General features: G+C 32.6%; 6 protein-coding genes, 2 long non-coding RNA genes and 1 pseudogene across 14 annotated transcripts; 2 read left to right on the top strand and 7 right to left on the bottom strand.

The window, feature by feature from the left end:
- Positions 1–267: 267 nt before the first annotated feature.
- On the bottom strand, positions 268–44,688 carry LOC139528534 (uncharacterized). 2 transcript variants are annotated; one of them, XM_071324565.1, is made up of 2 exons: positions 44,531–44,688; positions 268–1,640 (listed from the first exon to the last, which is right to left on the bottom strand). In XM_071324565.1, the coding sequence occupies exons 1-2, from the start codon at positions 44,547–44,549 to the stop codon at positions 340–342; spliced, it is 1,320 nt and encodes a 439-aa protein (XP_071180666.1). In that variant the 5' UTR covers positions 44,550–44,688; the 3' UTR covers positions 268–339. The 2 variants fall into 2 exon arrangements, with proteins under 2 accessions (XP_071180666.1, XP_071180668.1); XM_071324567.1 differs by lacking the exon at positions 44,531–44,688 and adding an exon at positions 3,664–3,748.
- Positions 8,729–16,784, bottom strand: LOC139528532 (uncharacterized). Of its 2 annotated transcripts, XR_011665615.1 has the most exons (3): positions 16,591–16,784; positions 9,394–16,012; positions 8,729–8,815 (listed from the first exon to the last, which is right to left on the bottom strand). XR_011665615.1 is itself a non-coding variant. In XM_071324559.1 (2 exons), the coding sequence occupies exon 2, from the start codon at positions 15,894–15,896 to the stop codon at positions 9,804–9,806; it is 6,093 nt and encodes a 2,030-aa protein (XP_071180660.1). In that variant the 5' UTR covers positions 15,897–16,012; positions 16,591–16,784; the 3' UTR covers positions 8,955–9,803. The 2 variants fall into 2 exon arrangements, 1 of the variants encoding a protein (XP_071180660.1); XM_071324559.1 differs by lacking the exon at positions 8,729–8,815 and having other exon boundaries at positions 8,955–16,012.
- On the top strand, positions 16,881–20,840 carry LOC139528536 (uncharacterized). The gene is made up of 3 exons (XR_011665620.1): positions 16,881–16,982; positions 18,293–18,405; positions 20,135–20,840. It is a non-coding gene; the product is annotated as an uncharacterized lncRNA (long non-coding RNA).
- Positions 26,276–36,345, bottom strand: LOC139528535 (uncharacterized). Of its 4 annotated transcripts, none has more exons than XR_011665618.1 (5): positions 36,238–36,345; positions 32,861–33,025; positions 31,960–32,060; positions 29,367–29,479; positions 26,276–26,748 (listed from the first exon to the last, which is right to left on the bottom strand). It is a non-coding gene; the product is annotated as an uncharacterized lncRNA (long non-coding RNA). The 4 variants fall into 4 exon arrangements; XR_011665617.1 differs by having other exon boundaries at positions 32,861–34,078; positions 36,238–36,321; XR_011665619.1 differs by lacking the exon at positions 36,238–36,345 and adding an exon at positions 33,949–36,218.
- A 3,256-nt stretch (positions 44,689–47,944) lies between the features above and the next one.
- LOC139528539 (integrase/recombinase xerD homolog) lies at positions 47,945–49,539 on the bottom strand. The gene has a single exon (XM_071324568.1). The coding sequence runs from the start codon at positions 49,537–49,539 to the stop codon at positions 48,682–48,684; it is 858 nt and encodes a 285-aa protein (XP_071180669.1). The 3' UTR covers positions 47,945–48,681.
- Positions 49,540–50,283: 744 nt separating this feature from the next.
- Positions 50,284–52,594, bottom strand: LOC139528538 (uncharacterized; annotated as a pseudogene).
- A 2,348-nt stretch (positions 52,595–54,942) lies between these two features.
- On the top strand, positions 54,943–69,777 carry LOC139528540 (uncharacterized). 2 transcript variants are annotated; one of them, XM_071324569.1, is made up of 3 exons: positions 54,943–55,075; positions 66,454–67,636; positions 68,911–69,777. In XM_071324569.1, the coding sequence occupies exons 2-3, from the start codon at positions 66,461–66,463 to the stop codon at positions 69,664–69,666; spliced, it is 1,932 nt and encodes a 643-aa protein (XP_071180670.1). In that variant the 5' UTR covers positions 54,943–55,075; positions 66,454–66,460; the 3' UTR covers positions 69,667–69,777. The 2 variants fall into 2 exon arrangements, with proteins under 2 accessions (XP_071180670.1, XP_071180671.1); XM_071324570.1 differs by having other exon boundaries at positions 54,943–55,056.
- A 740-nt stretch (positions 69,778–70,517) lies between these two features.
- Positions 70,518–82,816, bottom strand: LOC139526651 (uncharacterized protein PF3D7_1120000-like). The gene is made up of 8 exons (XM_071321812.1): positions 82,802–82,816; positions 82,252–82,385; positions 81,149–81,624; positions 80,791–80,873; positions 78,005–78,319; positions 77,576–77,872; positions 73,264–73,426; positions 70,518–71,823 (listed from the first exon to the last, which is right to left on the bottom strand). The coding sequence occupies exons 1-8, from the start codon at positions 82,814–82,816 to the stop codon at positions 71,735–71,737; spliced, it is 1,572 nt and encodes a 523-aa protein (XP_071177913.1). The 3' UTR covers positions 70,518–71,734.
- Positions 82,817–95,975: 13,159 nt separating this feature from the next.
- LOC139528542 (putative leucine-rich repeat-containing protein DDB_G0290503) lies at positions 95,976–116,287 on the bottom strand. The gene is made up of 13 exons (XM_071324571.1): positions 116,183–116,287; positions 114,554–114,675; positions 114,223–114,346; positions 111,356–111,501; positions 109,328–109,395; positions 108,106–108,392; positions 106,646–106,776; positions 105,346–106,163; positions 104,114–104,190; positions 101,371–101,685; positions 99,928–100,227; positions 99,403–99,559; positions 95,976–97,418 (listed from the first exon to the last, which is right to left on the bottom strand). Exons 1-13 carry the CDS (start codon positions 116,234–116,236, stop codon positions 97,330–97,332), a joined length of 2,688 nt encoding a protein of 895 aa, XP_071180672.1. The 5' UTR covers positions 116,237–116,287; the 3' UTR covers positions 95,976–97,329.
- Positions 116,288–144,179: the final 27,892 nt, after the last annotated feature.

Consider the following 144,179-nt stretch of genomic DNA (forward strand, 5'->3'; position numbering starts at 1 on the left):
TTAACCCATTCACGACCGTTCGGTAACATAGTTGCAGTGCTTAAATCATCGTCAGGGACTTGGTGCTTAGGTCTCATTGGCAATCACAGTGGCGGATCCAGAACTTTTCATAAAGGGGAGGGGGTTGGCGCTCCAGTCATACTTCAGTTATTCCCTACATTATCAACCAAATGTTTAACACAATAGTAAATTCACATGCACATGTCTTAACGCATCAAAAAACATACCTTGTCATTTCAAAATGGAATGGTTATAACAAACAATAACTTGAATTCTAAATATTTATTTGATCAGCTAGTGAGTGACACTACTACTTTGACTGCTCATGCTAAAAATCTTTCAGCCCCACATCATGAGTTGAAAATTCTTTTTTTGGACAAATGTTACTTTCCTAGAGTGGTAATGGAAATAAGCATGCTTTCCATTTCTTACAACACACGTAAAGGAGGCACCTTTTCTATCCAAGGCGTTCCAAATTTCTTTTGCAGTTCTATACACAGTTTGGTATAATCCCCACCAATTTTTAGCACGTTTTGTCTCGGCTACTTTTTTCAAAGTCTGCTCAGCTCTTGCTAAGTCCAATACTGCATGGCTCTTGTCCACACTAGCCACAACTATATTTCTTCCATTTTTCCCAAATTTGATGTGTCCTCCACCAACCCCTATCCAATGATTTTCATCGCCAGATATGGGGTCATAGGCGAGAACAACCCAGTCCCTCCAGTAGTATTTCCCGCTAAGGAGATTAAATAGTCCAGTGGCAAATTCGTTATTGGTCTGATCACTGTTTGTAAGAGCGTATGCGTCTATTTCCTTTCCGGATTGGGGTCGATAATTGACATTTGCGCACTGATAGTCAATTTGTTCAAACTTCGCCGTCACTTCTTGTATTCTCTTTTCCCAATCAGACTTCATAAAATTGGCATTGCTGGTAAATTGATTAACTAAAAGATAGCCCAATTGATTAACTAAAAGATAGCCCAATTCAATTTTTACAGCTTGCAAGAGAATTTTCATTACACCAAGTAGAAAAACCTGTGTCTTCTTGCGGTCATTTTCAGTAAAACGCAAAACGGAAGTACCAAGATCTTCTTGAAATTTACCATGCTTTTTGATGATGGCGTCATACAATTTTGAGCCACTATTCTGGTAATCACCATCATAATTCGAAATAAAAAGTACCTTCCTATTTTCCACAGCATCCTGCGGAACAAGATAAATAAATTGAAACTCTCGCGACACCGCATTGATCCTTTGTTCTAGTTGCCCGAAATTGATTGCAACAGTATTCCACTGAATTAATCGTTCGATGTCGTTAAATCGAGTGTCCATTATATCCAAACGATTGTCGATATTTTTCATCATATTTTTCATGAAAGCCAATTCGTCAGACTCTGATGGAATGAACGCCAAGACGACCCCTATAAATGGACCTAATACACCAAGGTAGGGACCAATACCTTTTGCGATCTTTGTTAAAGATTTTCTAAATTCCTCCTTTTCAAGCACTTCCGCTATCCCTTTTGCAAGTTCAAGGCCAGCAGTAACTTGGTCTTTTTGATCCGGAGAAATGCTGTGGATAGGCCGCGAGAAAAATATCATCAATAGAATTACCAACAAGGACCATTTAGAGGCGAAATCTGAAAATAAATGACAAAAGAAAAATAACAATTTAATTAAATAGATATATACATATTACGTATAGATATATACATATTACGTATAGATATATACATATTACGTATAGTTATCAAAAGTACCAGGATTATAATTTTATACGCCAGACGCGCGTTTCGTCTACATAAGACTCATCAGTGACGCTCAGATCAAAATAGTTAAAAAGCCAAATAATTAAAAAGCCAAATAATAATATTCAATAAATAAATGATTTAGGAAACTAAATTTTTGAGTTTTATCCTACAATCAGCACACTATTGCACAAATAACAGTTAGACACATACATGGTTGCATGCTTCTAAATTGATAAAATGGTAATGTGAATATTTCTTTTTGTGCGACAATTCATTTTGGTTCCTATTCGTAGTCCGCATTTAGACTGTTAATGATAAGCAATACAACATTAAAGTGTCGGGTGAAAACTGCAGGTGAAATTGCAGGATAAAAAAATCTTTGATCTATAGTTGTTGCAAACTCATATAGCATGTGGTATCTGGTACAGCGTTGACTCAACAGTTTTTAAGATTTTAGGCGAAACTCCAAAACAAAATATGATTGAATGCATAATTAAAGGGCAACAACTCTAATAATGCGTAGATTGACGATTTCCGTTATTTGAAGATCTCTTCTTGATTATCAACTTTGCCATCGAAAGTTTCTATCTTTTATATTTTAAAGATAAAAAAACTGAAAAAAAGTAGAATTCATTATTTAAGGAAAATAACTCCTACAATAAATTGTCCGACAGTTTTGACGTGTTACAAACAGATAATAGTTATAGCGCTACCCAGATAGCAAACATGTGTTGGGCCCACGTTGGCATTCTGTTGGCAACATTGTTGGGCCAACGTTGGAAAACTATGTTGGGCCACCGTCATTTTGCTCATCGGCCCAACATGTTGGGTATTTGTTGGGCCAACATCAGTATGCCAACAAAGTTAACTATTTGCCAACAATCTGCCAACAATGTTAACTGTTTGCCAACAGTCTACCAACGTAGTCTAGTTTTGAAATCATGTTGGGCCATTGTTGGTCGTACTACAGTTTGCCAAAGTCATTAACGATTTGTTATGCTTTCCATATTATTTTTCCAGTAATCAGTATATTATGGTCTATACTGTATTGTATATAGATAATATACAGTCAATTGTCATTTGGAGAGTGAGATAATCCACTCGTGTCAAATGATCAGAAGAAATTAATCATTACATTTCAAATGAAACTATATTCGAATTTATTTATTTTTTTGGACTGGTTTTAAATACTGTTTGTTTGCGCAAAAAAATATTCAAACATTAAGATAAATACATTTAGATGACTACACAGATTTGAAAATATTAGATAAAAAGAATGAAGAGCACATCTTTTTGTTTGCACTTTGGAATAATATTTAAAAAAAAAAAATCTGTGGTATAAAATGGGGAGATAAGTACTTTAAAATACGTTGGCATGTTGTTGGCACAATGTTGGCTTATATTTCAATATTGTCATGAAAATGAGCATTCAAATAAAGTTTGTTTAAAATTGGTTATCTGGGTACATTCTGACTGTGACATTAATGCCACTGTCCGATTCTCTTTATAGCGTTTTTCAAATAAGACAAAACAACATTTTACTCCGCCCAAATGATGATTGTGCACGTGGCCACGTTTGGTAAAATTTGACTCAGTAGTTTCATAAATGGTCTTTAAATTTGTATTAAAAAAAATGGACAGATGACGGACCTCAAGTGATGAGAAAAGCTCTCACGGTCCTTTGGCCAGGTGAGCTAAAAAGAGAAAAACTCAACGAGACTTGCTTTCGGTCCATGCTACACTCATTAATTCAAAAAAGCTTTCAAATTTAATATTTTAGGAATGTTGATGCAAGTTTGAAAATATCAAAATGCCATTTAAAAAAAAAAAAATTGAAATTTTGAAATTGACCACATAATTAAGAAATAATTCATGCCCCCATGAATTATTTCGATTCTGATAGGACACATACGGCAATTCTTTTGGATCGAAGCGCTCTAGGTGTAGGCAAATATTTGCCGTTCCCATAAATAAACGCATTAATAAACTAGCGTAAAAGAACGGAGCAAACTGCATTAGTGACATGCTTAAACTATTTAAAATAATGTATTTAGACAGTTTTGGATGAATTTGAATGATAATTTATTTATATGTCTTATATGATGTACAATAAAGGGCTTTTGCCACATTTTAGCATCATTTGTGTATGTTTCCTTGTGATGATTTTCGGATTCACAAGCGTGTATTTTCCCGTAAAATGCTTACATTCTAACGTCATTGTTCTATGACGTCTGGTATCTCATTCATAAAAAAGCATATGACGTGGGAGTACAATCGGAACAGCACTGGCAATATATTCATATTTTACCTATCATTAGTACCTAGAGTTTACAAAAGCTTTGACGTAGGGAATTTGCTTTATGAAATAAAGAAGGGAGGTGGTACTAGGGTCACCCTACCCCAACTTTTGACCTCAATTAAAAATGTTCCATATCATTTCCCAGCTGGGCATTGGGGTCCAGGCAACCTTAGATATTGCCTATCATTTGTACCTAGTGTAGACAAAAGCTTTGCCGTAGGATTTTTTTTTTAAATTAAAGAAAGGAGGTGGTAGGGTCACCCTATCGCAACATTTGGTCTCAATTAAAAAAATACATAATTTAACTTTACCCACCTGCGTCTCTTGGTTCATGCAACCTCACGACCGACACTCGGCTAACCGAGAGTTTGGTCGGTTAAACTATATTGAGTATACGGCTATATCGGCGGTTGGTCTGTTAATCGGGTTGGCTAAAGTCTGTTAATCAGGTGTTATCGAGAAAATCTTTGAAAGTTCAGCATGTTTCATTGTATAACTTTTTAAATATATTTTTATCATAAAACATATTCATGTCTAACAAAACAATTCGATGTACTGAATCCAGTGGTGTAATTATTATTTTTCTAGCTTCAATGTACGATCTATAAAATGAAAAGGCGGGTTACTCATCAATAAATTTATACACATCTTACACACACAAACTGTACTCAAAATGACACGTTGGTTGAATTTACGTGCATGCAATATTTTGAACATCGAAAAAAGACAGGCATTATGTTTGTTAACCAAACTGAAATCATTGTGTGAAAAATCTTCACGAAAATCTGTATTTTGGTGACATAAATCAATCTTTATTTAAAACCTGGTCTGTTAATGAGTCGGATGTATAAAACCCGGTCTGTTAATTGGTCTGTTAAGAGTAATGAATGGCAATAAAAGTATAATTTTATTGCTATATGGGGTGTTATCGGATCAAATGGGTAGGCTCAAGACGAGCGGCTAAAATATACGGTAACAACGTATGAGCAATGAAACATAAAATATAAGGAAACAACACATGAACAATGAACAATTTAAACAATGGAAATTGAAAATTGATAAAAACGGTTTCAAAAAGTGTAATATTAAAGTAATGTTAATTTCATCCAAGAATGGTCGCATATGTCATGTGGAATCTGTTTAATTGTCATGAATGACACCAATTTGTCATCTACATTGGTAACCTGTGATATCAATCAGAGATAAACGTCGTAATGTAACTAAACATCAGTAAGTAAAATATATTGGGGTGCTAAAATATAAAGAATAGAGAAAGAATAATGAGTAAGATAAATAAAAGGTAAAAGGAAAAAAAGTCGCGGAAGAAACGTGACATAACAATTTAAAGAATACAGAAATAAACAACACCCCCAATCCGTACCCTCATGGTATATACGATAATCTGGATGGGGTAGCAGAATATAGAATAATAGATAAGGACAGTAGAGAGTGATGCATTGCTAAAAAAGAGAGAAAAAATAATAACCCCTGGGTGTTGAAACAGTAACAGATTGCGATGTACTCATATTGGTGACAAATGCTAGAAGTTTCCATGTGGACAACTGCCGTTCTCCTCTACACTTATGAAGAAAGGAACTAAACGGAATAAAATGTATTAAAACTTAAGATGACCAAATGTAGCTGCATTTGCTCCTTTCCATTTACTTCTTGAGAATGATTTGTAAACAACATATGATTAAGTAATAGAAATAAAGAACCAATTGGATGATGCTTACGAATTAGGGTTTAACGTCCAGTGACAAATATCATGTGCATATGAGAATGACAACACGTTATATGTACCCTGTATTGTATTTGAAAGACACTTTCTGTAGGATTTGAGAACTAGCTACCTTGAACAGACACAAAAATTGAGGCTGATTGAAAACGTTAATAATAAATGCATGCATATTCCAGCGGCCAATCCATATCACGCTATATTGAAGTGACACACCTTTCAATAAAATGCAAAAGAAAGTCAAGATAAAAATGCTCTTACTAGTAAATCACAACCGAAATGAATGACAGACGGACATTTTTTACAAAACTTAATGAACAATTGAAATCAAGATATGAGGTTTACATTATTTCGCAAAGGTTTGCGTTACAACGCAAAGGTCTGCGTTTTATCGCAAAGGTTTGCGTTATAACGCAAATATAGGAAGAAAAATTAAAAAAAATATGGGTGGCGCTAATTCGCTTCTGTAGGATACTGTTGCACCGTATTCTCATTTTTTTTAACTCAGGAACATCTCATTCTTAACTTTTTCTATGGGAAAACATAAAGGTAGCAAAAATAACTGCGGCTAAATAACTCTTAACTGACACAATTTCAATTGTCCAACCCATTAACAGACTTTATTCCTATAATTTTCACTAAAACGTGGTAATACGTATATACCAATGTAAATTTATTTTTTAGAACCAAAGTACTATTTTGTGTCCTTTAAATGATATCTATAATTGTTTGTCTCGACTTTTATTAAAAAAAATTGCAATGCGTATAACCATAAATACTACATACTTGCGAGACGCCTTTTAATTTTACTGAAAACTACGTAGACTATGAAATGTTTTTACAAGTGGAAAATGTTCTATGATAGATATCATTTTGTCAGACACTTTTCTTTTTTTGATTTGGTTTTTATAATATGCCAAAAATCCACCCGATGCAACTGAGGTTATCCTATTAAATAGATCTTATGTTCGTGGGGTTACGTTGTTCAATAGAGGGTATGGTATACCATGTTAACACATGTTAGGGGGTTATTCTATTGAAATAGAGAAACACAGTATTATAGCCATGCTAGTATATGGTATGGGGTTATCTTATTCAAGTAAAATAACACAGCAATGATACAAATTTTGCATATGGTATGGAGTTATACTGTTCTAATAGGGTTAAACGGTACAACGATGTTGAAGCCAATAATATTTTTTTTATCCTACATCCGGAAATTAAAACTGCGGCCTAAAAACCATATACCATGAGACTAACACGTTATTTGATTTATTATTGTTGATCTTATGATTATAGGGTAATTGCATGAATATTGGGGAATATTGTCCCGAGTAGAGTATGGATTATAAAGATGGTACGTTTGATGGAACTTCCAAATATACAGCCGAGACCGCATTCGATCAAAAATCGTAGTTGAAAAGCATTAGAAAATATCGAAAATGATTATTTTTTATATAGATACGCATCCCTCTGAAATCACCTACTTATGGAAAATGTGTGATAATATTACTTAGATAAGTTCACAATAATTTATTCAAAGGTAAAAAGATAACCACTGTTCCCTAATATAATATGCCGGATACAATAGTAATACTAATGGCCATCATATACTATATGTATAAATGCTTTATTAATAACAAATATAAGAGAGAAGATGTGGTATCGATTGCCAGTGAGACAACTCTCCACAAGAGACCTAAATGACCTAAAAGTTAACAACTATAGGTCACAGTACGGCCTTCAACAATGAGCAAAGCCCATACCGCATAGTCAGCTATAAAAGGCCCCGAAATGCATTGTAAAACAATTCAAATGAGAAAACTAACAGCCTTCAAATGATTTATATATAAAAAAAAAATGAACGAAAATAAATATGTAACACATAAACAAACGACAACCACTAAATTACAGGCTCCTGGCTTGGGACAGACACATACAAATAAAATTGAGAATGGAAATGGGGAATGTGTCAAAGAGACAACAACCCGACCATAGAGCAGACAACAGCAGAAGGTCACCAACAGGTCTTCAATGTTTATTTTCCAATAAAAATTCAAGGTGGCTATAGTGACAAATCTAAATCGGTGACCCCCAATTTTTTTCCATCATATATTGTTCCTCAAATCATTAAATACCTTCACACAAATATTTTAGAGGGAAATCACTGGTAGAACTGAATAAGTTGTTAAAGGCTTTTTCAAAGTTTAGGACTACTTTATCTTAGGAAAGGATTTATGTGGGTGAAATGACCTTGAAAAATAGTTTTATTCCCAGCATTTTCATCAAATGAGCATTTAGTGTTTCAACCTAAATAATAATCTCAAGCTGATCTATTAAAAGATGACGCGGCGACAGCTTTCTGTATGGAAATGTTCGTCAGAAAAGCAGAACGCTAATTTTATATCATTTTATGTCAGTAATGACAGTATATCGGAGGTTTCTCTCTAAGCAAGTACAAAATTTCAGAGACAAGTTGTTGTCTCCATGGTTACTTGCAAACAGTCAAGTTTTTGAATGATATACTTATGTCGACCCCCGCAACACACCGTGTTTTGTTTTTTTGGTATTTATTTTTTTGCTTTTTGCTTATTATCTGAAACTGAGACTATTATAACACATAACCTCAGTCTTAAAAGGCGAGATCATCGGACTCACCGTTGCACACACTTTCACAAAGAAGATCATCAAGTTGAACTATATGTAAAAGACAAAGAAATAGCTCGTAGAACATTTTAAGAGAGGGCACAACCAATATATAAACTCAATGATAATGACACTCTCAAACATACTAATACAAATTTAACAATTACTAATCTAGTATAACTGATCTTTAACCCCCCCCCCCCCCCTTTATAGTCAGATGATCCATATTTTCATATGTAGAACAGGTGCTCTCTTTATATATAGTACTGCTTCTCCTTCTACCATTGGGCATCTGTAAAGTCTTCAAACTACGTTAGTTTCAAATTCTTTATTAATATGCTTCATCGTTGCAGATAAACTCATAATACATATAGTAAAAAGCTACAAATAGAAAAAATAAAATCATAAACTCAAATGCCGTAATTTACCAAAAAATTACAAGAAAATAAACACTTGTCAAAATGACACTCATTGACCTCCATACATTTATTTTTTAAGTATAAAAAATCCTTTAAATAATTATAAGCTCAAAACATAAACAAACATGAACTATGTAGCGAAATTAACGTAAAACAACTTTGGCATTAATTGCATTCCATAAAGTGAAAAATTATAAAAATAGAAATACAGGTGTAAATATGGCACGAATGGCGTTCCATAGATTTTTTACCCGATAGCAACTCTGTACTACTAAAAGTTAATTAGCTTAAATTAAATAAGAAAAATACAATTGCAAGAATAATATTATATCTTTAACGTTAAAATAATTAATTATTCTAAAATAAACGGTGTACATAGTGCAAAACATACAAAATACTGATGTAAACAAACATGACCTGTGTGCACGTTAATCGGCAGTTCAAACAAAGAAAACGTAGATAATTAATTGCTTAAACTTATTAAAAATATGAAATATTTACTTAAAGTTATAAAATAAAATAATATAAAAATTAACTTACACTGTAGTTTACCAAAGATTGCACGAAAATCGAAAATATCGAAAGCGAAACACAATCTTTCTTCACAATGCCATGTGGGAATCTCAATGAAACTGATAAGAAATAACACGTGTTTTACACAGTAAAAGCACGTGCAAAAATGCGGGAAATTTGAATTATCAAAAATAAGTATATTAATAAAATGTTCTGGTAACATGACACTCCCCGTCTGATATAACAATATCACCCTAGGTTTTAACAAAAATACTTAAGACTTCAAGTCTTAGCTAAATAACTTCGTTAACAAAAATCTCAAAAAGAAAATTTACTAAACTACTTAAATCTAAGGTACATTACTGTAACTACTATCTAAAATGTTTAACTAATAAAGTCAATGTACATATCAACAGTTCAAATATTGTTCAATATTATCACTCAGACAAAAGTTTCACAATCTCTGTTATCGGACGGACATAGATAACTGGTTTTCCTTGTTTAATAACTCTCACTTCTATTTTCCTTATAAGATTGTCATTCTCGCTGGCGAATGTTCTTAATATTGTTCCAATTGGCCATTCGGACCTAACCATGTCTTTTTCTCGCATAAGAATAATGTCTCCTTGTTTCAAATTTGTCACTTCCTTTTTCCACTTTTGTCTCTTTTGTAGTGTTTGCAGATATTCCCTACTCCAACGTTTCCAAAATATCTCAGCTAATGTCTGAACATATTTCCATTGTGATTGGTACATACATGCAGTTGATGTAATATTTTCAAAGCTATCTTCCTGATCAGATGTTTTCTGAGTTAATAAAAGAGAAGGTGTCAGAATTGTAGGATTGTCAGAATCAGTGGAGACTGGTACAATCGGTCGGGCGTTCATAATGGCTGTTACCTCTGCCATAAATGTTGTTAAAACTTCATGAGTCAAATTCTTGTATCTCACGTCAAAAAGCATGTTATTTAGAATTTTACGAGCTATCCCAATCATTCGCTCCCATGAACCACCCATGTGAGAAGAGTGAGGTGTATTAAACCTCCATATTGTTCTATTCTTGTTGAGAAGTGTTCTTACTTCGCCATCTTCAACGTTTAAAGCATCGATTTGCAGGGCGTCGGTACATCCAACGAAGTTTGAACCTCTATCGGAACGGAACTCTTGCACTTTGCCTCGAAGTGCATAGAATCTGCGTAGAGCGTTGATGAAAGAAGAGGAGCTCATTTCTTCTATCACCTCTATATGGACAGCTCTAGATGCCAAGCATGTAAATAGCACTGCCCATCTTTTGGAATTTGCTGCGCCTCCTCTAGTGCGTCTTGTTACTATGTTCCATGGTCCAAATACATCTACACCAACAAAACTGAACGGTGCGCATGGCGATAATCTTACGTCTGGTAAATCGGCCATTTTCTGTTCACTCAACGAACCTCGAAGTCGTCGACATTTTACGCATTTAAAAATTATAGATGAGACCAGTCGTTTGCAGCCTGTAATCCACCACCCAGCAGATCGAATAGTACCTTCAGTAAGATGTCTCCCTTGATGTTGTACATCGTTATGGTAGTGACGGACAAGCAAAGTAGCAATATGATGTTTTCCAGAAATAAGGATCGGTGTTTTTTCTTTTGATGTGATTTTAGCATTACGAAGTCTTCCACCTACTCTCAAAATTCCATTTTCGTCCAAGACGGGACTCAAAGATAAAACGGAACTGTTATTAGGCAGAGGTCTTTTATTTCTGAGACACTCGATTTCTCTACCAAAGTCCTCCTTTTGAACTTCTTTGATGATAAAAATTTCAGCTTTTCGATGAGCTTCAAGCTCGTTTGACTCCAAATTGTCCTTTAATTTGTTGTGTGAGTAACTACTAGCAAGTCGCTGTAAGCGTGAAATGGTACGAACTAATTTCCACCAATTGGAGAATCGGTTGAATCTTTGTGACCCAAGGTTGTCACATTTTAAGACAGATTTGATGACTTGTATTTCTGTTTTCAATTCTTTGTCAGTGTTAGGATTTATGAGAGGAAAAGAAGTAGCTATTCTTTGACTAAGCGTGTCAGATTCCTGTAAAAATTCGGGTCCTGTTAGCCAAGAACTAGTTTGTAGCTGATCCGCGAATATAAGTCTTGTTCCAATATCGGCCGGATTATGATCAGTATTCACATATGTCCATTGTTCCGGTTTTGAAGCTTTCCTAATTTTACCAACTCGGTTTGCAACATAGACTTGAAAACGTCTAACCTGGTTGTTAATGTAACCTAACACTACCTTACTATCTGTATAGTACTTTATCTCAGCCGAGTTCATATCTAGATGTTCACAGATTATTTCTCCTATTTCAACAGCCATAACTGCGGCACATAGTTCTAATCGTGGTATTGTATGGCCATGTTTGGGCGCCACTTTGCATTTCCCAAATACGAAACCGGTGTTGATAGAAAACTCTGCGTCAGATGTTCTCAAAAAAGCTACACTTGCTATTGCCTGTTCTGAGGCGTCCGAGAAAATATGTAACTGTTTGTCCAAGCTTGAACAGAATGACGATTCTACAAATGTTCTTCGTATCGAAAATTGTTCTATTGGCCTTAAAGAGTCTCTCCATTCGATCCATTTTTGCTGAATATCATTAGATAGTGGTAAGTCCCAGTCAGTTGTTTCGGCAATGATGTCTCTCATAAGAATTCTACCTTGTAGAATGACAGGGGAGATAAACCCTAATGGGTCGAACAAGCTATTTATTGATGATAACACACCTCTACGTGTTATAGGTTTCTCTTCATTTGATAATTTGTAAGTAAACGAGTCCTGTTGCAAGTCCCAACTCATTCCAAGACTGTGTTGAATAGGTAGCTCATCTTTGTTTAGATCTAAGGTTTTCAGCTCTTTAGCCAACTCATCTGGACTGAAGGCGTTCATTACTTTTTCACTGTTCGATGCAATTTTATGAAGTTTCAATTTTCCGTTTTCAAGTAGAGATTGTTGAGTCCTCTTAAGGACACTGACAGCTTCTTCCTCATTCGTGAAATTAACGAGTCCGTCATCCACATAAAAGTTCCTATTTACGTATTCTTTGACATCGTTCTCTGTTGGTTCTTTTTCAACACACTTCCGTAGACCGTAGGTGGCAATTGCTGGAGACGGTGTGTTTCCAAAGACGTGAACACACATTCTGTATTCGATAAGTTGCTCTCCAGGAATGTTGTTCTTGTACCAAAAGAATCGTAAATAGTTACGGTGTGAACTGTTTACCTTAAAACAGTAAAACATTTGCTCTATGTCGGCCATTACAGCGATTCTCTCTTTTCTGAATCTGAGCAATACTCCAACCAAACTATTTGTAAAATCCGGTCCAGAGAGTAGAACATTATTTAAGGATATGCCATCCTGTTTAGCCGAAGAATCGAAAACAACTCTTATCTTATCTTTTTTCTTAGGGTGGTACACTCCAAATAAAGGCAGATACCAACATTCCTCGTTTTGTTCTAAGGTTGGAGCTTCTTCGGCATGACCATTACGAAACATGTTGCCCATGAATTCTACGAAATGCTGACGCTTACTCGTACTTTTCTGAAGAGATTGATCGAGCATTCTAGCCCTTCTTAATGCTTGAGATCTGTTGTCAGGTAATCGAGGTCTATTCTTCCGGAACGGTAGAGGAGCACTCCAATTGCCTGTTTCACTTTTGACAAATTCTTTGTCCATGATGTCTATAAATATATGGTCTTCTACGGACATGCCAATCTTATTATCGTCCTTTGTTCTGTGGAAAATCTGATCTTCCACGGTATCTTGGTGATTGCGTGTGTTGACAGTTTCTTTAATGTTAAAGACGTTTTTACATACTTCAAAGGATGTCGGCCTCCCATTGTTTAGAATGTTTGTTTTACACACGTTTACTTTCGAATTAGGTTTGTGCGTTTGGCCTAAGCATACTTCACCGATAATGACCCATCCCAAACTGAGTCGTTGTGCAAATGGCGTGTTTTGAGCTCCTGTTTTTTGCTCATAGACGTGGTGTGCATCGGCCAAGTCTCTGCCGATCAATAAGAGAATATGTGCCTCAGGATCTATAGGCGGTAATGTAATACGCTTCAAGTGTTCGTAATATTTTGTGATTTCTGGCACTGGAATTTCTTCTCTTGTTTCTGGAATGTCGTTGCATTCAATTACAGTAGGTAAATCCATTCTTACTCGCCCGTCTATAGGTTCTACTACTAACCCGCTAGCAAGACGGCCTTGTTTCTGGACACTTCCTGCACAGGACGATAAAGTGTAAGGTTGAACAGCTGAGTCTATATTCAGTGCATCGAATAGCTCTGTACGGCCTAGCGTACGATTACTTTGATCGTCCATCAAAGCATAAAGATTTATGTATTTCTCAGGTTCGTCTTTCTTATAAACTTTGACAAGTACCACCTTTGAGCATGATTTTCCAGAAAATCCTTCTCCGCAAATTGCCGTACACTTCGTTTCTACTGTTTGAATCAATGGTTCCTCCCCGCCATGAGAGGACACGGGTTCTATTTCTCTTGTTGTTTTATCATATCTATCTATATGCATAGCTGAAGAATGACGGTTACTTCCGCAATCTTTGCATGTGACGGACTCCTTGCAATCTCGAGATATGTGCGTTGCTGACTCGCAACATTTATAACAGATGCTATTTTCACGGAGAATTTTCTTTCGGTCATTCATACTTTTTTGTCTGAATCCTCTACAGTTGTTCAAAGAGTGTTTTGAATGGTGAATAGGACATTCTGTAAGTTTATCAGTCGCACCAGTAGTTTTAAATGTTTTTTCTTGTGATACATCTGTCTTTCTAGCTGTGACTTTGTTGTTATATCTATTGTTGTTAGGATACGATTTTGTTTGTTGAGGTTTTGTGTCTTCTTTAAAGGCAAAGCCTGGGTCATTGAATTGTTTGCACATTTCTCTGATGAAACTGACGAAAAATGGAAATGGCGGATACAGTACGTTATGGTTTTGTTTATATCGCATGGCTCTATCGATCCATTTGTTCTGAATCCCATACGGTAATTTAGTTATCACGGTGTTAACGCCTAACGAAGTATCAAAGTAAGACAATAACTGTGCGTATCTTTCGTCCTCCTTCAGGGATTCAATTTCTGTTAAAATGTCGCTAAGTTCATATAACTTCTTGTGATCTTTGTTGGTAATTATTGGAAATTTGTTCAATTTTGATTTTACATTCGTTTCAACCATTTCTGGTCCGCCATATCTCTCTTCAAGTCTCTCCCATACTCGCTTTAGACATTTTACTGGGTCTTTTGCATTGGCTATCCTCAGACTTTCTGCATGTTTTGAGGATTCTGGCCCAAGCCATTTCATCAATAAATCAAGTTCTTCTCGCGCGTTGACGCTAAGTTCTTCAGTTATATTGGAAAACGAAGCTTTCCAAACGTGATAAGACTCTGCTTGGTCGTTAAATTTCATAAAACGAGACATTAACAAATCCTTCTTTAATAAGAACTTTGAGAGTTCGTTTGCCACGGAAACGTTGTTAATTTCATAATTTGTTTGTCTAATATCTTCGGTCTTTGGTTCAAAAGGTGTGGCGTGAATGTTGAGCTCTGGAGGGTGCATTTGTTGAGTGTTTGTATATCCGGATTTCATTAGTTCCCTTTGTTCCTGAAGATATCTCTCGACGTGCTGACGAGGATCGACAACTGATGCCATAGATCTTCCACTAGAACGTGATCCCTCCATCTCCATCTCTTCACGGACGGCATTAAACTCAGCTTCAGCAATTGCAACTTCTTTTTCTGATTTTAAAATATTCATTTTCAACTTTGCTTCGACTTTTTTCTTTAATAGTTCTGCTTTTGTTTTAAGTTCTTCCTCTTCAAGCTCGAATTGTAATCTTTCAAGTTCTGCCTCTTGACTAACAAAGCGTAGATTTGTCTTAGCGGCATCCATTTTTGCTCTTTGTTTAATTAGTATTGAACTTGCGGAGGAGGATCTAGAGGATTTAGATTGTCTACCAGTAGCGATAGATTTGACGGATTGTGACTGCTTCAATTTAATTTCGATCTCATTTAACATGGTTTTAGCCTTTGACATGATACTTTTATAGATTAGTTTTTGTGTTGCCTCTTCCCGGGCGCTCTCTTCAGTTCTGTATCTGTTCAGAAAGCCGATGAATTTTTCTGAAATTTGTTGATATTTTGACAGTTCCGATCTAATTCTGTCTGGCAATAGTTTAACATCGGATATTTCTAGTTCTCCTGAGTAGTAACTTTTGTTTAAAATATCTAAGTTCTTTCTATAGTGGATTAGCTCCGCAGTGTATTTTCCTACGTCTTTTTCGTACAGTTCCTGTCCACCAGACGTTAACTTTCTCACCCGTTTTGGCCTTACGTCCTCTGGTGATTGTGTTGTAACTGAATCATCAATAATAAATGGTAGGTTGCCTTGACCGTCAGCGTTTATTACATCTTCTCCAGTTTCGATAAAAGGTTTGCCTTGAACCTTTTCCATTTTACGTATTACTGTTTCTGTGCTCATCCTGTGGTAAAGGATGCAGTCTTTTTACTGTAAAGTCTTCAAACTACGTTAGTTTCAAATTCTTTATTAATATGCTTCATCGTTGCAGATAAACTCATAATACATATAGTAAAAAGCTACAAATAGAAAAAATAAAATCATAAACTCAAATGCCGTAATTTACCAAAAAATTACAAGAAAATAAACACTTGTCAAAATGACACTCATTGACCTCCATACATTTATTTTTTAAGTATAAAAAATCCTTTAAATAATTATAAGCTCAAAACATAAACAAACATGAACTATGTAGCGAAATTAACGTAAAACAACTTTGGCATTAATTGCATTCCATAAAGTGAAAAATTATAAAAATAGAAATACAGGTGTAAATATGGCACGAATGGCGTTCCATAGATTTTTTACCCGATAGCAACTCTGTACTACTAAAAGTTAATTAGCTTAAATTAAATAAGAAAAATACAATTGCAAGAATAATATTATATCTTTAACGTTAAAATAATTAATTATTCTAAAATAAACGGTGTACATAGTGCAAAACATACAAAATACTGATGTAAACAAACATGACCTGTGTGCACGTTAATCGGCAGTTCAAACAAAGAAAACGTAGATAATTAATTGCTTAAACTTATTAAAAATATGAAATATTTACTTAAAGTTATAAAATAAAATAATATAAAAATTAACTTACACTGTAGTTTACCAAAGATTGCACGAAAATCGAAAATATCGAAAGCGAAACACAATCTTTCTTCACAATGCCATGTGGGAATCTCAATGAAACTGATAAGAAATAACACGTGTTTTACACAGTAAAAGCACGTGCAAAAATGCGGGAAATTTGAATTATCAAAAATAAGTATATTAATAAAATGTTCTGGTAACATGACAGCATCTAACCATAGTTACATGCTCAGCTCTGCCTCAAGTGCTCTCTATTTTACTATCCACACCGATATGTGTCCACACTTGTAATTTTTTTTTCTTTTCGGAAAATACTCATTTCCATTCGGAACTTAGCTAGATCTACCACGATGGTGATGATGGGGCGCGGCCATTATCTCTCACTGGAACAGATAGTAGGTAACCAGACATTTTCAATGTATAAATCTATCCTATTCTAAAAGATAAATTCCACAGTTATAGGGATGAAACTTTAACAAGCAATACAAGTACATTAATCAGGAGTAATAGGGAGTTTCACCATATATATAGCTAGTGGAGAAGAAGATAAAAGTGTATAAAAAAATCAGTTAATCTATTTTGGAGTTTTTGTCCCCTTTATAATGCTTTTTATCAGTTTTTTTACTGTGACCACGATATGTTTAGGAGCTAGGTTAAGTTTACTGAGTTGGAAAATGGATCAGCATGACAATATGTAGGAGAAAAGTCTATAAACCTGTTTTGGAGTTATTGCCCCTGAAATAATATAAATTTCCAGTTTTTTAGCTTTTTCCATGAAAAAATAGGAGCTCAGGTGAAAATTGAACATGTAAAAAGGTTCAACCTAACAAGATGAATCTAAAAAATTAGTGAATATTTGGTCCCGGTCACTGGTGTCAACTTATATTTGAAGTTCCACTGGAAACTTTGTTATAAACAATGTCATAATATCTATTCCTGTAGGAACACATATTCTATACCATTTATTCCGTTCGGAACATATACTGTAATTTTTATTCCTCTGGAAATAATATTCCAGAATATTTTTCCTTTGGAACTTAAATTTATATGAAGGAACTTCTATTCTGTGACACCCCCTGTTTCGATATCTATTCTGTGACACCCCCTGTTTCGATATCTATTCTGTGACACCCCCTGTTTCGATATAATCTTTTTATCAACTTGTACTATACTTCTATTCACACATTTTTATGCCCCACCTACGATAGTAGAGGGGCATTTTGTTTTCTGGTCTGTGTGTCCGTCCGTCCGTCTGTCTGTCTGTTCGTCCGTCTGTCCCGCTCCAGGTTAAAGTTTTTGGTCAAGGTAGTTTTTGATGAAGTTGAAGTCCAATCGACTTCAAACTTAGTACACATGTTCCCTATGATATGATCTTTCTAATTTTAATGCCAAATTAGAGTTTTTACCCCAATTTCACGGTCCACTGAACATGGAAAATGATAGTGCGAGTGGGGCATTCGTGTACTGAGGACACATTCTTGTTTGTTGTTATTTTGAAAACATTTTTTAAATATATACATTAATTTAAAGAGAATAATTGGCATGTCGGTGATTACCAATGAGACAACTCTTCAAAATAAATGACATAGAAACTAATAACTATAGGTCACTAACACTGTAGTCTGTACAGCCTTCAACAATAAGAAAAGTCCTTTAAAATGCATAGTCCACTATGTCATGTATGTTGATTTTTTACTTCTTTTTTTCAGTTTTGGCTGTTATCTGAAAGTTATACATGTTATAGGAGCTTAAAGCTAAACCTGTAAATTGCAAAAAAATATATGAAAGTCTGAATTAGCAAACTGGTGATTTTATTCTTCAGGTGAGCAATACAGGCACAGATATAACTCTTTAAAAATTGTTGTGTCTATTTTTGATTGCCATATTTGCATCTTCTCCCCCTTTTTTACATCCTTCAATGAATATCATGATTCTTAATAGTTAATTTCTTTCCTTTCATATTAAAATAAGGAGATGTGGTTGATGATTGCTAGTGAGAACTATCCACATGAGTTCAAATGAAGGGGATGTTAAACCATATACCATGTATACATGTTGCCTTCAGCATTGAGAAAAACTTGTTATACATATACCATTTGGTTGGCTATAACAGCATTGTACCAAAATGAAAAATGTAAACTAATGTGAACTTAAGAGAAAACTTGTGGTCTAATCTATAATAGTTTGGCAACCATTTAAAAAATCTGGTTTTTATGTTATTATATAAAACATCACTAACATCATGAACATGTTAAATGACAGGGACTTGTAAAACATTGAATGAGTGATATGAGTAAGTTACAGTAATCATGTTCATTGAACAATTTATAGTTCTGTTACCATTCATACATTTGACTGATGAAAAACTTGACAGTAACATTCAATGAATGGTATAAAAGTTAACAACTATAGGTCACTAGATATATAAGAAGATGTTATATGAATGCCAATTAAACAACTCTCCATCCAAGTCACTATTTTTAAAAGTAAATCATTATAGGTCAAAGTACTATAACTTCAACATTGAGCCTTGGCTTACACCAAACAGCAAGCTATAAAGGGCCCCAAAAATGACAAGTGTGAAACCATTCAAATAGAAAAACCAACAGTCTAATCTATATAAAAATCGAGAAAGACTTATGAATCTCATCAACAAATGGCAACCACTAAACATCATGTTCCTGACTAGTAAAGGTGCAAACAAATGCAGCTGGATTGAACGTTTTGATAGGTACCAACCTTCACCCTTATCTGAAACAACAGTGTAACATCACAACATAGACAGACACTGAACATATGTATAATGCCTTCAACAATGAACAAAACCCATGCCATGCATAGTCAACTTAAAAAGGCCCTGAAATAACAAATGTAAAACAATTCTAAGGAGAAAAACTGAATTACCTGATTTATGTATAAAACAAAATAAATGAAAGAATAGATGTAAAAGACATTTATTTAACCAGGTTTGTTTATCATGTTTATATGTCCAATATATATTAAATATGATAAAACAAAGATTTTTTTTGCACTACAAACATGTATTCATGGTATAAAATTTAGATTTGATGTCATTTATATCCTACATTTGTACATGTGATTTACAAAATTTGATCTTTTCTAGTATTGAGAGTTAATTTCCACCAAACTCAAATACAAAAAGGCTGTTTACTTGAAACACATGAAATTCAGGAAAGGCACTTTAAAATCTGCTTTATGATAGAGCGTCAAGTACGATAAAAGATGTACATGAGTGAACATGGTGAAAATATAAATGAAAATATTTATTTTTCACTATATATTGGTGGATACCCCCATTTTATAATGGCCTCCCATGAACACCAAGTATGTTTAAATTGATCATCCCTAATAGACATCCCTAATGGAAAAAAACATACCTAACCTCTACTTGTTTCAAGCTTTACCTCAAAGGAAAATTTACTCGTTCAAATTTTATGAAAACATTGTGTTCATACATTGTTCCACTACATCTTTTAGGAGAGATCTGGAAACTAATTTGTATAAATTGAAATCTTTATCATACATTTCAGGTCAACCTTCTCATTTATATTGGCAGAATATATAATTACTATTAACTGACAAAAAATAAAGGAACTGTTGAAAATGCATGGCGAAATTTGTTGGGCAAGGACAGACATAAAGCTTAACATCAGAAAACCTCTGGATTCTCGGAACTGTTTATCACATTGACATTATCAACATGATCAAATCAGATAGGTTTTAAAAAAGTATATATTGTAAAAGACTTTACACCTTTCACAAAATATCTTACTACAAAAAATGCTAGCAAGTATTGAACTGTTCCTGACACGCAATTATTATCATACCCCTTATCTTGAAAAGATGGGGCATTTATTGATGCACATGATTGTCAGTATGCTGTCTCTCCACCATTAAAAATTTTAGTTTTATGATGATGATTACAGTATCACTTGACCAAATCTGATGAAATTGAAACATCTTGGATAATACTTTATACTGGTCAAGTTTGATTATGATAGCTTTGATGTTTATTGTTCAAGAGTTATGACTAAATATGCCCCTTATATAATTATCCACGACCACCTTGAAAGTTTTTTTTAAATCTCTTGCCAAATTTGTTTTTAAGTTCTTTAAGAACACAATGCAAGTTGGTTCATGAATGACAGATCAAGTTAATTTTGACATTTACTGTTTTAAGAGTTATTACCCTTATTTACCTAAAAATTCAGATTTATTTTGTGTTTCTTGTTAATAATGCACCATTTGAAAAAATCTGTCTCATTGGTATATGAACGTTATATAGAGCTTATAACCATCGAATAAAGCTATCTCATTAGTGTATGAACGTTGTATAGAGCCTATACTTATCGAATAACTCAGTCTCATTGGTGAATGAACACTAAACATGGTTAATACTTCTCAAATACCTTTGTCTCACAGGTGTATGCACGTTACATAGGATCTATACCCATCGAATAACGTTGTCTCATTGGTGTGTACACGTTGTATAGGGTTTATACCCATCGAATAACTTTGTCTCATTGGTGTATACATGTTGTATAGGGTTTATACCCATCGAATAACTTTGTCTCATTGGTGTATACACATTGTATAGGGTTTATACGGCCATCGAATAACTTTGTCTCATTGGTGTATGAATGTTGTATAGGGTCTATACCCATCGATTAACTTTGTCTCGTTGGTGTATGGACATTATATAGAGCCTACTATACTTATCAAATAACTCTGATTCGTTGGTTTATGAATGTTGCATAGAGTATATGTAATTATATACCTCTCGAATAACTCTGTCTCATATGTGTATGAACGTTAAATACATTGTAGGGTCAAAACACATCTTATAACTCTGTTTCATAGGTATATATGAACGTTATAAGGTCTATAATATCGAATAGCTCGGTTTAATAGGTGTATGATTGTCTCATTGGTGTGTACACGATGTATAGGGTTTTTATCTTACCTCCTATACATTTCCAGGAATAGGATTGGTTAAAAGCGTCCGCGTGCAAACCGTGTATATTTGATATTAGGTTAGTAGGGAGGCGGGGCTTATCTCATACACGGTTAGTAATGGTGTTATGTCCCTTTGTAAAAAACAAAACGGTACTGAGAAAAAATCTTAAAAGTTCCAACAGACGAAGAAATTGATGATTAAGATTGAAACAAATTCATAAAACACATTTAAACTTTACAAGTCGTTATTGTTGGAATCTGTTTTTGTAGGATCAATGGAAGTATTTTCTTAGCGCTAACAGTATTGAAGACCTGCTCGTTTTGAGAATCACTAGTCTTAATTTCACACGTTAAGATAGTCGGTAAGATAAATTCGTTACATAGTGTGCTAGTGACGTAATACGGTATATATGGGGTCAGTAAATTCCATATGGGGATTCGAGCTTCGCTCTCACCCCATATGGAATTTACTGACCCCATATATACCGTATTAGGTCACTAGCACACTATGTAATTAATAATACCCATCGAATAACTTTGTCTCATTGGTGTATACATGTTGTATAGGGTTTATACCCATCGAATAACTTTGTCTCATTGGTGTATACACATTGTATAGGGTCTATACCAACCGAATAACTGTCTCATTGGAATATGAACTATATATATCGAATTGATCGGTCTAATAGGTGTATGAACCTTATATACCCATAGCGCCGTCTCATTGGTGTATGAACGTTGTATAGGGTTTTTATATATCGAATAACTATGTCTCATTGGTGTATTCATGAACGTTATACAGAGAATATACTTATCGAAAAATAAAAGTAATGAAATTATGCATTTCAAATCAAGTTGTCTTTCAGTGCGTCGTTTTACCTACGTTACCACAGTCTAGTAACCGCTAGATTGATTGATTGCTGTTTGCTTTGCGTCCAGTAACAAATATTTCATTCATGTTCAGAACGAGATCATATTAGCGATCACTTCTATAGTAAGGTTAACCGCTAGACTCTGTCCGTCCAACAAACTATTTACGTCCAGTGGCAAGTTTTGCATTCATGTTCAAATTAACAGCGAATACAATAGTAAGGTCATATATATATATATATATAGCTATAACCGTAGGACTCCGTCTGTCAAATTGACTAGAAATAAAATCAATTTTCGGCTTCTACCTGACGAAATAATTTTTTGATTTGGTCTGCAGCTTGGTATTAATATTGCAGCCAGTAAATAGGTACATCCGACGTGCAGCCACTTAAATGTCCGTCTGAATACCTTTATATGTGTAAGAACTGTATCCATACCATCATGTTACAAATATATTTTATGAACGATGGTGTCCGCCTGTTTCAATGATTTGTTATATACGAAATGAATCCAAAACAATGACATAACTGACTGTATGCAAAAACCACAGACAATAATCACGCAAGTACCATAGCAAAACTTACAGACTGTACGTAAGTACCACAGACTATACACTACTTAGACTGTATCTAAGAACCACCGACAAAACTCACAGACTGTACGTAATAAACACAGACAATACTTACACTGTATCTTAGAACCACAGACAAAACTTACAAACAACATAAGAACCACAGACAATACTTAGACAGTATCTAAGAACCACAGACTATATTTTCAGACTGTATCTAAGAACCACATACAATACGTACAGACGGCATCTAAGAACCACAGACACTACTATAATGTTGTATCTAAGAACCACGAACAATACTCAAAGACTTTGTCTAGGAACAACAGAAAAAACTTACAAACTTTCACAGGATCTAAGAACCACAGACAGTACTTACAGACTGTATCTAAGAACCCCAGACAATACTTTGACTGTATCTAAGAACCACAGACAATACTTACAGACTGTATATAAGAACCACAGAAAAAACTTACAGACTGTATATAAGAACCACAGACAATACTTACAGACTGTATATAAGAACCACAAAAAAAACTTACAGACTGTATCTAAGAACCAGACAATACTTGAAGACTGTATCTAAGAACCACAGACAATACTTACAGACTGTATCTTAGAACCACTGACAATACTTACAGACTGTATCTTAGAACCACTGACAATACTTACAGACTGTATATAAGAACCACTGACAAAACTTACAGACTGTATATAAGAACCACTGACAATACTTACAGACTGTATCTTAGAACCACTGACAATACTTACAGACTGTATCTTAAAACCACTGACAATACTTACAGACTGTATATAAGAACCACAGGCAATACTTACAGACTGTATCTAAGAACCACAGACAAAACTTACAGACTGTATCTTAGAACCACTGACAATACTTACAAACTGTATCTTAGAACCACTGACAATACTTACAGACTGTATCTTAAAACCACTGACAATACTTACAGACTGTATTAAGAACCACAGACAATACTTACAGACTGTATCTAAGAACCACAGACAAAACTTACAGACTGTATCTTAGAACCACTGACAATACTTACAGACTGTATATAAGAACCACAGACAATACTTACAGACTGTAAATAAGAAGCACAGACAAAACTTACAAACTGTATATCAGAACCAAAGACAATACTTAAAGACTGTATCTAAGAACCACAGACAATACTTTGACTGTATCTACGAACCACAGACAATACTTTAACTGTATCTAAGAACCACAGACAATTCTTAAAGACTGTATCTAAGAACCGCAGACAAAACGTACAGATTGTATCTAAGAACCACAGACAATACTTACAGACTGTATCTAGGAACAACAGACAATACTTATTGACTGTATCTAAGAACCACAGACAAAACTTACAGACTGTATCTAGGAACAACAGACAATACTTATAGACTGTATCTAAGAACCACAGACAAAACTTACAGACTGTATCTAAGAACTACAGACTGTACATCGGAACCAGACAATATTTTCAGACTGTATCTAGGAACCAGACAATACGTACAGACTGTATTTAAGAACCACAGACAATACTTTTATGCGGTATCTCAGAACCACGACAGTTTTAACTTGCAGACTGTATCTTAGAACCACTAAGAACCACAGACAAAGCTTACAGACTGTATCTTAGAACCACAGACAATAAATACACAGTATCTAAGAACCACAGACAATTCTTACAGACTGTATCTAGGAACAACAGACAATATTTACAGACTGTATCTAAGAACAACAGACAATACTTACAGACAGTATCTAGGAACAACAGACAATACTTACAGACTGTATCTAGGAACAACAGACAATATTTACAGACTGTATCTAAGAACAACAGACAAAACTTACAGACAGTATCTAGGAACAACAGACAATACTTACAGACTGTATCTAGGAACAACAGACAATACTTAGACAGTATATAGGAACAACAGACAAAACTTACAGACTGTATCTAGGAACAACAGACAATACTTTAATACAGACAATATTTACAGACTGTATCTATGAACAACAGACAATACTTAAGACTGTATCTAGGAACAACAGATAATACTTACAGACAGTATCTAGGAACAACAGACAATACTTACAGACAGTATCTAGGAACAACAGACAATACTTACAGACTGTATCTAAGAACCATAGACAATGCATATCAGGGTTTGCCATTTGTAAATTATTTGAATTTGCAGTGCAGTTGTCTTGTGTACATTTGCCTTGCATTTTTTATCATCCATATTTAACTCCGGCTTGTTTCGTGTACATGCCTTATATCTTTTATTATTTATATTTTACCAATTGTCTCTTTTTCATTTACAAGTCTTACATCTGTCATTATCTATATTTAAATGAATTAGACTAATGTCTTTCTTTATCTGCTTGTAAAGACAGTCTGCGCCAAAAACTTTTTCATTTACTAGTCCGTAAACTAAAAATCAAAACTTGTCCCTATATGACTCTATAAAATTTTGAAAATTTTCTCTAGTTTGAATCAATATTTACTAGTCTGGGTTATCGGATTAGTGGCTAACGGTGCTGACTACTTTAAAGATACAGTAAAAGTACATTTTATAGGCAAAAAAAAATCATTTTTGATTTCTAAAAACAAACAAGAGTGCACACGCTGAAATGTCTCATATGCTTTACTGACCATTGATTTTATGGTCTTTTAGATTAAGGTTTCACTACAAGTATCACTGACAATTCATATTTTACATAAATCCTGTTAGACACACATGCACATCTAACAATAATTCAATATACCAAATATATTTGACCTATTGCTTAATATAGTACTTGAAAAAAGACCAAAACACAACAAACTTAACATTGACCAATGAGTCATAAAAATTAGATCAAGGTCAGATGAAACCTGCCAAACTGACATGTTCCCCTTTACATACATAACATATAGTTGACCTGCTGCGTCCAATATTTTAGAAATAATAAATAATGATAATAAATAAGCAAGTCTGCAAGATATACAAACAGAGACAACATTATCTCTAATGAGATTTTAACTGACATAAGAATGGATCTAATCACAGAACTTTAAGGTCAAAGTCACAAGAATCCGGTCTGACTGAAATGTAGATCTTTGAAAAAGACACACTGACAATATCTTAGAATCACAGACAATTCATACATGTATACATGGAGACTCTTTTTAAGAAAACCATATAACTCACAGATTGTATCCTGTTCTAGTTTTACTTATAAAAAAATAGGTGAAAATAGTAAAGTCATCATTTAATAAAAAAATAATTTCACACAAAAAGTCATGCTTAGCTACAATACTAAGTTCAATTCAGGCTTTGTGTTGCACTCAATTCCTTCTGTAAAGAGGAAATGAACTTTAAATATGATAGTTGAAGCAATTTTCTCTCTGTTTTCTATCTTTTGCTGTTTTATTTTCTATATGATGCAAGTTATATTTAAACTCAATATCTATTACTGGAACAGCCTTCCTTTTAATAAACATATTGGATACAATCAAATCAATCTAAACATGTTTTATTAATTTTATTCTTTATTATAAAACTTTAAATTTTCTAAAATTGTATATATATACTCTATCGTAGTGGTAAAATATCAAACATAAGCTCAAAACTAAGTGCAATAAAACAAGTCTTCTCTGTTCTTTAAAGCCATTCTTGCCCTTCACTCTTTGACACTTGTATGGCAAGCACTAAGAAGTCTTGATAAACCTAAAATACAATTTTTTTCATGTAAAATTCACAAAAACTGGTTCAATTATTGAAATAAACATACATTATAAAATGAAAAAAAAAAGTTGAACTGTTCAGATCACATTCCAGATAACTGACTTTTCCAAAGATATATTAAGTCAAGTTGGAATGATGTCTTAGTTCTGGTTTTAGGCATGTTGCAAAAAATCTCTTTTTTGGTTTAAAATTTTACAAAGTATAATGCAATATTATATGACTGGAACATCTTAAGCTTGGAAGTTGGATCAAGCTATCAAAAAATTAAGTGTGATAAAGTGTATTTAAATTAAAAAAATATATTCTTTTAAAATCAAGGGCAGATAATTAAATTGATTTGATAGGACACTTTGAGTTTTGTATTTATTTTTAAAGAACAGAAGGCAGAGGCCCCCTATTTTTATTTGATGTTTCAAATGTTCTTATAAAAAGTAATTCTCTGATTAAATTTAAATGTAATGCAACTGGGTGAGTATCGCAACAATAAAAACTTGTATTCTAGTTACTAAAACATAGATATGTTAAGACTCCTGATTCACCTGTACTTTTGTGGAGATCTAACTTCATAATATATGTAAAGAATATAACAAGGACTTTTGTGATCCTAGTTTGAAACAAGAGTGAACACAGAACAGCATGGATAGTATTTGCCATTCTGAGTGTATTGCATAAAACTAGGAGTCAACCCACTAAAGGATACCCCACCCCATTCCAATTCATCTTCTGAAATATTTCAGACAAATATGATTTTCCTTCATGCACATTCCCAGGCGGTGTACTGCACTTGATATAAAATTTCAACAATATTGATAAAGCAGATAAGGAGAACATCCACTTATCTTACTAAACACTGTTGCAACATATTGCAACATTAAACAATTAAGATCCATTTCCCCCTTAAAATATTTCAGACCAGGATTATTTCCTTCATATACATTCTCTGGTGGTGTCAGTCTACTGTGTAAATTTACATCAATATCCATCAAGGTAATTAAACATAGTTGCACTTACAGGTCCTGTTGCCACTTATTGCCACTTATTGCAATATTAAACTAATTAGGTTCAATTATCTCCCTTGAAAAGTATTGGATCTGGACTATTTCCTACATACTCAAGTCTTAGGTTGTGTACTGCAACAGTGTTAAGTTTCAAAATCAATCAATGCAAATAATGGAACTAGGTGAGTATTTGAGTTGCACTTACAAGACCTGTTGCCACTTATTGCAATGTTAAACTAAGTAAATTCAATTATCTCCCTTGAAATAATTTAGACTCTGTAAAGTTTCATCTTATTGGTACATACATTACGGAGGAGTTAAGTTTACAAGACATATGAAACAGACAGACAGACAGAGTGATTCATATATTCACTCCAAAAACTTTGTGGGGTTTATAATAAGTACAAGATTATATCATGTCAGGAGTCACTTTAAACAATTATCTTCAATAGAATTAGCATACAGTACAGAGAAACAATTATTTCAGAATTATTTCAGTATTTTTTAAAATTTTGGATTCAGAAGAATAAAATGCTACAAGTAGCGAAATTTCACCAAAGTTTCATGAGAATTCAGTGGCGGATCCAGAACTTTTCCTAAGGGGGGCCCACTCCAGTCATGCATCAGTGATTCCCTATATAATCAACCAAATTTTTACCACGAAAGGGGGGACCCGGGTCCCCCAGGGCCCCCCTGGATCCGCCTATGGAATTGCTGAAAGTATTTTTGAGTTATTGTCCAATAACTGGAAAATTCCCCCTTTTGTAATGAATAAAACCCCATAACTCTGAACTATAAAATCTAAAATTTATATAATTCTAAAGGGACCTTACATCAATAGATATAAACAATTCACCAAAGTTCAATAAGAGCTGCTGAAAGTATTTTTGAGCTATTGTTTGAAAACTGGAAAATTCCCTTTTTTTAATGATTAAAACCCTGTAAATGGGAAACTTAAAAAATTTAAAATTTATTAAAATTGAAAGGGAGTTTATGTCAAAAGATATAAACAATTCACCAAAATTTCTTGCAAGTTGGTGAAAAGTCTTTTTAAATGATTGTCAGAAAACTGGAAAATTTCCCTATTTTTAATTAATAAAACCCTATAACTCAGAAACTTAAAATCTAAAATTTATAAAAATAAAGGATCTCACCTCAATAAATATAAACGATTCACCAAAGTTTTAGGCAAATTGGTTTAAGCCTTTTTGAGTTAATGTCTGACATGTTGACGATGGATGGACAGACAACGGTATACCATAATATGTCATGTAACCAGGTCTATAACAATAACTGTGAGAAGACAGTTTTGTGTCATTTCTGAGTTGATTAAATGTTTCATAAGTTATCCCATGGAAACTGTTCATGGCAGCATGTCCAGTCTGCCTTACTTGAACAGAGTACTAACCAGTTTTCTATTGGTTAATAAAACATAAAATTTCAATGAAAATTATGTTAAAGATGAATTGAAACATTATCCAATATGCCTTAATTAAATGGATTTTGATGAAGTTGTTAAATTAAAGTGCTTGTTTTTTCAGAGCAACTAATCCTAAATATACTTCAGTCTCAAACATAGCATTTTTTTGGGGTGATCGATACCATTGTAGGTCCTGGATTTCTTTCAACATCACCAGACAGCTGTAGGATTAACCTTTTGAAGTTCTTTCAGTACCTGCTTGCTAAAACCTTCACTATTGTTACTTCATTACATCCTGAAACAATAAACATATAGATATATATTTGTATCATATATGTAATATTAAAAACAGTAGTTTTATATAGAATGAAATTCAAAACAGTGTGGCTGTGGCCATTGATTGACACATTAAATTCATCCATTGACTGGGACAATTTAGGTGAACATTTGTATGTAACGACCACTGCTCACTATGTACTTTTTAAAGACACTTAAACTATGGGATCACCAAAGGTTCTCAACACCTTAATAAAGTAATTCGAAAAAATAATCAGAAATAACAGGATGTTTCGATTTATATCAATTATATAAATCAAAACATAAAGGTTATTCCTGATTAATTTTTCGAATTATTTTATAATTAAAGTCGTTAAGAAACCTTTGGGGACCCCACAGTTTAAATGTCTATCGTAGGTACGTCGTGAACAGTGGTTGTTGCAGACGAACGTTCACGTAAATTGTCCCAGTCAATGGATGAATTTAATGTGTCAATCAATGGCCACAGCCACACTGTTTTGAATTTCATTCTATTTGATAAATAGCCTGCTGTTTAATCTGTATTGCTCAACTTTGATGAGTACCCTTTATCACACTCCTACTCGGATTTCACCTTTGTGACAGTAGTGATTCAGACAAAATAAAACGGTCATTAGGGCATGAAGCCATTTATTGAATTGCATCATTGTTTGGCATGTTATGTCACAGACATCAAGCGTTCATATTCTGGCACACGAAATGTAACTATAAAAAAGATCTCAATGAAATACCATACAAAACACACAAAAAATAAAAATAAACAAAATAATTCTATGAACAACATGACTCAAACTGTAAGGTAACACAGGTGCTTCCAATAAATAATTAAGCATTTCTCTTTAACGCTTTCAAAACAGAAGTAAATCTCAGGTGCTAGGGGTCAGAAAGCAGTTGATATTCACTCTCCTGTTTAAATATATGATAAAGAGTACAAAACATGACGAAATCCGTATCACATGCCATACAAGATATCTTATATAGTTAAAAAGATATCTTATACAGTTTATAAGATATCTCATATAGTTTAGGAGATAATGATGATAAAATTGAGAATGTGTCAAAGAGACAACAACCGGAATATAGAACAGACAACAGACAACGGCAGAAGGTCATTTACACATCAGACTGTGCTGGCTACCCAAACTTTAGATACACCAAACCAGACCCTTTTCAGAAACATGCAATATGTGGTTTCAATTTTAGAATTCATTTATACATTTCAATGTGTTCTACAAGGATCGCCAGTACTATATACACCTTTCAAATAAAACTCAATTACCAAACTATATTCTATATATTTTGATATTTACATCTTAGTTATGCCTATTCTGTTTTAAATACTTTCTACTTTCAAGTATGTTCTTTTTCTGGCCCAATTTGGTGGTGGTACATGTTTATATAAAGTCTATCTGAATTTTTTGGCTAAAAATTCTGCTCAAACCAATGCTTAGGGCTATCTTATACTTGCAGTGATTTTTTTTTTTGGCTCTGTGTTTAAGGCTTTAATACTGATAATAGTTAAGAAAAAGTGCAATAAAGCCCTGATCCTTTGATTTTTGTGTGTGCTTATAGAGCCTTGAAAACAAATAAAATCCTGTGGACATCCATACTCTTATTATGTGAAGAAACATCCTACTATATATCCTACTAAGCTGTATCTCAAAAACTGTAGGAGGAGAAAGCCGGAAAAAACAATGTACTCTTATAGAGAAAAACAGACAGTGGGATAGACAGGGTTAATTAATTGAGCCTTTACATTTTTTAAGATTTAGTTTACCAAAAAAATAATGAGACAAATGTCAAAAAAATATAATAGGCACAACAACTGTGCAAAAAGTCATTGGCCTAAGTGTTTTGGGGCTTATACAAGACAAATCTCATAATATGAGATTTCTTACAACAACAAAATATACGCTAAATTTCACCTTAATATAATATACACATTGCACTCCTTCCTAAACATTTTGAACATATATATCAATAAAAACAAATACTGATTTTAAAGAATCACATTAAATTCCTTACAATACCAAATCCTTAAAAATAAGTTTTTCTCAGAGGATTTGCATTTATATGAGGTCAATATTGCAATACTTTTAGAAATTGTTGACTACGGTACATTTGGTTGTGGATTGAGAGTTGTCTCATTGATAACCAAACCACATCTTTTTTTTTTTTATAAAGTATCATTCCTCCCTTTAAGATTATTATATAAAATAAATGGTGATATGATGTTGTCAACTACATAATATGGTAAACAGACTTTTTCTACTATTCTATAAAACTGGAAAAGTCTCACCCATAATTATAAAGACTATGTTATCCTTTAAAGTTTTGCTACAGATCATATCATTAATTGTTCTCTTAAGTAAGAAATTTATGCACTTCACAATAAGCATGATTGAAAGTTTGTCAAAGTGGCAATGAACATTACGTTAGTCATACAAGAGAAAAGCATACCTTTCTTCTCAACATCAGAAATAGGACTAAAAAAAAAGCTTGATCACAATTGTTGTCTTTTCTTTAAGCACATAGACCAACTCTTTTTGGTACATATATCCCTATAAAAAGAAAGTTAAAATGGAGACTTTAGTTATCCCATAAGTTAACTATAAGTGAAAACAAATACATAACTAGGGTATGTAGAAAACCCTACATTAAACTTGCTCTACAAAACACTGTCAAGAATATTATTTTGTCTATACCATTATTAGTTATTCCATGTGAAGGACAATTTTTTTTTTTAAATAATATTGTAATACTAAACTCTAGTTACTAACTAAATAGTAACACATTATTCATTTTTTTTTAAATTAATTTCATTGAAAAAACTGTTCTGCTTGTCCTTCTCCAAATAATAAGTCTTGACATGAAGATGCATGTAAAACTAATAGAATAGGCTGGACAAAATGCTGGAGGTCATGCACATTAAGTTTAAAGGTAAATTGGGAATCTGTATACTGTCATAATATTATTGAACTATTAACCCTTTTAATCAGTACAATAAAATAAAAATGTCTTCCATAATAAGTTAATATCCTTAATCATCTAAACATCTTCCTCTTATGTCAGCAGAAAATAATACAATTATTGATATAGCTATTCACATTCAATAATGCAAAAAACTGTAAATATGGTACATATGGACCAGTAATTCTATAGATTGAAATTGCCTTAGTACATCAGCACCTGTATACAAGTATCTGAGTATGTTTTGAAAATGTAAAAGATTAGTTTCCCATGTTAACTTACTGGTGATTCAGTAAAAACAAAAATTATTGAAGCAACAATACCTGTGACCTGTCTCAAACCTACTTATATTCAATTTTTGCTTAAAAGTATCATTAACATCTCATATCACCTTGTAAGGGAAAAGTAAGAGTGTGCATTGAAACTGAATCAATGCCACTTTCCTCTTTTTGCTGGATCATGTGGATGTTGAATCTTCCAGTCTAGTGTGTGGTCTGTTTCGGGCAAAAACTATCTAATCTTTGGTGGATTTTTAGTAAAGCAGATTCTTTTCATTCTACAATAAATAAACAAATTTCAATATATGTTCTATTTGTTTTACATGCAATGTATCAAGTTTCATTAAAACCATTCACATTGAGAGTTTTGCTTAAAAGATACTACAATAAGTCTTCAATTATCTCCCTTTTATAAATTATGACTCAAATAAATGGGGAATATGTCAATGGGACATAGATGATGCACCCTATGCATATCATATAAAGTTATAAAGGGACATAACTGAAGAAGAGTAAAATTGACCCTACCCAAATGTGCATGTTGATTTGCGGTGTCAGATCAGTATTGTGTATAAGTTTTATTACATTTGTTTGAGACTAACTTATGTTTGAGAAAGGAAGCAAAAATTCAGCATTTATTTCCATTTTTTATGCTTATTACCACAAAATACTTTTGTTACACAGCATAGTTATGATCCATTTGTAAACTTTGGGAAGTACGGATGTGCAAAAGGATGTAGACATACAGCCGGACACGGGTAGAACTTTGTGTCCCCTCATCATTTCAAGGTATAAGAGGAAAAACCTTGCAAGACGATCTCAAAACAGACAGACCAACATGTATCATGATTCCTATGCTATCGTAGTTTGTTGTGGTATTAGTTAAGAAATAGTTCATGGAAGCCAAAGATTGTTGGAAATTTACACATGGCCTGGGCTGAGATATTCAAATTTTATCCTGAGCGTTAGCTAGGAATTAAATTTATGAATTTCAGGCCATTTGTAAATTTCCAACAATCTATGGCTGCCATAAATTATTTTGATTCTAATAGGATAAATACGGTCATTAAAAAGTTGAAGTGAGGGTTGGTATTTTGTGTGTTTGGCTGTTCTTTTTTATTCCTTGTTAGATCAAGCTCAAACATTCTAATAAATCTGTAGCTTGCATGGATTATTTCGTGAATAACTGCTCGAATAAAACCTGTTTAATTCTTTTACTTCTCAATCCCAACATTTGCCATCTTTAATTTACATGTGTTTCTCGTAAGCGACTGTCAAATTCAAAATTGACATTTCGTAACCAAAGAGCCGCCATGTTGACTTGCTGAAATCTGTAAATATTAGTATAATGCATTAAAATAGAAAATAAAACATATAAATACATCAGAAATCCATTTATCATACAAATTTCTATTGTTCACGTAACGGAACACCTTCAACTCTAGCGTTTTCATTTGTATGATGTCATGTTTTGAAATGACTTGAATTCGCCAAAAATATTAATAGACTTTCGCGAATTTAATTTTATTTCGATATTGTTGATTTCTCTGAACTCTTGGGCATTTATTTTTTTATTATGCATCTGAAAAAGAATAAAAGTTCTTTTGTCTTTTTTAATTGCCATTTTTAAAACAATAAAATCGGCAAAGAGTTTGCAAAGTTACTAAGGTTACAATACATGTGGATTTACGTGGGAGGTATGTTGTAACAGCCATTATTATGTACATCTCTGAGTCTAGCTGTGCTAAGTATAGATATATTGAGAATTTTATCACGGTGTTGTTTACAAAGCAAAAGCAGCACGTTATATTAGAATTAGTTGTAGATCTTGATACTGTACTGAGAAGTGTTACAAACAAAATTTGATTTGAAATACTGTACTTTCATTCCACTGAGCATTCATTCCGGGTATAACTGTTTAATATTGGATGTAAATAGTGTGAAAGAATCGATTTTTATAGCATTGTTCAGTTGATATAATACCAGTTTATTGTTTACATATATTAATGGGTTAAAATTAGAATGATTTTCAAGGAACCAGTTTACAATCTAGCAAATAATATTGATGATGGTGAGGAAGATATTTTATAACTCAAAATACTTGTATCTATGATTAGGACATTAAACTTGATATAAACCTAATGTTTAGAGCAGATTTGTGCAGAAGCTAACAAAACCTTTAAACAGACTTATTAAGAAGGGATATAGTTACGATACTGTTGTCAGGTCATTAAAAATTGCATATTTTGGCTTTAATATTGATTCACTTATAGGGTCTTTGCATCAGAATTAAACACATTCATTTAAAAATCAGTTTTGACATGACACGGGTTATGTTCTCATATATTTCATGATGGTATAATACTAAACCCCTAATGGGAGGGATTGTGCCTGATATTCATATGATGAAGACATAATCTTTCATTCAGTTTAATTGAGGTCTGGAGCTGGCATGTCAGTAACTGCTAGTAGTCTGTTGTTATTTATGCAGTACATGTATTGTCATTTTGTTTATTTTCTTATGTTACCTCTTTTGACATTGGACTCGGACTTCTCTTGAACTGATTTTTACTGTGGGTATTGTTATGCATTTACTTTTCTACTTGGCTATAGGTACCTGTCACAAGTCAGGAGCCTCTGGCTTTTGTTAGTCTTGTATGATTTTTAATTTTAGTTTCTTGTGCATAATTTGGAGTTTAGTATGACATCCATTATCACTGAACTAGTATATATATTTGTTTAGGGGCCAGCTGAAGGACGCCTCCGGGTGAGGGAGTTTTTCGATGCATTGAAGACCTATTGGTGACCTTCTGCTGTTGTCTGTTTTATGGTTGGGTTGTTGCCTCTTTGACACATTCCCCATTTCCATTCTCAATTTTATTGTTCTTACAGAAAGTTTCAATTACAGAGGCATCCTTAACTAGAGCAATCATTACAGTATAAAATCACTAGTGTAATCATCCCTGGTTTCAAAACACTAGCGTGAACATTCCTTGGACGAAAACTTTATTGTTTACATCAATCAACTATGCAGGATTCAAATACACCATAAATCCTCCAAATAAAGTACACTGGCAGAATCAAACCACTGTTACATAACCATAGCCTTGCATTATAGGACTAGTTGCATGGTCTACAGTTAGTTATTCTATACCAGCTGAACCCTTATTATATTAAAATTAAGTTTTAGTGGCAGCGATTCATGCAACATAATTCTGCAAGTTTTGTGCAAAAAACAGATAAACGTTCTGCAATATAATGTGGGCTTCTGGATCTCTGAGTGTGGTGTTATCAATAAATAAACTATGTCTTGGTAAGCTTGCATTTAATGTAGCACCATTCTCATATTATCCCTGATAAACAAATGTATTTTTTCATGTTGTTTTGCCTTCAACTTTTGAGGGGGAAGTTTTTGCACTTGCAGTAAGACATATGTATTTCATTTTAATATTTTGGAGTAGATAGATATAAAATTTCTCTATTAATCAACCTGATGAAAGCAGGTTTCTGTCTCCTGTTATAAATTGTCCCACTTTCTAGGCCAGAATTTACCAGTCAAAGTGAAAGTGAAAGTGAAATTGACTAAACGGAAAATAAATTTCACAACTTCCGGTACAAACGTATGAAACAATTCCGGACAGTACCACTGCCACTGTACATTTTGCTATCGGCCTCAGCTATGGGCTGACCGAGAGGTTGCGCGTTTTGCAGTTAAAAACGACGTCGTTAATCAATATAAACGTTTGACAAATATTTATGTTTAGCAAATATAACTCAATTTTTCATGACACGTTCAATTAGATTCATAGATCTGCAGGTGGGTTTTGGTTAAAAGTCAAGTTAATCAGTGTTAGAGCAACAGGCTCGTTTAATATTCTACAATAAAACGTGCTTTAAGTCAAATCAAAAAGGGACGGGACGAGGAATAGGAATTATTGGAAAAAAAACTTCGTAGTAGGTAATATGTATAATTGTTTACAAATTAAAGTATGCATTTAATTCTCAACTTACTTGAATCTTTATTTTACATGATGCACCGTTAGTCGTATCATGACAAGATGCAAAAGTTTGGTCAATTAATGTAACAATGACCTCTACACCCTCTGTTTGCATGTGGCTTGAAAGTTTTGGGGTTATGATTATACAAGAAATACAATGATTGGCCAATGTTCAGCCTCTGTGTCATACCAAAATATCTGTGTTTTTTACTTGAATAAGATAACCCCATACTCAGTTTATCCTATGTGCTAACATTGTATAATTTCTGTGTTACCCTTATTGAATAGTACAACTCCATACTATATGTTAAATTTGTATCATTACTGTGTAATCTTACTTGAATAGGATAACCCCATACCGTATACTAGCATGGTTATAATACGGTGTTACTCTATTTCCATAGAATAACCCCATAACATGTGTTAACATGGTATACCATATGGTCTATTGAACAACGTAACTCCACTAACATAAGATCTATTGAAGAGGATGACACGGGTTGCATCGGGTGAAAAATCTGTATATTTAATAGAGTTTAACATTAAATTGTGCGTTTTACTCTTTACAGACGTATAACCAACCCGATTAACAGACCAATCTCCCATATAGCCGCATACTCAATATAGATTAACCGACCAATCTCTCGGTTAGCCGAGTGTCGGCCGTGAACCTTAGACAATTGCTTATCATTTGTACTTAGTGTGGACAAAAGCTTTGCCGTAGGGATTTTTTTGTGAATTAAAGAAGGGAGGTGGTAGGGTCACCCTATCACAACTTTAGACCTCAATTAAAAAAAGATCCATAACTTTACCCACCTGGCTATTTGGGTTCATGCAACCTTATACAATTGCCCATCATTTATACCTAGTGTAGACAAAAGCTTTGCCGTAGGATTTCTTTTTATAAATTAAAGATTGATTATCTTTATTTCCTCCATATATGAAGATTTTACAATTTATATTATAAGAACAGAATCAATACATAACACTAACATATTTACATATTCTAAACAACATCAAAGTATATAAACAGCAATAAAAAAAAGTATATAGGTAGTTACATTATTAAATATGAAATAGTGTCGAAAACAAAACGTCTATAATTTAATTCACCAATTTCATACAAGAACAACATTAGTTAAGATCAAATATGTGACTATAAGATCATAATTGAAGACCTGATATAGTTTATACATATAATCTGCTATGTGGCACACCAAGAGGCTCCATACATCAGCATTTATAGTTTGCATGGTATGATTTATACTTCCAATTAACAGCTCGACAATTTCGTCATCATCTTGATTAAAGAAAAGAAACGGAATCTTCTACGTCAAGAATATCAACAATTTTGTAGAACATTTCTGTCCGAATTTGTAAAAGAGATGTACAGCAAAGTATATAATGCATAAGTATATCCGTATTATATAAGTGACACAAGGAGCATTTGCCTGTTTGTATAGCTATGGATCCTAATTTCACAAGCGTCATAAATTTTGAATTTAGAGATGGAAAAGTTACCGCTAGTCGTAACAAACGATGCTCCGTCAAACATGTATGTATTTTATGGTACCGCTTAAGTTCTGGTCGCCGTTCAACTGAGTGTTTCTATTTGTTTTCTTCGTATATGTCTAAAGTCTGTTTCACAATTTTGCTCCACAGTAGCTTGTCTGGAAAAAAAATTTGCGGTGGTAGGGTCACTATCAAATCTTTGGTTTGACCTCAATTAAAAAAAGGTCCATAACTTTACCCACCTGGGTATTTGGGTTCATGCAACCTTAGGTAATTGCCTATTATTTGTACCTAGTGTGGACAAAAGCTTTGTCGTAGGGATTTTTTTATGAATTAAAAAATGAAGGTGGTAGAGTCACCCTATCACATCTTTGGGCCTCAATTTAAAAAATTCCATAACTTTACCCACCAGGGTCTTTGGGTCCAGGCAACCTTAGGCAATTACCTATCGTTTATACCCAGTATGGACAAAAGCTTTGCCGTACGTTTTTTTTATGAATGACAGAAGGAAGGTTGAAAGCTGATCTTACCTTAACTATGGACCTCAATTTAAAAAGCTTTTAATGGTGTTACCCACCTCGCGGTCTTTGGGTCCAGGCAACTTTAGGCAATTGCCTATCATTTGTACCTAGTGTGGACAAAAGCTTTGTCGTAGGGATATTTTTTTATGACTTAAAAAAGGGAGGTTGTAGGGTCACCCTATCACAACTTTGGGCCTCAATTTAAAAAGTTCCATAACTTATCCACCAGGGTCTTTGGGTCCAGACAACCTTAGGCAATTACCTATCATTTATACCCAGTATGGACAAAAGTTTTGCCGTACGTTGTTTTTTTTTTTATGAATTAAAGAAGGTGGAAGGGTGACCTTACCTTAACTTTGGACCTCAACTTAAAAAGCTTTTAATGATTTTACCCACCTGGGTCTTTGGGTACAGCCAACCTTAGGCAATTGCCTATCATTTATACCTAGTGTGAACAAAAGTATTGTCATAAGGATTTTTTATGAATTAAAGAAGGGGGTTTTAGGTTCACCCATCCCCAACTTTGGAACTAAATTCAAAAAGTTCCGTAACTTTACCCAACTGAGTCTTTGGGTCTAGGAAACCTTATGCAATTGCCTATCATTTGTTTATAGTGTGGATAAAAGCTTTGTCGTAGGGAAGTTTTAACGTATGTAACTTTATATAGTCTTGGAATAAAAAAAATGAAGTTTAGATTAACTTAACTGAAAGCTTTTATGTCAATTCGTTTTTCGTTCCATTTGTGTGTCACTCTGTCTTATCGAAATACAGTTTAATAACTAAATTACCTGGGTGACGACAAACTTTTGAATAATTACAAAAATGAACAAGTTATGTTTAACAAAAGTAGAAAACTGTGGATAATGGTTATAAGCTTTTATTTCTACTGTAAATCTAACAATAAAAATACTTGTCGTTCCAAAATCAATCGGGTTTTTTTCAAACGCATATCTAAAGCTAGATGATTTAATTGTATCGTTACACAAGTTTAGTGCGAAAAATTGTGTTTGATTGTTTCATAATTACAAAGAGAACAAACCCATCTCTCAGACTCTAGTCAGAGAACACTAAAAAGAGAATGGCTTATCTAAAAGGAATTTTAGATGCCTACGGGCTTAAAAAAATAATTATTATTAAATACACGGATAACTGATTTACTTTGTCTGTGTTACAATGAAGGCATGCCGTCTTCCTACTGGAAATTATGGACACATCAGATTTAAAAGGACGTTTCGGGTTATTGCAAGTCTTCGGTTTTTAAACATGATTATGTTGGCGCGTTTTTCTCATTGTTCGTTGGCTTATTCATTGTTCGCTAGCTTGACGCATCATATTGTTCGCTTGACTATTGTTCGCTAGCTTGACGCATCATATTGTTCGCTTGACTATTGTTCGCTAGCTTGACGCATCATATTGTTCGCTTAACTATTGTTCGCTAGCTTGACGCATCATTTTGTTCGCTTGCAGGCCTCTACAATAACTTTTTTTTCAACTTGTCCAGTAGGACAAGTACATACCAAAACTTACTTGTCCGAATGAAATTGTAACTTGTCCAAAAAAATCTTAATAATAACCTTTTTTGCATTTCAAGTTGATTCAAGGAACAAAATGAATTTAAAAAAATGAACATAATTTGATTTATATCCTTTGAAATACTTTTAAAAGATATGAGCCATGAACAACTGAATTTAGTTGTGTCACAGGACTTCGGTTCTAGTTTTTATCAATGCTAAAGTCTCATCATACTTTGCACATGAGGCACCATCTGATTGGCCCCTAAATGTACACTCATTGGATTTTTATCCTATTTTTTTTTTAAGTTGAAAAAAGTTTATTCAAATGCAATCAATAAAAAGAATATGAGGTATGATTGTCAATGAGACAAAAGACCAAATGACACAGAAATTAACAACTATAGGTCACTGCATTGCAAGTATTGTTTTTTCTACATAAAGATCAAACATGATTTGATGATTTTTATGGTAAATAACTTCCTCATTCTTATTTAAAAAATAGGGTATGGACATTGGTATTAATTATTATAAAGCAACAAAATAAGGTAGGAAAAGAGGTTCTGATTTGTCTTGGTTCAGAAATGTCTACTGCTTTGCCAAACTGTCTATTAATCATGTCTATGAAATATGTCTCCTACGGTGCCCAACTGTCTATTAAACTTGGAGCCGAATCATTTCCGAGCTGGTGACGAACTGTCTTGTAAAGTTACCTTATCTAAAAAGCGCATGGTTGAATGGGATCGGTAAGGATGGTTTCCAAGAAAAGTGTGCTTTTTACCTGTTAAAAGTACTTGACAAAGAACCAGTTTTAAATTATCGATTGCAAGTCTGAGGGGTCTTGAGAAATAAAAAGTTTCAATTAGTTTCAGTTTAAAAAGGAAAGATGTCAAACAAATTTTCTTTTCTTGTTTTTTTTTTTAATAATTATACTTTGTTCATCAAAGTTGGATTAAAATTTATTTTCTGCAGAATGATTCTACTTGTCCCATCGGACAAGTTTGGTATAGCTTTTACTTGTCCGACCTTTTTTACCTCTGGTACCGGACAATCGGACAAACGTTATTGTCGAGGCCTGGCTTGAGTATTATTCGCTAGCTGGAGTCTTGTGTGAATTTCAACTAGATAGGCCACATAGAAATATTTAATGAATTTAATGTGTACATGCATGAGTTTTTTTTTTTTTTTTTTAAACCAGTTTGATGTATACGAAAATGCTTAAGTGAAACAAATTTTGTATGACCCGTTCATGCAAAAATGGTACAGTGAGTTACACACCACATCGCGTGGACAATTTTATTCACTGATCAAAAAGGGTTTTGAAATAGAAAGATATCTTATTAATTAACCAGAGTCCGATTAAGAATTTGGATGTCAAAATTTAGAACTGCAAACTTAATATACGATTGCCTATAGAAACTGGTAGATGATACACTATACCAAAAGTTAATAGAAAGAAAATGTAATGTATGCAAATAGGATATTGGTGATGAATATCATGTATTATTTATTTGTAAAAAAGCAGATATTATAGTAGAATTGAGAAATTATAGATATTTACCACAATATTATAGAAATAATTCAAACATTGTAAAAATGGAAGGTCTTTTGTTACTTTGCAATATTGAATAATATAAGTAATTGTCAGTGTTAATCAGAGAAAAACTGTATTCTCTTCTTTAAATTTTGTTTGTGTTAATTTGGTTTATTTCTGTCATATTTAATGTATAGACATGTATATGTTATCAATAATGACCTCTTGAATAAACACATTGTAAATATGTGAGTGTTTTACTAATAAATCCTGGAATCTTATACATGAGAGGGGAGGGATAGCAAAGGGACAATTATAATTAACCATTTACAAACATTTAAAGTATGGTTTTGACAATTTTGAAATAAAAATAATAGTTAGGACCAGCAGATTTTCTTCAATGACCACCAGGGAAAACAATTGAGATCTCTGAAAAATATGTGATTTATACAAAGAAGACGACAATAGGGGGTCAGTTAACATGTTAGCAACACCTCCATTTTGGCAAAAAAAAACACAGTTAACAACAAATGCAAAAATGCGAATAACAATTAACAAAGTGGGTTGAAAACAGTTAACATAATTAACATGCCTTAAAACTTTTCCAGATGCACAGGCTTGCCTGTACTCAGAGTAAATTTTGAGGTGAAAATACGGCCACTTAAGCAAAAGGTCCACATGAACCTTAAAAAAACTTATTAAGGAGGCTCGAGGGTATAAGATTTTCAGAGAAAAAAAAAATCTTTAATTTTTCATTACAAATTTTATTTATTATCTTTAGTAGTTGTTACTTTATCATATGGTACAAAAATCATTCCAAAGTATCAATTCGTGTTGGCCCCAGGTGACTTTTAAAATGTACATATCATTGAAAAAGCTCTAAATTATCTCCCTTTGGTAAAAAAAAAATGCCATTTTTTAGCATTAAATATTAAATATCTTGTTCAACTCGTCAGTCGCCTATATTTTTTATTGTTGTTTTCGAATAAGCTGTACATAAACTAAATAATTGTAAAATTTAAGCGATTTCTGTAATTTAGATCTAGATATTACCGCTATTTCTCCTATTAGTTCAACAGAAAAAAATGACATTAACAAAAACTATGCTCCTTTCGAAGGAAGATTGTGAGCGTAAATGAACGATGACCCCATTCATTTATTTTATTTTCGTTTTAAGTATGAGATAAAGTTCATTTATAGAAAAATCCTATATTAAATAACAAATTTGATCTAGACCCGCGAGCCCCCTTAAATTAAGATAATGGTTAATTAAAAATTGAATGCTTCTTTTTGTAACTTTATTTATATATATCATTTATTCTGGTATCACCTAAGTTGGACAAAGGTATACAGAAAAACACATTAGTTTACATTACATTACATATAAGTACATTTGTTGAGGAAGCATTAAATATGAGTTTTTTTTACAACGGTATGATCAGTATAGCCGGCAGGTTAACATCAGAGAGAATCCAGTTTGTCATTTATAATTCTAATAAATTGGCACAATTTTCGGAGTTTCGATTTCTGTTTTTGGTTAATAATAGTATTAAATTTTATAACATTACAGTTCGTTAGGTATTTATTGTCAATATGTAGTGTTCTATCTGTCAGGAGACTGCTGCATTCCATTACATAGTGGTATTCATCACCTATCGCAACTCTGCATAACGGACACTTTCTCTGTTCTCGGGGAATGTTTTGCCATCTGCCATTTTCAATCGGCAGTTTATGGTTCATTGTCCTAAACCGCGACATTGTTATTATATCTTTATCATCAAGTACGTTAAGGTAGTGTTCGAAATTGTGTGATGTCTTGTACAGGCGATAATTCAGGGCTTTCGGCGAATCGTTTACCTTTCCTGTCCATGACTGTTTAAACTGATCTTCTAGTCTTTGTTTAATTGTAGATTTAATGTTAGGTGATGTGTTATTGGGGTGTAAAAGCGTTGATCGATGTACATTTTGTAGCGCGGAAGACCTTCGTTCAAAAAAATGTGCGCATGGTCAACGCTTTTACAAACCTATGAAGTTACAAAAAGAAGCATTCGATATTTATAATTACATTTTGTTTAGCTATGATCATGAAAACACGAATTTTATAATTGTTTTAGGGGGAAAAAATTGGGAAAAAATTGGTTGCTTATATAGGAAATCATTGAAGTGTGACTGGAGCGGGCCCCCACTTAAGTATCTGGATCCGCCACTGTGAACACTTGCAATTCATAGAAAAACAAGTGAGTAACCTTAATATAACTAAAATTTCATAACGAAATCGGTTTAAAATGTATTAAGTCTGTATTTTCTGCAAAATCCCCGTTTGATTATTATATGTCTTAAATGGCACGTCCCTTTATTTCATAATCTTCGCTGTTTTGATAACATACAATTGGATACAGAAGGGGGTCATAAACGGTAACCAAAAAATCTGCAGGTTTTATCTGTACCCAAGAGTAAATTGTATGGTGTAAAGACAACCAATATACAAAATGTATTCGTCAATTCGAATGATCGAAGAAAGATGTTATTTCACCTGTTTTATTAGGATATGTATGGTAATATAAAAAAGAAGATGTGGTATGATTGCTAATGAGACAACTCTCCACAAGAGACCAAATGACAGAAATTAATAACTGTAGGTCACCGTACGGCCTTCAACAACGTTCTTCAGCAAAATCCATACCACATACTATATTTAAGTACTTACCCAGTTCAATCTTAACCATTCTGTTTCTGTTTGCTTAGACCACTTTAAATTTCAAACGTTCGTTGGTTCGCTTGCAATTAAAGTGTCTCTCCCTAATCAAATGATATTCAAATGTGAAATTCAATGTAAATAAAGAATTAACTAAGGAAATTTATTCCCGCGTTTAAAAATCGTGCAGCATAAATTTCAATTTTAAACCCGTTATATAACATAAGTTTAGGGTTTAATTAGGGCCAATGGTAAATGTTTGTTAAAAGATATCATGCACTATCTTAATAGCACTGACTGATTGATATTTTTACGTTTATAGACGTTATAGTAAGGAGATAAGGTCAACATGTACAATAGAGCATTTGCAATCAAGCACACACAGTTATACCCAAATATAAAACAAATAGTATTGCTTCTGTTAGTCTTGGCATGCAGATGGGTCTTGTAGTTGTGAAAGATTGTTTTCTGCCCTACGGCGCCTTAAACCATCACTGGGGTGAGGCTGATGACTGCGTTACTCGATTCACGGTCATCTGAAGATGTCGGATGAAAAATTAGGTCAGTATCTGTATTGTCTGTTAAAAGTGTTTCTGTAACATTTTCTTTACAAAGCATACATTGGTTAGTCCTATACTATAAGACTCTGAACGTTCATATCATTTACATTCAACGTTTTTTATCGGATATTTTTTTTTACTATCAAAGTTGAACCTCAGAGGTTCAACATTGATAGTAACGTTGAATGTAAATGATATGAATCTTCAGTCTTACATTATAGGACTAATACATTTGTATGATGTAAATTTATGAAAGATTCACACGGAAATTTCAAATTACTACCGAGAAATGTGAATGAAACAGAAAATTCGATTTGAAAAAAATCGCTAAGATGACCGTAAATCATCATTAAAATATTTTCGTGATTGGGTAAAAGATGATCGTGACTAGTAATGGATTACCGCAATTTTTAAAGGATGACTGTAAATTCGAAATATCCGTATTTGTATTCATAGCGTTTTGTTGAGTTTGTCTCAATAGCAGTTCAGTTAGCTAATATAACTATGTTAAAATCAATTTCTAATTAATTTTATATAATAATTACAAACCTTGTAGTAGATGTTATGTGGTCTGCCTTTTATGTCTCTTTAATTTGAATTAATTAATTCATGGGAGTGAGCACACGACTATGTTATAATTTTATATTATTTATTACTAGTATTTCATTCTAAAAAGATGTTCATTTGAATATCATATAAAAGGATAATAAGTATTATTATTCAACTTTTTCAGGTAAAACTTTTTGCTGTCTTCTGCTTCACGGATAGTTGGTTTTAAATGTAAACTGGAATCCTGAGTTTGCATCCTGGGCAATCGAAGAAATTGTAAACAGGGAAAATTTGTAATAAACAAGACTTAGTATCTATTAAAAATTATATCAATTTCTTTTTATCGGTATTAAACTGTTTGTCGTATTTTGAGTTCATGACAATAATAGTAAATTGCATATTATTGATCGTAAACAATGAAATATTTATTGATAACGTCAACATTAAAATTTTAATACAAATTAACAGCGATACAATGAAAAGTTGAAGAGAAAAATCATCAATTATTTAAACATATGAATATCCAGTTATCGAGTTACCAACTTACAGTTCTACAAAACCTTCAAGAGGCCATCAAATACATTTCAATGTTGTATTTTGGCTTCTTCATACTTTGGCAAGCATATTGCCATTGAAAATTAATCGTTTTGTTTAAAACTGTGGACACAATTTCTCTTTAAAAATTTTTGGGAGCCTCCGCGGCATGGGGGAAATCCGGGCACAGGTATTTGGGGCATGGACCCCCCTTTTTTGGACCTCACTAAAAAAAATGTTTGGTGTTTTTTTTTTTTTATTTATTTACAATTTTCTACAATGTATAAACATACAACTTTTTTACTATCCATACATAGCCCATGGTCAGTTTTCAGAAGCTTCTTTTTTCACTTAGGGCTCGTATGGATAGTAAAACAGTTATTGTAATCGACTAGCAATGGGTTGTTGAGACTTGATATAGAACAGAACAGAACAGAACATATTTTATTTCCAATTAAGGGCCCACAAGGGGCATACAGAGCATACATGAATAAGGCAAAATAATATTGATTTGCATAGATACATAGATACAAACGATTTTTTACATACATTTACAATACAATTACTAACTCAAGATTTTCAAGATTTTATTGTAAAGCAACGCTCAGACACATAAATGTGTAACATGAGGTACATATATACAATGGTAAACATGATTTATAATACAAAGGTAACATTAAAAAAAACAAAATAAAAAACAATATAATTTAAAAAAAAAAAAAAAAACAAACAATAAAAAAAATAAAAAAAATAAGACAAATTAATATACATATCACAATAGGTTATTCAGCTTTTTGATAAAAGATGCCACCTGTCTATATAAATTGACATTACAGTAAGATAACATTACAGATAATTTCTGTTTACTTGGATGCTTCGTATAATAACTAGGGATATGTTGTTCTCTAAAAGTAACCAGTTGAGGAGACTTGCATATAAAAAGATAGTGAAATTCGTCTCCTACACTTTCTTTACATATGTGACATTTTCTGTCCTCCGCCGGAATATTGTGCCAACGCCCAGTTTCAATGGGAATTTTTATATTAGACGTTCTTAATTTTGTCATCCAGATTCTTGCATTTTCCGGTATTTTTATTAAATAATTTTCAAATCCAAAACAGTTTTTATAACTAGAATAAAATACACCTCGGGAAGATAATTGGACATCTTGATGCCATTTTTGTATATATTGGTCTTGTAAAACCTGTTTTATCAGATGTTTGTAGTCAGCACTATCTTGATTGACAAACACATATCCTAGTCCTGTATCATTAAATATTGATTCTATAAAGTTCAGCCATTTGAATGATTGACCACTATTTTGCATTAAACTTAATAATAATCTATACATATTACTACTTAATTTGTCACCACGCATTATCCTTCTCCAAAATGATGTCATTCTTATTTTGACTTTTATTTCTAATGGAAATCTGCCTAATTCTCCATATACCATATAGTTAGGCGTTGAAGATCTTACTCTTAGAATACGTTTACAAAAATTTAAGTGAATTTGTTCTAAAATTTTCAGGTTTTCGTATCCCCAAATCTCACACCCATATAAAAGAATAGGCTCTACCATGGCATCAAACATTTTAAGCTGTAAATCCAATGGGATGGCTTGATTTCTAATACTTTTGTACAAGCTGTATAATGCTTTTTGTGCTTGATTAACCAATTTTTTCTTCGCCTCATTGAAAGTACCATTACATTTAAATATGAGCCCAAGATATGAGTAGGTACACACTATACTTATATATAACAATAAATATATCAAACACAATTTGTAATTGCCGATCGCCCACGAGACTAGAAGGACACCGGATTTTATTATAATCTATCATAACAAACATAATATTTTGCAATAATATATATATACATATAAACAATGCTTTCAATACAAAACGAAAACATTGACTCCGTCATAAACGAACCCGCCGGCCAGGAAAAACCAACAACCAAGTTACCTTAGTCGATATGGAAACCTGTGTCCAAACCCTAATGCTCGGAAGATCGTCTCGAGAGGTGTACTTGGACAATACTGAAAATTAGCTTATTTTTACATAAACAAAATATCATCAAAATGTGTAATAGCAAACAAAAATACCAATATATAGTACAAAAAACAAGAAAAAATCAAACAATAATGAACCAACATTAAATCTGAACTTGACCAGTTCGAAGTTGGCGAGAGAATGGTCTGATAGGGAAATTAACCCGCCAAAAAATGACCATTCACGTGATACTACAATTAATATCACGTGTCCATACATATATCGAAAGAACCGTTAGTACAATAATTTTCCTCTATACTTCGAAACGCGGAAAATTATAAGTACACACTATACTTATATATAACAATAAATATATCAAACACAATTTATAATTGCCGATCGCCCACGAGACTAGAGAACTCAAAGAAAGGGCTGAAACGGATAGAAAAACATATATCTATAAACCTAAATTCTTAGAAACTGAAATTCTATTATCAAACGAATCTGCAATGTACCCGTCTTTACTTCAATCAGATTTCCAACGTCCATGCCTCTTTATACATCTCTCATTAACATCTGACTTGGCTGCAGCAGAAGCGCCACCTGAACGTAATGAGTGTAAACCTAAGTTAAGGTGTGGAGCAACCATTTTCAACCTTTTAACGATATTTTGCCTGGCTGCTGTATAACTAAGCTTCTTATTTTTATAAATTAACTTAGCTGTACCACCCGATCTAAATATGGGTCTGAAAACAAAATGATCAGAATCAACATCTAAACTAGATAAACCCAAATAACGCTTATACATCAAAAGGGGACATGCTTGAGAACTCCCTTTGGAAATCAAAATTTCGTTGCCCTGTCTATATTGATCAGTTTTGCTATGCGACAAAAAGATAGACATGTATTCCTCATATATCTTAATATCCCTACAAGTTAATGAACTTAATTCATCAAAACGTAAAAAACCTGCATAAGCTATAAGTATCATAGTTAAATCCCTAATCACTAATAAATCACTAGAATCCTGATATATAGAACATAGTTCTCTAAGCATAATGTTATCAACTGGGTCTTTTTTCACGACTGGTTTACCGTTTCGCCTTTTGCACGATTCTAATAGAAATTTTATGAATGAATTGCTTGTAGGGTCTATGTAACCGTTCAATTCGTGAGCCCATTTTATAGAATAAATCGCGGACTGTAATACACTTGGTGAAGAATGTTTGTCAATAAGAAATGTTAAGTATAACGCTACATGTACTGGTTCGGCTGGTAAATCAGAAAAACCATGTTCATTAATGAATAACTTCCAACGATTAAATCCGGCAAAGTACTTCTTTGACGTATTTTCACTTTTCGAATCCACTATGTACAAAGCCATCTTTCCTGCCAAAGATCTCAACACATTGTTTCCTCCTACACCACTGCTCTCAACGACATTCTCAACGTTCTGTCTCAGTTTTAAACCTAAAAAACGCAAAAATCCTCATTAAAATCTGACAAATAAAGCAATCATACTAAATCTTAGAGGATTTTCACCAAAAATCCCATTTTTACCAGTACCCTTTACTATAATGTTGTATCTAGGCAAATAAATAACCTCCTTTATAAAATCTCTAAATCCGCCGTCTTTATATAAAAGTGGCCAATAAGGAGCAGATTTCCATTCAGGAATAACCAACATGCATTTAGCCTTGTCCTTTATTATCTTGTTTATTGTCATGGCAACTAACGATGGAGGTGGCACTAACCAATTAGTATCACCTCCCCAAAACTGACTAAAAGCGTTTATTGCCTCAGTACCTGGGCACCAAATTCTCGAATTAAAACGAGAGCTCTGAGCGTTGTAATGAGTAGAAAATCTATCAACAGTAAAAGGGCCAAAAGTACAACTCAGATCATGAAAAACGTTCTTTTCGATGCTCCAATCATCAGGATCCGTATGTCTACTTAAAAAATCAGCATGCTTATTCTCAGTTCTCGGTACCCAATTGGTTTGTAAACCTATATTCTTCTTCGAGCAAGAATTGAGAATATCTGTTACAACCTTCTGTAATTTGTATTTTTTGCTACCAACATTCAATATATGTGTCACATTCTTATTATCAGAATTTACTTTAACGGTCTTATTCAAGAAATGAATCATATGAGTTCAAAACTCTTCTAACCGTCTCTAATTCTCGCCAGGTAGAACTTTCAAATTGTTCACCCGCGAACCAATTTCCATAAATCTCACGATTTTCACTATGAAAATCCAAAACTGTGGAAAAATATCCACCAAAGCCTACATCTGAGGCATCACAAAATAACTCAATATCATACATGTCAGTTAAATTAACAGAACAAATATCAACACCTACAAGATTAAGTGTTCTGCAAGAGTTTTTCCAAAAACCAAGCTCATCAATAGCTTCTACTGTTATTCTAACAGGTGCGTTCCAACTAGCACGCGCTTGAACACAATCATACAAAAATCTTGTGTTCCGTCTAACGATATCACCCAAAACGATTTGCATAGAAATCAGCTGACCAATAATACTAGCCAAAGTTCGAGCACTGAACAAAAGTACTCCTTTTCCAATCTCGCTTAAAATAAGACTCGCAGCTTTTTCTGCCTTGTCAATTCTCTCATCACTAACACAAATTTTGCCTATTTTTGTGTCCCAAACATAACCTAACCATTTAACATACTGTGAAGGAAACCAACTACATTTTTCATGTGCAATCAAAAATCCTAGAACTTCCAATTTTTGTTTAACCTCTTGACTGGTTTTAAGACACGAGCTTAAATCTCGATCACCACCTAAACCATCATCCAGAAACATGATGATTCTATTGCCTTCAGATCTCAAGTGTTTGACAAATTCTCGTAGTACTTTTGAAAAAATGTACCCAGCAGTAGCTAAACCAAATGGCAGTACATTAAAAACAAAGTATCTAACTTTGCCTTCAAAGTCCCATGAAAATCCTAAAAAACTTCTATGTATTTGACAAATCTCAATATGATGATAAGCCGACTTAAGATCAAAGGAAAACAGAAAATCATCCTTCTGAAACATATCTCGGGCTACTTTTGTATCTTCATACTTAAATCTGAATTTGAACAAATGTATGTTTATGTGTCTACAATCTAGTACAAGTCTAGGTTTGCTCGATTTGTTGTATGCAACCGTTAAAGGGTTAACTACCTGCGGAATTTTTTGTACCTCAGAAATACATTTTTTCTGTAAAAGATTGCTGATCTCATCTTGAACAAATTTCTTATTGTTTAATGACGATCTGTTGTTTTTAATAACAGCGTGTTGAGGCTCGGTTTTGAATGGTATTTTATAACCGTTTTCAATAACATCAATAATGTGTTTGTTTTCGGTAATCAATTTCCATTGACCTATATTGACCTTGAGTCTACCAACTGGCGAGACGCATTCATGCTGAACTGTTGTATTCATATCAATACACATCACCGTGTGAGTATTTTTAACAGTATTTACTTTTGTATTTACAGACTTATTGCTTGAATCACTGACTAGAGGCGCAAAGTGGCCTTGTATTACATTAATATTATCAAAAACTAAAATTTGAGAATAAGAATTACTTATCTTATTTTTCATGTCTGGACATTCGTCTACCCAATGACCCTTATTTCCACACTTGAAACATCTTCCAGGCTTAACGGATTTGGTTTCTTTCTCTGGATTTCTGCTATAAGGTGTTGGTCTTGGTTTGCCTTTCTTAACTTTTTCCGCCTTACTCTTTCTTTCTGCTCTAGACTGAGCCCTCATCATCTTCTTTTCGTCTTCTGAGTCATCAGCGATGGGATTAGCTACGTACTCGCTGACGACTTTCCACCCAAGCTGGGAAGAGTCGGCCAGTTTTATAAGCTTTTGCCTTTCACGCACTAAGTCAATACCTTCAATAATCTTCATCTTCGCTGTCCGCACTGAATCAATTCCTAATTCTGGAGCTTCCAGGCTAGCTTTAGCTTCTTTCAGCTTGGTTAACACTTTCACCTCATGACGATACTGGTTTTCATTTCCTTTACGCTGAAAACTATAATTGTCAGTCATGGTTTCTTCAAGCTTGGCTATCTGAGTTTGGGAAATCTCCTGCTGTGACTGTGTGACTGTTGCAGATTTGATTGGAAAGATGAAAGCCTACTATCCATCACTGTAGTTATGCTGTTTAGAAGATCTTGCTGTGAAGAAGAAACTGCATTTTTCACCTCGCGTAGAATAACTGCCTTAATTGAATCGTCTAAATCGGTGTCCATCTTGACCAGTTCGAAGTTGGCGAGAGAATGGTCTGATAGGGAAATTAACCCGCCAAAAAATGACCATTCACGTGATACTACAATTAATATCACGTGTCCATACATATATCGAAAGAACCGTTAGTACAATAATTTTCCTCTATACTTCGAAACGCGGAAAATTATAAGTATCGACTAATTCTATATTTTTGCCTTGTAATTTAAATTCAAATTTCCTTCGCACTTTGCCTTTACTAAATACCATACTTTTTGTTTTTGTAACATTAACTTCAAGTTTCCATAATTCACAGTAGTTCTGGAAAATATTTAGTGCATTTTGCATACTTTCTGCTGAATCCGCCAGAATGACGGTATCATCAGCGTACAGTATGGCAAACAGTTTCATAATTGAATTTAACTCATTTTGACATTTTTCTTTAACTATCTCAAGGGGACATCCACCTAAATCAATAAAGAATTTTTCTAAGTCATTTAAAAAAATAGAAAAGAGAAAGGGAGATAGATTTTCCCCCTGTCTTACACCAGTTAGACAGGGAAAATATTCTGACTGTTGGTTGTTGTATTTTACACATGATTTAATATTGTTATACATATTAAAAATAACAGTAAATATTTTCCCTTTTATACCACTGTTCTGTAGTTTTTTCCACAGACCACTTCTCCATACAGTGTCGAATGCCTTTCGAAAATCAACAAAATTTTCCAAAAGATTGATAGAGTGATATTAAGGCATGCAATACGAATAAATTATCGGTTGTAGAGTGACCTTTTCGAAATCCAGCTTGGTTGTATGAAATTAAGGAAATTTCATTTGCAAAAAAGGTTAACCTAGAATTAATTATTGATGTAAAGACTTTTCCTAAACAGCTTATTAATGTTATTGCTCTGAAGTTATCAGGATCCATGGTATCTCCTTTGTTTTTAAAAACTGGTCGTATTATACCAATAGTCCAGTGCTCTGGGATTATTCCGGTTTCTAAAACAATGTTAAATATTTTACAGTAAATATGTACCAATGCTGGAGTTGAATGTTATATATACTCATATTCACTTTAATAAATTTACCAACAGCATTAAGGACCTGATTGTCTTCACAGTTTAATAAATAAATAAATTTATGCTGATTATCAAGTATAGAAAAATTTGGAATTCCTTGGCAAACAAAGTCAAAGAGAGCATCTCTATCTGATTTAAAATTTTCACACTTAGTTAAAAAATGAATTTCATCTTCAACACAGCCAGAGGAGCATTTTTTGCAAATTCTTTCATTTCGTGGAATATTTGAAAAACGACCAACTTCAATTTGAAGCTTATGAGCAGAAATACGTAATTTGCATATAGATCTTCTAAAATCAAAGTTCTTAATTAAAGAAAGATAATATTTTCATAACCAAAATTCTGCTTAAATTTCACATAATTAAAGTAAACAGTTTTCCATCAGAAGCTTTATTTTGGCTAGCATGCCAATTGCTAATATATTAAGTGTGAATTAATTAACAAGATATGTTCAAAAATTTATATTGTCCGAAATGTTTTTCTTCTTGTTTAATTTCAAAAACTTCTAATACTTTTTTAACAAATGAGAACCAAGAAGTTATGTTAGATTTGTGAAGCTCTTGGCTGCATTTATAAGCATCTTTCAATAGACTGAATTCAGTTGTAAGATTTTCAAATCTATACCAGTATTTTACAATTGACTTTACAATATCATAATGTAAGGGGAAACGTCCCAGTTCTGATAATACAGCAAAATTGACACTCCTTTTGTGTACACCAAGTATAAATTTAGAAAATTTAAGATGGAGATTCTCACACTTAAGATTTTTAAAAATATTTTCAAGATTATGTTTATACATTGTAATAACTTTTTACTATCCATACGAGCCCCAAGAGAAAAAAAGAAGCTTCCTTTTTCACTTGGGGCTCGTATGGATAGTACTCTGAACTGAAAGTTATTGTAATCGACTAGAAATGGATTGTTGAGACTTGATATATGTTTATACATTGTAGAAAATTGTAAATAAATTAAAAAAAAAACAAATAATTTTTATTTTAGTGAGGTCCAGAAAAGGGGGGTCCATGCCTCAAATACCTGTGGGGAAATCCCCAGCAAATAGTGACAGTTGGCGGGTAAGTTAGGGAGCTACAATTTGATTTTTATGGGGGGGGGGGGGGGGGGGGGCAGGATGAAAAATTTTGTCCTGCATTTTTTTTTAGTTGTAATCTCTGTCCTGCCTTTTTATTTTTCACTCTATTCGGTCCTGCCTTTTTTTTATTAGTTTATCCTGACTTTTTTTACCTAAATTGTCATCCTGCCTTTTTTGTTTTGCAAAGTGTCTCATCCTGCCTTTTTTTTACTCAAAACTCCTGTCCTGCCTATTTTTTTTCAAATTTCATCCTAGCCCCCCCCATAAAAATCAAATGGTAGCTCCCTTAATGATTTATTTAAATATGTTTTTGGAATCCGGAATTTCATATCTGTAACGGACTAACGGTCATTTATCCAGTGATTATCTTTACTTTCATATTTCCTATTTTTTTGTAGAGACTTTCCAATCTTTTTGTTGCGAAAAATATCAGCTTGAGCATCTTTTTATTTTTTATTTACACGAAGGTATAACTTGGATGGTAAGCAGATCATATGAGGGTCAGTATATATATAATCAGTGTATAATCAACGATCAATGCATCAACTATCTATAAGGGTTTCGGAACGAAATCATCCACTGGCAACCATTTTTGTTCACTGACACTGACACTGTTGAACAGTTCATGATGTTGTTGTCATGGTTAGGTGAGAAGGGACGGATTCAGCCATTTTAAAAAAGGGGGTTCCAACTGCATGTCCCCATTCAAATGCATTGATTGTCCAGAAAAAAGGGGGGTGTTCAACCCCCCCAGCACCCTCCCCCTGGGTCTGCCAATTAAGCGGAAAAAGGGTTTACCTGAAGAAAAATTGTTCTTGGTCAGTGCAAACAAATCTGTGAAGTGTTTTGAAAGGCTAACATATTACTCCCCCCGTTTAAAGAGGGTAGTAATACACCTTATTGCTATTTGTCCTTTAGTTTTAGCCGCCATTACTGGATATCACACAGGTTCCCGTGAAATTTTCACGTCATAAAACAAAAGATCTGATGCCACAATGGAAAGTGAGTTTTGCATGCATCAAAAGTTCAAGCGATAAGGTGTATGGGGGTACCTTCATGCCATATATATAGCAATAAAAATTTCTTGCCCAATGACGTTAACAGTAATTTTTAGTGCCTGACGATAAAATGTACTCCTTCTTTTAGACGATAAAAAAATCTGTTGAATTTGACAAATCACACTATTTTTTTCTCTAAAAATTATAGTAACAATATTTATTTGAGACATCTGACGAATCACGATAAGAATATTTTGACTAATCTTAGCAAAATTTTAACCAATTTGACACTTATGCCTAATGGTAGCCGAAATGACCGGCCCCTGATGGTAAAGGGCAATTGCCACCCTCATGAAACAGTCAAGGGACTTATTGACATAAGTGATTTTTAAATCACTAATTTAACTAAGTAGCAAATAAGAAGTTTTGTCACAAATTGTAAATTTGTAGTTTTAACAAAATTTTAACCACATAGGTTTAGATAATCATGATAATCATGATAATATCTTTTTATTGGTAAAATTGGGAAAAAATGAACAAGGGGGAGAGGGGTGTTGAAATTAGTGGACTGGAGTTTATAAAAATAATGATACTGAAAGAAGTGATTTTTTGACAGGAAATTGAGGTATGATACTAGAACAAGTGCATTTTTATGTCATTAACCCAGATTCAGTACAAGGTAATCACCTGGTCACACAGATGTTGGTTCTGATAATTTAAGCAACATAATTGGTCCTTGATTATTAGTATTCTATATTTAAAGCTACATTAAAATTAAATCACTTAGTCTAGAGATTTATTATTGATTATTTTGTACTACTCAAATAGGTGATTATTTATAAAAGAAAGACAACTCTTACTTACTTAGTCGTATAAGATAAGCAAAGTCAGTATGTTAAATTTGATGTATGCCTTTTTGTGCTTCTTCGTTACATTTGTTGTTTTTATAGTGATATTAAGATGATAACACAATATTGACTGCTGTACCCCTATTTTTGACATTTTTACTCTTTGAGTATGTTTGTTTTGTTCATGCATAGTTTACAATGTAATTGAATTTGATACGACTGTCATACAAGTGAGAGGTTTAGCTAGCTATAAAACCAGGTTCAATCCACCATTTTCTATGTAAGAAAATGCCTGTACCAAGTCGGGAATATTACAGTTGTTATCCATTCGTTTGATATGTTTGGACTTTTGATTTTGCCTTTTGATTTTGGACTTTCCTTTTTGAATTTTCCTCGGAGTTCAGTATTTTTGTGTTTTTACTTTTTACAACCTTTACAAATATATATATAATATTGTTACTTAAATCAGTGATTTTCAAAAATCACCAATTTAAGTATTAACCAATGGGTTTGGCATTTTTTCCCAAATTAGATATTTATAACCAAATGGTATATGTTATTTTTGTATACTTATAAATTTATACTACACTTCCACATTATCTTATTAAACAAAAGTTTTCTTATTTAATTAAATGGTCGTTTGGTAAAGCTGAATGTAGATATATTTGCTGCAACTCATTTAAAGCCTTCTTCTCTAATGAGAAAGGTAAATATGCTGGATATACTTACTGGAGGTGTGATGAAATGATTGAAGCTGTTAATTTTCTCCTTGATAATATTTATGTACGTTTCGGCAACAAAGTTTTATCGACAGGTTGTAGGTATCCCCATGGGCACTAATTGTGCCCCTCTAATAGCAGACTTGTTTTTGTACTGTTACGAATCACAGTTTATGACTAAACTCAGTAAAGACACGTCGAAATTGCATTTAATAGATAAATTCAACAACACTTACTGTTATCTTGATGATATTTTTTCGTTAAATAATCAAAAAATTTCTCAATATACTGTTGAAATTTACCCCAAGGAACTTACTTTAAATAAATCAAATTTTTCGGTAATAACTGTCCTTTCCTGGATTTAGATATTAGGTTTGTTCCTTTGGCAGCATCTTACAGTGTTTATATTTCACAACTTGTTCGCTATGCCCGTGTCTGTTGTGAAGTTTTTGGAAAATGACGCAGTCATTGTTCCATAACTGCCGACCTGAACTTCATTACATTGCTCTGCCTACCGCGCTTGGTTTCGTATTTCTTATTTTCCAAACAAACTGGAATCTGCTTGTGTTATCATTATGCATCATTGTGTAGTATTAAACCAGCCAGGACCCAGTTTACACTGGTTTTTGCTTGTATTCCACTACACTCGAACAAAGTGTTGTAGTTTGACGGGAACCAGTTTTAGAATTTGTAAACTACAAAACGTAATCGGTTATTGTTCATTCCGTTTTGGTGTTTCATACCGACTTATATGGTTTGAATAAGCTTAAGACCATTCAAACATTAATGTGATAGGTATATTAAAGATTGTTTTACAAAAGGATTGAACTGTTTTACTTTCAAAGTCGTACTATAGGGATATCTGTCATATACGGATTTCCACTCTTACCGGTTAATTTCTTCTTTTACACGTGCTTTGGAAACTTCCTGTTTAATCGCAAGTTTTAAAATTGTTTTTGAGTGAATTAAACTTATTTTAACAATCATGAAGCGTTCCAGAATCATTTTAAAGCAGTTTCTTCTTCTCTTTGATGATGGAAAATAGGTTTTCTCAAGAAAATACCGCAAACGATCGCAGAGGAATTGAAACGTACAAGTCAAGTCGGCACCTGGTTAAATTGGCATCTAGTCAAATCGGCACCTATTCGACGTCAATTCGGCATCCAATAATATTTGATATAATATTTTCTATTCAATTAATTAATTACTGTTACCAAGTACATAGTGAATATGTTGTTGTGTATTTTGGTAAACCACGAAACGAAAGTGAATATGTAGTGTATAAAGGTAAACAACGAAGCCCTTACCAAAGCTGTTGTTTTAACAATTAGACAATTTGTGTAATTGTAAAAACAAGTCAATTATTAAAATAAAATGGAAAACTGTGAGTCCCTTTCAATAAATCAAACTTTCATGCCAAATAATTAGCAAATTTAAGGTGTTTGTTTTTCAGTAAAGTTTAAACAGCATTAAACCAACAATCCTGTAAAATGCTCAACTGGTTAAAATAATGCAGAAAAATACACAATATCTCATGTATTAGTCCTGGCAAGGCTATTTTATTATTTTTCTGGGACGCCTTCCTACGATGTTCAGGTGCCAATTTAACTAGGTGCCAGTTTGACTAGAATTCTTTGACAAATGTTTGAAACTATCTGAGTTTCATTAGACCTTTGATAGCAGTAACAAAAAGATTATTTACTTAATATTTTTTGGGAGAAGGGGGTTCAGACTGTGTGGCATCAGGTCTGTTTGTGCCCAATACATTTTCACACCCTACACGTTCGCACATTCACACTCTACTCATTCACGCCCAATTTTAATTCAAATTCAAGTTGAATAATTGGAAAATTATGGTTGTTGTTTTAAATTGCTTTGGTGTAAATACTGAATGTATTTATAGCTTGGTATGAGTAAAACATTGAAGATTTTAAAGGAAAAAACACAAAAGATAATTGTTTTTAACAGCTTGGTCCCATTGATCTGAAACAACGAAACAATAAAACATAGAAACCAAAATATAGCAATCCACTAATATAACCAAAACATGATAAAATTTATTCAACACGCAGAAACAAACATAGTCAGAATCTCACTTCATTTTGAAACAAGTCGATGAAACAAGTTATAGCAATACACTAACCAAAACATGATTAAGAGTTATTCAACACAAAATAAAACGTTGACAAAATACCACTTTATTTAGAAAGGATTATTATTATTTTTAGCAATACCTTATCCAAAACATAATTAAGATTTATTCAACACAAAAAAAAAATTGCTGTCTCACTTTATTTTGAGACAATGACAACAATTATACTTATAAGAAAACACTTGCTTACATAGTTATTAAACACAAAACCAATTAAGATTGGGTGCGAACATGTAGGGTGTGAAAGTGAAAGGGGTGAAAATGAGTGGGCGCAAACGTGAATGGAAGCGAACGGACTCAGATTCAGACTATGTACCAGTGAGAAATATACAAGCATTTCTACAGTATTTATTTGTACAATTCAGCTAGTCTTGACCTATTCATTTGTCTTAAAAACCCAGCCAGTTGTCACCTTCACTTCACACACACACACATATACGAATATCAATTATATGCTTACGATACATGTTGCATTGTTAAACTAATTACGGTATGTGAAAATCAAGACTTGCATAAAAACTATCCCAATATTAGAGACAGTGGCGTCATTTTTCTTCAGAGCTTTCAGCTCTTTGATTTTATTTTAACCCTTTCCTCCATGGAATATTTTTTTTGACCTACTTGATTTGCATAGGATATTTTCAATAAAAAAAAATCATCATGTTTAAAGTATTAATGCATTGCAAAATCAAATTTTTCATCTTAATTCCAGTCAGATATTCTCATGAACATCCTCTTTATATTGGATACAAACTTTTGTTAAGTCTGATAGAGATTTTCATAGGCAAGATGCTTCAACTGAAGCCCAATGCAGGCGTCAAAAGGCGTCATTATGAAGTAAAGGGGGTGGCGTCAAAAGGCGTCATTATGAAGGAAAGGGTTAACAAACGCAACCTATGTATTACTGGTAAATGATTAAACCAGGGATATCGTTACCATAAATTACTTAAAACCTTTACTAAATTTTTCCATAGATATAAAGATTTGGTTTTGAAGTTTGAATGTACCTGTAGAAAACTTATTTCAAACGGAATAGCACATCCTCATTTTTACGGAAATGTTGTTAACCGTGCCCTGAAATTTAGAAATGATCCATGTAAACTTGTCGCTCCTTTAAATAAACTTATTCTAAAAGGTTACCTATTCAACACTGTAATAAGATCATTGAATATTGTTTTTATTGGTATAAATATTGATTTTGTTATCAGTAGATTAAAATCTAACTAAATATTACTAGTATGTTATATACATACATATTCATGGATCTACAATCTGTCGATACCTGTAACTGGGCATTGCACAAGGTCATGTTTTTCTCTGGCTGTTTTTGACGTCTTTACACTAAATCCATAGGATGTTGGATGTGTACGGATTGATAGTTTAGTCTTAGATGCATGATTTTTTTAATAATTGTTAGTGGCTTTGAACTAGCTGTCAGATAACTGCCAGTACTCTCAGATCTGTTCATTGTGTCTTTTTGTGTCGGGATGTATAAGTACCCGGCCACGTCAACTTGTATTTTTGTCCATCTGATGAGTTGAGCCTTTTTCGACTGATTTTTATACGACCGCAAAATTTGAAAAAAATTTCGTCGTATATTGCTATCACGTTGGCGTGACGTCGTCTGCGTCGTTGTCGTCGTCGTCGTTGTCCGAATACTTTTAGTTTTCGCACTCTTACTTTAGTAAAAGTGAATGGAAATCTATGAAATTTTAACACAAGGTTTATGACCACAAAAGGAAGGTTGGTATTGATTTTGGGAGTTTTGGTCCCAACATTTTAGGAATTAGGGGCCAAAAAGGGCCCAAATAAGCATTTTCTTGGTTTTCGCACTATAACTTTAGTTTAAGTTAATAGAAATCTATGAAATTTTGACACAAGCTTTATGACCACAAAAGAACGGTTGGGATCGATTTTGGGAGTTTTGGTTTCAACAGTTTAGGAATTAGGGGCCAAAAAAGGGCCCAACCAAGCATTATTCTTGGTTTTCGCACAATAACTTTAGTTTAAGTAAATAGAAATCAATGAAATTTAAACACAATGTTAATGACTACAAAAGGAAGGTTGGTATTGATTTTGGGAGTTTAGGTCCCAACAGTTTAGGAATTAGGGGCCAAAGAGGGACCCAAATAAGCATTTTTCTTGGTTTTCGCACCATAACGTTAGTATAAGTAAATAGAAATCTATGAAATTTAAACACAAGGTTTATGACCATAAAAGGAAGGTTGGTATTGATTTTGTGGGTTTTGCTCTCAACAGAATAAGGGGCCCAAAGGGTCCAAAATTAAACTTTGTTTGATTTCATCAAAATTAAATAACTGTGTATGTAGATTCTTAACTTTTGGTCCCGTTTTCAAATTGGTCTACATTAAGGTCCAAAGGGTCCAAAATTAAACTTAGTTTGATTTTGACAAAAAATGAATCAGTTAGGTTCTTTGATATGCTGAATCTAAAAATGTACTTAGATTCTTGATTATTGGCCCAGTTTTCAAGTTGGTCCAAATCGGGGTCCAAAATTAAACTTTGTTTGATTTCATCAAAAATTGAATAAATGGGGTTCTTTGATATACCAAATCTAACTGTGTATGTAGATTCTTCATTTTTGGTCCTGTTTTCAAATTGGTCTACACTAAAGTCCAAAGGGTCCAAATAAAACTTTGTCTGATTTTAACAAAAATTGAAATCTTGGGGTTCCTTGATATGCTGAATCCAAAAATGTACTTAGATTTTTTATTATGGGCCCAGTTTTCAAGTTGGTCCAAATCAGGATCTAAAATTATTATATTAAGTATTGTGCAATAGCAAGTCTTTTCAATTGCACAGTATTGCACATTCAATGGCAAGAAGTATCTAATTGCACAATATTGTGAAATAGCAAATTTTTTTTTAATTAGAGTTATCTTTCTTTGTCCAGAATAGTAAGCAAGAAATATCTAATTGCAAAATATTGTGCAATAGCAAGATTTTTTTATACGACCGCAAAAATTTTAATTTTTTGGTCGTATATTGCTGATAATCACGTTGGCGTCGTCGTCTGCGTCGTCGTCGTTGTCCGAATACTTTTAGTTTTCGCACTCTAACTTTAGTAAAAGTGAATAGAAATCAATGAAATTTTAACACAAGGTTTATGACCACAAAAGGAAGGTTGGGATTGATTTTGGGAGTTTTGGTCCCAACATTTTAGGAATTAGGGGCCAAAAAGGGCCCAAATAAGCATTTTCTTGGTTTTCGCACTATAACTTTAGTTTAAGTGAATAGAAATCTATGAAATTTTGACACAAGGTTTATGACCACAAAAGGAAGGTTGGGATTGATTTTGGGAGTTTTGGTTTCAACAGTTAAGGAATTAAGGGCCAAAAAAGGGCCCAAATAAGCATTATTTTTGGTTTTCGCACAATAACTTTAGTTTAAGTAAATAGAAATCAATGAAATTTTAACACAAGGTTTATGACCACAAAAGGAAGGTTGGGATTGATTTTTGGAGTTAAGTTCACAACAGTTTATGAATTAGGGGCCAAAAAGGGCCCCAAATAAGCATTATTTTTGGTTTTTGCACCATAACTTTAGTATACTATAAGTAAATAGAAATCTTTGAAATTTAAACACAAGGTTTATGACCATAAAAGGAAGGTTGGGTTTGATTTTGAGAGTTTTGGTCCTAACAGTTTAGGAATAAGGGGTCCAAAGGGTCCAAAATTGAACTTTGTGTGATTTCATCAAAAATTGAATAATTGGGGTTCTTTGATATGCCGAATCTAACTATGTATGTAGATTCTTAATTTTTGGCCCCTTTTTTAAATTGGTCTACATTAAGGTCCAAAGGGTCCAAAATTAAACTTAGTTTGATTTTAACAAAAATTGAATTCTTGGGGTTCTTTGATATTCTGAATTTAAAAATGTACTTAGATTTTTAATTATTGGCCTAGTTTTCAAGTTGGTCCAAATGGGGGTCCAAAATTAAATTTTGTTTGATTTCATCAAAAATTGAATAAATGGGTTCTTTGATATGCCAAATCTAACTGTGTATGTAGATTCTTAATATTTGGTCCAGTTTTCAAATTGGTGTACATTGAGGTCCAAAGGGTCCAAAATTAAACTAAGTTTGATTTTAACAAAAATTGAATTCTTGGGCTTATTTGATATGCTTTATCTAAATATGTACTTTGATTTTTGATTATGGGCCCAGTTTTCAAGTTGGTCCAAATCAGGATTCCATATCAAGTATTGTGCAATAGCAAGAAATTTTCAATTGCACAGTATTGCACATTAGCAAGAAATTTCTAATTGCACAATATTGTGCAATAGCAATTAATTTTCAATTGGAGTTATCTTTCTTTGTATTGAATAGTAGTTGATAATATATGTTGGAAATTTGCCAGACATGACTATGATGTCATTTTCTATTTTTATTTGCCAATAACTTTATGTAAATAACTTCATTGGAAATTTGCCAATATAAAATGTTGCTGATGAAGCTTTTTTTCCTTATCTTATCTAAAATGTTTTTAGATAATGTATGTTGGACATTTGCCAGACATGACTAGGATGTCATTTTCTATTTTTATTTGCCAATAACTTTATCTAAATAACTTCATTGGAAATTTGCCAATATAAAATGTTGCTGATGAAGTTTTTTTTATTGTTTTATACAATAAACAATGTATATTCACTTTTACTACCAACCAATCTTTACCATTCAGTGATAACAAGCACTTTAATTTACATTTTAATATTTTATGATGTATTTAAAAGAGTAGTTATTGTTGCAAACTCCATTAGAAATTTGAATTGATATCAGTTTTGGAAAAAGGGAAACGGGGATGTGAAAAAAAGGGGGGGGGGGGGGGGGTTAAATTTTTCTCATTTCAGATTTCATAAATAAAAAGAAAATTTCTTTAAACATTTTTTTGAGAGGATTAATATTCAACAGCATAGTGAATTGCCCAAAGGCAAAAAAACACTTTTAAGTTCATTAGACCACATTCATTCTGTGTCAGAAACCTATGCTGTGTCAACTATTTAATTTTAGATTTAAAAAGTTTGAAGAAGAAATCTTTAATTGATTTGTAAAATCTTGACATTTGTTTTGTGTAAAAAAAAACCATGTAATGTCAAAAATTTGATCACAATCCAAATTCAGAGCTGTATCACGCTTGAATGTTTTGTCCATACTTGCCCCAACTGTTCAGGGTTCGACCTCTGCGGTCGTATAAAGCTGCACCCTGCGGAGCACCTGGTTTTAATTGGAGTTATCTTTCTTTGTCCAGAATCAACTTAAATCTTTGTTATATACAATATACAATGTATATTCACTTTTTACTACCAACTGATAAATTAAAATAATCTTTACCATTCAGTGATAATTAACAAGCAGTTTTTTTACATCTTAATATTTTATGATGTATTTAAATGAGTAGTTATTGTTGCAAACTCCATTAGAAATTTTAATTGAGATTAGTTTTGGAATAAGGGAAAGGGGGATGTGATTAAAAAAATTGGGTTCAATTTTTCACATTTGAAATTTCATAAATAAAAAAGAAAATTTCTTCAAACATTTTTTTGAGAGGATTAATATTCAACAGCATAGTGAATTGCTCTAAGAGAAAACAAAAATTTTAAGTTCATTAGAACACATTCATTCTGTGTCAGAAACCTATGCTGTGTCAACTATTTAATCACAATCCAAATTTAGAGCTGAATCCAGCTTGAATGTTGTGTCCATACTTGCCCCAACCGTTCAGGGTTCAACATCTGCGGTCGTATAGAGCTACGCCCTGCGGAGCATCTGGTTATAGTTTGTAATTATGTTGTACTGTTATACCACTGTCCCCGGTTAGGGGAGGGTTGGGATCCCGCTAACATGTTTAACCCTGCCACATTATTTATGTATGTGCCTGTCCCAAGTCAGGAGCTTGTAATTCAGTGGTTGTCATTTGTTTATGTGTTACATATTTGTTTTTCGTTCATTTTTTTACATAAATAAGACCGTTAGTTTACTCGTTTGAATTGTTTTACATTGTCTTATCGGGGCCTTTTATAGCTGACTATGTGGTATGAGCTTTGCTCATTGTTGAAGGCTGTAGCGTTACCTATAGTTGTTAATGTCTGTGTCATTTTTGGTCTTTTGTGGATAGTTTTTTATTTTAACTGTGCAAAAAGTTTGTTTTTTTCAATTCAAGGGAAAATATTGCACAGTTCTATATGATTATATAATGCCAATGAAGTACATCATCATAATCATTGTACATGCATATTTACTGGCAGCTAGAAATGTTATTGCATGTACACAAATATCTATCCTTTTTGTGCTTGTTGTTCAAATTGTTTCCAGAAATATCCAAACGTTACGTTTTTTTTTGCAAAGATAAAAGGGACTCTTCCATGAAAGATCAAAATGACCTACAAAGTTATTCTTTTTCATAAAGTTACCAAGTTTTTCCAAGATCCTAAATGACAATAATGTTGGGAGAGAATAAAATTGATAAACAAATTAAATTTTTTTTGCAATTAAGTATTTCACAATGTTTCAATAAAATAAGTTTTTTTACTTTTACGTTGAAAAAGTACATTTTCATTGCCCTGTATTGAAAAATACTTAAAAAATTGATCAAAAGGCTTTCTACAACTTTTATGATCTTCAATGTCATATATAACCTATGTTTCAACTTACAAAATGCCCCAAAACAACATTTTTAGATTATTTTTGTTGACACTAGTCTAAAGTTCTTAGCTGTTGGTCTAGATTTTATCATGTTTATGTCTTACAAGGATAGTTGGTATCATAGGCAGATCCCGTGGGGGGGGGGGGGGGGGGGGGAAATTTGGTTGATTATAAAGGCAATCACTGAAGCATTACAGTGACTGGAGTGGGCCTCCCTTAGGTCAGTTAATAAGCAGGCCCCCCTTATGAAAAGTTCTGGATCCGCCACTGGGTATCATTTACTTGGTAGAAGAATTCTTAAATGCAATGTTTTATGTTTTCACATGCTTCATATTATATAGTTAGTCAACAACACTTTTGTCCGTACAAAACCCTTGTCTATTTTATTTGATCTGCTAGTCATCATGCATGTCATGAAGTTTCTTTCTAAATTCATGAAATTCTAATAAAATTTTCAATTGAAAAATACTTACTATACTCAATTGTCTTTTTGTTTTCAGACAAAAAATGGCAGAAATTTTCCTTAAAGAAGACAGATATGGAGAAAAAGTATTAAAGACTCTGGACACTTTAAGGAAAGAAAGAAAATGGATTGATTTTTATATTGAAACTAAAACAGATCTAGTCCCTGTTCATCGCATTGTTTTGGCAGTATCTGAGATCTCCCATTTGCAGACACATGTATTTCTTTGTCAGGATGTTAATACTCTAGATCTGACAGACTTCAAAAAGGAAATAGTGGAAATATTCATTTCTTATCTTTATACAGGCGAAGTCAAACTAGTTGGAGAATCCTACATAAGAGATTTTATCAATCTTTGTAAAAAAATAGATTTCAAAACTGTGCTGTTACATAAAGAATTTCATCCCTATATCTATATGCAAACGAAACTTGATGGCTGTAATTCAGATTTATTAAACCAGTGCACTTCATTAACATTAAGAGCTAAGGGAAAAGATAAAGATAATGCTACTTGTCCCTCTAAAGTTACCTCCCCATTAGATGTAAACTTTACTTGTTTATCAGAAGAATCTTTAAAGGGACTTAACTCAAATACAGTTTTTATGACCACAACTGTAAATGGTCAGATGTTTGTAAAAACTGATTCAAAAATATCCAAAAACCAACCTGACAAAAATGTAAGCTCAAAAAGTGTAAGCGAAGAAAAATTTGATCATTTTACATCTTGTGAATTCACTGAATATGAAAATTTTTCTGAGGTTTTTGATATAAAACAAGAGCCAGAGACTTACAATGAACCAGATATTAAAATGTCAGAATCGATACAAAATAAAGATTTGCCGATATTTTATGAAATAAAAGTAGAGCCAAATGATGATGAAAGATCTGCGATTGAATCGCCTGAATCAGCAAATATTCAAAGAAAACTTTTTTCTACAGAAAATAAGGGGAAAAATACTAAAAAATTGTTGCTAGGTAATGTGAAATCAACACTGAATCATGTGGAAAAAACTAAAAGGATTAATATATTACCAGACATTGTAAAGCAGTATGCTGGAAAACTAATGTCAAAAGATGTTACAATAGACCAGGAAGAAACTAGTATAGGTTTGGAAATAAAAGGGTCTGAGCTTGGTGAAGATGGTGAAAACCAACAGTTGGAAATGGTTGGAATTCAAGATGATATGGTTATAGAAGAGGAGCAAGAAAATCTGGATTCTGTAAGTCTTTCTTAAAATGAAAATCACAAAAAAGTTATTTAAGTGTATAATTGCACATGTACAGTATGATATATAGACAATTAGACATGTATGTCTAATGTTAAACATTGTTAAAGGGGCACTAGCTACGAGATATATAAAAAATCTCATATATAATTTTTTTCCTCAATCAATAATGAAATACAAATAGTGAAATAGTAATTCCCTTTAGCAGCCAGTTCATGTATGTTTTGATCCAATTTTGTCAAAATAAGCTAAAAAACAGTGATTATGAATTATTCACTTGCAAGTGAATAGTTCTTCCTCATTGAATCAGTATTCATGTGAACTTCAATTTAACCCTTGAGATGGATGCTTTCATATTCCTCTATTATCATTTTCTATATAATAATCAGGGCCGTAAATTACACAGAGGCATGAAGGCAGTTGTACGGAAGTGTAGTATTAGGGACATAGTAAAAATAAAATTGACAGTGAACTTTTTTTCCAAGTGACAGTCGAAAATTTTGACATTCCATATCTTTAAATTTGGAATTTTAATTTTAAATTTTAAATTTTCTGATCTCGAATTTCTGACTTCTTTTTTATTTGTTTTTATGTTTTTTTAATGTAAAAAAAACCACACTAACATTGCAAATTGTATATAACATATATTTTGATCAGTGTAGAAATACATATAGTGTATGTCCGAGCGAGAACTGCTCTAGTTCATTACTTTAGGAAGACCTGTTGGTGACCTTCTGCTGTTGTTTTTTTCTATGGTCGGGTTGTTATCTCTTTGGCACATTCCCCATTTCCATTCTCAATTTTATATATACATTTTGTAATAAGATGTGGTATGATTTACAATGACTATGAGACAAATCTCTACCAGAGACCATATGACAAATCTAAGTTAACACTACGGTATATCTGGTCCCTATGCAGCCTTCCTGTAAACATGTAATTCAAATTTCTTCAACATTTATGTGAATTGTTTTTCAAAACAATGATTTGTGATGATGGCCTTAAGCTTGTTATTTACATGTACAAAAATGTAGAAATATGCTAAAAATTGTTTAAAGGGAAGTAACCCTTGTTTTACATGGTTAAACCTGGGTCAATTATGTACATGTTAGCTCTGAGACACGTGAGATGACTTTTAAGCATTGTTACGAATCCATTTCTGTAACCTTAAAATCTGAATTATTTATAATTCAATGGGAATTAAACATTTTAAACGTTATCAATCTGTATCATTATGAATAAAACAAAGACTTTTTTCTAATTTTCAGAAGATTACAAGAACATTTGTGAAGACAACACGATCAAGATCGAAGAAAGATAACACACGTTATTTATGTCAGCACTGTAACTATATAACACACGATAAAAGTAATTACAATAAACATACCTCGCAGCATACAGATAAAACCTATATGTATATAGCACCAAATAAAAATACAAATTGGAATAAAGCCCAAAGCACTATGGGACCAAAAATTAATGAATCGATAAAAAAATCTCCTACTAAAGTAGAAAGACTTGCCAAGAACTCATCTGATCAGGTTTTACCTGCTAAACAACCAAAGTGGCAAATTTCTTGTGCACAGTGTGGGAAAACTTTCCGTAGTAAATATGGACATACCTTGCATATCAAGAACAAACACAATATGGACTTTAAATACCTTTGCAGTGTGTGTGGTCAAGGATTCAATCAGGCCATTCAATACAGCCATCATTGTAGACGTCACCAACATCAGATTAAAGTTGATACATGTCCACTTTGCAAGACTGAATTTATGGGCTTAGGTTCTTTAAAGCGCCACCTAGAGACGTGCAATAAGTCTGGTTCCTATCCCCATCTTTGTGATATTTGTGGTTCAGGCTTTAGTACAAAAGCAAAACTTCAGGAACATAATAAAGGGAAACATGAAGAAGCCAGATATTCTTGTCGGATATGTTATAAAAAATTCAACTGGAGATCAAGCCTGAAGGCACATGTTAGATGCAAACACAAAGACTTTCATTTACATGCTGAACCAGAATAATTTGAATGACTTTGTTATAACATGGATTTTGTTTCACAATATTTTTTGTTTTGTTTTTTTGTTATGGTTTAGTGTACTTTAAAAGTGCTGAAATAAAGCAATAAATTTTAAGCTTTCCTTAAAAAAAGAAGAGTTTGTTACACCAATGTTTCTGGTTTAGAGGACGGTTATTTTCTCACTGAAACTCATGGTAAAGTCCACCTAATCAGAGGCGGATTGAGTTTTTTTTTAGGGGGCCCAGGTTCCCCCTTTTCTGAGAAAAATTGGTTAATTATAAAGGGAATCACTGAAGCATGACTGGAGAGGGCCCCCTCTAAGGCAGTCAGTGGGCCCCCACTTAGGAAAATTTCTGGATCCGCCACTGCTTATTAATACTTCAGTATCCAATTGTCATTTCTTGCTGTTGGCCCTGCTTGGTTATTTTTGGTTTATTAAAAAGAAATCAGGCTTTTGGGTTTTCTCCTTTGATTTACATTGTCTGTTATAAATTACTTTAAATTGAAGTCTGCATAGTACCCTTTAGTATGTTGATGACATATTTTAATTATGTGTTACATATTTGATTTTTGTTCATTTTTTATATAAATAAGGCCTTTGGTTTTCTCATTTGAATTGTTTTACATTGTTATATTGGGGCCTTTTATAGCTGACTATGCGGTATGGGCTTTGCTCATTGTTGAAGGCTGTACGGTGACCTATAGTTGTTAATGTCTGTGTCATTTTGGTCTCTTGTGGAGAGTTGTCTCATTGGCAATCATACCACATCTTCTTTTTTATATTGTCTGTTAGTCTGGTTTTCTGGATAGGTAATCCTCTTATATATTAGCAATCATTCCACATCTATTATAATTTTATTATCTACATGACTGCAAAATATAGTTATTATGCATTTGATTAAAGACAATGAAAGAAATATTCCGATATTAAAAATAAAAACAGTAAGGGGATATCTGGCAAGGGTAAAATTCCCCGCAGGTCGATGGTCACTTGCAAAATTTTCAAATCTGACAACATATTTTGCAGTAAAGGCCTTTGATACATGTATATCAATTTTTAATACACTTTGATTAAAGGCTTATCAAAAATTGAAACAGTAAGAGCAGAGCTGAAACAGTTTGAACTGATGTTGATGTGCAGGTCAAAGTCTGTCTCCTGTAGAATTTTCGGAAAGATCAGACGACCCATGTCCTTGAATGCCACATAATAATTTCTACAAATAAGCAAACATAACTTATAGCAAAAAATAAGTTTATGTTTTTTTAGTAGACATATGACAAATATTTTGATAAATATAGATACGTATGGACAGATTATTTGATTCAGTGAAACATTTTATGAAAGTTGAAGATACCGTATGCATCCCTCCAATATTTGTGTTATGCTTAAAATATTCCTAGTAAAAGTAAAAACATTTAGGTACACAATTGAAGTAGTAACCAACCGTACAATTTCATGCTCAACTTCTAGTCCCAAAAGATCACAGATATTGCTTGATTGTCTGATTGTTGGTTGCTCAACATCCAGTGGCAAATATTTCATGTATATTCAAGACGAGAACAAATTAACAGTAAATGCTATAGGTATGTTATATATGTTGTATTTTATCAGTGTACATTATTTTAGAAGTAGCTTTTTCTGGTACGATAAAATCATACCTTTCTGGAATATCAAAATTCCTTATATAACATTGACATACTTTATTTACAAATAAATAATACATGAACGCAAAAACCCTGTCAAATAATAAATACACGGATAAACAGTGTTATACGGAATTTCTCGTCTTTTAGAAATAGTATATTTTACATGTTTTATGCTGATCACAGTACAATAGCGACGATATAAGGCAATAAATCTCGACAGCATCTTATTCTAAAACTGAAGTGAGCTGTTTGCGCAAATGTGCCAATCGTTATGAAAGAGAAACTCATCATTTGTGTACATAATGTCTGTCAGTACATTGATAGTTAAACATACACAAATTCTTTAACTTTTCTTTTAAGTGTTAAAACATTGATATTGTATAGTTTTGTTTATTGTCTGACTATGCCCTTGCCTGGCTGATATATTAATTGGACTGGTCCTTTTGAGGTGAACTTTTCTTCTTTCTGGGTGATTTAATATCGATCTCTACATTGCCTCCTGTTAATCGGATACCTGATAAAATAGAAAGAAAAAATGACCTTGATTTAAATCTTTTATTACGAATAACGATCTATCTTGACACAAAACACATATGTATGTTCGATATATCTATATTATGTGAAAAGTTTATGACTTTATTAGTACACTGTTAATTTTTCAAAACATGTATCTAAAAAGAAATCTGTGTGCTTGTTCCTACTGTGAGTATTATATAAAAAAAACAAGAATGTGTCGATAGTACACGGATGACCCACTCGCACTATCATTTACTATGTTAGATAGACCGTGAAATTGGGGTAAAAACTCTAATTTGGCATTAAAACTAGAAAGATCAAATCAAAGGGAACATGTGTACTAAGTTTAAAGTTGATTGGACTTCAACATCATCAAAAACTACCTTGACCAAAAAACTTTAACCTGAACATGGACACACGGACGACAAACGAAGGGACGCACAGACCAGAACAATTTATGCCCCTCTACTATCGTAGGTGGGGCATACACAAGATATATATTTGCAAAGAAAGATGTACGTTTGTTAATCTTTTTAACATAATTCGCAAGTTTTCTCGTTTTAGGAATGTTTTAAATTTTGTCACGGCGGGACCTTGTATACCTGATATATGGTATGTGATTTGGTCATAGTTCTCAACATTCTCGTCCTTTGTTCTCTTGTGGATAGTTCTCTTATTGGCAATCCTACCATACTTTATATATTTTTATAAGATTTTGTACGAACATTTCCATGTAAGGTACATGTACGATACTAACATACATGTTCAAGTTTTGATGAATTGAATGCACGCATGTAGCTGGACATTTTTCGAGAAAATTCGCGCGAAACGTTGAAAATTTAACTTATTGTCCGAATTAATACAACGAAACCACCACGCATTGACAGACAGTTTATTCCAGCAGAACAAAAGAATCGTGAACAGTTTTCCCAGTGGTGTTTTTTTTTAACACTAAATACATGCTGTATGCATATTTCTTTTCTCACAAGCATTTTGTGTTTAGATTTATAATATCGATATCATTTACCAACTTAAAAGTCGCATTCCGTAACATTTTAACAGGAAATCACCCAAAAACACTTCAATATATTCTTACAAGCTGCGATAAAGCATACTTTACTCCAAATATATTATATGGCGTCACATCTGATTTGGTTAATGTGGTACATTTGTACTTATATTAAACCGTTCGTTTTTCTCGTTAGATGTGTTTTCGCTGTCTTGTCGGGGCCTTATAGCTGACCATGCCATGATGCGGTAAGGGCTTTGCTCTTTGTTGATGGCCATACGGTAATCAATAGTTGTTAATTTCTGTGTCATTTGTTCTCTTGTGGAGAGTTGTCTCATTGGCAATCATACCTCATCTTTTTTTTTACATTAACCAAATAACATAAGTATTTGTCAGTTGATTGACAGATATTTTATAAACCTACTCTACCTCTATTGGTTTGTTGAACCTCCATAGGACCAATCTGCTCAACAGCAATAGTATTATCTTCATGTTGTATATGAACTGTACCGTTACCGTCCCCGGGAAAGCGTATACTGGGTGTTCGCCTCTTTTTCTTTTTCTTTCGTTTCTTTTTCAGTTCAGAATATTGCTAATACATAACGTAAAAATATCTATGTTAAAGGTTTTGAATTAGAAATTATGTTTACTTGTATTGATATTTTAATTTCACCTATCAGTCCATGTTTATAATTACACGGCCGACACTCGGCTAACCGAGAGATAGGTCGGTTAATCTATATTGAGTATGCGGCTATATCGGCGGTTGGTCTGTTAATCGGGTTGGTTATACGTCTGTTAAGAGTAAAACGCACAATTTTAATATTAAAATCTATTTAATATACAGATTTTAGGTACATTATAAGAATCAAATCAAAAAAAGAAAAGTGTCCGACAAAATGATATATATCATAGAACAGTTTCCAACTGTAAAAACATTTCATAGTCTGCGCAGTTTTCAGTAAAACTAAAAGGCGTAGCGCAAGTATGTAGTATTTATGCTTATACGCATAGCAATTTTTGTAATGAAAGGCGAAAAAAACAATTTTAGATATCATTTAAAGGACACAAAATCGTACTTTGGTTCTAAAATATAAATTGAAATTAGTAAATATTTCATAATTGTAATATAACGTGAGTAATACCACGTTTTCGTGAACATTATGGGAATAAAGTCTGTTAATGGGTTGGACAATTGAAATTGTGTCAGTTAAGAGTTATTTAGCCACGACAATAGTTGTGCTACCTTTATATTGTCCCTTTGAAAAAGTTAAGAATGAGATGCTCTTGAGTAAAAAAAAATGACAATACGCTGCAACAGTATCCTTCTAGTAAGAATATTTTTATTTTGACTTCCTTTGCATTTTATTAAGAGGTGTGTTACTTCAATATATGGATATGGATTGCCTGCTGGAATATGCATGAATCTATTATTAACGTTTTCTTCAGCCTTAAGTTTTGTGTCTGTTCAAAGTAGCACGTTCTCAAATCCGTCCGAAAGTGTCTTTCTAATACAACACAGGGTACATATAACGTGTTGTCGTTCTCATATGCACATGATATTTGTCACTGGACGTTAAACTCTAAATCGTCAACATCATCCGATTGGTTCTTTTCTTCTATTACTGAATCATCTGTTGTTTTCAAATCAGTTTTAATTCATTTTATTCCGTTTAGTTCCTTTCTACATAAGTGCAGAGGAGAACTGCAGTTGTCCGCATGTAAACTTTAAGCATTTATTACCAATATGAGTACATAGCAATCCGTTACTGTTTCAACACCCAGGGGTGTTTCATGTCTTTATTCTCAAACAGTTATTATTTTTTTCTATCTTTTTTTATTAATGCATCACTTCCTACTGTCCTAATCTATTATTCTATATATTCTGTGTTTCCATCCAGATTCTCGTGTATACAATGAGGGTCCGGATTGGGGGTGTTGTTTATTTCTATATTCTTTAAATTGTCTGTTACTACATTTTATTTTATCTTACTCATTGTCATTTCTTTATTCTTTATATATTCTATCATCCCAATATATTTTACTTAGTGATGTTTAATTACATTACGACGTTTATCTCTGATTTATATACTGGTTAATACCAATTTAGATACAAATTAGTGTCATTCATGACAACCTAAACAGAATCCACATGATATATGCGACCATTCTTGGATGAAATCAATATGTATAGATTATAACATGCCCTTTTCTATATTAGCCCTGGTATCATCCCGAGACTCCCATATCGGCCTCGAGGCTTTAGCCGAGGGCCGATATGGGTCGAGGGATGATACCAGGGCAAATATGGAAAAACATGTTATAATCTTTAAGCTACATGTATTTATCACATATTTAAGTGTTGCAGAAAAGAGGGGAAAAAGTTCAATTATAACAATTTAATAAAACATAACAGGTAAATCTTAAAAATTTATCCGTATCCGTAACAAATATGTGATAAGATATAAATAACACATAGCTGAGAGGGTGATAGAGCAGATTGGGTCCCGAGAAAACATTGTCAACCGCGGCGAAGCCAAGGTTGACAATGTTTTTTCGGGGGATACCTATCTGCTCTATCACCCTCTCAGCTATGTGATATTTGATTTATTATAATGAATGCCCTATCATCATTTTCTTTAACAGATGAGTTTTATTATAAAGTATTTTCTATGTAGTCACGTACTTGACAGCGTAACGGGTATTTGAAAAATCATCAGAAGTGAAGTAAATAGACAATAGTAGTGCATTGACTTGACATATGAACGATACAAGGATTAGGCCCGAAACGGGAAAAAAGCTCTGCTATCAAGAAAAAAATTATTTTCAATTGTTGTTATTTTGTTATTGTTATTTATTTTATTTAAATTTTGGGTAAATACCCCTTTCAAAAGGCCTCATATCTGGCTGAGAAATATACATCACAATGAACATGAAATGTACATCACCAGTTGAAACCCATCGATGGTGAACGAATGCGTTTAATATCAACAATAAGCATAACACACAATGATTTATAGGTTTTAAAGTAAAAATATTAACAAGTGAAATACGTTTTTCCAACAATTGTAAAAGAAATAAGTTTGAGTCGTTCCACGCTTCGTTGTATAGTAAATTAGAACTTTAATCATTGTCTATAAAATAACTTGATGTAGATTCAATTCATTGTCGTTTAAACTGCCGATTTTTGATTGGTCTAGCCGAGAGGGTGACATTCCAAAAAAATGTCACCCGCTCAGCCATGTGATAGAGTAAATTAACACTTTCGTATTAGGCAATCAAAATATGGCATTTTAACATGATGTATAATAATACTTTAATATTACACTTTTTTATATCAGTTTTCAATATTCATGGCCTAAATTCATTGTTCATGTCAGTGTTTCCGTATATCATGTTTCATTGCTCATGTGTTGTTTCCGTATATTTTAGCCACTCTTCTTGAGCCTAACCCATTTGATCCGATAACACCCCATACAGCAATAAAATTATACTTTTATTGCCATTCATAACTCTTAACAGACCAATTAACAGACCGGGTTTTATACATCCGACCCATTAACAGACCAGGTTTTAAATAAAGATTGACTTATGTCACCAAAATACAGATTAATGAGTAGATTTTTCACACAATGATATCAATTTGGTTGACAAACATAATGGCTGTCTTTGTTCGATGTTCAAAATATCGCATGCAAGTAAATTCAACCAACGTGTCTTTTTGTGTACATTTTGTGTGTGTAAAATGTGTATAAATTTATTGATGAGTAACACGCCTTTTCATTTTATAGATCGTACATCGAAGCTAGAAAAATAATAATTACACCACTGGATTCAGTACATTGAATTGTTCTGTTAGACATGAATAATTTTTATGATAAACATATATTTAAAAAGTTATACAATGAAACATGCAGAATTTCTAATGATTTCCTCGATAACACCTGATTAACAGACTTTAGCCAACCCGATTAACAGACCCACCGCCGATATAGCCACATACTCAATATAGATTAACCGACCAATCTCTCGGTTAGCCGAGTGTCGGCCGTGAATTAGGCATAGTTTATAAGTCTGGTTTACTTGTGTGCATATACATATATATTCTCTTTTCTCGTTTTTGTACATAGAAGACTGTTGGGTTTTCCGTTTGAATAGTTTAACACTTGTAATTTTGGGACTCTTTATAGCTTGCTGTTCGGTGTGAACCAAGGCTCCGTTTCGAAGGCCGTACCTTGACCTACAATTGTTTACTTTTATAAATTGTTACTTGGATTGAGAGTTGTCTCATTTGCCACATCTTTCTTTATCTATATAACTTCTATTGATTTATGTTCTTTTGGGTTAAAAATATTTAATGTTGATTAACTATTCAAATAGATAGAAATATGAGTTTATACTCTGTGTTGAAGACCACCGTACTAAGACATGTATAGTTTACTTTTACAAATTGTGACTTAGATGGAGAGGTGTCCCATGGGCACTCATATCACATATACTTATATCTATATATGTGAGTAAGAATTTTCTTTCTTGATTGCTATAAAGAATTTTAAAGCCAGGTATGTTTAAAGAATCGAAATAATATTCGACGTATAATTGCAGAAGTGATCAATACATACTTTTGATTTTTGTGAAATCATGTTACGTATCTAAACAACGATTTTGTTATAACAAAATGTAACAATCTTCTTAGATATTTTCTTGGTGTGAATTATAATTTTATATAACGATTTCTTACATCCGGGGCTAATGGACCGCTATGTCGACTGTTCAATGCATCATCGTTGGCGGTTTTAGAACATAATAAATCATTGGAATGAGGTGAACTCTCTGTGATAGGTTGGGTCCTTGTAACCAATGTAGTGTCGGGTCCACTGATGACCCCTCTCTGCTGTGATATCTGTTGTGTTAGATTTTCACTTAATCTATTCATTTCATCACGGAGTGACTGTATTTCTTTGTTATTCTCAATAATTTCACTAGAAGCGACATCGTGTTTGCCACCGCTCGCTTCTACTTCTTCCTCCAGCAGTTTCTAGAAAGTAAAGTAATTCTTATTATACATCTGTATGTATTTGCATGTCCAGTGGCACATATTTCATGCATACTTATATGAAGTGATAACAGTTAACAAGTTATTACAAATGGTTAAATGTTATTCAAATACCTGATTTGGGATGTATTCATCGCTCCTATCTTCAAACATTCTTAAGCGTTCATTGCACTCTTGAATTTGATTTCTCAGTTTCTGCATCTTTCTCTGTCGTTTTCTCTCTGCCTTCTCCGAGTCTTCTGTAGTTTTATTGATTTCTTCTTTAAATTCATTGCTTTGTTGGGCCATTTTTTCTGTAATATCATGTTGAAAGGTCATAACCTCTTCTCGTACTTGGTTTATATTATTGTTTGTATGCTCAGTTAAGTCTCTTCTCATTTCACTCATTTTACCATGCATGAAGGTTTCCACTATGGCTTGGTTGATATTCTAGAAAACAAATATGGAATTGAAAAGCATATAATTCGATTAACACCACGGTTTAATTAGAAAATAAATCCAGCATCAGCGTGGATTATTGGTAATCTTACTTTTTACACATTTCTAGGAACAGTATCAGTTAAAAAGTAGACCCTGTATATTTCATGTAGGGTTATAGTTGGCGTAGCTTATTCTAGTTACTAGTAGTAGTGGTGTTGCGTCCCTTAATAGTGAAGACAATCTAGCTGTTTATAAAAAAGGTAAAGGTCAGTCGTATACCAATGGTTTTCTACTAAGTCACATAGGCTAGGATGAAATTTGAAAAAAATAGGCAGGACAGGAGTTTTGAGTAAAAAAAAGGCAGGATGAGACACATACAAAAAAAAAAGTCAGGACGACAATTTAGGTAAAAAAAAGTCAGGATAAACTGAAAAAAAGGCAGGACCAAACAGAGTGAAAAATAAAAAGGCAGGACAGAGATTACAGCTAAAAAATAAATGCAGGACAAAATTTTTCATCCTAGCCCCCCCCCCCCTCCCATAAAAATCAAATGGTAGCTCCCTAAACGAGGTTGAGGGGTCGATTGATCTCTCACAAACATTTGATTTTGTAGATGTCCAAAATCAGTAGCCTGGCATTAAGTAGTTGCCGTTCGTTGCTGCTTCTCATCTATGTTTTTTTTTTATTTGAACTGTGTCATATTTTGTCAAGTCAGGGCCGGTTATAGTGAATCCGGGTCCGTTCGCGCCCATTCACGTTCGCACCCACTCATGTTCGCCCCCTTTCACTTTCACACCCTACATGTTCGCGCCCAATTTTAATTGGTTTTGTGTTTAATAACTTTGTAATCAAGTGTTGGCAAGTGAATTCTTATAAGTATATTTGTTGTCATTGTTTCAAAATAAAGTGAGACAGCATTAATTTAAATTTAAAATAGTAATAATTATGGTTTGGTTTGCTCATTGTTGAAAGTGTTATGTTATCTATAGTTGCATTAATAACCTTCATTTAGACTCTGTGGTCACCAGCCCATGCAGTACTTAGTCAGCACTTCTGTGTTGACATGGATTAGTATGGAACGCCATAGCTGTCTTATGTGTCTTTTTTATTATAATAAGGTGGGTTTTTATTATACGAAGGTGCTTTTCTATTATACGAAGGTGGTTTTTTATTATACGAAGGTGGTTTTCTATTATACGTTGGTGGTTTTCTATTATACGAAGGAGGTTTTCTATTACACGATGGTGGTTTTCTATTATACGATGGTGGTTTTCTATTATACGATGGTGGTTTTCTATTATACGATGGGGGTTTTCTATTATACGAAGGTGCTTTTCTATTATGTGGATGAGCTTTTTAACCGGATTTTTGTGACAAAAATGTCGGTTATTGATTTGGGGATGTACGGCGGGCGGGCGGGCGGGCGGGCGGCAATCAAATGTTGTCCGTGCATTAACTCATGAACTGTTCAACCAAAGCTTTTAAAATTTTAATATGTTGTTACTGACAACTAAATGAAGGTCAAGTTCAATAATGGCGATTTTGACTTTTACCGTTCAGGAGTTATGGTTCTTGAAAGATTGAAAAATGGAGTTGTCCGTGCATTTACGCATGAACTGTTCTACCAAAGCTTCCCAAATTTTAATATGTTGTTACTAATGAAAGAATGGAGGTCAAGTTCAATAATGACGAATTTGACTTTTACCGTTCAGGAGTTATGGTTCTTGAAAGATTGAAAAATGGAGTTTCCAGTCGTGTCCGTGCATTTATGCATGAACTGTTCTACCAAAGCTTCCGAAATTTTAATATGCTGTTACTGATGACAAAATGGAGGTCAAGTTCAATAATGACGATTTTGACTTTTACCGTTCAGGAGTTATGGTTCTTGAAAGATTGAAAAATGGTTTTTCCCGTCGTGTCCGTGCATTTTCTCATGAACCATTCAACCAAAGCTTTTGAAATTTTAATATGTTGTTACTGATGACAAAATAGAGGTCAAGTTCAATAATGACGATTTTGAATTTTACCGTTCAGGAGTTATGGTTCTTGAAAGATCGTAAAATGGCGTTTCCATTCAGGTTGTTGCATTTACTCATGAACCATTCAATCTAAGCTTTTCAAATTTTAATATGTTGATACTGATGACAAAATGGAGGTCAAATTTGATATTGACGATTTTCACTTTCACCATTCATCAGTAATGGTTCTTGTGATATTGCCAGGACACAAATAAATGTTAATAAATCCGGTTTGCTGTCGTTGTGACAGCCTCTTGTCTAATATGTGGATGTGGTTCCCGTAATTAACCGGAAGTGTGGCGTGTCACATGATTTGAAAACAGGGACGGGTCAATTGCTAAATTGCTTAGATAAACCATGAACAATAATTTGCTTTCTCAAGACAGATTGGTTCGTACGCTATGTATCAGTTTTAATTAATAGTAATAATTGATAGATATTTTCTTTACATATTCTGATTACCTCTATGTCATTTTTTGAGATTTCTTGATGACTTGAGATTTCTTCACCATTAAATTGTGCTTTAAGAGTAATGTCACCATTGTCTGTAACAGAAATATGTTAGAGGATACAAATAAATTAGAGGATACACTGAAATTAATCAAATATTTTTTTTAGTTTTTCTAGTTGTCTATTTCGCATTGTTCTCATATTTGAAATTTAATGCTGTATACTACAGATGGAAAAAAAATCACGATTTTTTTGTAATTGTTGTCTTATGAATATTTTTGCTCATAAGGTAAGAGTTGCCAGAAACAGATAATCAATTTGTTAAATATAATAACATGGTGACTATTTATTTCATTGTTTTTTATCTTACCAGAAGAAGGGACATCATTTCCTGATACATCATGTGAGTTTATCATAGCTCCATTCTTTTTAACTTCATTACTTGTACCGATGTCTTCGTCTTCAATTGATTTGCATGACTGAATGTCTGCATTATGACTGTTTGACTTAGAATTTGAATCTATTTCTTGATTATCATTCTTCTGGTTGTCTACAGAAGAACTGATTGATACTTCATCTGACTTTCTTGTATTCTGTTCTTCATTTTCGTTAGACAGTTCTGCATCACTATTTTCATCATCTGGTGTATAGCCGTCATTTTGGTCATTTTCAATTTCATTTTTCTTACTGGCATCACATGCTTCATTTTCTATATGAAGATTTACTTTATTGTGTTGTAGACAATTGGCATAGTCCGTACTAAAATGTCTGTCTTCTCCTTCTGTATACTCATTCTCAATGTAGTTCTTATCATCTTCCGCTGGTGTAGTTTTTGTCTTTCGATTGCTTAACAGATGAAGAAAGGAAAATTTCCTTTTGTTATTTAACATTTCCCATTGAATTAATTATGCGAGTTAAATTTATTATTATCCTTATTTGATAATTTGAAAGTTTGTCACTTTATTAATTTTGTTTTGGTTAACGTTTATATTGCTTAATATTGAAAATAAATGATGAATACATCATACTAAAACGGTAGCTACTAAATTGCCACAGTCTTTACAATATTTTTATATGTACTACATATATCAATTTGAAGAAAGGTTGGAGATTTCCAAATACAAATGCACCTACTAGGGATTTATATTTTCTGTAGTCCCATTTGTTTTGGTGTTCACAGTATTATGTATATTTTTCTTTTCAAACTAAGGATAATAACCGTAAATTAATTTTGGTCATACAGTTCTATGCTTGTTTCGGTACTTGTACATCATTGGCGTCTCAAATATCTGGATTTGTGCGTTCCTGATGAGGAGAATACAACAAATACACTTCGGACGGATACATTTTATAAAGTATAATTTTCAATCTGTTACGACAATATAAATACACAAGTACATTTAATTGACATCATATATTTATATTTTGTACTTTGTTATCAGTGTTGTACTAAGATGTTTGTTAGCTACTTACTGTTTTCTATAACATATGAATATCAATATCAGCACAATCACAATCATAAAAACACTAACTACTGATATCACGATTACAGTTATGGTCTGGTTGCCATCACTTGCTGGATTGTCAGAATGTCTAAAGTTGCTTGTCTGAAAACCAGATGAGAAATAATTGTTCTTTATAATACAAAGTATCTAAAACATGTTTAGTTCTTTATCTATTTTGATGCCATTATACATATACATAATATGTTCCTTATTTATTTTTAACAAGTTAACTAAGGACACCTTTTAGTGTTTTGTGTGTTAAATATACCAATTATACTACATCAAACGCGCAAACATGTATCAACCGTCAAAATAGCTTCTCTTATGACCGAGGACAATGTATTTGAATATAGAAAGAAGTTCAGGCGCTGATTGAGCATGAAAAAACTAAAAATTGGCAAACAACTCAGGCAAAAGTTAATAAACGATGTTCAAATTTCATCGATAACAAAAGTACCAGTTGAGGTAGAAACAACCAAATATAAAAAACACATGATATTGAAGTTGTGTAACCATACAAGACGGATAAACATGAAAGTTATGATGAAGATCAACACTAAATGTGTAATCTTGTGGCAAATCTTAAGTCTACAAAAAAAATCCGAAAGAAAAAGTAGTATTGTTACAAGTGATAAAAAAGTAGATCTCCATGTGAAACACAGTCTAAAAAAAAATATCAAAATGCTCGACGAATATAATGAAACATTTTTTAATTTTCTAACAATAGTTAATGATTAATTCGATCTCTATCAGTTAAGAAAATAGAAACAACAGCTTTATCTAGTAACCTAAATTATTTACATAAACTCATCACAGATTTTAGAACTGAAATTAATAATTTGTTCCAAGCGCGCGTTTCGTCTACAAAAGACTTATCAGTGACGCTTGAATAAATAAGAGTTAAAAAAAAATTAAAGTACGAAGTTGAGGGGCTTTGAGGACCAATAAATCATAAACGTTTTGCCAAATACATCTAAGGTAATCTATTCATGAGTAAGAACAGCCTTAGTATTTAAAAAAATTAAAGTTTTGCAAACAGTTAATTTATAATTTGGACCACATCAATGATAATTCATGTTAACACATAAGTGCTGACTACTAGTAGTTACTTACAGACTTATTAAAACTAGTTGTAGTTCTTTCGTTTGTTACAGTGGATAATAAGAAGGACGTCGAATATAATGTAGATAATGTTGTTGGTGAACTGCTACTCATAATAGACGTTGAGACCGTTTCAGTGGGTACAGTGGTCGTATTAATCGACGTGGAGACCGTTTCAGTGGGTTCAATGGTTGAGAGTCCTATTAAAATATTTATTTCAGGTTAAAACAAACAGTAATCAAAACAAATTATCAAATTTTGTCCATTTATTGTTTTTCGATGCGTTCTCTCTTGCTCTAATTACAGAGTATTCTATCTCAATTTCGAGTATTGTTTTTAAATAGATTTACGAAATATAACGTATGGTTAATAACTTTTGTCTCTAAGATCTAATTTACTATCGGTATGCTGAAAATATTTTATATTATCTGTTTTATTGTTTTGAGTATTTAAAGTAAACTATAATTTTTGACATCTACTTCTTTTAATCTTTCAACTGAATAGTTGACTCTATACACAAGAGCTCTATTTATTCATGATCATGATTGTCTTCTAATATGTTCGCCTATTCAAAGATATTCAATAAATCATGGAAATACCGAAACTCTTGCTTTAGATCGATGTTATAATATGTCATTTTTAGATAATATCAAAAATTCGTTAGTATATATCTCAACAGTGTCATTTATAAAATATTTGTTACCATGGTGATGAACACAATTCTTGTTTTTTTTTTTAGCTTTAACTTACCACAGAACTCGCAGCTTTGACCGTTACATGTTGATGTTGTACATTCTACTTCAATTAAAATTTCAAATCTGTAAATAAAACAATTTAGATGATCGTTATAAGTACACGTTACGATACATATCCTGGGTGTGTAAGAATCATTTCGTCAAAGTGCTATGCAATATCTATTTCTGTAATGGCCGGTTAAGATTCTCAATCTGCTTTACATTTTTAAAACACAAATATGTTTTAATGAATTTCAGACCATGTCAAGAAACAAAGATATTTTTGGAATTGAAAATAGTTCATTGGTTAAAGTAATAATAACAGTTGAAAAATCGATTAGTCTGTATTTTTGGTCAGCAGCTGTTGTCTGGCCCAATTACCAAACTGTTGTCCCGAGCTTTCCACATGGTTTACAAATATATCAATTTTAGTTCTGATAATGGTTAATGCCAACATGATTTTTGATTTATTTTCATATATTGTATTTCATTTACTAATCGGTTTTGAATCATTGATTTTTAACCATAAAATATCCTTACTTGTAAATTCCATCAGCGCTGTTTGTATTTACTTTCAAACCATTTGTTGTGTTGCTTCTTGCGGTTTCACATGAAGTTGCCATTGGATAAAGTTTAGTTTCTGGTGTTGATGTGACTCCGACTTTAATATCTTTAATGTGTGACATCTGTGAATATACATTTTATTAATTTTTACATTTGTAAATGCATCTGTCCATAAAATATCAGAATAGTTCTCATGTTTTTATGTATGTATATCTAGGAGCTTATAATAAGGTAGACAAGGTATGACAATAAATCAATGACCAACTAGTTTTATTTTTCTTTCTTTTTTTTTGAGGTTAGGTAAAAATAAAATATCTAAAATACCGAACTCCGAGGAAAATTTTAAACGGAAAGACCGTAATCAAATGGCAAAATCAGACGCTCAAACACATTTCAGGAATGGATAACAACTGTCATATTTCTGACTTAGAACAGGGGTTAGCTTAGGCCACGGCAATTGAAAAGAATTCCATGAATTCGTCAAATCGTTAGTTTTAGAACAAAATAAATGTACTAAAACCTAAGATTGCATTCTTTTCAAGGAAAATAATCTGCGACGGTTTATGTGCTCTATTTATGCTTTTTTTTTATGGTTAGAATGTTCTGATAAACGTCAATGATGATTTCTAGAAAAAACACGTCGCCAGCAACTCAAGCATCACTTGATATAACCATCATACTTTTATATTTTATGTGTAGTTATAAATGGAAAATTTGGGAAATAGACATTGGATATTGAGCTCGCGTATTTATTAATAATTAAAGTGTTAGATTTCGGCAAGATATTTGGGTATGTGTTTTACTATCTTAGATTATAAAGGTCGACTGAACTAATTTGCTGTCCATGTTGAATGTGTTGTATATAGTGTAGATATCAGTACAAACTCTTTGTTCTTTGTATTGGACAACGGCCTTATTATTGCCAATTTAAAGGTCAAAGTTCAACAAGATAAAAATACATATAGATACATATTTGAATAATCTAATAATGTTACAAGTCATTTCCTCATGCAGGCAAAGATATAAATCTGTAATTTTTCTTTCTTTTTTTCTTTTTTTTTATTGTAATGATTCAACTATATTATCTTAAAAAAGAAAATTAGCGAGATAAACATTTAACTGCAAAATTAAATCATAAACAAATGAATTGATTTATCTTTTTTTTTTTTTTAATTTTGCTTGTATTTTTTTATACTTTAAACTTTTTACATTACAATAAGATACCTCTTCAGCAAACTCATATCTTAATTTGCTTCCGCCAATTGCTTTCAAATCAGTTTTCTTAATGTTATGGTCAGTCGGTTCAAAACAAGCTAAAGCCATTCTACTGCTACATCCTATGTCGTCGAATCTTTTTAAAAACAAATGTTAAGAACGTAAACACCATGTTAAATGAGTAAGTAAATAATACAGATAAGTATATGCGTGATGTATTTATCATTATGAATCGAACTAACTACCCTAATAACAGAGTTTGTTTTTGAAGACATTTGTTCACATTAAGCACCGAATTGCAACTGAATTTCCTAAAGGAAGTATTTCAATGACTAAGTTTCGCGTTAGCTATTTTGTTTCTCATACAATTTAAAATTATGAGCACACAGATCGAGAAAGCTACAGCAAAAGCATGTTGCAGCAGATCATTTTCATTGTTTTATTTAAATGATCCAATGACTGACAGGTTTTACCCTCCTACACAAATGTATATTACATTGACAAAATGAAAAAAAAACACCATGTAGCCCATTTTACAATACTTACTTATTATTATAGCAAATTTGAAGGTATTTATCTATACATTTATTTCCACCATTTTCAGTACAATTTGATTTCAAAACTTCAACAACAACATTCTTAATGTTACCCTGTGAACAAACGTCCTTCACCTGAAAATGCAAGATTTAAAATGTAAATGATTACTATTTAATTGAATGTTACAAACTTTGTATATTTCAATTGCAAACAGTGTTGTGTAACATAAATTGGAATACAAATGATATTCGCTGCTGAAAATGGAAATATATTTGTTTGGGCATAAATGAATTGTGTATTTCATTGCAAAAAAAATTAATATAAGAAATCTTATCATTCACTAGGCTTATACACACACAACCCGCGTGTCGTCTACTTATGACTTATCAGTGATGATCGAGTCAGAACAGTTGCACATCCAAATCAATTACGCAATTGAAGATCATCATAACGTAGCAAAGTCCTAAGCAATTATAAATTTATCTTGCACTTTTATCTTTCCACTATACGAATACAGATTGAAAGGAACACGATGTAATAATAAAATTGCGAAAGGAAATGGTGAATGTGTCAAAGCGACAACCACCCGACCATAGAGCAGACAACAGCCGAAGGAAATCAATGGGTCTTCAAAGTAGCGAGAATTCCCGCACCCGTAGGTGTCCTTCAGCTGGCCCCTAAAAATATGCATACTAGTACAGTGATAATGGACGTCATACTAAACTCCGAATTATACACAAGAAACTAAAATTAAAAATCATACAATACTAACAAAGGCCAGAGGCTCCTGACTTGGGACAGGCGCAAAATTGCGGCGGGGTTAAACATGTTTATGATATCTCAACCCTCCCCCTATACCTCTAGCCAATGTAGAAAAGTAAACGCATAACAATACGCACATTAAAATTCAGTTCAAGAGAAGTCCGAGTCCGATGTCAAAAGATGTAACAAAAGAAAATAAATAAAATGACAATAATACATAAATAACAACAGACTACTAGCAGTTAAATGACATGCCAGCTCCAGACCTCAATTAAACTGATTGAAAGATTATGTCTTCATCATATGAATATGGGGCACACTCCCTCCCGTTAGGGGTTTAGTATCATACTATCATAAAATATATGAGAAGAACATAACCCGTGTCATGCCAACAACTGTTTTTTAGAAATAAATGTGTTTAGTTGCGATGCAAAGACCCTATAAGTGAATCAATATTGACGCCAAAATATGCAATCTTTAATGACCTGTCAACAGTATCGTAACTATATCCCTTTTTAATAAGTCTATTTAAAGGTTTTGTTAGTTTCTGAGGAGAAGACTGACATTTTTGTGCTTTATAAAGAATATTTCCATGAAAAATTGAATGTGAAAATACCTGAACGTATAAGATGTCTGCATGTTGAGTTATATTTACGAACTATTTCCTTATACCGGTGATAAAATTTAGTAAATGTTTTGACCAGTTTGTGATATCGAAAACCCGGGTGTAATAATTTTTCAGTAATACATAAATTTCTTTCGCTAAAATCTAATACGCTGTTACATACACGAGAGAATCGTACAAGTTGAGATATATAAACACCACTAGAACACACCCGTGATATCGCGGGTCCGTGACTAAATTTAAGTATATAACTATGCGCAAGCCTTATTTTAGTATTATTTTTTATCTGATAAAGTCATGCCGATAATAAGATACACAGTTTTCTCTGCTTTCAAATCTTTCTGTTTGAACCCGTCGAACTGGAACTTATCAATTATTGGTAATATTAATTATTTGGATCACAAAAGGTCCTGGAATGGAGTAATTTTTAATCAACAGCATTGTCCTATGTTAGTTATAAATAAAGTTGAATTATTTGATTCACTGTTTTATGCCATGCCCGCTAACAAATTGAAAACGGTTCCTATATACACCTTATTTTTAGTCCAGATTTTTAGTATTCATATTGTTATCTTAGAAAGTCTTTAGTTACTGATTAAAATACTACAATAGGTAACAATTTGACAATGATTAAATTTAGTAGTGTCAACCCTGTGATTATGATCCGTGTATATAGCATAATCCTAAATACACCGTTTGGTGGTGCACCTGTTAGATGCGGAACGTACAGATAAGGTAATAGGTAACAGGTGAATATACTATTGGTATCGGTATCGGACTCGACCGAACTTCTTAATTATTGGCAATATTAATTACGTGGAAAATAAAAGGGCCTGGAGTGGTGTAATTTTTAATCTAAACCTTTGTACTATATTAGTTATATATAAAGCTGAATTCTTTGATTCGTCGTTTTTACGTGATGACGGCTGACAAATTGGACCTCGTAATTTTAGTATTATAGGTAAGATGGTGACAAGGGGACGTCACCATCTAAAAATGGATAATTAACAATAGGAAACGAAAAATCATCTCTTTTATCATAAATTTTTGTATTAAGCTTAAGAATAAACCTATATTGTACTTATAAGTCTCCAGGTATCTTGCTTTTACTGTATTCGAACGGTTATAATGAGAGTGTACATGCACAAATGATGCAGTTGAGTGTTTTGACCTCATCGCAGTCCGCGTTTTAGTCAAATGGCGATACATTAAAAAAAAATTGAACGATACAAAAACCTACATGGTCAATTGTAAATTGCTCGACGAGCCTCGCCTTTCTCTCAATTTCTAAAGTTCGTCAAATAAAATTTTCGTTTTACTTTACTGTAAGAATATTGTATAAGTATGTTCGGTCGCATTTGAGCTATAATAATTTGAGAGAGTATTTTTGTATATCAATTGTAATCATGAATACTTGTGTACAGGTTTAGTGAACCGTGCAATTGAAATCGAAATCATAGTTTGACGTGTAATTTCAAAAGTACCCCTCACTGTTGCTAAGTTTCAAGTTCATGTTACCAAAACTTCATGATAATCTACAACAACCAAAATATTCAACCTGTTACAGGACGGACTTAGTCTAATGGAACGGAACGTTCTATAAAGGAACCTTCTTTATGAATATGTAATATTGTATACTGTTAGATCTCATTGAACTGTATACGCATCTACATCTGAATATTCATGGAACAATTATAACGTCTAGATAAACAAGCAATTATCAAATCCTAGAAAAGATATATAAATATACTTAATAGACGGGGAAAAAAGAAGCGAACATTGTTTTTTAAGCAAAATTTCATACACAGAATTAAAAAAACACACTTCTGTTTAGTATGCCATAAGGAGAGGTTAAATAACAAAAATGTTAAACTCCAAGGAATATTTGAAACTAAATGTCCGTAAACAAACCGCAAAATCTAAAGATTGTACTTTGGTAACTAAGTCAGATGATATCAAACTTATCAATATGTGTGATAATATCAGGAAAATAGACTTACTAAAACGTATAAGAGAAGCTGCAGTAGATAACAGAAAGTAGTCAGATGTGTCATGGTAACGGTGACAATGTCATCATCACACGTCTTCAACTAATTGACAAGACGACATTATCTGAAATATAAGCAAGGAGTATTTTGTATGAACATCTTTTATTAATGGACATGTCGAATTTAATAATATAGCAAGTAATGTCTAGCAAAATTAACAGATATCGGATACTGGTAATAAAAATAACAATCACCCAGCAATTGTATATGCATAGGAAATAATCGAGTTTTACCAAATTCAAATATAAGTTCGAAAGTTTAGTTTTCAAATAGTTATTCTTACTTACCACATGGCAAAATGTAATTGTTTACACTATGTATGTACGTGTAATGAGTTATATATGTCGAAGTTGGATTTTTACAATAAAAAACCCGTCTTTTTACTACAATGAATGCTTCAGGATAATATAAAAAGTGCCACGTAAACTTGATCATAAAAAGACTCTCTCTTTGAATACCTTTCGTCACTACACAAACGCAATTTTAAATTCATGAAATATCCATTAAAAAAATGAGAAGAGAAGACATATTGCTATTCATTAAATTCATGTGAAGACTAAAACCTGAGTAATCACTAGAAGAATATATTATAAAAGAAATGGACAATCTTCTTTAAAAAAAAACAACGTTAAACTAATTGCGACAGTATGTTTACTATTATTTTTACATCTTCAAAAGTGGGAACACAATTTTGTTAATTCTTAGTAATTGCGCCATAGGCGAATAAAATAACTAGAGTATAGCTTACCATATCATTTATGTTATCCATTGGTATCCCGCTCGAAACATAGGAATATACATGCTCACATATTACCATAAAAACCGTAATCACTATGTAAATTTATACACAAAATTATTTTGCAACTGGTATTCAAATTAATTATTAGGATAAAGTCAAATTGATAAAAGTATAATGTTTTTCACCTTATCTGGGTTATTTCCAAAAACTAAGCGCCTCAATTTACCTATTCGGTATGTATAAAGGGTGTGTACGTACTGTTATATTAATTATTCCATTTGATCCGCATACAGGAAATACAATAAACAAAAGATTCTTTAAAAAAGAAATCGTCCAAGATGTTTTCAATTTTGATATGCGTTGATCGTTTTTGTGTTACCAACTACTCTCTCATAGACTTTACGAATTGCTTTTGTTGGTTTTTCAAACAGGGTATGCGTTGTTTGCCGATCAGACATAATTCCAATCGTTGCCTGAAAGTTGATCAATAATTTATAAAATTGGTCTTTCCAAAGATTTGTGTTTATTAACTTTAAACAAGAATTCTTTAAACCAAAAATATCAGGAATATAGTGATACTGTACGAACTAACTGTTTGGTAACTAATATTTAGGTCTTTCCACTTTTCTGTGGAAAGACCTATTGTTTTTCTTCTGATTATTTTTTTTTCTTCAGCCTAATTTTGTTCTTGCGATAAATATTTGTTTCGCAATATGTCGCTTAGGTATTTGGTATATGATATCGAACAGTTTATGCGCTTTTGAAATTTACCCTGCGTAACCGAATACTTTTCTTTGTAGGAGTTATCTCCCCAAACACTGTTTTCCTTGTGTCCACGACTCCTTCGCAACCGTAAAAGATTACGACAAATTTATTTTATAAAATTGCTTGTTATATCCTTCGCATGATTTGTCCTATTTTGACCGAAGCATTATGAACACTCCATATAAGATTTATTTCCCCTTATGCATTTGATATAAGTGATATGCATTTCTATCTTGTAAAGTGATAAAGAACTAAAATCTTTGAAAAACAACCGGAAGTGACCTTGTGTAAACCGGAAGTAGCTATTATTGGTACTTTATTAATATAAAAGTATAAAGAACCAGATATTTGTGGAATCAGTGTCAAGTAAATATTTAAATATTATTGGAAGTAACATTTTTCAAACCGGAAGTAACACATCATCTCCCTTATTTTAAAAAAAATGTATAGAAACCATATATTTTTGGAATCAGCGTACAATAAGCTATCATTTAACGATTGAAATGACATTTTAAACTTAATTTTACAACTTTCATATTAAAACACATTGTTTTTGGTGGAAAGACCTTCAATTGTTCTCTGAACAATTGGTTTTTAATTTCTCTTGATTTTCTTTTCTGTTGATACTATAATCGCCGACACCTTATTACTAATCATTACACAAGAAAGATGTTTATAGACTAATTGAGGTATCTTTCGTCCCTCATTGAATAGTTCACATATTGAAGATGCATTTACCGTATGGTCAAATAAACAGATATGCACCAATTGACATGAAATATTAAATTAGTACTTGAACTATAGTCCTAAAAACAAGAAATAAATATCGTTGTTATGTATTTGTTATTTTTGTAAATTGTATATTTATGAAACATTCAAGTTTATTTCACGTATAGAAACATAGGTATACATGTTTTTATCAGTGTTTGTTAAATAAGATTATCTAATGCAAACTAAAACTTGTCCTGATAATATAAGTAATGATACGTACTGTGATTAAGTTAAATATTAGTAATTTATTTCAGAAAAAAGTCTAGTAAGTGATTATCGCATTTGATATAACATCTAAGACCTAGAGGTCAAAAGTAAACTATGATATCACGTTCAGATTTGAAACTTATTGCATGTTTAAAACTTCAATAAAATATACATATGAGTTCATGAAAACATTGGTTTCATGAAAACATTGGTTTAGATTGTATGCTAAGTATTCATTTTAAAAGAAGAATTATGACTGCCAAATGAGAGACAAGAAGTACCAAAGGTGCATTCATACTCATAGGTAAAAACTAATCAACGCCATGGCTACAAATGAAAAAGACAAATAATTGAATTTAGGAAAACGAAAGACTGAACAACACAAACCTCACAATGAACTCGTTTTGTCGTTCTTTTATTTCATTTAAATGTTTCATGCATTCCAAAAACAGACATTTCTTTTCAATAAGAATTCTTTGAATTAACACGTTTAAATCCGCTCGTTTTTGTGCACCTGTCGTAAGTCAGAAAAAAATATGTTTAGTGGTTTTCTTTTGTTGATATGGTTCGTAAATATTTCTCGTTTCTCGTTATTATCGACTCCTAGGAGTCGATATTAAGAATTGAACGATGGACAGTAAGTGCGTGAATTTTTCTTGCTACCTGATTGGAAGATATTACGAGACGTGAATAATCAAAGTTTATTGATTGGTTAGGACAATCCAAACCTAGTAAATGTCCTTCAATCCCGTAGAGTATCGCATTTGTCCTCTCTATTTTAGCAATTAGATTTTGCCTGGTCATTAATCATGCATATTCATGATATTGGTACACAGGTAACGTTTATCTATACATAGTCGAATCTTCTGGAGTTTCGTAAACAACAACGTAAACGATATATACTACCTCATAACGTGTGACCTCACGTGTGTGGTAAAATTTGTTGATTGATGCACGTGACTATTCTAGTAAATGAATTAATCTACAAAGCGAGAGCACTTTCCATTTTCATCAGCTAAGAGTCGACTAGCCCTTTTTGAAAGGCTAATGCTTGTTTATATAGATTTGACTGTTAGTGTTCCTGTTTGAATGGTTTTACGCGTCTTGTAATTTATTAGGCCCTTGAAAGTTAATTGTTCGATGTGAGCCAAAGATCCGCGTCGAAGACCGTACTTTGACCTATAATGGTTTACCTTTTCACATTGTGAATTGGATGGATAGTTGTCTCATTGGAACCCATACCACATCTTAATTCGTATATCTATATGAATTTTTTTTTGGTGTGATTTCAGACAGTAACATAGTGTTAAAATTTATTATTTAGTATCTATGATCTTTACCTTATGTATATTGTCCTTAATATAATGAGGATCACTTTTATTTGTAACCATATGTCAAAGAACGGTTGTAATCCTACAAAACCTATTTGCTTTAGTTAAAGTAATTTTTCTCCACACCTTTTTGCTTATATTCAGTTATTATGACCTAAGACGTAGGTATCTCTAATTTAACTGAATTTATTTATCTATATATGTGACCATATATGCCTTTTTGTGTTTCGAAACAAATGACGTTGCTCTGTTCTTATACATCCCGTCATTTTGTTATTGTTCTATGATCATTTTTATATTTTTGTCTCTCCAAAATACTAAACTCCAATGCAATTCATAAAGGAAAGTAATCAATAAAATGTTAAAAACATACGAATGGTAAACAACTGTCATATTCCGGACATGGTACAAGTAACAAGTTAAGCTAGCTTTAAAACTAGATTTAATCAATCATTTTCTACATCCGAAAATGCCTGTACCAATTGAAGTCAGGAATATGACAGTTGTTATCTATTCGTTTGATGTGGTCGATCTTATGAAACTGCCATTTGGGACTTTCTGTTTTTTTTTTTTGCATTTTACTTTTTAGATAAACTTGTATGTTACAATCATCATAGGACATGCATTTCCAACGAGGAATATATAATGGAAGATGACTCTGTTCAATCATCTTTTATATAAATTCAACAGAGTCATCCGATCGTATTCTGGTATCTACGATTAGTTTCATTCAGAGGCAACACCTGATTTCATTATGATGCGAAACTTTTGCATCGATATATAAATGTCAAAATGTCAAATTGCTGCATTCCTGATAGATTTGGCAATTTGTAAGATCAATTTCATAACTAGAAGAGAAATAACAAAAAAATACCGAAGGGAACTGCAAAATTATCAAATGTAAAAATCAAACACATCAATTTAATGGAAAACAATGTCACATTCCTGACTTGGAACATGTTTGTCCTTGTCTAGAAAATAGTTGATTAAACCTTCTTTTCTACCTAGCCAAGCCTCTCACTTATGTGACAGTTGCATTGCATATAATTTCACTATAATATTGACAACAATAAAAATACTGATATCTGTCTCACTATTGTCTATTAGGATTTTTTTTTGTAGAATTTATGATACTTTTGGATGTTCTTGTGTGAGGAGGTACACAACCATTGTCTTATCATATTTTTTCTTTAATTTGTAAACATTTAGATGGATCTGAATCATTTTCCCTCTTTCACATCTGTATAGATCAATAAGAACACCAATGAGTCAACACAAATTTTCTTTCTGGTTATCTACACACCTTACTCAGATCAAATTTAGACATCAAGTTGGCCATTTAATGATTGACTAAAGACAGAATACATTTTATTATCATTTTGTTTTCTTTCTATTGTGAACATTTATACAAGAATCGTTCATTACTCAAATCCCTTTAATCTTAAAATGCCTCAGGTCACCTGAGAAATCCTGAAAGATTTGTTTCTTGGGTTCTGTACTCCACTCCAAAGCCTTTCTCGTCTGATTTTTATAGTTTGTTTTTATGTTGTGCTATTACACCACTGGTACAGTTTAGGGAGGAATTCAGCCCTCACAGACACTCTTTATATGCATGTTCCAAGCCAGGACCCTGTAGTTCAGCGGCTGACGTTAGTTTACCCATTTCATATTTAGTTTTTCGTTAATAATTTTGTTATATATTAGGCTATTAATATTTTCCATTGAATTGTATTCTGTATTTCATGTCTAGGTCTTTTATAGCCGACTATATAGAATGGGTCTCTCTCATTGTTCAAGGCCGAACGTCTACCTATAATTGCTAACATGTACTTTATTTGAATTTAGGTGGATATTCTTTTATCAAATATCTGCAATCAGCACCAATTTACAATGTAAAATAATGTGTCTATCCTGGTCCTATATGTATAAATGTAATTGTAAACATAGTACCAAATAAAGCGTATCCTTGTAGGCGTAATGCGGTCAACGTAGTTATTTATTAACTGGTTCTAATTAATCATGGAATTGATAAGTTTTTGTACAGTTATATACCATTTTTCTCTTCAACAGGTTGACTAGATTGCATACTGTGATTACTGCCATATTGATAGTATTCAAAATGATTTGAAAGCGACTTTTTTATTATTTAATTAGAGAGACCATTTCAACTCCTTTGGCGCATACTCTATTTATGATCATATTTACATGCCCAAGCCAAGACTCTCACATATAACATTTATGGGTTTTGGAAAAACAAAGATTCTTGGGTTGACAATTATAACAATAACCAAAATTCGGGTGAACTCTGTATTTTTCAACCGGAAACTTAAATATGTTCATCTTTATTAATGCATTACTGAACACTCATCGCTTTGATAGAAGTAAAACATTGTGTGATATTGCTAATAACATTGAGGATGCAAAAAAGGAATGTGTCAAAGAGACAACAACCCGACTAAAATACAGAACACAGTGAAGGCCACAAATATAGTGATGAAATCCTGCACCCGAGGCGTGATTCAGCTGGCTCTTAAACAAACCTGTGTACTAGTTTAGTGATAATGGATTTCATACTAAACTCCGAAACATATAAATGAGCAACAATTAAAAATCATGTTTATTTATTCCATACAAGACAAGCTAAAAATTAGTACTATAAAATTTGAGACAGATAAAAATTTTAACTACAACTACAACAAGTGAGTTATAGACGACCAGAGCGTCTTCAAAATCTAAAACGTAACTGTCTAGAGTTGAGAAGTGTTTTAATATACGAGATATTGTGGAAGAATCTGTTTCTCTATTGTCCAAATTATAAACCTGTACAATTAGTATTACGATACTCTCCAAGTCGTTCCATTGATAAAAAAGCCTTGAAAGCTAAAACATTGATTTTTTTGTTGACTTCCAAGTCAATAATTCAATCCATTTAATTTGAAACCGTATTCATGCAACTTTTAATATTTGACCTTCAGCATTTAGCATGAACACTATTCATTAAAAGGATGAGATAACGTCAACATTGAAAATTGTAATCAAGGGACATCGGACATAACAATTTTGTTGATTCGTTGACAAAAGTTATTCTTATGTTGGTTCAACGATGATTTATATATAAGTTACGTCGATAACTTAAAAAAATTGTCGTTTTACGATTGCACGTGCTTGTCTGTCTGTATTATGTTATATGTTACTCACGAAATGCTGATTGATAATTACGAGTCCATGCATCTTTAATGGTTTTTTGTGGTCTTTTTGTAATTTGAAAATGCGTTTAAGTATGGTATTAAAAAAATATAAGAATGCATGCCTAATTGAAGAATATTTGACAGTAATTGCCTCTTTAAGAAAGCTGTCTCTGTTCTGAAGAAAGTCATATTTTTCTGATGTGAACAATTTCCTTACAATTACATACTATGAAAATAGAATATATTAAAATTCTACAAATAATACACTTGAAACCCTGGCAAATAATGAATAAATAGAAACAAAGAATAAATGATGTACATAGGTGATATTAAAAAAGAAATTGAAATTGATACGATAAGGCAGAAGAAAAACTCTAGATACAAAAAAACTCTTCCAATGTAACAATTGTGATATTGTTTCGAATGGTGTGCTGTCTGACTACACCAATAGCTGTTATGTTAAGTGGTCTGGTCATTTTGAGATGAACTAGTCTTCTTTCTGGGTGATTCAATATCAATCTCTACATTTCCTCCAGTTAATCGAATACCTGATGAAAAGGAAAGAAAACCCTCTTTAATAAGGTTATTGTTCAATATACTTACGAACTTCATTTCAACACATGCTTGTAAGATAAAGATACTACAGTAAAAGTATTAACTATTACACGTTATGTGTATTGGCTTTAAATGGATTACATATGTTAATTAGTAAGGTACGTCTATATACGATTTGTAGACATTAATGGACTATGACACATGTCAAAGGTGAGATGCTGAACAATACAACTTGACTGTACTTTTCAATATGTCACTAATAGTATCGTAATGCTATATCTGATTTGCAGAAAAGTATAACATGCAGCATATTTCAGTTGGATTGGTATGTCAACTATAGGTACATTTGAATTTAACTGAATTTTTATTACCGTTGGCTTCCGAATCAATAGTTATATTTTGTGTTATTGATTGTTTTTTCAACCAGAAAATGTTTGAAAAGGGGGTAATAAAAAAAATTAGATTTTTTATGCCCTGAAACCCGAAATAGACAAGTAGTTTTAAAATAGTGTTAACGTTGTGATAAGAAGGTCACATTTTCTATTAACAGTGATGAAGTAAAGAATTTAGTTAGGGTAAGCAGATCCTGCTCCACATGTGACACCTGTATTACAATATTTTGATTTTGATTTTGCCATAGTTGAAGGTCTTACAGTAGCCATAGTTGAAGGTCGTATAGTGTCCATAGTTGTTTATAGTCTTGTCTTTTGAAAATGCCTGTATCAAGTCAGGAATATGACAGTTCTTGTCCATTCGTTTTTGTTGTGTTTTGCCATTTGATTCTGCATGTGATTATGGACTTTCCGATTAGATTTTCCACTGAGTTCAGTATTTTTGTGATTTTACTTTTTTGTAATTGGTGAATAGTTGTATTTTTGACAAGTACTATCTCCAACGGTATTTTTTTATGGGGCACAATCTAAATACATTCCGAACCGTTATGTATATTTCTATTTTTACAAGGCATTATATCAATAATCTAAAAGAAAGTTACCAACATTAAACAAATAAACCGTTTCATTTGAACGGAAAAAACCCAAACACCTGGGACTTTTCTTCAAACTGAGTCAAGGCATACTTTATCATAAGGCATCAAATCTTATTACAAACCAAATTACAAATCCGGAATACAAACTTACACCGAGAGATGCATATCAACTGTGAGAGGGAAACAACAGAAACACTTAGGAAATTAAACAAATCACAATGCAACTCACACAGCTCACACACAACTCTCACATTTAACTGCAAAAATATTTTAAACTTTCTGCTTAGGTGAAGTTTACATGTTATGACGTCAAACACGTGAAGCAATGCATGTGATTTTTGAACTAGATTTTTTTATGTGCTTTTGGTAAATATTTTCAGATTGTGTGACACAGTGATTAAAAGGTACCAAAGGGACAGTCAAACTCATAAATCTAAAACAAACTGACAACGCCATGGCTAAAAATGAAAAAAGACAAACAGACAAACAATAGTACACATGACACAACATAGAAAATAAAAGAATAAACAACACGAACCCCACCAAAAACTAGGGGTGATCTCAGGTGCTCCGCAAGGGTAAGCAGATCCTGCTCCACATATGGCACCCGTCGTGTTGGTTATGTGATATCAAATCCGGTAAATAGTCTAATTCGGTAGGTCACATTACCCATATTTTGACTGTTTTACCTAGTATGTCTGTTTTGTTCACGCATCGTTGTAAGTCTAATGCAATTTGATGCGACTGTCATACAATTGAGAGGTTTGGCGCTATTTAACCAGGTTCAATCACATTTGAAAATGCCTGTACTAAGTCAGAAATATGGCAGTTGTTGTCAAATCGTTTGATGTGTTTTATCATTTGATTTTGCAATTTGATAAGGGACTCTCCTTTTTGAATTTCTTCTGAGTTCAGTATTTTGTGATTTTACTTTTTTTTGACAAAATAATTGTTTAGTTGAATTGAACTGTTTTTATACTATATTCTACCTCTATTAGTTTGTTGAACCTCCATTGGGCCATTCTGCTCAATAGCAATAGTGTTATCTTCATTTTGTATATGAACTGTACCGTCTCCGGTAAAACGTATACTGGGTGTTCGCTTCTTTTTGTTTTTCTTCCGTTTCTTTTCCAGTTCAGAATGTTGCTAAATTGTAATAACAAAAAGGATATATCATATGTTTTATAACTATTTTTACTTGCGTTGATCACGATTGTTTGTATCATTCCTTCCATGTTTACAATTAGTTTAAAGATCTTCATGTATTCATCTAGATCAGCTGTTGATATTTGAACTATTGATTATAGTGATAATGATTGAGCATTTTTAATATATTAAAGTTGAAAAAAATGACAGTTTAAAAATAATGTGATTCCGATGCGCTATTCCTGAATGCTTGCTTAGAAACACATGAAATCCAGTAATGTTTCAATACTGGATCAACATTATTTCGTTGCAACAATCTAAGTTAACATTTCTTTGATTAATAATTTTTATAATATACGAAAGCTTACATCAGTAGCTGCTATGGAATCGCTATATTTTCTATATAGTGCATCATCACTGGCAGTTCTAGAACGTAATACATCATTGGAATGAGGCGATCTCTCGCTTACGAGTGCTGTCTTTGTAAACAATGGAGTATCAGTTACACTAATGTTCTTTTTTTGCTGTGATTCCTGTTGTCTTAGATTTTCACTTAATCTATTCATTTCATCGCGGAGTTTTTGTATTTCATTTTCAGTCTCAATGACTTCCCTTCTACCATCATCTTGTTTACCACCGCTCGCTACTACTTTTTCCTCCAGCAGTTTCTAGAAAGTAAATTAAGCCAATAGTTTATGATACCTTTGATTGTATAACTGATGCCGTAGGTAAAGAAACTAGAGGTTTTAAAGAGACTGTGTCGCTCACCTTGGTCTATGTGAATATTAAATAAAGGACGCAGATGGATTCATCACAAAATTGTGTTTTGATGATGGTAATGTGTTTGTACATCTTACTTAACTGAACATTCTTGTTGCTTACAATTATATGTATCTATGATGAACTTGGCCCAGTAGTTTCAGTTGAAAATTGTTAAAAATTGACTGTAAAGGACAATAACTCCTTAGGGGGTCAATTGACCATTTCGGTCATGTGACCTATTTGTAAATCTTACTAGTACTTTGCTGAACATAATTGCTGTTTACAGTTTATCTCTATCTATAATAATATTCAAGATAATAACCAAAAACAGCAAAATTTCCTTAAAATTACCAATTCAGGGGCAGCAACCCAACAACGTGTTGTCCGATTCATCTGAAAATTTCAGGGCAGATAGATGTTGACCTGATAAACAATTTTGCCACATTCAGATTTGCTCTAAATGCTTTGGTTTTTGAGATATAAGCCAAAAACTGCATTTTACCCCTATGTTCTATTTTTAGCCATGGCGTCCATCTCGGTTGGTTGGCCGGGTCTCCGGACACATTTTTTAAACAAGATACCCTAAAGATGATTGTGGCCAAGTTTGGATTAATTTGACCCAGTGGTTTCAGAGGAGAAGATTTTTGTTAAATTAAACGACGACGGACGATGACGACGGACGACGACGACGGACGACGACGCCGGACGCCGGACGCCGGACGCCAAGTGATGGGAAAAGCTCACTTGGCCCTTTGGGTCAGGTGAGCTAAAATAGAATTGAAGACAAACATATAAAACTCATTATTTCTACTTTGATTCAGATACTTTAAAACTGAACTAGTATTTGGTGTACAAATTTCGAATTCAATTAGCAAGATCACTGAAATACTTTGTATAACTGAACTTTGATAATACGTGTGAGCATTTAGTGACTGGTTAATTGTCGTTTGTCTGTTGTCCAGCGTCATATGTTTTAAGCATAACTAAATCGTGATTAAGTCAACAAGATCATGAATACATGTTATATGGTTCATAAATACTTAGAATACCTGATTTTGAGTGTATTCTTTTATTCTGTCTTCAAAAATTCTTAAGCGCTCCTTGCACTCTTGAACTTGATCTTTCAGCTTCTGCATCTTCCTGTCTCCTTTCCTTTTTACGTTTTCAATTTCTTCTGTATTTTTATTGATTTGTTCTTTGATTTCATTGTTATTTTGGAGCATTTTTTCCTGAACAGTTTGCTGTATTACCGTAACGTCTTCTTTCACTTGGTTTATAGAATTGTTTGTATTTTCATTAATGTCTCTACTCATTTCAATCATTTTACTATTCATTATAGTTTCCATCTTGGCTTGTGCAATATTCTGAAGAAGAAAAAAATAGAATTTGAAAAGCATTGTTTTTGATTTAATAAAGTAAACAACAACTCATTATCAGTCGAATTAATTAAAAATTCCTGTGTGAATCATTTTCTGTACATCGTCATTACCATTCCAGTTTATGTCACTCCTTTGACTACTAGAAATATCATTGATTCGGTTTTTGTTTATATACACCCGTGTAGCTATTTATTAAACATGTAACATCTGTAACACCAAGGTTTAACGGATTATGTAAAATGTGTCAAAAGAGTCAAAAATTAGTTTTATGGTTCAATAAAATCAAAATAAATTATTGCCATTCATTATAAATAAATTTCTATCAAAAATAAGGCTCAAAGAACTTTTTATATTATGTATATTAACAATAACAACATACACACATGTTGGCGTATGAATACACAACGTCAGAGTGGGCGTATTGCCATTAAAATTGACAACATTGAAAATAAAACTAATAATTTTAACCAATCAGAAGACAGAAAAACACCAAATTTATTTATTTAACAAAAATTGCAAATCTAATGAACCTTGTTATAAAATTTGAGTTGATATCTTGACAATTTTATTTTATTTTATCCCGGGACATTACATTAGCTTTGTAAAATTTTATTTGTTGGTATTGGGTTTGGAATGTTTTACAGTAACTGCGATTACTTGTAAATTGGTACTTTGTGTCTTTTGATTTTATGTTAGGTTTTATTTGGTGCATTGTGCTGATCTTATTAATGTAGGCATTAAAGATTGATTTGTAAACGTACTGACACAAATATGTTATATATATGCCTTCCCAAGTCAGGAGCCTGTAATTTATTTGCTTGTCTTAGTTTTTTTTCTGTGATATTTGATTTTCGCTTATTGTTTGACAAATTGTTTGGAAGTCTAAAGGTTATCTTTGAATTTTCGAAAAACTAAGGATTTTCTTATCCCAGGAATAGATTACCTTAGCCGTATTTGTCACAACTTTTTGGAATTTTGGATCCTCAATGCTCTTCAACTTCGTACTTGTTTGGCTTTATATATTTTAATATGAGCGTCACTGATGAGTCTTATGTAGACGAAACGCGCGTCTGGCGTACTAAATTATAATCCTGGTACCTTTGATAACTATTAACATCACTGGGTCGATGCCACTGCTGGTGGACGTTTCGTCCCCGAGGGTATCACCAGCCCAGTTGTCAGCACTTCGGTGTTGACATGAATATCAATTATGTGGTCATTTTTATAAATTTCCTGAATATAAAATTTTGAATTTTCGAAAAACTAAGGATTTTCTTATCCAAGGAATAGATTACCTTAGCCGTATTTGGCACAACTTTTTGGAATTTTGGATCCTCAATGCTTTTCAACTTCGTACTTGTTTGGCTTTATAAATATTTTGAGATGAGCGTCACTGATGAGTCTTATATAGACGAAACGCGTGTCTGGCGTACTAAATTATAATCCTGGAACTAATTATCGACTTTTGAGTTTTGAACATTGGTATACTACTGTTGCTTTTATTTATTAAAACCTCTTCATTTGGATAGTTTTGTTGAATAGTTATCGTATTGACAATTGTACCACATTTCCTTATTGTATGTGACAACAATGTATTTGATGCCATATTCTGATGTTATATGTTCAATTTATTGTATTTTTTTTTTAACATGGTACAACATTGATGATTACGTGAGACAACATGTACGTGAATTCGTCACTGTAATAAAGTATACAAAAGAATTGAGACGGTATTTGAGACATATGTTACAGGATATTTGCTGCTTTTTTATTTTTTATAAAACATTTGAAAATAACACATAATAAATTTAATAAGTCCGAAACGCTTTTCTGACTTCACCTTTTAATATCAGGAACATTAAAAAAAAAGTCAGCTAATAAAAAAGTATATATTTATAGAGGATCTTACATTGATTTGTGCTGAAGTTCTGTCATGTTATATTGTCATTAAAGTGCTATATTCAACATTGCCACAAAAGCGCGAGGTGGCTATCAGCAAAACCAGGTTCAACCCATCATTTTGTCTTAAAATGTCCAGTACCAAGTCAGAAAAATGGCAGTTGTTATCTTCGAGTTCATTTCTTTGAGTGTTGCGTTGTTGTTTTGGTTTTGGTTTTTTTTTGGCACTTCAGTGTTTCTGTTGTTTCGTTGTTCCTCTTATAGTTGATGTGTTTACCTCAGTTTGAGTTTGTGACCCGGATTTGTTTTCTCTCAATTGATTTATGACATTCGAACCGCTATACCACTCTTGCCTTCATTTTGGACCTAATTGGTCAAACATTAATTTAAAAATATTTATCAAAGCCATCAAATTTCTGTATTGATACAGATATTGACTGTTATGTTATATATTTGTTTCTCGATCTGAATCGTGGTTATAAAACAATGAATTATCTTTACGTTTTCTCGTTACCTCAATGTCATTTCTCGAGATTACATGCTGAGGAAAGCCACCATTAGATTGTGCTTGATGATTACTGGCACCAGAATCTGAAAGGATACACTATATAATTTTGTGGCATTTCGTTTTTATTATATTCTTTACATTTGCACATGATCACTTGTGTCAAATGCAATGTTCTTTGCTTCAAACATGCCATGTCATAGATGGTTTATAATAAAGGATTTGTTTGCTCATGAGGATAAAGGTGATATTTACAGACGCAAGATATTGTATCGTATAAAGGTTGCATTTCTGTAAATATTGACAATGCAATTTCCAATAGGAACTCCTTTTACGGCTCAAACTGTACCACTTTTACTATGAAGTTTTGAAAAAATCTCATCCTAGAATTGAAAGTTCATTTGCATCACAATTTTGTTCAAAGGTCAAAATATAGGGCTATGCGGCATAATTTCAACGTTTATATGCCCTGAACGTCTCAGAGTTTTAACTAACACTAATTTTCTTAACTACCCCTACCTCGAATGAAAGGTTACCACAGATCTCAATGTAAACAATATGCACATGTTAATGTACTGGTAACATTCACAAGTTATGTCTCATGTGGAGCAGGATCTGCTTACCCTTCCGGAGCACCTGAGATCATCCCTAGTTTTTGGTGGGGTTTGTGTTGTTTATTTTTTAGTTTTCTATGTTGTGTCATGTTTACTATTGTTTTTTTGTTTGTCTTTTTCAATTTTAGCCATGGCGTTGTCCGTTTGTTTTAGATTTATGAGTTTGACTATCCCTTTGGTATCTTTCGTCTCTCTTTTATGTCTCTGGGAGATGGTACACAGAGAGCATAACTGGGACGCAGTATGTAAACAAAATTAATTTTCTATGAATATTCAAGATCTTTCCTAAAGAGGCGTGTTTGGAGCAACAGCTGTATTTACAGAGTGCAACCTAGCAGATGTTGTTCATTTATAAAATTTATAACATGATGATTAATATACTGTGGATTCATTTATTTTCGTGGGTACCAATTTTCGTGGATTAAGAAAATCTTGCATGTTCGTGGATATTTAATTTCGTGGTTTTGCCGAGTCTGTATATATAAACCTTTATAAAAGTTTGTATTCGTTGATCATTTAATTTCGTGGTTCTGTTGTACCCACGAAATCCACGAAAATTGGTATCCAACGAATATTAATGAATCCACAGTACATGTATTATGCTATTGTTAATATTTCTGTTCTCACCCGAAAAAGGGACATTATTGCCCGATACGTCCTCTGAATTAGATCTGGATTTGTTATTTAGACCTCCGTCACTAAGTTCTTCTTTCTCTGTCGATCTGTTTAACTTAATGTTCTCATTTTGACTGTTTGACTTAGATTTAGATTCTAATTCTTGATATTTAATTTTGTGGTTGTCTACAGGAGAACTCATTGCAATATCGTCCGACTTTCTTTTACTCTGTTCATCGCTTTCGTAAGGTTTTGCTGCATCACTATGCTCATCATCTGGTACATATCCGTTATTTTGTCCATTAGGTATATCATTGCTCTCATTGGCTGGAATATTAATTTTAGATAAATCTGAAGAAGTTGAATACATGTTCTCCTCTGTGTCAGATATTTTTTTCTTCTTTTTCTTTTTGTGTCGTTTTCTAATCTTATCGTCTGTGTCTGTATGAACGCTGGTTTCAGGCTCCAGCTTTATATTACTTTGTTCTGTGTCTTTCTGATTTTCGTTGATTGTATTGCTAACTTCGTTATTTTCAATTTCGCTATTTACTTCTTTAGAACTGGTGTCAGTTGTGTCATTGTGTTTTGTAGAGATTGTTTCACTTTCGTCAACTCTACAACTAACAGTTTTATCAACATTAATTGTTTTTGGATGCACCACATCTTTCTCTTCAATTGCATGTTCTATCTTAAGATTTTCATTTTTCTTTTGAACACCATTTGAACGATCATTACTTTCTATAGAGTGTCTGTCGTTACCTTCAGTATCTTCATTCACAACAAGGCGATTTTTCTCATCTTCCGCTGGTGAAGTTCTTGAACTTTGATTGCTGTACAAAAAATAAAGACAAATAAGTTTGAACACCCCCCCTTCCTCCCCCCAAACAAAACAAAACAAAAAAACAACAACAAAAAACAATTCTGCTTTTTTTTTTTATTATTGGACATTACAGAGATAATGCTTAAAGCTATCACCAATAACAACAAGATATAAGAAAAATATGTCGCCTGATTAAGTTTCTTTTTTTTTAAAGTAAATATTATATGCCTCATAAGCCATGCAGATCAAATTGTCCGATTAATAGAACGAGTCGCGGGTCAAACATAAATTAAAAATATAAATCACAACTCGTTTCACTAGTATGCAGAAATGGCCCACGATTAAAACCACGCCTATATAGTTTTTTGTGGTTATGTAACTATATATCTTCACCCAGTTCAGCGATATACTAGTACAGACGATTCCATTTTAAAAATTAGGATGTGATTTTTGTTTTTTTAGCAAAATGTTTCATATACGAGTTTTACTTACTGTTTTCGATAAAGTACATATATCAATATTACAACTACCAAAATCCCTACAATTATAGCCACAGGTACTACGATTACAGTTATGTTCTGGCTGTGCTCATTTGAATCTGCTAACGTATTTGTGTCGTTTGTCTGAAAATCAAAAAAATAAATGAGTTCTTTAAATTTTATTGCTGACATAACTTTTAATAAATAAACTACATGTTGACCGCCAAATCATATTTATAATACTTAAATGATCAAATATAATTATAAGAAAAATTCACAAGTCAAGAGGACTAATACATATCCATATAAATGACAAAAGCAGATGCAACAACAAGAACAACACAAATCTGTTTAAACACACTACAAAGAATAATAAACATAATACCATATGAACCTATCCTATGTTGCAATTTTACTCAAATGTTATAACAGAATAAAATGTTGTTACTCCAAGAGTACTTCCGAATGTAAATACATGATAAGTCATATAAGACGATTAAAGGCAACATACAGTGTTTATTTAAAAATGTGACAACCTATCAAACGTCTTCTGGTTTTACACTTTAACATGTTTAATTTTAATAATATCTTGCAAAATACGTAAAAAAATTGATTATCCGGTTGTCTGTATATTGATGTATCATAATAGCAGCTGCACGCACGATACAATGTGAAGCCTTTTTGAGTTTGTTCGCAGCGCTAACTTGACAAAAAAGAAGTATATTGTGACTTGCAGCTGAAATTCAATCGATTGATAGAGAACACATTCTATTTTTCTATTTTCATTTACATGAAATAAAAAAAAAACCTCCGTTAACAAAGACAACCAATAACACAGGTTAAAAAAAGATTGTTGTTCTTTTTTGTTTTGAAATAGGGAAACTAAGTAGCTGCTTCTGGTTGAAAATAGTAAATTCTGGCATCATCATGTGATGTATAGTTTTATACATTTTGCATCTTCTTTGAATGTACTCGACAGACTACACGTACATAATATTTTAAGAAATACTGATGTAGTATTATTGCACATGAGACTTCTCTCTGACAGAGACCTTATGAAAAAGAATTGAACAACTTTATCATGTATAAGTCACAATACGGCCTTCAACAATAATCAAAACCCATACATTGTCGCCAGACAAATTAAGATAAAAAAAAATAAACAAGAAACTAGATAACCGCTATTTTACGAAATTTTCCTTTGGTCTTGCTGACTGATAATTTTCTTTCTCAGCGTATTCGAATGATATGAAAATTGCCGCTAGAAACTATGGACGCAAATGCCCGTTGTTCACGAAATTTTAAACAACGTCTTCATAGCTAAATAGCAATAAACAGATTATCATTGGTGATCTCAACTTAATTGCTTTTCTCATTTTCACCGTTACATCTCAAGAGAGAAAATCAATCTCGTTGAGATAATCCATGATACTGTATAATTATAGTCCACAATATATGATCAAAGTGACTTACAGTTTGGGTTGTATCATTATATGAATAGGTACTGTATCCTTCCTTTGTTGTGATCGGTAGTAGTATATCAGTGAGAACACCACTTGCTTCGCTCGTTTTAAATCCAGCTGTATTTCTTCCGTCTGATACTGTTGTCGTTGATTTAGACGTCGTATGCAATGTACTTAATGTTGTCGATGCTTTTATTGTTGTTCTGCTAATATTTAATGTGGTCATCATGTATGTAATTGGGCTTCTGCTAATATTCAAAGCGGTGACTTTCCCAGTGGATAAAATTGTTGTGTCTCCTATTAAAAAATAATAATAATCTTTCGCGGTTGAATTATTTGATAACTCTGCAATCAAAAATAACACTAACTAAATTAGTAGACTCCAACACGTTTTTTTTCCTAACTAACCTTTTCCGGAATGCTCAAACAAAAACTTTTGTAATGTCATGAAGAGCTATTTTACAAAATTTACACAAAAAGAGTTGCCAAATCCATCGTATTTCAATATTTTCTGAGGCAGTTTGGACCTATATTTCTCAATTTATGAACAAAGAATTTTTTTATTTTTTTTTATAAATCAGTAGTAAAGAATTGACTAATAAAAATATGATACCGTCAGATACTATTAAGAAAAGATTAGAAATCTGACGTGACTTGTACGAAGGTTCCTTTACCATGTTTACTCTTCGAATCAGTTTATCAATAAATGCTCTGGTTTCCAGTTTATTTGAAGGTAACTTTTGTAATTATTTATAAGAAACATGAACATGTTCCCTTTACAATAAAGATACCTCATGATATTTAGCATTTGTTTCTTTCTTAAATATTCTATCTTTTTTCTTTCTTTTGAGTAATTAAACTGCCGTTTCATTCTGTAATCCTTTAATTCATTCAAAATTTTAACGGAGTATAGATCTTATACGGTGCTAAAATAAGGCAAAAGCCGTAAGTTTAAGCATTTTTGTATATACTCTACAATGTATACATGAATATAAGTAAAAGGAGATATTTATGATTTAAAAAGAGACAACTATCCACAAAAGTTCAAATAAAGTTAATGCAAGCAATTTTAGACAACCGTACGGCCTTTAATGAAAAAAACCCAGACCGTATGTCTTGTACCAATTAAGGTCGGCTTTAGTGTGCCATTACCTTTTTAATCATCAGTCACTGTGTCATTTTTCACGTCATGTATTTACATTTATATGTATTTATATTGTGGTATAACTCACCACAGCCTATACAATGTATTCCACAAAAGTTCGAGTTTTTACAAACTACATCAATTGAAAGCGTAATTCTGTAAACGAAGAAAAATATGAGATTAAACATCAGTTATTCTCAATGTCCTTATTTCGTTCTCTGATAATACATCACAGAATAGCAAAATACTCTTAAAGAATACCTAAAAACGTACAATCCACAAAGAACAACAACAAAATGTTAAGATTTATATGGTGGTACGGACACCAATTGATTTACATGTGCAGATGCATATCGCATATCCATACCGCATCTTGATCAAAAGTATAAACCGCAACAGACTTAATAATAGAAATCTTCACAATCGAACAAAGAAATATGCAAGCTTGGCTTAAGCTGTTGGTTGAATACTGCGATCTTTCTTAGTGCAACGGTATGTAGTAATTTTCTTTCAAGGAAATTACAACCGAATGATCATGTGTCAATGAAGTAATAGCAACACCTCGGAATTTTAATAAATACATACTATACTGTTCCCTACATAATGCAACGGGAAGACTATTAAATAGGTTAATTTATGTGAATTAGCTGTAAATGTAAATACCTGCGAGTAGTCTGCTGTTGTGGGGATGTATAAAAGAGGGACGAAATATACCAGAGGGAGAGTCAAACTAATACATCGAAAATAAACGCCAATGGTAAATATAAAAAGACAAACAAGCAAATAATAGTACAGAAAACAAAAAAATAGAATACTAAAAAATAAGCAACCCCACCTAACACCGGGGTGATATCATGTGTTAAACAAGCGTCAGCAAATCTTGGTCCACATGGTGTACCCATCGTGTTGCTTATGTTATTACAAATCCGGTTAATACTTTCAATCGGTAGGACACATTCGTCAAAAGGGAAGTGTATTGTAGTAACCACACAAGAAACATATTCGATATCATCTGTGACACGTTTATTCCATAACAGTCAACCAACCCGTAATGGCATCCGGAAAAGTTACGAAGGGATGATTTCAACTTAACCATTTGGAACTCTTGGTTTAATAGCTGCCTTGTGAGTGGCATTCCTCTATCAAGGAAATAATAATAATAGGAAATACAAGCCGGGGATATCGTATCGATTGGAGATATATACTCCGTATGCAGGCGCTGCTAAAATGTTGCTACATAGAAATGGAAAGTGCAGAATTGGGAAGCTGATAACATCTCTTTTGTCGTAAAGTTTTGATTTCAACCGACCCTCATTGTCAATTTTTAGATATGATACAGACTTAACTGTATCTGTAGTATCCTTCATCTGTAGTTCGATGGGATATATTCGTTCAGCATAGTCACCAAATCTTATATTATCTAGTGAGAGAACATAATCTATGTAGCCGAACGTAAAGTTAAAGGATATTGCTCACTTCCCATCTTTCTTCTAAAGAAGTTCCTGTATGAAGTCAGCCTCATAATTATTAAAAAAAAAATAAGTCAGCAAGAAGAGGGGGATAATTGGTTTCTATTGGAATTCCGATAGGCTGTTGAAAAACACGTCCTCATATATATGCTGTCAATAAAGAAGTCAAGCATCTTAAAAATGTCAGTTTCAAAGAATATTTTGTTTGAATCAGAGCGATCATCCCTCCCAATATAAGTATTAGGCTTATTAATTTGTGTTTTTGTTAGATGTTTTTTTCTGATTTGTATCGATCTGAAGAGTAAAACCTTTTAAAATTCTGTTTTACAGTTTCTTTCTTTTTTGTATTGTTCCCAGGTTAGACGTCAAGGTGACAAACATTCAAAATACTGTTTATCCATGAGTGTCAATTATTGGTGTTGATCAAAATCATCATTCACTTAAAACAAATGTAAAACCAGGTTAAATATACTATCTTCTAAATTGCCTGTACCAAGTCAGGATTATGACAAATGTTATCCGATCATTTAATGTGTTTGAGCTTTTTATTTTCCATTCCATTTTTAAATTCATTTTTTTATTGGGTTCCTTGCATACGTTCTAAGACTTATAATATATATATATCATTGATCTCAGCTAAATCTTACTGGTAGTTGCCATCTGCGCTGCTTGTTTTTACTATGAAACCATTTGTTGTATTCCTTCTACTGTTTTCACATGCTGTTGCCGAAGGTGAATGGTCATTTTTTGGTTCTTCTGTGATTCCTACTTTTATATGTGTAACACTTGATATCTGTTATATACATAAAAATAGTTTGTTAAAAATGAATAGATGTGTTATAAAGATTAATTACACCTATTTGAAATATTGAATGTCGTTAAATGCAGCACACGTATAGCTTAGTTTTATCAAATTTATTAATAGTGTTTTGGGAAACAATTCCACAACTTATTGATCTCTTTTTGTGTTTGTAGTCGGATGCGCTAATCACTATTCCACGGCTCTCCATATTTCTTTATATCGTCTTTGCTTATTGGAACTAAAATTTATTTTTATGATAAAGAATAAAGGCGAAAAATACCAAAGGGAAATTAAAACTCATAAGACGAAATTATCTGACAACGGCATGGTTAAAATTTAAAAGACAAACAAACAACAGTCATGACAGTACACAAACACAACTAAACCCCACTACATCAGATGATGATCTCAGGTGATCCAGAAGAGAAAGTAGATCTTTATCGCCACGTGGAACCGTTGTATTGTTCATGCAATGTCACACCCAGCGATAGGTCGAATTCTTAGGCATTATCAACTTTAAACAATAACGTAAACCATATCATTTAAATGTACCAAAGGTGCATCTCGACATTGAGTGTCTCCTTCTTAATGCTCCTGGCCAAACTATTTAAGTTACTACACCTAATACAAACGTTAAGAAGTTAATAGTGCCCAAAAGAACCCAAATTAAAGCCAAACATGGAAGCAGAATTTAAGCAAGAAACATTAATTCAAATAATTTCGAAATGTTTTAATTGTAAACAAATATCGTGTGTCCTGAATCATGACCAACACATAGTTGATTTTCTTCTGAAAACCAGTTTATATTTACGTTCAGACATAAAAAAAAAAGTATTCTTCAAGTATGGCCATAAAAAAGCACAAGAAATTAGTTTAGAATATAAAAAAGAAGATGTGGTATAATTGCCAATGAGACAACTATCCACAAAAGACCAAAATGACACAGACATTAACAACTAGAGGTCACCGTACGGCCTTCAACAATGAGCAAAGCCCATACCGCATAGTCAGCTATAAAAAGCCCCGATTAGACAATGTAAAACAATTCAAACGAGAAAACTAACAGCCTTATTTATGTAAAAAAAAAATGAACGAAAAACAAATAAGAAACACACAAACAAACGACAACCACTGATTACAGGCTACTGACTTGGGACAGGCAAATACATAAATAATGTGGCGGGGTTAAGCATGTTAGCGGGATCCCAACCCTCCCTCTATCCTGGACAGTGGTATAACAGTAAAACATAAGAACGAACTGTAAAAATCAGTTGAAAAAGGCTTAACTCATCAGATGGACAAAAATTCAAGTGGACTTGGCCCGGTACTTATACATCCCGACACAAAAAGACACAATAGACAGATCTGAGAGTACTCGCAGTTATCTGACAGCTAGTGCAAAGCCACTAACAACTAATAAGAAAATCATGCATCTAAGACTAAAATATCAATCCGTACACATCCAACATCCAATGGATTTAGTGTAAAGACGTCATAAACAGCCAGAGAAAAACATGACCTTGTGCAATGCCAAGTTACAGGTATCGACAGATTGTAGATCCATGAATATGTAGGCTGTTCAACGCATAATTCATGCGTAATACATTTCTATCTAAGGAGTTGAATTGAAGGTCACATGCACACGGTTTCAATGAGGTGGAATCATTCCCTTACAAGTGAATGATTCTTTCCTGAATTTTTCTTAACTTATTTTTAGAAAATAGAACCATACTTTATTAGTTTTACAACTCATTTGAAAGGTTACTATTATCGTACCTGATAAAAAAGATATGGTATGATTGTCAATGAGACAACTATCGATTTTTTCAGTTTAAAATATATTTGAACCAAAAAATAAATACTAGAACACACCTGTGATATCGCGGGTCCGTGACTGAATTAAAGTATATAACTATGCGAAAGCCTTATTTTAGTATTGGTATTGTCATCTGATAAAGTCTTGCCGATTATAAGTAACACAGTTTTCTCTGCTTTCAAATCTTTCTATTTGAACCCGTCGACCTGGAACTTTTCAATTATTGGTAATATTGAGGTCCTGGAATTGAGTATTTTTTAATCAACAGCATTGTCCAATAAAGTTCAATTCTTTGATTCGCTTTTTACGTCATGGCCGCTAACAAATTGAAAACTGTACCTATACGCCTTATTCTAAGTTTTCGTATTGTTATCTTAGAAAGTCTTACTAATTAAAACACTACAATAGGGAACAATTTGAAAATGATTGAATTTAGTTGTGTCGACCCTGTGATTATGACCAGTGTATATAGCAAAATCAAATACACCGTTTGGTGGTGCGCCTGTCAGATGCGGAACACACATATAAGGTAATAGGTTACAGGTGAATATACCATTGGTATCGGTATCGGATTTGACCCGGAACTTGTTAATTATTGTCAATATGAATTATGTGGAAAACAAAAGGGTCTGGAGTGGTGTAATTTTTAATCCACACCATTGTCCTATATTAGCTATATATAAAGTTGAATTCTTTAATTTGTCGTTTTTACCCGATGCCGGCTGATAAATTGGACCTCGTTATTTTAGTATTATAGATAAGGATGCATAAAAGTGATCAAAATGATGTTTCGAGCCTGAGTTAAACCTTTAAATCAAAATTCTGGTTATCATAATCTTTTTTTGTTAATACTTTTGTTTTCTTTCATTTGCCTTAATTGTTATTGTACAACATACCTTGTCCAATGTTACAAGTGGTAAGTTGCTCCCATTTAATGCTTTCAAAGTAGCTTGATCCGGGTCGTCATATGTCTCAATAAAACAGTCAAAACCCATTTTATTGCCACACAATTGATCTTTGCTTCAAAGAAATAACAGTGGATATGCTTATTTGTTTATTAGTTTATTAAGGGAAATAATAATCAAAATATCAAAAATACTTATTAACCCTTATTAAGAACAGTTACATTAGATTTTTTACATTGTTCGTCTTTCTAAAATAATAGACTAGTGTATTTCTATTTAAAACCTTTTTGTTAAATCTTGTTTATCGCTTCACAATACTTACTTTTTATAACATATTTGAAGGTATTTATTTCTACATTCATTTCTACCATTTACTGTGCAGGTTGAATTCAAAACTGTCACATTTATACGTAGTTCATCTCCCTGTGAGCACACGTTTGAAACCTGAATAAAAGTATCAAATTTATATGTTAACATCTAGATCAACTACTTACGACTCAATTATTGTGTCATTGAAGTGTATTTGTTTTCTACTTTAATGATGATACAGTAATTCCCACTGTACGAAGATTTATTAATTCCTACTTTATGATGAATTAACAATTCAAGATCATTGAGTTCCAAGTTTGTAGAGGTAATGGGTTTCAAAATGTTAAGATAGTATATACACTGGTGAGATTCTCAATATTAAATATAGAATAGTACAAGATACACCATCAACAGCAACAACAAACATAATTTATTCATAGAAGGGTACACATTTAGCTTTATTACTAATCTTCCCTGATGCCCTCATCATAGAAAAGCATAAACAAAAATACAAAGATATGCATGGCATACAGTAGTATAAAAATCAAGTGTGATGGATAAAAATTGTTATGTGCAAATTTAGTTTACCTGGCGACGCGGAGCGGAGACAGGTACACGGGTATTTGCGACAGTAAAACTACCGATGGACGTCCGCAAAGCTTCAAATACAAGACAGTTACCTCTATTCTAATGCAAATCGAGTTCATAATTGAATTTCAATCATTACTTCAGTCTTAAACGTTCATTAAAGAAAATTCCGCGAAAAGATGTTATCTACTTTGGTCCCTACACTAGGTGACGTCATAGGTATGCTTCCGGCGTCAAACATAAACACCGGTCGTTTTCTGGATTCTTTGTCGCTTCAGAATGTAATAAAATTTGATAAAAAGAAGATTTTTAGGTGCAACATGTGAGTTTTTTGGCTTATTATTGTAGAAACTACATGTCAATACATTCAGCAATTCAAAATGTCGGCTTCCTTAGTTACAGACAAGGAGATAGATAATTTTACGCTTACTGTCATCCAATCAGAACCATGGATACAAAATAATTGCATTAGAATAATCAATATTCAAAGTTCTTTAAACGGGTTGATTTGTTATTTTGTTTTTGACGTAATCAACATTTGAAATATTTCTTATATTTTGGTAAATTAATCCAGAAGAATAATTCATAAAAGACTTTTTGAATATTCCTTTTTTGGTTTAGGTATTATAATGTTTCCTTGTTCAGCATTTTTCATGAGTAGGGATTTCTGTCTGCAGCATAATAAAACTTGTTAGTAAGATATGATGGGACATCATTTTTGATGCAATTTAATGTCATTACAAACTTGTGATATTTTATTCTCTTTAATTCAAGTTGTAGATACAGCATAGATGAACATTTTGAGTAGTTCAAATCAATTTGATTTGTCCTAGTGAGGACAAAATCAATTTTAATGCCTAACAGACTTTCGCATGTGGACGATAATGTCACTTGATTGTTAATAGTTAAACAACTCTAACTGTAATGTGTCGTTGCTTTCTTCTTTGTTCGAAAAAGTATATATAAAGATGATATAAGAATTTTAAAACAGTAAAGAATAAAGATATAATGTTATTAAAACAATTAGCATGATATAACGAATGAATAAACTTACTAAACAGTAAAGGACAGACTGTATCAGATATATTAACGTAGATAAATGTTTCATCGTAATGTTACTAATAACATGATTTTTATTGTCGAACTTATAAACACAGCACCACCTGGAAAAAAAACAACGACTTATTAATGATCTGATATGTTATCGAGTTTTAATTTCCGTTTTTTTCTCGGCAGTCAAATTAATACAAAAAAGTTGAGTATAGACAAAATTATTTTGTTTATTACTTTCACCCTTAAAGAAACTTATCAGAGATACCAGGATTAATTTTTATATTTGCACTAGACTCGCGTTTCGTCTACAATTTTAAGACTCAACAGTGACGCTCGAATCTATAATGTTCAAAAATACAGTACGAAGTTGAAGAGCATTGAGGACCAAAAAATCCTAAACGGTTTGCAAAATACAGCTAAGGTGATCTATTTCCTAGGTAGAAAAGCCTTAGTTAAAGTTACATTACATTATATATAAAATCCGTTTTCTGTATTGATCGACTGATCAACAGAACATTCAGAATGTGCAAATCTTACTATGATCCCTGTTTTTATTATTGTGTTGGAATTTAAACATTTTATAGTCTTTAGCATATACTATACAGAGAACGCTCTACACATTTCAGTTTAAAAGTGCTATAAGTGTTTTGATAAATGATTGGTATTTTTAGATGTTTCAACAAGGTTTGAAATAAAAACACCTCATTGGTACACGACTTGGTTCTCTAGAAGCACATTTCATCTACATTAATCTTGCCAGATGCGCTTGACAGGAAACTGTTGTAAGGAATACATACACAAGACAACTATTTCTTAAACCATGATTTTAGTTAAAGCTAACTCAGGTATAAACAAATTAAATACGAAAAGATAAAGCAAAACTAATTCAACACACCCCAGAGTGATCCAGACTTAGCAATAAGTGACTAACCCTTCAAAAACAGCAAAGAGCATTCTAGTATATTAGCAAGAATATAAATAAAAGAAGTACCAGTTTGTATGAACATTACTCGAATATCTAATTCGATTTAAATTCGAATGAACATTCTTTACACTGTTAGTTATTTTTTTTAAATATTTCAGTTTAGATTTTGAAGCCCGTGCTAATAGTAGCAACTCATCATATTTTATGAAATAAAGAAAAAAATTTACACACTGTTTGGGAGCTAATTTTTTCGTGTTTTGTTAAAAGCGATAAGTCGAAGATTTAATCAAATTCAAATTATGAATGAATATTCATGACGTTGTAAGTTTTTTTTGGACAAAACATGGGTTTCATTTAGAATCCCTAGTTTATTACAGCCACTAAGTACACTTAAAAGAGGGACAAACAGTAAAACTCAGAAATCGAAAATAAACTGACAACGCCATGGCTTAAAATGAAAAGGACAAACAGACAAACAATAATACACATGACACAACATAGACCCTTAAAGAATAAACACCACGAACCACACTATGTTCTCAGGTGTTCCGGAAGGGTAAGCAGATCCTGCTCATCATGTGGCACCCGTCGTCTTGTTTCTGAGATAACAAATCGCGTAAGTAGTCCAATTCGGTAGGTCACATTCATGAAAGGGAAGGGGATTGTAGGACGTAAAGACCATATCCGATATCATTTGGGAAACGGTTATTCCATAACGGTCAACCAAATCATGATGACGTCCGTAAAATTTACGAATATATGACTGCAACTTCAGTATTTGGAACTCTTGATTTGATAGCTTCCTTATGAGCAACAACCCTCTATCAAGAAAATCATGATAGGAAATGCAAGCACAGTAATATCGTATCAATTTGGAGATATATACACTGTATGCAGGTGCTGCTGGAATGTTGCTACTTAGAAATGGAAAGTTCAAAATCGGAAAGCTGAAATCATCTCTTTTGTCGTAAATTTTTGATTTCAATCGACCCTCATTGTCAATTTCAAGAAGTAAGTCAAGATATGAGGCCGACTTAACTGTATATGTTGTGGTCATTTTTATAAATTTTCTGTTTACAAAACTAAGGATTTTCTTACCCCCAGGAGAAGTTTACCATAGCCGTATTTGGCCCAAATGTTTTGGATTTTTAGGTCTACAATGCTCTTCAACTTTGTATTTGTTTGGCTTTTTAACTATTTTGATCTGAGCGTCACTGATGAGTCTTATGTAGACGAAACGCGCGTCTGGCGTATTAAGTTATAATCCTGGTACCTTTGATAACTATTTACGCCACTGGGTCGATGCCACTGCTTGTGGACGTTTCGTCCCCGAGGGTATCACCAGCCTAGTAGTCAGCACTTCGGTGTTGACATGAATATCAATTATATGGTCATTTTTATAAATTTTCTGTTTACAAAACTTTGAATTTTTCGAAAAACTAAGGATTTTCTTATTTCCAAGAGTAGATTACCTTAGCCGTATTTGGCACAACTTTTTTGAATTTGGGGTACTCAATGCTCATCAACTTTGTATTTGTTTGGCTTTTTAACTGTTTTGATCTGAGCGTCACTGATGAGTCTTATGTAGACGAAACTGGCCTATTAAATTATAATCCCGGTACCTTTGATAACTATTGTATCCGTTATCTCTAGTTCAATGGGATAGATACATTCGACATATAGTCACCAAATTTTGAATTATTTAGTGAAAGCATATCATCTATATAGAAGAAAGTAGAGATAAAGGATAAGATTGCTTTACTTTATCATATATTTCGCCGGTAACAAAACTTCTGGAAAATCCCTAAATACTAGCATTTGATTCATAAAAAAAAATGCCAAACGATATTTTTTGGAAAAGAGTAGTAAATAATTGTCTGTAATTGCGGTATGAGAGAAATTAAGTAAGGACAAATCTTACCATAAAAATTAATGTGAAAAATTTGATCCCGCTTCAAAGCGCACGAATATACATGTTCACATATTTACATGTTCACATAACATCAAAAACCACAATCACTATGTACATTACACAGAAAACTGAAATTCATCTGTCATGCAAATTAATCATTATGATAAGAAATAATCAATAAAAGTAGATTGTTTTCACTTCATCGGTGTTTTCTAATACGTCTAATTTCCAAAAAGTGGGTGCCGCACGTCACTTTTGTATGAATAATGAGTAGCATGTGAACTGGAGGTTTTATATTTCATCTGAGTTTTAAACAAGCACTTTCATTTAAAAAACTAAAAACACATTTATTTGGAAATATCATCCGAAGAAGACTTTTTCAGTCTTGATTTGTGTTGATCATTTTCTTGATATACCGACTGTCAAATTATTTTTTCGAGTGGACTGCCGGCTAATAGTTATTAGTTTCCCAAATGTTTAGTCGTTGAATAAAACGATACATAAGCTACCAAAATCATTTAGCATGCCAAGTATCATGATTATATTCCTCTTTTTCACATGTTTGGTTTCAAGACTTTTTGATTCAGACTAAAAAAGAAAAAAAAAACCAAATTCACATAATGATTATTCCTTATCTTGCAATGACATGTTTGCAGTCTTCTACATTTTTCACGATTTCCTATCATGTCGATACTCACATCGTCATTATAGTAAGATCATAACAAAATGACGCGTGTAGATATGGTCCTAATGCATTTAACATGGTGAGGTAATAAAACAAAGGAATTTTCACATTGACAAAATAAAGTCATCATGTATAGATACCAGGACTAAAATTTTACACTTACGCCAGATGCATGTCTAAAAACATCAATGATTGCTCATACCATAGCACAAGTTCTAAAAATAAATATATTTGGTATGTTCTTGTTTTGTTCCTGTATTGTATGTTTATGAGACATCTTAATTTGATTTCACGTACTAAAAAATAATAACCATACTGTTATATAGGGTTATCTTAGGCAAACTGCATAAGATATGTTATTAATGGAATTGCATGTCTTGTCTTCTTTCTGTGGCTCTTTGACAATAAGTTGCAAAATTTCATTGTTGCTATTGATTTAAAGACATCTGTGTCTGAGCCATTTTTCTACAGATTGTCAGTTGTTTAGTGCATGAAAACTACTCAATCACAATTAAAATAAAGGCTAGATTAACCGTATACTTATTGAGTCTTACTGTTGCAGACTTTTTTCACAGAAATGTTCAATCAAATAGAATGAGTTTATTTTTACAAATCCCCTGAAACAATCAGTGAATCTGTAAAAAAGATCTTAATCATTTCAGTGATTTTGTAAAATCACTGGTCAAAATCAGGGATTTTATATAATCACTAATCAGTTCAGTGATTTTACAACTTCTCTGAAATTTCAGTGATTTTACAAAATCCCTGATATTACAAATTCGTCATTTTTTTTTAGAAAACTAACATTTGGTGATTACTCATTAAGTTGAATCACTAAATTAAACTCAATTTGTTTGTTATCAATATGTAAAACTGAATTCGAAACTTTGAATCTGTAAATATCTTTAAATGATAAAGGTTAAAATCAGACTCCCTCTTTAAACAGATTTAATTAAACAGTAGTATTTTATATATTAATTTGTTGATGAATTGACACCCATTCTACCAATAGATATCTAGTTGCCAATATCTTCTATCAGATTCATTGGCAATAAAGAGTGAAGATAAAGATTATAATTAATCATTCATATGTAAAAATGCTTAACTGTTGTGTATTGAGGTTAATCTACAGTCACTGTGGTATTTTAAAATATCAATCCTTCATAAATATTATAGATACTGGACTATTTAGGCTTTCGTTGAAAAAACATCAAACGAGTTGTCAGATAACACATATTATGTTTATTAATATCAAAGTTTAACTAGAGGCTATAAAGAGCCTGCGTCGCTCACCTTGGTCTATGTGAATATTATACAAAGGAAGTAGATGAATTCATGACAAAAGTGTGTTTTGGTGATGTGTTTGTTCATCTTACTTTACTGAACGTTCTTACTGCTTAAAATTATCTCTATCTATAATGAACTTGGCCCAGTAGTTTTGGTGGAAAATGTTAGTTAAAATTTACAAATTTTATGAAAATTGTTAAAAATTTACTATAAAGGACAATAACTCCTGAGGGATCAATTGACCATTTCGGTCATGTTGACCTCTTTGTAAATCTTACTTTGCTGAACATTATTGATGTTTACAGTTTATCTCTATCTATAATAATATTCAAGATAATAACCAAAAACAGCAAAAAAATTGCCAATTCAGGGGCAGCAACCCAACAACGGGTTGTCAGATTCATCTGAAAATGTCAGGGCAGATATATCTTGACCTGATAAACAATTTTACCCTGTCAGATTTGCTTTTTGAGTAATAAGCCAAAAACTGCATTTTACCCCTATGTTCTATTTTTAGCCATGGCGGCAATCATGGTTGGTTGGCCGGGTCACTCAACATAATTTTTGAATTAAATACCCCAATGATGATTGTGGCTAAGTTTGGTTTAATTTGGCTTAGTAGTTTCAGAGGAGAAGATTTTTGTAAAAGATAACTAAGATTTACGAAAAATGGTTAAATAGTTATCAAAAGTACCAGGATTATAATTTTATACGCCAGACGCACGTTTCGTCTACATAAGACTCATCAGTGACGCTCAGATCAAAATAGTTAAAAAGTCAAACAAATACAAAGTTGAAGAGCATTGAGGACCAAAAATTTCAAAAAGTTGTGCCAAATACGGCTAAGGTAGTAATCTACTCCTGGGGTAAGAAAAGCCTTAGTTTTTCGAAAAGTTCAAAGTTTTGTAAACAGTAAATTTATAAAAATGACCATATAATTGATATTCATGTCAACACCAAAGTGCTGACTACTGGGCTGGTGATACCCTCGGGGACGAAACGTTCACCAGCAGTGGCATCGACCCAGTGGTGTAAGTAGTTATCAAAAGTACCAGGATTATAATTTTATACGCCAGACGCGCGTTTCGTCTACATAAGACTCATCAGTGACGCTCAGATCAAAATAGTTAAAAAGCCAAACAAATACAAAGTTGAAGAGCATTGAGGACCAAAAATTGACTATAAAGGGCAATAACTCCTAAAGGGGTCAACAGACCATTTTTGTCCTATTGACTTATTTGAAAGATCTTACGTTGGTGAACATTTTTGCTTTTACAGTTTATCTTTATCTATAATAATATTCAAGATAATAACCAAAAACAGCAAAATTTCCTTAAAATTACCAATTCAGGGGCAGCAATCTATCAACGGGTTGTCCAATTCATCTAAAAATTTCAGGGCAGATAGATCTTGACCTGATAAACAATTTTACCGCGTCAGATTTGCTCTAAATGCTTTGGTTTTTGAGTGATAAGCCAACAACTGCATTTTACGCCTATGTTCTATTTTTAACAATGGCGGCCATCTTGGTTGGTTGGCCGGGTCACCGGACACAATTTTTAAACTAGATACCCCAATGATGATTTTGGCCAAGTTTGGTTTAATTTGGCCCAGTAGTTTCAGAGGAGAAGATTTTTGTAAAAGATGACAAAGATTTACGAAAAATAGTTAAAAATTGACTATAAAGGGCAATTACTCGTAAAGGGGTCAACAGACCATTTTGGTCCTCTTGACTTATTTGTAGATCTTACTTTGCTGAACATTTTTGCAGTTTACAGTTTATCTCTATCTATAATAATATTCAAGATAATAACCAAAAACAGCAAAATTTCCTTAAAATTATCAATTCAGGGGCAGTAACCGATCAACGGGTTGTCCGATTCATCTCAAAATTTCAGGGCAGATAGGTGTTGACCTGATAAACAATTATACCCCGTCAGATTTGCTCTAAATGCTTTGGTTTTTGAGTTATTAGCCAAAAACTGCATTTTACCCCTATGCTCTATTTTTAGCCATGGCGGCCATCTTGGTAGGTTGGCTGGGTCACCGGACACAATTTTAAACTAGATACCCAAATAATGATTTTGGCCATGTTTGGTTAAATTTGGCCCAGCAGTTTCAGAGGAGAAGATTTTTGTAAAAGTTAACGACGACGGACGACGGACGCCGGACGCCAAGTGATGTGAAAAGCTCACTTGGCGCTTCGGACCAGGTGAGCTAAAAATGTACTTTACAAATATTAAGCATACAAATCATAAATATAAATCAATTGCTTTCAAAAACAATTGTAGGCAGTCTTTCCCCTTTGAAACATGATTGCTTTTGGGGGGGGGGGTTTGTTTTTGTTTATTTGTTTGTTTTTGTAAAGGGTCTATATTATTATGTTACCGGAGAAGTTTCATGTTTAGTTTGGAAAGTTTTTATTTTATTTAAGGGTCCAGCGCGCGCGCCAGATTGAGGAGACATCACGTGACTTGGGTTTATAATAACGAAAACTTGGTATTTTTATTTCTCTTTAGGTCGGGATGTTGAACAGACAACATGTATAGAGACGGAATGTACACAATGTAATTTCGTTTGTCATTGTAGGAAATTGACATTTGATGACAGTTCACCAGCAGTGCATGTTTTGGATTTAATTGTTCCGGTGTAACTTTAATACACATTTAACGATTATTTTCTTAAAATGTACATTTTTCAGCACCAGTTTGTAACACAGATTAGTATTTTAATCTAGGAGCGGACATTTTATTGTAGGATGTCACTGAGATTTACGGACCTAGCAAGCGATTTTTACGGCATTGCCATTTTTCTTCTCTAGGAAAAGTCTTGAGAGATATCCGCACCAAGTTTTTTTATGAACCTTTAGTACATGTATGCCCTGCTGCCTGCAAACTTTCAGGTCGATTGGACTTGTAGTTTAAGAATACATGTGAATTTTTTTTTCTTGAAACAAGCGAAAAAACTCAAATGAGAACTTGGACCCCGTATTAAACACACATAACGGAAGCATACATACAATGATTCATTGATTGGTTGGTTGGTTGGTTGGTTGGTTGGTTGGTTGATTGATTGATTGATTGATTGATAAATTGGTTGGTTGATTAAACACGTTGGATAGGGTCAATTTAAACAGCGAAAAAGAAACAAAAAAGATCTTGATTAAACACATGAGACAGAAAATGGCATGCACTGTTTGATTGATTGATAGATTGATTGATTGATTGATTGGTTGGTTGGTTGATTGATTGATTGCTTGATTGATTGATTGATTAAACACGTTGGATAGGGTCAATTTAAACAGCGAAAAAGAAACAAAAAAGATCTTGATTAAACACATGAGACAGAAAATGGCATGCACTGTTTGATTGATTGATAGATTGATTGATTGATTGGTTGGTTGGTTGATTGATTGATTGCTTGATTGATTGATTGATTAAACACGTAAGATATGGCAATTGAAACAGCGAAAAAGAAACAAAAAAGATCTTGATTAAACACATGAGACAGAAAATGGCATGCACTGTTTGATTGATTGATAGATAGATTGATTGATTGATTGGTTGGTTGATTGATTGATTGATTGATTGATTGATTGATTGATTGATTAAACACGTAAGATATGGCAATTGAAACAGCGAAAAAGAAACAAAAAAGATCTTGATTAAACACATGAGACAGAAAATTGCATGCACTGATTGATTGATTCATTGATTGATGGATTGGTTGGTTGGTTGGTTGGTTGGTTGGTTGATTGATTGATTGATTGGTTGGTTGGTTGATTGATTAAACACGTTAGATAGGGCAATTGAAACAGCGAAATAGAAACAAAAAAGATCTTGATTAAACACATGAGACAGAAAAATGCATGCACTGATTGATTGATTGATTGATTGATTGATTGATTGATTGATTGATTGGTTGGTTGGTTGGTTGGTTGGTTGGTTGGTTGGTTGGTTGGTTGGTTGGAATTTAAACACACATAAAACTCTTTAAATAGTGCCAAAAATCCCATAATTTGCCTCTTAGTACATGACCTTGACCTTTGACCGTGTGACCTTTGTCAAGGTCATTGCTCTACAATGTCATTACAAAAGACCCTATGGGCCAAGGACCTTTTGTTTAAGAGTTTTGCCTAATAATGGCTTTTTATCAACCATCAATGGGGGTTATGTCCCTTACATAATGGTAAAACCAATACAGTCATAATGTAACAAAGTTGTCCCTAGAAGTACTAAGCATTTTTCACTGCTTAAATTTTCTGTATCTATAACCATTCAAGAATTATAGGGAAATCAAAGACATATGAAAATCTAAAATATGACCTTGACCTTTGACCTTGACCTATATTTCTAAGTTAGGACCCAGGGACCTCAAATAAAAACATTCCTGGGTTATACGGTTAACGGTTTATGAGTTAAAAAAACATACCGACAAATTTATTTTGTTAAGGTAGATAACTCCATAAAAATTTCATCGAATCGCTTCGATCCAAAGGAGTCAAAAATTTTTGAGGAAGGAACGAACAATTTGTAAAAAGAATTTTGTCGATATCTTTTTTTGTTACGAAGGAGATGCACACAGATGATAAACAGTGAATAGGGAGATAACTCTTACAAAGAAAATGGTTCGCCTTAGAAGGGTGAAATTTAAAAGCGCATAAACTATACGATACCATATGAGAAATATCTAAGCGACATATTGCGAAACAAACATTTATCGCAAGAACAAAATTTGGCGGAAAAAAAAAAAATAATTAAAAACTTGAAAGTCTTTCCACACCAAAGAAATTATGATAAGAAGATAGTTTCTTCATACTGATGCGATTAATAATGGTTTAATTATATTTTTGAGTGATATAAGGGAAATAATATGCTACTTCCGGTGAAATTAATGTCACTTCCGGTCTCATATGATAGCTTCTTTCACACTGATTTCAAAAATATATAGTTTCTATATACTTTTGTATGTAGAATGGGAGATAATTGGTCACTTCCGGTTTGTTGGAAGTCGTTTTTAGTCGTCAGTAATCAGTTTATGTATCTATATGACAAAATATATGGATTCTGAGTACTTTTAAATGTAAAAATTGCAAAAAAGGCTACTTCCGGTTTTCTCAAGGTCACTTCCGGTTGTCATTTTTCAAGGTCATTTGTCACCTAACCTTTTGTAAAAGGTCAAATGCCTTAATAATGAACTTAGTTGAAGTTATAATCAATTAACCTCATATCATGACATTTCAGGGGCACCAACTCCTATAAGATGCCATTAAATTGTATAAGACTAAATGTAGCATATCTTCATTACAATAAAGCAGACATTTTGCACTTGTTCTTTTATATGTATCTTTCAAAGTGTCGGAAAAATGCAAAAACAAGCAAAAGTCACAATTGAGAACTTGACCTTGACCTTTGACCTTGACCTCATTTTCTAAGTTAGGACCTAGGGACCCCAAATAAAAACATTCCAGGGTTATACGGTTAACTGTTTATGAGTTAAAAAAACATACCGACAAATTTATTTTGTAAAGGTAGATAACTCCTATAAAATGTCATCGAATCGCTTCGATCCAAATTAGCCAACAATTCCTGAGGATGTAACGAACAATTTGTAAAAGGAATTTTGTCGCTATCTTTTTCTGTTACAAAGGAGATGCACACAGATGATAAACAGTGAATAGGGAGATAACTCTTACAAAGAAAATTGTTCATCTTAGCAGGGTGAGATTTAAAACCGTATAAACTATACGATACAATAAACAAAATATCTAAGCGACATATTGCGAAACAAATATTTCAGAATGTGGCGGAAAAAAACAATAATAATAATCAGAAGAAAAACAATAAGTCTTTCCACAGAAAAGTGGAAAGACTTAATAATAATCAGAAGAAAAACAATAAGTCTTTCCACAGAAAAGTGGAAAGACTTAATTACTGCAGTGATAGCAACATTTTTTATCAAAGAGGTGGTTCGTTTGTATTTTAAAAGGTTTACTATAGAATTCATACAGGTCTATTGACATTAACGTGTCATTGTATTTATAATGTAAATCTGTCAAACATGTTGTGTTAAACCAAACTTTTCAGCTATACCTTTTTTATAAAAATTTAAAAAGAGAAGTTATTAGAAATTTAGCACGACACTTTAGAAAAACATGACAAAAGCAAAACATTTAGTGTCATAATATAAGTCATACACAATGAAATAAAATCAGCGTGATCGTACTGTATTTCCTTATAAAATTACTATCAAGGTTTCAATAATGATGATCATTTATTTTATAAGCTAAAGCATCAGACAAAATCCTATCTTCATAATATTTTTTTTTGTTTTTTTGGAAAATTGATTATTCTATTTTAATAATTATGATAGACTTTCATATTGCTGACGATGACTGCATTTGATTATCCGTAAAATTGCGCTCGAATTAAAGCCACATATATGAAAGCTAAGATGTACAAGTATCAAACTACGGTAACAACTATACGACCAAATAAAATGTTAATTTCTAAGTAATTTATTCATTCTTACACAAAAGGTGGTTATCGGTTGCACTTTGTAAATATAGATGTTTCTCAAAACACGCCTTTTTTGTGGAGATATTGAATATTCAAAGATAATTAATATTGTTTTCTTTCTGGTTTCCAATTATAATTTATACTAGAACACACCCGTGATATCGCGGGTCCGTGACTGAATTAAAGTATAGAACTATGCGTATTATCTGATAAAGTCATGCCGATTATAAGATGCACAGTTTTCTCTGCTTTAAAAAGCTTTCTGTTTGAACCCGTCGACCTTGAACTTATCAATTATGGTAATATTAATTATTTGGAAAGCAAAAGTGCCTGAAATGGAGTATTTTCTAATCAACAGCATTGTCCTATATTAGTTATTTGATCTTTGATTCGCTGTTTTACGTCATGCCGGCTAACAAATTGAAAACTGTACCTATACGCCTTAATTTAAGTCCAAATTTTTAGTATTCGTATTGTCATCTTAGAAAGTCATACTGATTAAAATGCTACAATAGGAAACAATGTGACACTGGTTGAATTTAGTAGTGTCAACCCTGTGGTTATGACCCGTGTATATAGCAAAATCCTAAATACACCGTATGGTGGTGCGCCTGTTAGATGCGGAACGTACAGATAAGGTAATAGGTAACAGGTGAATATACTATTGGTATCGGTATCTGATTCGACCCGGAACTTGTTAATTATTGGCAATATTAATTATGTGGACTGCAAAAGGGTCTGGAGTAGTGTAATTTTTAATCAACACCAATGTCCTATATTAGCTATATATAAAGTTGAATTCTTTGATTTGCCGTTTTTACCTGATGACGGCTGACAAATTGGACCTCGTCATTTTAGTATTATAGATGTTTTATCTCACAGATACATAACTTGGGAATGTTACCAGTTAATAAACATATGCAAATTATTTATGTTGAAATGTGTGGTAATAGTTATCTAAGGTACCAGGCTTATGATAAAATACGCCATACGCACATTCGTCTTCATAAGACTTATCAGTGATGCCCAGATCAAATTATTTAAAATGCAAAAAAAAGGACAAAGTTGAATGTATTGAAGACCCAAATTTGAAAAAAAAATTGCTATATATAAAGCTAAGGTAATCTATTGCGGGGATGAGAAAATTCTTAGTATTTCGAAAAAAAACCCCACATTTTCAAACAGTATTTTTTTTAAATGACAATATAGTTGATATTCATGTCAACACCGGAGTGCTGGCTACTGGGCTGTGGGATATTTATCTAAGGTACCAGGCTTATAATTTGATACGCCAGATGTGGTTGTCGTCTTCATACGACTCATCAGTGACGCTCATTTTTGAATATTGAAAATGCCAAACAAGTACAAAGTTGAAGAGCATTGAGGACCCAAAAGTTTGAAAACAAAGTGCCAAATACCGTTAAGGTAATATATATCTGATAATCGTACAGTCCAGCAATGAAAAACTCTTAGAAGTTCGGGGCATATAAACGTTGTTTATCTGCCACACAGCATAATATTTTGACCTTTAAAAAAATTGTAGTGCATATGAACATTCTAGGATATGAGTTTTTTTTTCAAAACGTTATACTAAAAGTGGTACAGATTTAGCTGTAAAAGGAGTAATATTTTTTGTCTATCTGATGAGTTAAGCCTTTTTCAACTGATTTTTATAGTTCGTTCTTATGTTGTTCTGTTATACCACTGTCCCAGGTTAGGGGGAGGGTTGGGATCCCGCTAACATGTTTAACCCCGCCACATTTATGTTTGTGCCTGTCCCAAGTCAGGAGCCTGTAATTCAGTGGTTGTCGTTTGTTTATGTGTTACATATTTGTTTTTCGTTCATTTTTTTACATAAATAAAGCCGTTAGTTGTCTCGTTTGAATTGTTTTACATTGTCTTATCGGGGCCTTTTATAGCTGACTATGCGGTATGGCCTTTGCTCATTGTTAAAGGCCGTATGGTGACCTATAGTTGTTAATGTTTGTGTCATTTTGGTCTTTTGTGGATAGTTGTCTCGTTGGCAATCATACCACATCTTCTTTTTTATATCCTATGAAAAATTGCTATGTCAATATTTAAAGAAATTCAACCTACATAAATCATGCCGAATTCCAAGCACTGACTACATTGTAAGTGGTATCACTACCCTATACTTTATTAAAAAAAAAAATAAAAATTTGAACTTTGTGTCCATAAATTTAATAAAAAGAAGTTTTGAAAAAAATTAGCATGGCACAACAGAAATACATAACAGGTACACAAAACGTGGTGTCATAAGTCATATCAATAAAATAAAATCAATGTTACTATCCTTATAAATTTGATACGCTTACAATTTGATAGCCAGACGCGCGTTTTTGTCTACATAAGACACATCAGTGACGCTCAGATAAAAAGGTTAGCAAGCCAAACAAGTATAAAACTAAAGAGCATTGAGAATTCAAAATTCCAAAAAGTTGTGCCAAATACGTCTAAGATAATCCTTGGATAAGAAAATCCTTAGTTTTTCGAATAATATATACTTTTGCCAACATTTAATCTATAAAAAAATGACCTTATAAATTCATATGCATATCAACACCTAAGATATTTTTTGGATTGTGTTTATTAAATTAAAAAAAATAATAAATCTGATAGTTGAAACACAAAATATTTTCTGTTTATTCACTTGATGTTACTGGTGCTGATTGCATATCAAATAAATCAATCTTTAATTTTTTCAAATTCATATCTTTATTAACTCGTGTACTCGTACATATAATATTGCGAAATTAAAGATCTATATTCTTAATAGATTTGCAAATAGATTTTGAAAGGTTTTGAGCAAGATTGATCACAAATTATTGTTCCAAATGCAAGTAAATGATGCATCGGAAATATTTCAGTTTTTGATTTGCAATGACAGAATGAATGTTCTTGCAAAGATTTAAACAACCGTATTTCCAAATTGATAGAACTATTTACGTTTTAATCTGGACTGGGAAGCATACTAGGTGATTTTAAAGTGTAGATCTCTTTCATATCTTACTTTTATATGTATCGATACACTAGAGATTGAATTAACACGTTTTATACAAATAAATTGTCTTCATTGGTCAAAGGTGTCAGATAGAAGTAAATGGGGGATATTCAACGACCGAGTGTGGTTTTAACGACCTTGACTACCCATGAGGGTCTTCGCGGTCAGTAAGAGGGTATTCATTATAGATAACATAGAAAACATAGTCCAATTTTCAAACCTATCAAACGTATTTACAATACTATATATAAGTATTACCGTTATAAGCTGTTTTAGCTTTTTTTCACAGGCGAAAAGAGTCAACTGAAAGATTTTTATAACCTTAAAACAGATATTGTCTTTCATGGTTCTTGATTTCATTTCTGACAGTATAAAACTTAATATTTATAATCAATGAAATTAAATATCAAAAAGTGTAATTTTTATAACCGTCGTTTGTACACTTTTTTTCGTCTTTTCTATGTACATCTGTACTATATCTAAATAACCCAATCACTATATTTTTATCTTCACTAGGTTAAGCTCACATAAATATTTCTTCTAAAGGCTAGTCAAAAAGAAAAGAAAAATGACATTTTCAAAAGAGAAGCATTTATCTGGTTTTTTTTGCTCTTAGTAATGCTTTAAAATGATAAAATGAATTAAAACTGAAAAAATTAAATACAAATATTAATTAAGTGATTACTCCTACCTTATGTTTTAAAATCTCTTCTTTATGAGATTGACTGAACAATGCATTACAATAAAGAATAAAATCAATGGTCACAATGCTTTATCTCGTTTTATCATAACGACATTACACAAAATACTTCTGTTGTTCAGACAACGGCAAAATATTAATAAGGACCACACTAGATAAAAAATAATTCCTTAAAGCGAATTTATCTTTAATCATAATACATTCTTTTTTTTAATCGACATTTTGTTTTGAAGTGAAATTCATGATTTCTTTAAATTTTAAAACTACAGAAAAATGTAAGCGTTTTATGTAATATTATAGACATTAAGATAAATGTGCATTCAGTTGACACAGAATATGTATCGACATGTATGTAGATAAATTATATAACATGAGAATATGACAAGTCATGGTTTTATACATAATGTATCGTTTATTTAAAGAGTTTTGATTTATCTAAGCATGATGACGCTGACAGGAACAAGCGAAACTTACATACACCCAAGAACAATTTTAGTTTTCTCATAACCAGCGGGTTGGTGTTTGTAAATTGTTTTGGAACTCTAAATTGACTGAAGATCACTGAACAAAGGGAAAGGCTGGGTTACGCGAAATCCTGACCAACTGGATTTCAATTGATGTCTCAATATTTGTTGTCTACTTTTGGGGGTCTTAAGTGATTTTGATAATAAAGTATGTTCACCTTTTGCCCGCATCATATATTTTATTATTTGATAATCAGATTTTTATAACAGAAGGAGTTGAGTTCTTCTGAATGATATGTATTATTAATCAATAACCAATCAATACTTTGTTTCAAAACCTTACCGAACAAAGTTAGATTCACAATTATTGATATACATATATTGAAATTCTAAATTCTGTTATCCTGATTGCCATAAGTGTATCTGTGTACATGTCATTTTAGGTATTGAGTGTTTTATAAATAAATTTCAAAGCATATCTTTTCTAGATTTGTACGTGGACGTGTCAAAAGATCTAATCACATTGTTGAAGTGGTAACATTTGAGCATAACTGCATTTAAAGGATCGATAATATATGGTAGTTTTCATGTTGTATACACCTTTTAAAGGACTTTCGACGTTTAAGTGACAAGCCACTCACTTTGGCACTCTTGCAAGTACAAATTTGACAACTTGAAAGGACATGTTCATGCAGTTATGAATACTTAAGAAGGGAATTTAGTTTTTTTCTCCAGTCTGTACATGTACGTGTTTAATTCAAATTTGATAAAATTCAGGAATTGTTTTTGGAAATGTATCATGCTAATGATGATACAGTTACAAAAAAAATTGAGCTTTTGAAATAGATAGTATTCAATATCATATTTTTACGGATACGAATATATGCATAAAAATGTTCAAGTTTATCAAAACGAACAGAGAAATGGGCTACTAGTCAAATGCGAAAGTAACCCACCTTAAAAAATCACAAAATGAGAACTAAAGTGCAACATACAGTCTTTCACAAGAAACATGTGACTATGTATTACACTGTTATACATAAACAAGTCAAAGACAGTTTATCTTAAATAATAATCTCTGGAACTGCTTATACGGCAATTATTCAAAGCAACCAGTAAATATTTACATACAGAAATAAGATATTTTTCCTGCATATAAGAAAATATTGACATATATTTATCATATCACGTTTACAGCATGAGCTTGCATGTATCACTTGGTTGAATGTATTGGGTTTATTAAATTTTTTTTACAAACAAAGAAGTTGAACTTCAAGAAAGGTTAACCATTTCCGACAAGAGACAAATCGTTAACCTATGTCAGACGTTTAATTTGTATTACTAATTGGAGGTAAGTCACAAAATTTGTATTCTGTAATTTAAGTCATTAAAAACCCCTTTTTTAAGTTTATAATTAAGAAATTAAATTCAGAGGTTCTCCTAAGCATTTGGTAGACCCCGTATTACGTTGTTTGTAACGACTCGAAAGAAACTGTCGTATCCAGTACAGCGAGTACAGAGCCAGTTCGTTGTCTTTGGCTTATACTTTAAACTCTTACACAGAGCACAAAAAACTATGATTTTAGAACATCCTCTTCGGTAAGGGTTTTATTTCCAGAATTTATAATTATTTTTTGACAATGATATGAATTCGAACATTGAAATTTCTATATAAATCAGCTTAAAAAACTTATGTCTAGAGATCTAGAATTGCTTACATTAACGTCATTGACTCTCTGGTAGATAGCTGTCTCATAAGTCTCGTCGAAATCATACCACATTACCTTAATTTTGTTTTATGGGTACTCAACTTAATTGGTAGCTAGTTCAATTTCACAATTTTTATTAAGGAGTATATCAGGTTTGTCTTTTATCTTTATCGCAATGGATTTGCCATATTTTTTTACTTTAAAGTCACAATTTTGTTTTGTAATTACATAGACCAGAAAAAAATCTTGGAATCTTTAGTTATATTTTCTCATTAATAGAGTAAGATATCTTTTAAAGGTTAATATCTTTAGTTTTTATCTATTTCAGCCGATTCCTTATTCAAAACACGACAGTTTGATAAAATTAAATCGGTATGCATGTGTACGTAATATCCCAATTAACTGCTAAGAGATTTAAATCATTATCACTGTTGCTAAAACAATCGACAAATTATAACGATAAGGGTTTAAATCCTCGCACGTAAAAATGTACAGACTATTGATTTGAATTTGAGTTTGATGTGTCATTCATAATCGTTATAAACCTTAAGATTACAAATTAAATGACACACCAGAATGGTATAATCCTTATTGATGTAGACTCTGCAAATTTGTTTTTTTTAAATATGATTTTTTTCTCAAATTCGTTACATAATCGCAATACTATTTTCGTCTGTCATATTAAAAAAAAACAAATGAAAATGTGATCATTAAATATTAATTGAACTTTCCAAAAGCGGGTGGTTATTTACCAAATTTACTATTTTTAAAACAGCTGAACATTAAATATATGCTGGAGATTCAAGAATCCTTATCATTATCACGCTGACAGGAAAACTATCCAATGTCTCAAATATTCGTATACATAAGCCAGACTATACAAAAAAATTAACAAAATCCAACTACAGAAGAGAACGCTTACTTTAGTTATAAGGGATATTTTTTGATACCAATTATTGAAAAAAAAAGTAACATAACAACATAACAAAGAGTAAGGCTATCTACGCATTTCTTCAAGTCATATTTCAATTTGCAGTGCCATGTGTGCAGAAAACATTGAACTGATGTAGAAAACATACTGGTATAATGTCCATCCACAATAGCATATATATAAAAAACGTAAGGATCAAGTCCTTTTACCAAGCAGAAAATATTCGACAAAGTAATGAAGTAATTCAAACTTACAACCAAACAACTGTTACACATTAATGAATTTTAAGAGCATACAAAAAGAAAAGAATGCATAAATGACCTAGAACATATGAGTATTGCAAACCTCTTTCTCTTGTCCTTAATACCAGTAGTCTTGAATAGAAATTAGGTTTTTAATAACACAAAAAGCATACCAACAATATTTTCTGCAAATGTTCTTTGATGACCTGCAAATAATACATCTAAATATGACGCAAATGAAGAACTGAGCCTATACAACATCAACACAATGAAATGTATTCAATCCCTTGTCACAAGAACGTTATCAGCTGCAGTATTTATGCTGACTGAACCTATACAAATAGTAGCAGAGTTTCACTGAAATAAGATTCCCCCAATGATCACAAAGGATTTTAATTTCGTATATAATTATTTACCTTACTGATCTTATGGTTAAATAACGTGACGCTCTGATCAAAATAGTTTGAAAGCCAAACAAGAATAAACATGAAAAAGTTGAAGAGCATATAGAACCCGAAATTCCAAAACATTTTGTCAAATACAGCTTAGGTAATCAATGCCTGGGATATAAAGTTAGTATTTCAAATAATTCATATTTTTGCAAACCGTTAATTTATTGAAATTACCGTATACTAATTGTTATTCATGTCAACACCAAAGGAGTGCCGACTACTGAGCTGGTCATACACTGGTATAATATCAATCGGCAAAGTACTGTGGATTGATTATTAGTCGTTGGATACCAGTTTTCATTGGTTTCGTAGGCACAGTTGAACAGCAAATTAAAATATATAACGAATAACATATTTTCAATAGGCTTGTATACAGAAATGGGCAAAACCATGAAATCAAGTATTTGCGAACATGCAAATATTTACTAATCAACAAAAATTGTGATCCACTAAAATAAATGAATATAGAGTGGCATGATAACTTAAACTTAAAGTTTAAAGTAAAAAAGGCCAAAAAGAAATAATCAGACTAGTGAATGAAACAATACAAACCAACAACCAAACGAAAGAATTAAAAGAGCATACATTAACAAGTCCAGAGTAAATGTGAAGGGATAAATAGTAAAAATCTACTCTCTATTCGTTAATTCCAGTGCACCTATAGAACAATGAGGCCTTAACCTCATTGCAGCATACAAAATGTACCCAGCATATTTTCTCTGAACGCTGTTTATAGCATAGGAATACTACTTTTAATCATATGCAAATCAAGAACAAAGACAATTGATATTACATTCAAACTATTTGAAGTTTTACCAATCGGAACAGAGCTTCATAAAAGTTAATAATGAATTCAAAGTGTTATGATTTTGAACTTATTATTAGTCTAACTATTCCTAATGGTGAGTATCAAAGTTACATGTTTTCTCTCAACATTTTGCAGACTTTATTTTTTATTAATTTAAAAATTTGAATTTAAGATTCTGAATTTCAGAAAAAAGGTGTCTTTTGCTTAATTTATTTTAATTATGGCGTGATGTTTTACATTACATAACATTTAAACCATAAAAGTAATTGTTATTTATAGAAAAGATAACGTTAAAAGTAACTAGAAATATACAGCGTGTGTAATATTTAAACTCATCATATATATATATATACCACTCAAACTGTTGTACGCCACATGCTCAATTAAAATAAGATGATCAACGCTAATGAAATACGAATTAAAAGAAGAGCAATGAGGACTTGAAATTCATTAAGATTTTGCCATAACTGCTAAGGTAATATCCAATCCTCGGGTAGAAATTTCTAAATATTTAAACTAATTTAAAGTCAGTAGACAGCTTCAATATAATTATGACACTTTATAATAATAATCTAACTTTATAAATTGACCACAAATTTTACAGCTTTATACAATAGCATTGTTTGAAAAAATTAATATCAATGTTAATATATTAAAGACCTATAAGGAATAGGACAATGTAACTTTATTGTAACTTTACCCCCTGTTTCTTTTATAATGATATTTATAATGTAAGCTTTTTGCATTTTTAAACCACATGACACGGGGGACTCAGATGACGGGATATGAGAGCAGAAGATAATATGCGACAGCCACGTTATACAGGCTCCTTAATTGGGTAATACCCTGAAATAATTATTCATTACATTTGACTTACAATCCTTAATCTTTGACAATATTATAACAATTGTAAGGTGAAAAAAACCTATTACATTTTTATCATACTATAATTCAACGAACATGCCATATCATACCCCATATCTACCATTGGTGTTCCTTAAAAACTACAAGTTTGCGCTTAATAATTGTGTAGGGATATCATAATTTCAAAAAAGTAGTATATGGCCCTGCAGTTGATAAATGAACAATTGATTGAAATTATCCACGTTAGAATTTCATTAAATAATGGACTATTCCACTTATATAAAAGGTCGTAATATTAAGAAATTATGTAATTTTCAAACTTTAAAATTGCATTAATTATTGAGCACTGCAGCATTTTGTTTACGCGAATTTTAACTAAACACGATGACCTTAAACTGATGCGAACCATCTTGTGCCAAGATGGATAAAAACATTCATAATGGAACATATCTATTGCCAAGTAGCTAACAACTTCTACCATACAATCACCATGAACAGACATGTTTTAAACAAATGTCGTGCACCCTGCAATCAAAACCACTTAAAGAACAAATACAAATAGACATACGGTGAGTGTGACAAGAGTCCTGACACTAAAATTAATAATGATTATGTAGGTGGTTAAAAATATTACATTAATCATTATTAATTTAAACACAAAACATTATTGAGATTTTTCAGTTGATAATAACTGAGGGTTATATTCCACAACCATGGAAGCTAGAGTAAACAAAAAAAGAGCTTTCATCTAGAATTATTGTAAATCAATATATCTTTTTAATCTAAGAATGTGTAGCATTCCATAAGATATGTTTACATTTGTCATGTTTGATAATCCTTGCTATTTTAGACGATATGAATTGGTTTTTTATTTAATATCTCACACTAAAATTTTAAACAAATACTTATTATTTAGATGTTAAAAGACTTTGTTTAGGATAATGCTTTTTAAATTATGTTAATGAAATATTCTTACATTGTTTTATGACTTATTAATTGATTAATTATCGTATGTTTAATACCAAGATGCCAACATTGTATGTATTCTCTGAGAATTAAAAAAAGACATCCAGCTACAAAGGGTCTTCAAATACCAACAGAGAGGAATAAATGACTTTTATATTGGATTGCCAAAAATAATAGGGGATGTATCGGTTAAACGTAAAGATAAGATTAAGCGTTTAACAGTTTAGCCAGGATACATCATTGAGTTGATTTTATGAATAAATTTCAGCGTTGGAAGGATTATAAACTTGTTAGTTTAGAACATACAATAAACAATGTTTTATAAGAAAATTACAGTAAGATGAAAAAATAAAAATAAATTGGAATATAACACAGCAGATTGACATTGGGGTGTACTATAGAGTACAAAATACAGTTGAACCATAATCACTCTAACAAGATGCTAAATCACATAGACTGGAGGTATCTGGAACAAAGGTAAAAAGATGCAAGACTCACCATGCCCTTCAAAATTGTAAATGAGAAATTAGTGACGTATACAAGAAAGGTCGCCTGATACCACATACACAAATATTAATTAATATGCATCACAGAAACTTTTCAATTCTAGTATTATCAAGTGATTACTAAAGATATTCCTTTTTTACACGAACCATCAAAGATGGGAACACTCTACCTCCTAGGGATGTATTCGCACCATCAGTCGAGGCTTTCAAAGCCCCGGTGACAAGGATGGACTTAATTATATCAGTATGCCTCGTGTTGGGATCCTGAGATGTCCGTCTGTGCACCAAAGACATAGCAAATATTTAGTTTGTTGATTGTGACCAATATCAGGTAGAAGCAAAAACAAGAATATCCATATTCAAATGTATACATTTACACAGTTGGAATGCCAGAATATCATGTTGGCAAGTACGAGGCATGGGATATCTTTAATTACTAATTGTATATCTAAGTAGAGGCTTCAACGCATTGGTTTATATATTAAACGTTACCAATTCATTACACCAGATGCACAGTTTGACAAAAAGTGTTTTTACATGGTTGATACTCGGATCAAAATAGCCGAAAATCAAAACTCGTAAAACACTGATCAATTGATTAGAGCGAAAGATACCACTTGCAAAGCACAAATTATCCATATGTGTATGCCCAATATCAGAATGCCTTAACACTGCACTGAAAAAGTCGCGTATTTACTGTATGGTTTGAAAGTGAATTGTATTACATACATCCGTATTCAAACACAATATAATTATAAGAACAACAAATTGTTTTGAGTTTTGTCTACAGTAATAGCAACCCATTTTTCCTGAAGGTAGGATATTTGTTTAGCAGCACTTTGATATAAGACAACAAAAATCAAAACCAAGGAGTAAACAAAAACTCATAAAACCAAAAGACTTGTACATCAACAGTAACAAATAATGAATAAGAAACAACACAAACTCCACTAAAAATCGGAAGTGAAATCAAGTGCTCCGGAAGGGTAAAATTTTCTGTACCGTATACGGCACCCGTCGGGTTATTTCTTTGTTCAGTTCGGTAATGATGGAAGGTTATAATGACTGCGGAAGAATATCAGATATGATTTCTGACACACTTTTGTCATAATGGCCAATAATCTCATGATGGCGACCGTAAAATTTCTTGAGTGATGACCTTAATTTGATTGATTCTTAGCCCTATCTTAGCAACTTTTGATAAAGCAGTATTCCTCGTTCAACAAAATCAACGTACTTTGAGCTAACTCTACAGTAACGTATACATTAAGACACATATACTCCTTATGCTGGTGCCACTGGGATGTTGCTACACAGACATGACAGAAATGGAAAGTTGACTATAGGAAAAGTAAAATCATCGCGTTTGTCAAAAATATTGGTATTTAACCTACCATCAGTAGAAACAAATATTAGACTTGAAAGAAATAATATATATATAGGCTAAAGTTGAAACTATATGTATTCTATATTGACTGATGTATTTATTATATCACAGTGTTCGTACTATTCTAAACATATACTCTTTTACATATATTTTAGAAAAGGTTTGTTCAATTTATAGGTCTCGAGGGTTTTGTTTTAGGAAAGGATATACGCAAGAACATTCAACAAACGCTTTTCAATATGAGATATAGCCATATATACTTTTCAAAAAGAGCTTTCTCAAAGGGATTTTATGGTTGTGTTGCTCATAACGTATACCCACATTTTCTTGATAAATAATCAGTTATCATGGAATTTGAATGTATTTTATGAACAGTAAAGGCGGTTGTTATTTTATGTCCAGTGAAACATCATAGAAAGTTAGTATCCTTAAATTAAATGTAAAGTGATGAAAATAAGCAAGGACTTTCGCACTTTTTTTTATAACAAAAAGCTATCACTGCTCAGCATTTTCAATCTCCTAGGACCCATGCTTTCATGAAATATAAATTATGACCACGATGGAGCGGATCCCATTCTAGTAGTATGTAAACATAACCTTTCCGTTATGGACATGATTGCTTATTTTGGTTAAATAACTAAGACGCACAGAAACAGACCAATATATATTTGAAAAAGACAATCAAATCCACTTTCTAAACCAGTTGCGGAGATATAAAAATTTAAAAAAAAAACCAATCCAATCCAAACATATACGTTTCAAAAACGAACAAAAACCCGGGTAGTACAATTAATATATATCTATATTTTTTTTTTACGCAAACCAGTATGATTTTATAAACAGATACATTGAAAAAGAAGAAAACCACACCTACCTTAATTTTTCCTTTTTACATTGTTTGCGTTAACATGTATTTGTAATAAAGAATAAAATCAATGGATACAATGCTTTATCTCGTTTTATCATGACAACTTCATATTGAATATTTTTGTCGTTTAGATAAGGGCAAAATATTAAAATGAATCTCGAATCAAGAGTAGTTGGGGTGTTCCTATCAAATGAAATCTGTCATTTATAATGCATTGTTTCGTTATCTGTGTTTAACAGGTATTTCAATATCATTTCCTTTTGATTTTAGATTATTCTTAATCTTCTTTTGAGATAAAAAAAAAAAAAACCCAAAAAACAACAACATATAAACATTAAACACTTATTTGGTTTTATATTTTAATCTATCTGAATTCTCGTTCACTCATTAAATGTTATATTTCCGTGATCCTCATGTCAAAGGGTATCGTTAACATTTTGTCTGTAAATGGAAAATTGTATAATTTAACGAATGGCAAACTCGCCGTATACTTTTTTCAGAACAAAACCTCAGGCTGTCAAGTATTTTACTGTTTCATAAATATTACCATATAAGGTTATTTTTGTCGTCGGCGGTTAGTTGAAAATGAATCCCCTTTTAATATAGTTAATATGAATGATTGACATATATATGTTTCCTTTCGTTTAATAATGCAATTTACGGACTGAATGTTTGGCTGAATACATACATTGTTATCTTAGAATAAGTAACATTCTACACCGTTTGTCGTTCCGTCCATATATTTTCCGTCTGACCGTCAAGCATCGAATAGACGCCAAAAAGTACATTTTGTCATTTTAACCATTAGATTTGAGTCATTTATAGATCGCGAACTAATTCCTGTAATCCTGAATTGATTCCATCCTATTCCATTAAAAATTCACTTATCTCTATGTAAAGATATAAACAAGCGATCTAAGTTCGAAAAACGCCAAATTTTGAAAAATATAAGTAAACTATAAACGTATTAGTGAAATATAAATTAAGGATTTTGTTCAATAGATAGTACCTTAAGCGATAGTGTGAGGGCTGTATAGCCAAACAAGGTCGTTTAAAACTTCCATCATCAACAAACAAAACAATGGAACATTAGCTACGATATACATAGAAAAAAGAATTGTGATTGCTTCCAGGTGCACGTGACCTACAAGTTAACCCCTTGGGTACAGCTGGGTAACGCATGAATTAGCCATGTTTAAGAATTAAAAGGAAGACATTGTTAACATTGAAAGTGAGAGGAGGGTAAATAATTTGAATGACTAATTTGATCCACAAAAATTCATTCTTATATAGACAAAAACTATGCCTAACATAAATTGTTAACCATGGATATATTGTAATTGTAATATCAACAAACCCCCTTTATTAATTTATTTATTAATATGTGGATGTCTGTCGGCCCTTCATCATTCCTAGTTCTGGTGTATGATAGTGATGGTAAGGATTTTGATATCACCTTGGATGTTCCCAGGTAATCTCGAATTGAGACTTATGGAGAGGTCTGGCTTGCATATGAAGTAACTTCGATGACCATTGAATAAACTCATCATAGATACCCGGACTAAATTTTGTATATACGCCAGACGCGCGCTTCGTCTACAAAAGACTTATCAGTGACGCTCGAATCCAAAAAAGTAAAAAAAAAAAAGCCAAATAAAGTACAAAGTTGAAGAGCATTGAGATCCAAAATTCCTAAAAGTGTTGCCAAATCAAGTGTTTGTTGTATATCTGTTCTGTCTCGCTAACATACTACATACCAAATCGACACTGAAGAAGGTAAACAACATTCTGGGTTTTGCGAGTAACATTGAAAACTATAATAGTGTACATAGACCCAGTTGAACAGCTTTTATTAGAGGATACATCAGTTCTCACAAATAAGTCTTACGGACTTGCTGGTCTCCGAAAAGCTACGACAGTGGGTTTGGGAAAGAACTTGGAAAATTTAAATCTAAATAAAAAACAACGTTTAAAACTATTATTGCGCTGGATAAAAATTACAATTTGTATATGTGTGCATGCAAAACAAATGAATTAGGTGAGTGGTTTAAAAGCAGCACAATTAAAAAGCATTTTCCAAAAAGACCAAAAAAGTGACAAATTATACTTCAACATTACGCATTTGACTAAAGGGTCGAATAACGGATGTTTTTAAAACCTGCTGACTGCCATTGGCGATTACCAAATAAACGGATCACTAGATGAAACAAAATGGAACTTTATTATTAATTCAATACCAAACCTAAAAACATAAAACTTACGGAGAAGATAGTATACCGCAAACATGAGATGAAACATTTGTTCCCCATATCAGGATTTTTTAATGTCTCAACAATGATGTTAGGGATCAACACGGTATTTGGAAGGCCATATAATTTAGCTCAATTATATATATTCAGCTTGATTAAAAATTCAGCTGATCTGAAATCTTCATGCCTTATATAGCATGTACTGTGTTACGACGCTGGATAAAAAGTGACGAGGAAAGGTATCACCCGGAAACCGAAAGTTTTATTTTAGTAGAAATTGGATGGTTGAGTAGTCTAGCGCGTTGCTTCCGCAAATGTATTGACCTAACATTGTTGGTATGTTATTTAGACTAATTATATACACATAATGTGTTTTCACCCTTTTTCACCACCCTGGTGACCCGATGGATAAAATTTGTCGTAGAGTTGTTACTGGTCAGACGTACTTATGTCATGTTAGATCATTGTAATCAGTTCCATCACTCAATTAAATTTACATCTGAATTTTCAAGCGAGAAAATTGCTTTTCTCGACACCACCACATTTGTAAAAAACGGGGTCATGACAACTGATCTCCACACAAAGAAAACTGATAAACACCAGTTCCTTTCTCCAAAAATTTGTCACCCGAAACACTGCTCCAGGAGTATACCTTACAGTCAAGCCATCAGACTAAAGCGAATTTGCTCCTCGGAATCCAAACTTAACTATCGTTTGGGAAACTAAAAACACAGCTGAAATCAAGAGGATATAAAACCAAAAACATTACAGACGCTTTTGATAAAGCCCAAGAAAAAGATCGAGCTAGCCTCTTGGAATACAAAGATAAGACGACCCGTGCAGATAGAATTCCGTTTGTTGTAACCTTCCATCCCGATTTGACAAATATTTCATCTACTATCCGAAAGCACTGGCGTCTTATCGAAAATGACTCTTCCTTAAAAGAAATTTTTCTATCACCTCCTGTTATTGCCTATCGCAGACCCAAAAATCTCAAAAGACATACTTGTGACATCAAAAATAAAGAAACAAGAAACTTCTAAATTTGGGTGTTACAAACAATGCGGTAGAAGCAAATGTAAGTGCTGTAAAGCCGCCAACACTGACCACTCTTTCAGCAGCAAAGTAACAAAGCAGCGATACAACATCTATGTTACATCTAATTGCAAAACGGAAAATAGTATTTATATTCTTACTTGTTGAACTTGCAAGCTGCAGTATGTTGGTGAAACAGAAACTACATTCAACATCAGACTTAACAATCACCGGTCGTTCTATACAAAAGGAAGAAACTGTCCAATTACGAGACAACTCTTAAGAACAGGACATACTTTTGATAATATCACCTTTCAAATAATTGAGGTAAATCAAAATTGGGACTCCGAAAGGAGAAAACAGAGAGAAAGGTTCTGGATGCATCAGCTACGTACTATTGAACCTGATGGACTTGATGAGAGGGATGAAAAACAGTTCTACCCAAAACCAAAGGAATAAATCATGAAT

The sequence above is a fragment of the Mytilus edulis genome, chromosome 6 (assembly GCF_963676685.1).
Source record: "Mytilus edulis chromosome 6, xbMytEdul2.2, whole genome shotgun sequence".
NCBI lineage: Eukaryota > Metazoa > Mollusca > Bivalvia > Mytilida > Mytilidae > Mytilus > Mytilus edulis.

Coding starts and splice junctions, on each gene's coding strand:
- LOC139528532 (XM_071324559.1), bottom strand. CDS start 15,896: ATGAGCACAGAAACAGTAATACGTAAAATGGAAAAGGTTCAAGGCAAA.
- LOC139528539 (XM_071324568.1), bottom strand. CDS start 49,539: ATGGCTTTGTACATAGTGGATTCGAAAAGTGAAAATACGTCAAAGAAG.
- LOC139528542 (XM_071324571.1), bottom strand. CDS start 116,236: ATGAAACATTTATCTACGTTAATATATCTGATACAGTCTGTCCTTTAC. Junction 106,777..108,105: donor ATAATGATACAACCCAAACT/GTAAGTCACTTT, acceptor TTTGATTTTCAG/ACAAACGACACAAATACGTT. Junction 99,560..99,927: donor ATTCCATAGCAGCTACTGAT/GTAAGCTTTCGT, acceptor ATTACAATTTAG/CAACATTCTGAACTGGAAAA.
- LOC139528540 (XM_071324569.1), top strand. CDS start 66,461: ATGGCAGAAATTTTCCTTAAAGAAGACAGATATGGAGAAAAAGTATTA. Junction 67,637..68,910: donor AGCAAGAAAATCTGGATTCT/GTAAGTCTTTCT, acceptor TCTAATTTTCAG/AAGATTACAAGAACATTTGT.
- LOC139526651 (XM_071321812.1), bottom strand. Junction 80,874..81,148: donor AAATGATGTCCCTTCTTCTG/GTAAGATAAAAA, acceptor TTTCTGTTACAG/ACAATGGTGACATTACTCTT. Junction 73,427..77,575: donor GCGGTCCATTAGCCCCGGAT/GTAAGAAATCGT, acceptor GTTATGTATTAG/CAATATTCTGAACTGAAAAA.